Genomic DNA, 138,099 nt, shown 5'->3' with positions numbered 1-138,099 from the left:
AGCTTGTTTTTTTAATATATGACTTTAGTAGTCTTTCTAGGAGTGTTTCAACGAGACGCTGTTCTTTTTTATAGCCTGGGAAATGTCCTCCCCGAGCATGAAATTAGTTCGTTTTGCGACGAACAGCCATGTTATATATGTGTTACATTTTAATGGCCATTTTGTATTATGTGTCAGAGGATCCATGACGCGGGCGTGATCGTGGAAAAAAAAAAAGAACCACGTCCCGGGTGGATGTTAGAAGACATTGTGTTCTAGAACAGGGGGCTCCTACCCACTCGAGCTTTTCTTTTCATTGAATCCTTCATTGAACTAGCGAACTGCTTGGCTGAAACCTTTGCAAGTTATTTATTTCTTCGCAAAAGCTGGAAGGGGAAACAGTTAATGGGTTCACGTAAATCGTGTCAATTAGGGGTTCGGTTATGTGACTGGGAATGAAGAACTAGGATATGTAGGACCCAATACTTTTTGTATGTAAAACCTGAGACAGAATCTAGTAAGGAGGACACAGGGTGTAGACTCTTTAAATTCACCCCATTTTTGGCCAGATAAGTGATCTACTTAACGTTTTATTGTCCTTGAGAGCTGAAACAAATTGTATTAATTTTATTTTATCCATCATCATCATCAATCTTGGATGAACGTATACTGCACCAGCGGTCACATCGCTTATGGGTTGTGCTTGCAGTGGTCTTTGCAGGGACAATATCAATTGAAAAGCAGCCACCCTCTACGACTAGGTGCGCCAGCAATTCATAAAGCAGATTGAAAAATAATATTTCTACCGATCCTTTAAATACGTTTGAAGCAGAGTGCACATATTTGTAATATCTGAAAATACCAAGATGTGTCTGTTATTATCTCATCCAAACATGACCAATGGGGTCTGTTGCAGAAAAGAAATACTATCAGACTAGAAAGCAAGCGCAGTGCCCAGGTGAGACAAACCCCGACGTTTTCAGATTCCGAGTGGTTATTGGGAGATCATAAACAGTTTATTAGAGCAATCAACTGAACTCACAACACATCGGGCAGATTTTAAGAGCAGATCTTGAGCACTGCTTGAGCGTGTGCTCGCTCTAATTGATTTAATCAGGACTTAATACCGTAAAAAATCTTCAACATCGTTTAAAAGCAATTCAGTTAATCTAGACGTGAATGTTTTGATTAAGTTTAGCAAAAAAATATGCAAAACTGAAGCCACGTTTGACCTGACTCAAAATATTATGACATAGATATGACGGTAAATTTAGCTTTTTTCAGGCTTTAGAGCCACAGAAGACCAATATTGCGTTATCACCCCTGTGTGGTCAATAATGGAAGCGGATTTTGAGACTTATTTCCTGCAGAGGATTCACACTGTAACGGAATAGAATCAATTGCCAGTGTGTGTTCTGCACAGAAAATCCACAGTCCCTTTGAGCATATTTAACTTTTGTCTATTTAAGATTTAATTATAAATCCAGTAATGACTTCAAAACACACAGAGTGGCGTAAAGTGCACCTTTTCTAAAAAAAAAACATAATCCAGGTAACTCTCTATGGTGTTCATTAATCTCATTATTTTTGGCAACGAACGAACGGTTTTGGCAATTTCTACGAGGTCTGAGTGAGCATTTGGTGAGCGTCCTCTTGTGGCAGAGATGTGTACTACAAAAGACAAATCTTCATCACTGTGCTAAAGGCCTAAACCCTTTGATCTCTTTATTTTGGCCCGCTGCCCAGAAATGGATAAACGAGGCAGACAGCCCACAATTTTATTCTCTATAGAGACCTCCGAAGTCTGACCTTTTCGTTTGTTCAGGACATCAGACGTTTGAAATCAAGCAAACCATAGATATCCTGAAAGAATAACCAGATTCACTGCAGGGGACATGAGTCAAGGATACATTTGATAAGCTGCAAGCTGTGGCTGTCTGTGTGTCCTGAGCCTACCACAGATCTGACCGCTGAACAATTAATAGCACTTGAATGGCAGCACTGATTACATTAAGACATTAAGATATCATACTGACTAGGTGTAGACTCCCTGAAGATTTAATACATAAGTCTTTTATTTTGCAGCACTAAATCTGCAAAACGTATGGAAGATTACAGTAAGATACACATTTAGAGCCTCTTGTGATAAACCATCTAATATTCTATGTCTTTATTATCAACCTCAACACACAAGGTATTTCCAATGATATAAACATCTAGTAATTTAAACTCTCAGGGTAAAATAGCCCTTTTTTCTGCAAAAAAGAAGGAATAATAGTTCACACTGCATGTTCTGCACTGGAAATGAAATGGTGTGACAGTTTGCTAAAACAGAAGAACTGGATTTGTAGTGTTGGAATACTTGGGAGTCTTCAGTGTTTGGTACCTTGTTGTTAAAAAGTGTGGTAAAACTTCATTTACAACAGCTTCAACATATTGCCTTGTGGACTCCAGTGATTCACCGGTCAGATAGTGCTCTTTTCTTATTTTTGCAGAGCTGCACTCTTGATTTGCATTAGGTTTTGCCGCACATCGATTGGCCTCTGCTTAGTTTATTCATCATTTTTCCATTCTATTCAGCTACCTTGACTATAGAAATAGTTCTAAAATGCCCAAATGGAGCAAAATAGTAACAGATAAAGTCATCAAGAATGTAGGAACGTGGTCATGTGAGTCCAGTATTTGTGACAACCTGATGAGTCATTTGAATTGTATTAGTCAGGGATTTACAACATAAGAGCTTAATGACCCAACCTTACAAGACTTGTCTTCTTTCTGTATCTCAGGTGGTCTCTACTGTACATACAGTGCATGCTGGGATTTGTATTTGTTTAAAATTACTTAACTTCATCTTCATATCTTTCATAGTCACGTCTTTTTTTTCCATTTACTGTAAGTTCCATTTTATTTCCAAACCTCATAGCCTACAAAACCTTAAACAAAAACTACACTCTGAGTTACATCCATATAAGTAACTTTTAATATAAAATGCAATTTTAAGAATGCCTAACACTTTCCATGGATTGAGTGCTAATTTAATGTCAGTTTGATTCACCGTTTCATTTATTTCATGTTTCATACCTAGGTCATGTGCCTCTGGTTAACATCCATACCAGCTGCACAGAGGCATTTACCAGATCTACCTTCCAAAATATTTTACATCAACATGCAGTCAGTGCAATAGCAAAAATGAGAAATGGCCCAGCCTCTCCCAAAACAAATGTATTGTAAAAGCATCGAAATAAAGTGTGTCTAAATTAGGGCTGAAATATATGATATTATTGTTGCTTTTAGGTTTAGTGTGTATGATCTACGGTTAGCAAGGAAATCTAAATGGAAGCTCTAAACAGAAGCTCTACGTCGGTTCTAAATCTGGAACTTGCGGAGGAAGACCAGGGCTGTTTGTGCAGGAAAGTTCCAGGCTTTTCTCAATGTCCACAGGCTAATGCAGGTCACTAATCCCGCATTATCCCACGTGTCAGCAGCGAGATTAAAGGGAGCCTCAGAGAGACCCAGAAGAAAACAAAGAGTCGCAGTCTTTCCTTCTCTGGGACCATTTCCCCGATTAGCAGAACTGTGCAACCAGGGAGCAAAACCCTAGAATAGTCATCAACATCAAAAGGAGATCTTCCCGACACGTTTTCCCACTGTTCATCGTCACACTTTAAAGGCGACGTTAGGTATAATTTCCCCAGATGGCTCTCATGAGGTCAGGATGGCTTTGGAGACAAAGTAAGTGGACATTTGATTTATCGTTAACTGTCTTAACTGCTTTGATTAGTTTTCCTCTAGTTGAAGTGTATGATGCTTAATTAACAATAGGGGACAGAACATTATTGCTCTACAAGCTGTAAGAAAACATGAAGTAGTACCACAAAAAGAAATAGAACATAAAGTTCAGATAATGTAAAACAACTCGAATAGAGAACTCTATACTCTAGCAGTGCGGCACATGATTCCTTTCAAAGTAGTGTTTTTATAGATAAACCAAACACGAGGGTTTTTTAAATACCAAAAATAAGAATATAATTTTTGAAAATTTAATTCATGTAAATTTTGTATACAAAGGTAAAGGCTGACACAAGATATGTTTTGTAAGGATGAATTATATACTGACAGACAATAAAAACACATCACGTGCTATTGGTCCCAGTACACATTTGGTACATATTGTAATGCCTCTCAATACAAACAAAGTTACAGTAGTTATACAATGAAAGGATGTGAATAAGAAAACATCAGTCATACTACTTTTGTTATTCCTATAATGGTCATGAAAATCCAGTTATCAAAGGATGAGTATTTTGTTATAACCTTGGGAAGGGTGATAGCTCCATTAAGTTTAAAGGAATGTAAAAAATGAGGGTCATCAGTTATGAAACCGGCACCCTTATGACCCGATGCTAATCCTATTACTTATTTGTGACAAAGGCTGAAGAAAAATATTAAAGGAGGAAGCCAGCCAGCAACATCGCCCAAAGGGATGGAGATTACATAATTTTAGTAATTTATCAAGAAATAGACTAGTGTGTGGCACGATGACGCAGTGGCTAGCATTGCTGCCTTGTAGCACTGGGATCCTGGGTTGCAATCTGGGTGGAGTTTGTAAGTTCAGCCTATGATTGTGTGGGTTTCCTGCAGGTGCTGTTATTTTCTTCCACAGTCCTAAGACTTACTGTCAGTATAACCATTGTCCCTGGGGTGTCTATCTGCCCTGCGATGGACTGGCCTCCTGCCCAAGGTGTATCCCGCCTTGCTCCCATTGCTTGCTGGGATTGGCTCCAGTTCCCCCTCAGCCCTGAGCTGGATAAAACCGATGGAAAGATGTGTCTCACGCCCAAGCAGCAGGCTTTCAGCCGATGGCTTTGTCACCGGCACACGCAGGTAATTCCTCAGAATTTGACAGCATTACCTGCATTCTTCTTCAAGGTTCTGTGCTCCGGCGCTGGAAGAAAAACTGGTTCGACTTGTGGGTGGACGGAAACCTGCTGTATTATGAAGACGAGAGCCGGAGAGACTATGAGAACAGGGTCCGCTTAAAGCATAAATGTGTCGCTGTTAAGGCTGGACTTGAATGTGCAGGTAAGATACGCACAGCTGATCCTCAAATCCTCTATCTTAACTACGCTTATTTCTTTCAAGAAAACCTTAGTAGCTTCTCAATATTGAAACAGAAAAAAAGAACATATATAAGGAAAAATCATACATTAGAAACAATTAAAAAATGACCAAAGCAAAAGAAAATTAATGAAGCAGTTATTTAACAGAGTGTCTTGTGGTCTGTATACCTTAAATAATGTCTCACTTATTCTAGCTCAGAAACACTTGCCTATTTCCAATTATACCTGACAGTCATTAGGGACTCAGGGCAAGAAAACCAGCCACATTTTAAAAAAAATTACTTTTCATTTCCACTCACTGTTGCACTCAGTCTTTCTAAATGGAGAGCTTTAAAAATCTTAGTGTACCACTTATAGATATTGGACCGTCTTCGACCCAATTAATTAGAATACATTTTCAAGCAACAAAGTACTTTTTTTCTAGGAGTCATACTGGTCACAGTTATCCATATCCATCAACTCATTGAGATAAACACATTCTGGTAATGGCTGCAGCATTGCAGAGCCTATTGCAGGTATAGGGCATGAGGCAAGTCAGCACATCCTGGAAGGGACACCAGTCTATTGCAGGGCTCACATACACACACAGGGTCAGACAATAAAGAGACATTTATTAACCTAATTTACTAGTCAGTCTGTCTTTAGACTGTAGGAGAAAGCAGGAACAGCTTGAGAAAAACCATGCCAACACAGTAGAACATGCAAACTCCACACACAGGGTGCCAAATCAAATTAAGGTTGCTAAAGGTAACAGTACTTCCCACCATCCACTCTGTTTCCATATATAAAGATGCACTACTAAATATAAAAAAACATCTAAGAGATGGTAATGATATATTTGATAAAATATATAGATTATATATATATTGATTGTCACATACTGCACTTCTTTCTTGGATTCAATATGTGTCCAATAAATCAAGCTCTTCAGAGTACAATAGAAATGCTTGTTTGGAGGGACACTGTTTTCTGTCCTGGCCCGAGCACTGCCTTCAGTCCTCGGAAATCGATGGTGTGAAACCCCATGTTGGCTTTCGTTGTTGGCGAAAGTGGAGAACTGTAATAGACCAGGACACTCCCTCACCTCTCCACATGCCCCTTCCAGGTGTGGACCCTCCGGAGGGCAGGCCAAGGGAATGCCTGGTACTGGTCTACCTGAAGGATGGCTCCAGACTGGCGCTGTGTGCTGACAGCGAAGACGAGGCGCTGTAAGTGCTCCCCATCTACGACTTCCTGACAGGAAACAGACAGACTGAAACAGGTTCCACCTGACAGAATCAAGTTGCTTATGATTATGTGTGTCTTACCTTGACAGCAAAATCCTTCTGAGGTCCCCTGTGCTGTAGTTACTAAACTCATTAAATTCAATGCCGTTTTGGCTTTATTTGTCATCTTGCCTTGAGATGTTTTTCGGATTTTATTGTTCACAGAGCATGGAAGCTGGCGCTGCTGGAAGCCAGGAGAAATCCGGTAAGAATCAGCTTTTTCTTTCCTTGATGAACATTATGACTGTAGATGCTGTATTATGTACTCTAGGTCAGAGATCTTCAGTTTTGATCCTGGAAAGCTGGTGAGTCTGCAAGTATCCGAGGTCTCTTTATAGCAGCAGTGCCTGAAAAACTAGAAGAAGCCGTTAAACTGTTCCAGTTAAGCCAGTAACCAGCTGATTTAGTTCATCATGAGTTGGGGTGGAATAAAAACATGGAGAGACTGTGGCCCTCTAGGACTATGATTAGACACCCCTGTTCAAGATGCTTTATTATTCTAGATATTCGTCTTTATAGTGAATTACATGGATTTCCATTCTTTCTACTACATTGTCCAGTCACACAGAATTTCAGATGCACTGTCTTGGCATCTCAGTTTAAATCACAGATACAAACAATACAGTGATCATACATTTTCAGAGATGACTTTATGAAGAGAGGCACAAAGAAAAACAACTCAATTCCAAACTATTGAACTTGCCCGAGGCAGACATTTTCCTAATTGACAACTGTTTTTCTTCGTGGTTCCCTCTTTTGGAATTACTATTTATGATCAGTTTGGCTGTACTGCTTTAACCCTTGTACCACCCCAGGGGTTATCAGGACTTTCATATGTAGCTCTTAAAAACCCATTTTACCCATTGTGGCAAATCTGCGTAGTGTTTTGCGTTTTACAAAATGTTAACATGTCTTTATCATGTTGTATCTCTGTAAAGGTCTGTAAGTGGATCAAGAAATTACAGAGTACAATACGATGTCTCAGTCACAAGGCTGAGGATGTTGCTTTGTAGCTCCTGCACGTAGGCTGCTAGGATCAGGAAAGTGTGTGTCTGTCTTGGGCCTCTCCTCTTGTGGGTCCATGCCAAGCAGCCACTGCTCCTTGCCAGACTCTTTTCGGTGCAGAGCACTCACAATCTATCAAGCCTCCCATTAGCGTGAAAATACCTTGATGGCAACCCCTCGGGGATGCAGTTACACAGACCAGTCATTCCGGGAAAGCTGTACAGTTCATGAAGAAAAGAAAAGGTTCTGGCAGCGTGGGTACATCACAGGAGCACTGAAGGATGCGATAATTATGCTACAGATTCAGCAGTTTAGGGAGCAATATGATCACAGGCTTTCTGGAACAAAAGGCTCAGCAACTGTGCAGATACTGACACAGAAAGGTGTGCATGGCCATATTGAAGCTTTCCCGGTTGTATCTGATTGGAGACACTTCCATATTATGATTTATTCCAGAGCTGTACAGCATGATCACAGAATTATGTTTTTGTAAATCCGTTAATAACAGCTATTTTCTCTACTATACTGTCAACTGTGAGTGGGGGATACACTGCGGTGTGATGGGTAAGTCTCTGGGCCGCTGGGTTATGGGTTCAAGTCCCTGCTGTAGACACTGCTGTTGTACCTGGGTGAGATACTTTACCCCAGTTGCTCCAGTCCTCCCAGCTGTGTTTGGGGGAGGGGAGTCATGTCCTCTCAGTCTTATTTGTGATAAGACTGCCATGGCTTACTGCCATGGAAACAGGGACATGCTCAGGCCCAATGAGCTGATGTGGCTCAGGTATGGAAATTACCTTCTCTACCTACTGCCTGGTGTACACATCATTCAGCATACAGTAATTTGCCAAGACCGTTGAGCCATGTATTCTCTATCTGTATTTTAGTTCAATGACATAACTTTAGAAAACGTGGGTTGTGAACTTTTAACAACAATATGACAAAGGTAGTACTGGGACCACAGATCAATTTCATCATTTAAGAAAAAATAATGGTTTCCTCAGCCTACTGGAGTCTTATCAACAGCCACTGGCTTGTGAGCTACTGTATTTTACAGCACTATGTGTGTGAGGTGTGGCGTTTCTGATTAATGTCCCCATTGCTGTAAGTTAGGTCTAATAAGAACAACTAGAAATTAAATCACCCCACCCCCACCACTGTGTGGGAGGCCCATTGAAGCTTATCGTGATCAGCTCTGATTGCGCGTTCATCATGATTAATAGGGGAATGAGTCTGTAATGAGTCTGTAATGCAGTGGGGTGGGACATTGGGACATCCGAGAGAATGATACATACTGCTGCATGTGTCTGCTCTCAGCATTTTTCAGACTTCACTTTGGATCCAAAAGACATTTGGATATGGTCATCTGGATAAATTTTGAACCATTTAGGTCAAAGAGTTAACTGACAAGGTGCAAACCTGGTTTAAACAATATTTCTGCTCCTTGCATCTGTATGAAAACATATCAGTGCGTGTCTTCTTTAATTGAATCTGTTTTCCTTTTGTGCATGGTCTGCCATAACACCATATAATTTCTGTGTCACTCTGACATGTCCTCGTGTCTGTTATTTAACACTCTCATGTCTTATCTTGTGTTTAATAGTCTTATTATCATCTGTTTATTTATAAAGCCACAAAGAGCCCAGTGTGGAACTTCAGAAGGTGTAAATCTGAATTAAATCATAAGTAATCTTTTAATGGTGAAATAGCTTATACACTTGAGAAATTAAGAGGTACTGACTCAAGAGCCCCTGGCCTCTCTTTCCTTATCTTCCATCTTTAAACCTTTTCTGTCAGAGAAGAATACCAGGAGCTCAAGCTGTATTACATCAAAGGAATGCACTAATGTCCTCGAGAAGACCATCTGTTCTCTGTGACATTTAAATAATTACTTAAAATAGGAGGTAGCTGCTGGATTTAAGTTCATTTCTGAGCCTGACTCAGAAGTGTAATTTTGACAATTGGTGTGATTCGCACTGTGCCTCTGAGACTTGTAATGTTTTTAATTAAATTCCTCTTCTAATGAATAATTCACGATTCCTCATATATATAAAAAATCTGCTCTTGTACTTAATTACTGAGTGTAGTTGCTTATTTGAGCTTACGTATGAAAGCTCTCTATCTAGTTTTAATATAATGTCCCTAAGGAGCAGGGCATTTAATTTGTGTTAGTGTGGCTGACACACAGCCTAAGGTAATGCCCCAAGCTAAGAGTGTGTGGAAACTGGCAGTAAATTCATAGCAATGTTTTACTGCAACTTTGGTTGTTTTTCCCTGGTAGTTTTAAATAATTTATCAATATACATCATCCTTTAAGTATCCTGAATGCAAAAAGGAACAAACTGTTTGCTGTTCCGTAAGTGATAAAATCAGGGAAATGGAGCATAGCTATCACTAACATAAAGGAAATAGAGGGTAAAGTTACTGTACATAGGCTAAGTGCTTCACCTTTCTTGGTTTAACTCAGCAGTTTTTCACAAGCTCTTAACCCACAGAAAAGGAGTTGCTGCCAGCTGGTGTGGAGAACAGTGGAAAGCTCTGCAGTATCCCCGTTAATGTGTTGATCAAGCTGTGTACTGTCGCGCTGAAGTCCAGTGCCCCTGGGCAGTGTGCTATCATTGAGCTATCCCTTCCCTTTCCAGCTCGTTATAGCCAAGTAAAGACAAGGGGGTCAGACCAGAAGCAGTTTTACAAAGGGAAGCGTGGAATCGATTTATTTTTCTTTTCTATCACTACACGGCATGTGTGCCCAGTGCTGTGGGTGCAAAATCTTTTAAGAATATTGAGGACTGCCTCATGTTGCTGCTATGACAGTTAATGCAGGTCTGTGGCAGGCAGACGTGTCATCAACAACTTTGACTGTATCGGCTAGAAACTCTTCAGAGTATCAGAGCTGGAATCATTTACAATGGAAAGACGAATGAAACAAACAGTAAAACAAACTCTGACTTCACTAGCAGAGACAAAGGTTAAGCTATTTTAAGTGTTCAGCAATGTACAATAACAAGCAAATCATATTTTCTAACCTTCACAATTCTGAGACAGAAGAATAAATCAATATGTATTGGATGCTGGACAAGAATAGAACTGGTTGATTGCTGTATCTCACCAACAGAGGTCACTGGAGATCTCAGTTCAGGATAGATTCTGAATTGAAGACATTCAAGACGATGAAATGTCTAGGCTTTTCCTCCAACCATTTCAAACTCCATCCCTATATTTGTTAGTCGTCTAATGTCCTGATTCATTTTGAGATGGCAAAATTCAACAGTCCTATTTCTGTATTCCTGCAATTAAATCCATTTCCTGTCAGTTCCACTGGGTTGTAATGAAATTGTGGTCTCCTGTGGGGCCCTAAAAAGGAAAATAGTTTCCGAATTTCTGTTCAATACATTACATCTGCGTGGTTTGTGTTGAGAAATGCTACACCACAGGTTGGTTTTTAATATTTATTGTTTGCTGTAGCTGTATTTCAGCAATGTTGTCATAGAACAAAAAGACGATCATCTCAATGCAGAGCTTGAATTCCTTCTATAAAAGACTAAGGGGCTTTCTGACTTCTTTGTCTCCATAGGTGTACACTTATGATCCTTATGATGACTCTTATCACACCGTCCCTCTGGACAGTCACAATGCTGTCTACATCAGCCCTGCATACCCAGGATATGGCTATGGAGGTATCTCAACATCCCCTTTTTTTTTGTGGCGTGTCAGGCTGTTACGAAATGCCCACACTTTGGAAATCAAGAGGCTGGAGTATTAGTTCACAGAGGCTTTGTGCTTTTGAACTCGGCAGAATCACGCCAAAACGCTTCATTGAGAGAGATCGCGCAATCGAAATGAAAATTAAGCACACCAGAAAAACAAACCATCAGCACTGGATTGGCTGATGTTATTCTTTTAACCTGTTAAATACGTTTACCTGGAAGGAGAGTGACAAAATGCATTCAAAACACATGCATCTATAAATGCAGGAGGAGCATCTCACCTTATTCTCTCTCATGCTCCATTCCCCGTAGATGTCAATTTCTTTCATAGCTTTAAACGAGATATACCTTAAACCTTACCCTTCTTGCTCATCCGTGCCTGAATACTAGTCATGGACTATCTACTGTATTTTATATTAGGCTCAGTATTGTTCACGACACCTAATGCTACAAGAATACAATATGTCTTCTGGGATTGGGAAAGCACTTGTTGATAACCATTGTCACTCTAAGCCTCATTTACTCTCATATCTTTTAAGCATATAAGACTGGTTAAAAACGAGTGGTGGCATTTGGCCCATCTAACTCATTTGTTAGGAGGTAATTAACCCAAGGCTCTCGTCCAGCTGTTTTTTGAAAGACTGCAGGTATCGGTTTCAACCACATGGCTGGGCTGTTCCACACTCCCCCAACTCTTTGTGTAACAGGAATGCAAGAAGGGCTACAAGGGCGTAAGAACGGTTTCTGACATAACGGCTCATGTCCTCCCTCCCTCCACCTGCAGGCCCTCAGCACGTGCTGGTTCACAGCGACCCCTGTGAAGGCGTTGGGACGCAGGTGGCTCTGGGGCTGCTGGCTGGCATGGCCACCGGGGCGGCGCTGCGCTCTCTGATGTGGATGCCCTTCTGGTTCTGTTGAGGAGATCGTCATGGCGAGGGGCTACAGTAAAGCACCTTCACTGGCCAGCTACGTCTACTACATCCCCACCCAAAGGCTGTCAGGGCTGTTAAAAACTGTTAGATCACAACAAAAGGGACATTTTTAACTAAGAAAACCATGAGTTAGGAAACACTGGAACACAGAGCAGCTTCTACCAAAGCTTCGTAGTTGTGAGATGAGGAAGAATGTCTTTTTGTGGTGTTAAACAATGATATCCTTGTGAGGTTGTTTTCAGAACCTGGAAACAGTTTGACTTCCTTTGTAAAGGTTTACAGTGAACTCATAATTAAGCACGGAGAAGCATGATAAAGCATGAAACAACCAAAAAATGATGGGAAAACTATAAACATATTCTGCCAGATAAATCAGATTTCTAAATGAGAGGCATTTAAAGCACAACAAAAAAGTATTTGAACCAAACCTCTTGTGCTACACTCACAATTATTGGGCTACAGTTTCATTACTTTAAATTTTAATAATAATAATTTGAATAAAGACAATAAATATTTCTAAAGACTCCGATATACTGTTTACAAAATTATATGATGGATTTAAACAAATGCAAAAATTGTGCTTATTAAAGCAGGGAGAAGCCATATGTACTGTATATTTGCAACAATTTCTATATTGTGAGTTTCACAGCAAAGCATTATTACAATAAAGGCTATCAAAAAACCTTTAGGGCTGTTTCTGTTGTACAGAGTGTTTGAATCAATGAAACTAGGCATGTTTTTGTTCGTTTTCTCACAGACCATTAGTCATGTGACAGAGCATTTAACTGCCAATTGGAGGGATTAAAAAAAAATCACTTGGGTTGTCAGTTAAACAGATGTTCAAACCACTCAAAAATATTTTCATAGAAGTTTCAAATGCCCATGTAAAGAGAGTTTGTGTGTCCGTTTTTAAAAATGTCTCGCATTTTCTCACCAATTTGGCATTTGTGGAAAACTGGCCTCTGTCTCAGACCTGGTCAGATCTAGATGTGTGCAGCATTCACACGCACATACGGACACTGCCCGACTGCTTTTCACAATCTAGGGATAGATTTAAGTGAATTATTTAATTGAATCCTTAGAAACCAGGAAGGCCTCAAGACAACTTAGTAAAAAGAAGATTTTTAAACACTCCAACTTTACACCAAGCAGTAACTCTGCCGGAGAGAATATGTCGTCCTTTGGATAAAAAACCTTCCTTCTTTGTTTGCTGTCCCTTCATCTGGTGGTGAATCCCAGAGGCTCCGCCTGCAGAGGGACAGCGGACTGTTAGGGCAGAGCAGGGTCTCAAGCCCAGCAGGATCACTCACAGCTGCACCTCAATTGTAATGACTCACTGACAAAGAAAGATATTAGACTCAATGTCCATTTTCTACCAGATTTGAGCCACTGGGATTCTTCACTTACAGGAGTTTGCTCTAAAATGCTTTATCCTTTAAAACTCTGTCATGAATCACTCTAAATGCACATGAAAGATTAGGCTTCTGAGTACCTTATTCAAGACAGCACCAGATGAAATTTTGTTCTCAGACTTACAAATTAAGTCTGAGTTATACAAATTACACTCTTGCAAAACTAGGAGGAATAACAAACACGCAGCTCGATTAGAAGTAAACCACAAACTATCGGATGGTTACAGATTAATTCGAGTTGTTATCATTTGTGATAAACGTGAAAGATTTTCAGAAATGGAAAATAAAAATCAACCACCAAGTTTTAAGATGGCAAAATCACATTAAACTGTGTAACTGCAATATGACTGCAGATAGTTTAGCCCTCAGGCTAACTGAACATAGTGGCATTAAGCTCATCTATCTGGTAGCCGATTTTCAAGTGTTTAGCCCAAGTTCATAGACTATATTTAGAAAACCCGTTCTCCAAAAACGTCAGTTGTACTACATGACATGACGTTTATTAGCCACTAGAGGGAGATAACAACTATAGAACAATTAATGTAACGCTACCAATACAAAGGTAGAAAAGGAGCATATTCACATCGACATTCACTCATCTATCCAGTTTCAATCCACTGTCCTACTATCACGTTTTTGCCTAATTAAACAATTTTAATTCATTTTTAATTATGTCACAGCTCTTAGGCTCCGGGATCAATTCTGGCTTGTTCAGTATCTGCATGTTTCTCCCCATGTTCATGTGGCTTTGTGCTCAGTCCTGTTTACACAGACCTCCCAAAGACACATTTGCAATGTTAATTAGTGTTTCTAAATTAGTGTGCTTTGTGACTGTTGGTGCCCTGTGATGGACTAGTGTACCGTCCAGGGTATGGTCCTGCCTTGTACCCTATGCGTTTGGGATAGGATGCAGGTTGCTGTGACCCCAAGTGAATTTTTCATAATCGAAAGAAAAGGAAAAATAGAAATTCTCCTGGATGCATTTTTCCTATAATTGCCATACAGAATTCTAAGCAATTTAAAGACGTTTACTTGCTGCACTGCCATCCCATGGTGACTAATTCAGCAATCAAATAAAGTCCTGGCACTGGCCTTGTACGGAAATATAATACAGTATTTTAGTAGCTGACAATAAAATATCATTACCACTTCAAATACGACACCAATGAAGGTGCACAATTATATATTAATATGCAATTGCTGATTGCATCTCAAGCAGCCAACACGTAAGTACTGTAATTAGTGCTTTATAGTCATACTCTATAACTCCAACCTTTCTAAATACTGCATGGTTCTTGTGGAAAACTCAGAAATGAACATTGAAGGATCTGTGAAATACGTCTGACAGTTAAAGGTCGGTTAAGATCGAGGACAGGTCTGCAGATTTGAACGAAAGTTCTTAAGGAATTCTTACATCTTGTCCAACCTGAGTGGCTGTAACACACACACCGACACAGCTAAAAGGAATTCATTTCCAATGTGTTCATAATAATGATGAATAATTCCTTACACATATATAGCGCTTTTCTGGACAGGAAATCTTTACAGGAAATGGGGACTCCCCTCCACCACCACCACCAGTGTGACGGCAGCCATAGTGCACCAGTACGCTCCCCACACACCAGCTATCAGTGGGGAGATTCATGTATTATAGGTTAGTGAAAAGTTATTGATCAAACTGACTAGCAGGAAAGATGAAACTGCCTCAATGTGCTCCAACACCTGGCAGCATGGATGAGCTGACGAGCAGCTGTGTAAGAACAGCACCTGCCAGTCAGACAGCGCAGCTCTTCTCCTTTCAGAGCAGTCCAGTTCCCCTCCACCCCCCCTTTCCCTCTGACTGAGCCAGCCAGAGCAGCCCTGGCATCCCGTGCTGCACGACTGCACACACACCCACGCCGCCTCGCAGACACACACGCTTTGCAGCTCCCAGGCTGTGCTGTCCAGCCCAGCTCAGCTCCGCTCAGCCCAGCCCAGCTCCGCTCAGCCCAGCTCAGCCCAGCCCAGCTCCGCTCAGCCCAGCTCAGCCCAGCCCAGCTCAGCCCAGCCCAGCCCAGCCTGCGATTTTCACTGCCTCACCCCTCCCCAGCCTCCCCACTGCTGTCATTGTCTGAACTCTGCTGAGCTCCCTCCACTAATTGCCTCTCAAAATTCGTCAGGCAGGCTGTTCGTGTCTGTTCCACCTTTCTATTTTTGGCCACTTTTAAAGACGCTCGGCAGAGGGGTGAAAATATAAAACTTCAGAAACATTTCTTTGAACCATACATCCGCTACTTTCGACTTTAGAAGATAGGATGTTACTAAAGCTGGCTTGAGAGTAGCAAGTTTAAACATTTTGCAGGGGGTTTATCACTGTGTTGCCAGATTTATAGTTCAGGCAATTTTAGTGTTTTAAAAAACAAATGTTGACTTTACAGAGATGTTACCCCAGCATCCAGGCTAAACTTCCCCCTGGCCTTTACCAGTCATGGCCTCCTAATAAGCCTCATCTATGAACTGGCTTCATCACTCTGTTCTCCTTCCCACTGATAGCTGGTGTGTGGTGAGCATGCTGGTGCACTATGGCTGACATCGCATCATCCAGGTGGGGCTGCACACTGGCGGTGGTGGAGGGGATCCCCATTACCTGTAAAGTGCTTTGAGTGGAGTGTCCAGAAAAGCACTATATAAGTGTAAGCAATTATTATTATTAAGATCTAGCAACCAATAATAACACCATAGCCTAAGGCTTATCTCACTGTATCACAATTTTAAGGACTGTCAGAAATCTCAGCTACCGCCTATAACAACAGACAGAAGCCTTATCTCATTCATAATGTTCTGTCAGCCAGTAACACTAAACCACTGCACTTTGTAGTAAAGAGCCAGCAGGCAAAGGAAGTTTCCCCTGGTCAGCTGGTCATTTAAAGGTCCTCAGAATAATGCAGCCACAGCTCTAGAAGTTCATCTTGTATTTAAACTACCATTCTGTCGACTGACAAGGATTTTTACAAGATGGTGTATTAACAAGGATTTTTAAAAGATGGTGTATTAATTTAGACAACCTGCTAACACAGGGACAGTGTCTCATTACTTTAAATTAGCTACAGTTCTTAACAGCCATACCAAACGACTTGAAGACATTACCAATGACTCAGATGAAGAAGCAAGATATCATTGTCTGAATGAATGTCTGGATTATGATTTGAGAGATTTTTTTTTCATCCTCCTACCCAGGCCAATGATATAATAGACACTATCCTAGCATGTCTAGAGGGATTCAGTGATCTGAATCCTCTGTCAGCCCTTTTAAAATGCAAACTGAGGAACATTCTTCAGTCTAGACTGCTCTTTAATCAATTGTAGCTCATGACTCAGAACATATAAAATTAAAAGTTAATAAGACAGTGACAAAGACAATTCAAGTATGCATGGGGGAAATAAATTCAACACTTTCTACTTAAACACAGTATTTGAATACATTCACTTTTCATCCTTCTTTCCAAACCTCTTATATGTTCAGCTTAAAACAACTCCATGTACAATATTTCTTTATTTACGATCTAAAATATATTACAAAATATGAACTATTTACTAATAAATGTCGAACAAACTTGGTGAAGCTTTCTCAGTACTGGGTTAAGGCACAAAGAGATGTTTAAATCATGATATGATTACTGATAACACGGTAAATAAGAACAAGTTCCTCAATTTGAAAAGTTGACAACTTGTCTGAGTGAAAAATATTTATTCATTTAGCCTTTAGAAACTTTTCTCCTTTTGGAAAGGGATTGTTACTACAAACACTACAAATGGGACAGTTATAAGACAGGAAACCCACATGTATAGACAGACAGAAACACTTCAAGGGGAAATTCATTTCACAACAAGCATTTTATTAATCTTCATAAAATTAGAAGCTGTTAACAGGCATGCTATTAACCTTTTCAGATCTTTTTTTTCAATGAAAGAAGTGAGATGTTTCAGCAGGGAACAAAAACAATGATTCTTTGTTAGCAAAATGCTTCCATTTTTCTGACTAGTACAGATGCTTACTCATTCCTTTTTCAAAGTAAAGACCCACATCTTTGTTTCAGCTACAGTAATAAATAAAAGCCTGTACTAACACGCAGCGTGGGCTTCACGATTCAGCAGGCTGAACAGACGGATCTTGTGTGGGTTGGAGAGACAAAAAAATCTCAGGAAATTCTTGATGACGTTTAAAGATCCAGTAAGGTTCTGAGTAAAGATTCTACTTCCAAATTAGTGATGACAATGGAGACAGAAAGATGGAAGAGCATAACGAACCATACATACTATCCTGTTACTAATGAACTGTATGCTGTATCTTTGGAAAGGGTGTTGGACTTAAAATGATCGATTTCCCAGTATTTTATCTCTGCGAACATGTTCCTGCACCAGTAATGATATATGGAAATTATAATAATTGCATGTGTAATATGACTTTACCTTATTCACCCTACTTCTTAAAATGAGTAATGCCATTCCTCAAGGGTCATATTTCTATAGGCTTTAGTTGTAACTACAGGTAGATTAACAGCTTCTCCAAATCTTTATGTAATTAAGTTACATTGAGGTGGAAAGGAAACCATGCAACAGAGGAAATTAAAAATGATTACAGCTCATCCCTGATTGTAAGATTAAAATTAAAAACAGTGCTGACTTTGTAACCATTTGCATTTAATCTACAGGCTTGTGAAAAAATCTATTCATGAGGCCATTTTCAAAATGTTAACATTAAACCAGTACAATTTACGCCCATGGATATCCCCCAAAAAAAAACTTATCTCATGGGATTGATGGACCTCACAAGAACCAAGGAAACGGTTTACACTTTTATTCACCCGCACACTTCACTACACTATCAACAGATTTGAAAGATTTAACAGATTTTTAAAAATTGCATTTAAACAATGATTAAAGATTCTTGATTTATAAACAGGCATTACTTTAAAGGCTTCATTTTAAAATTCTTTGCCATGGTTCTCCTCACTGCATTCAAGGCTTTCACTCAGAGGTGATTTGCTTAGGTGTGTAACATTAGCCATTAAAATGCATTAATATTTTGCACCCCTTTTCCAGATAAAACAAACACAAACTGAAGACAAAGTTCAGGACACAAGTAAGGTAATTGAATAGGCAGATGTTTTATTTAATTTTCTGTTCAGGCTTTGGGTATTAACATTGTCAAACAGAGGCTGAGGTACTGGTGATGTTTCAATGACAGAACTAGTTTCCAGTTTCTTTGCATTGCGTCTGATCAGCACTCCTGCGTCTCTCCAGAGCTCTTCCTAAATCACAACTCACCCTGCCCTGCACCGGCCCACACCCATTGACAAAGCATACAGAAAATCAGTAATGAACAAAGAGTTGCACTGGCACAACAGTCAAGCCAAAGTGGACTGTGATGTGTTTAGAAACCCTATATCTACTTCAAAATTACAATAGCCTATATCAGCTTAGAATTTAGAAGTGTCACACATTCCGATTCCACTAAGAAAGAAAAGAGAGAAGTTATTGTTCAGACAGAAATATTTTTAACAAGCTTTCTTTTTTTTCCTGTGTTTAAGGATATGCATTAAAAAGTCATGCTTCAAAACTAAGTTGTGAACATTACAATCTACAGCCTTTAAAATCAATGGCCCAATTGAACTTTTTGTTTAATATTTACTGTATATCGTGTTTCCTTGTGGCACACAAAGGCTTTAGACACTTGTATTTTTTTTTCTATCAGGTGATTTTTTTAAATGTACAAAAAAGTAGCAAAAGTTTACACTATTTTGTATAAGAAACCCAAGCTGCCAGACTATGTATATTAAAACCATATTGAAGAAGCAGGAGAGTGTTAAGTGCTCTTAAGCCAGTAGAAAGCCAGGAATCAACAGTACATAACAAGACTTGTCAAGCAGGATACGCAGCTGTGTTTCTGTTAAAGATCAAGGATAATAGAACCTTGTGTGTAGTAAGCAAGGCTCCTACAAGCATTTGATGTTTGTGGACGACATATTTTTTAATTATTAACAAGGATACATCCAATTGTATAGCAACAGGAAATCACGACAGCGATGAAACCGATCAACCAGGCACATTTTTTACCAGTACTTTAATCTTTACCAAAAAGCTATTTTGCACAGTCACTAAATACAGTTCCTTTATGGATGACAGAGACTGTGTGCCACAACTAATTTTAGCAGTGCAAACATGAGCTTCTGTGCACAGTAGCGGTGATATCTTTTCTTTTATTAAAAAAAGAAAAGGAATTAGAGGTAACTAAAATAAAACTAGAACTTTTCCAGACCATTGCACTGTACCACATACTGGGTAGAATCTGCAGTAAGTAACAGGAATATAAAGATTTAAAGTATGTTCTTGGAAAAGGGATCAAAAATAATGTAAGACACTAACTTAAAAAAACTAAATGACTTTTGTTTTAAAATAATTACAATAAAAAAAACAATCCGGTAAAAATAAATATGACAGAAATTGGTTAATTAAATGAACAAGTTAAATATCAACAAACATCTGAGCTAAAGTGTCATATTCAAGAAGGTTAAATCAAACTTTACAAACCTAGCAAAACCAAACCAGTGGAAGCCCTAAAGTATTAATGCTTCAAAAAAGGCAAATCTGCATATTTTGTCAGGTATCAAATGCGATACTTCCCTTACAAAACCTGCTCTCGCGTTAAATGAGATACTCCCCACATTTATACAAGTTTATTTTCAATCAGTTCTGTGGATTCCAAGTTTTTAAAAAATAAAAAAAATAAAATTTATAACATAAGTATTAGGTGAAAACGGCAGGCAAACTGAAGATATCCTTTCCTTCAAAAGATCCCAATCAGAAAACCAGGTCATTTGATCAAAGTGTTAAAACATTTTATTTAAGAGTCATGCTCCGTAATAGTTCCATCATTGTTTCATCTCCTTTCCCAACATAATTCTTTTGTTCTCAATTTAAGGGATCTCCAGTACCATCCCCCATTTAATTTATTATTTAAAAATTGTCTTAAAGATGAAAGGATACATGCCTCCTAATAAACTTTGCATTCTATCACCAAGAGAGGCAATTATTGCCCCATGATGATGTCTCTATACTCCCTTTAAAAACCAGATTACAATGTTATACTTTGTTATTTCAACACACTAATGTCCATTATGTTTGCTTTCCATGTACTGAACTCAGTATGTTTATTATTTTAATCTCATCAAGGTGATATAAAGACCAGCGTGTGTACCACAGCTTTTCACGCCAAGCCTAAAACAACTGCACTCCTTGATGTGCATTATTTCACAAACAATAAAATGAAACTCTGACATCTGTTGGAACTGTACAACAATTTCGTTAGCCTTTAAAGATCACAAAACTCATCATTCCAGTCCATTGTTTGTGCTTGAGAAGCTAACAGGTCTTTTTTTATGAGACAGTCAACAATGGTAAAAAAAAAAAAATTCCTTTCCTTTTTTTTATATGTAGTGTTTTGATGTTTTTCTGATGGGGAAAAATACAAGCTGATATTCACACTGCAGCTGATGGGAATGAGATAAGCAGTGGCATTTAATGACAGAGACAGAGAGAGAAAGAGCAAGAATGAGATACAAGGTATTAACACGAGCACCCCCCCTCACTGACTGGCTGTTCTGGTGGTTTTTCAAGCTTTATGTCGATCACTGGAAAAACTGTTAAGGAAGATACTGTATTATACAAAGACCAAAAACAATCAACACTCAACTATTTACTGTAAAAAAAGTTAATTTACAAAATGCTTACGTCTACACGTTGTTGCAATACAAGACCGAGTTTAAGGCTATTTCCAAAAATCTGATCATTTTTAACGGATTTATTTATTGTTAATGATTAAACAAATGAACATTCCAGGTGAAGTACATTTGCAAAAAACAACCTTGCTTTAAGTGTCCTGGGAAAAGAGTTGGGGATAATTAGCTCTTCGCTAAACTAGGGCAAGAAAACCCGGGTACCAACAAAAAGTCTGTCCTACTAAATTCCTCACTTCCCCAGCTTTTAGCTTGGGGAGGTAAGGAATACTCAGAGGTACAAGTCATAGGTTTATTCCATGCTGAAAAGAGAAGAAAGAAAACAATGTTTCGGCTGTGGGCCTTCTTTGGGTGTGAATATACTCAGAGGTATTTTAGTACATCAAAGATTTCCAGAACCTTAGGAAAAACAACGAAGGTTAATTAAGAAAGAAAATTGCATAAAGGCTCCTGATGGTTCAGCCATAAAGATGCTCTTTTGAAGTGCAGGTTGATCTCCATGGTCAGGGCTACCCCATTAATTCAGTGTGAACAGGATGCCCCAAAAACCTGCGTACAACTGGCTAAATGCAGTCAGGTTTGGATGGCTAGGGTGACCACTGTGACTTGCCAGGTGTCTGGGAATTTGAAGTGCTGGCAGAGATGCAGCACTCCTCCATCTGATACTAGCTGTGGGCACTCCACAGTGCATGCGTCAGAGGCAAGTAAGCACAATATGCATCTTTTTTGCTTTGCAGTGGCAATGAGCAAAGCTGCTTACTCGGAATTTCGCATTTATCATCATGTCCTTCTTTTCAAGTACGTCTTCAATGTAATCATCATAAAATATTGATCCACAATGCTTGTGTTTAGCTCCACTACCAAAAACCATGCCAGTAATTGCATGTGGACTGGAGCACAGAAGAAAAATCAAATTCAGTCTAGCTGCTTTTAAACCATGAACACAGAAGCTGTTAAAAAGGATACTGTCTTCCCTGCTCTTGTCCTGTGTGCTTTCCATTCCAGGTAAGGCAGCAGCTACACGTCGGAATAGCTGTGGGGAAAGAACAGAGCTCTAGGGTTATCTGGTAGACAACCGCTGCAAAGAAATGAAATAGCCTCAGGCAGGAACATTTTGGATGTCTGATTCAGATTGGCTAATTGGCACTGGCAACTGTAAGGCTTTGCTGATACATGAACTGCTAATCACGTTTAAAAAAGTCAAATGGGCAATGTTAGGTTGAAGGATAAATAATAATTGTGCACAGAAGCTAAAATAAACAGCTATTTATTGCCATATTCTTATTTTAAAACATTACTCTGTTCATTGCATTCATTGCTTTAATTTATAAACTCATCAAAAACTATAAGCAAGTTTTAAGATACTAAACCTGTAAGTCTCAGATGACATAAGTGATCAAAATCAAGAAAAAACAGTGAACTAATTAAGCATCATAAAGAACAATTAGAACCAAAAATAAGATTCCTTGTTTCACAGCCATTCAGTCTTTCTTGCAACACCCAGTCAGATTCAAAAGTCAAAGCTTCACTCAGAGATTCAGAGAAAAAACAGACCGGTTCTACCAAGCAGTGCAAATCCTTCCTTAAGACAGAATCAAATCTTAAAACAGACCCTTAAACCAAAGTGAAAAAATACATTGATATCAAGATTGTTTTTCCAAGGTTCTTAAATTTATTGGGTGTTTGGAGACTTTGGTAATCAGATTTTGACACTCTTATTTAGCACCATCTTATGAGAGAGTCTTACCCAAACCCAGAAATGTTATGACAGCTTTTTTTCCCCAAATCCAGACCCACATTGTAAAAGAAAATCATACATTAGGGTACTTTTAAGAATGTTTCCATTTACAGTAACACTTTAAATCTTCAATGATAAAAAATACCACAACAAACACTTGAAGTACCAGTACGTATGCCTACAATATGCATAAGAGAAGCTGTGATTGAAGACATGTTTTTCAATACAAAGTTATGTAATCAAATGTGGTCATATGGTCAGTAAAAAACATGGATTAAAGGCTTGCATCTTTTTCCTGAGCTCTGATAATTCAGGAAGTATTCTTTTTAAAAATGGCATTAAGTTCCTGTAACAAAGAACTGCTTTAAAACAGAAAAGCAGTACTCTATAAAAGTGATCAGAAACAAAAAAGCAAAGAAAATGTTAACTTCAGAACCATATGGACACATTTGAAGTTATGCAGAAACTTTTGGAAATAGCTGCATTATGGTTAAGTTACTGGATTCAGATCCTGTCACAGATTCTAGATACAAATGAAACTGTAGGTCATGTGACACAAAAACCTGTGTAGCAGTTGGCAATTTTTTCAGTTGTCATCCCTAGCTATGTATTATGCATTATCTTCGGGTCCTGAAGCATGATTTTTACTTTGGTTCAGAACAGAGCTTTTGAGTTCTTTTTAAAGGTACCTATATATAAAATATATATATATAATATATATATATATTGAGAGGCTGATGACCTGAAGGCTATAGGTCTCATTCCGGACTCTAAGTGGAAGCATTTACCTGATGAGACACTCAGAGATCCCATGCTTTTTCTCTAAATTAACACTATGACGTTGATATACTTTTGTCTGATTCTACCTCCTTCTACTTTACACAGAAATGAATTATGGAAACATACAGGCCTCAGTGTCCATTTACATGACTGTTTTACTTTATATGAATAAGAGCACAGACACTGACCTTTCCATAATCCAATAAAACCCAATATATCAACCATAAATGGTGTGACCAGTGAGGAAATGATAGTTTAGTCATGCAGATTTAAAGTATGGACAGAAATAGTGAAAAGGTTAAAAGAAACCAAGAATAGTTCTTGGCTATAACACTTTTCTTAGAAGTACTGATGAAAATTGGTAAAGAGTACATGGCCCTAATACAGAATTGTCAAACTGTGATTCTCTGTCCCACACTAAAACAGCATGCTCTACCTGCTTGACATTGTAGCCTGTCTTTGCACTTGTTTCAATAAAGAGAACATTCAGCTCTTTGGCTCTCTGCTCTCCCTCCTCAGTTGTTATTTGCCTGTACGGGAGGCAAGACACAGGGACAAAAACAACAAAACAAAAAAAAAACATAAAAAAAAAAGTAAAAGGGAAATACACACTGCGTCATCTGCTTGCTGCTGTAGCCAAATCTAAAGCACAGTGTAGAGGACGAGCCTGGGAATACAGACTTCTGGGAGGTTTTCATCAGCATTACAATACTCTAACAACTAATGAACTTCAAAATACGATTAACTTTAGAAGATTTTTCACCAAATTCATTTTTTATTCAATCTGTCTAAAACAATTATTTTTATTTTGCATCATTTTTCTTTCCGCTTATTTAATAGGCTATGGACAGGTTTGTGCGTAATTAAACATTTTTCCCCATGAATAACAACTACCGCTTATGTTACACGTACCTAAACGAATAGGATGTGGAACCATCACGACTGCACTTTCATGAGCTATGAAAGATGGAAGCATGGATATGCAGCTATACAATTCTGCACTACAAAACGAGAAATGATCCCACTATTCTATACAATTTTAATTTTAATTGTTGAAATTTCCTCTTTAGAAATGTACAACAGCAGCAAACATAATTCACAGTGTCCAATTAGTGCACAAACTCACCTGTTTAACATTGTATCCTGCTTTAGCACTAGTTTCAATAAACATTACATTCAGCTCTTTGGCTTTCCTCTCGCCCTCTTCGATAGATACTTGCCTGTAGCAAATAGAATGTCAAAAGGTGCGATATATATGCAAATGCATGAAACAAGAATCTTTTGAATTTAAATATTTTAGACTACAAAAAAATGTTAAGTCTCTATACTGACACCGATAAATGAAAAACTGTATGATGCCCAAAAGATGTTCATACATAAAAAGCATTAATATTCATGAAATGCTAACAAAAAGGTATCCGCAACTGTAAGGACTGCAAATGTACTGTAAACCACGCTTCCGCAAACAAAGGTTATGAGAGGTATTGATACAATAAGAGGTATTGGTACAATAAAATGATAAATGTAAATTACTGAAATGAGTAACACAGAGGTATCCAATTATGTGCTGTCTTCATGAACAAGCCTGTTTAAGTGTAACCTTGTATTGCTAATTTAATGATTATCATTTAAGTAGGAATTAAATCACAGAGACTTCCATGTATAATTATTTAGGATTTGCTGCATTTTTACATATAAATTAAATTGACAAAAAAGGCCACAACCTTCGTGGATAACTTAAATTAAGAAAACTACAAACTAGAGAATACTATTCAATAAGAGATAACTGACACTTTGTAATTGTGTACTGTTTTCCAAGAATCAATACACAATAATATTTAATACACATACAACAGTCACATAGCACAATTGCTGAAGCCTCTAGACTGAAAGACGGTCACTCAGGGTTTGGTTTAAACAGAGGAACTGGCACAAATAAATGATGGGACCCAGGGTCCTTTTAACAGAGTATGGACTAGATCAACACAGGTCCATGGCCATACCTTTTATCGGCAAGATCTGTCTTATTTCCAACCAGCATAATGATGACATCACTTCCTCTCTCCGTTCTGACATCATCAATCCATTTTGTGGTTTGTTGGAAAGAATTTACATCTGATAGGAAATAACGAAGTTAATAACTCTTTTTGATAGAGACCGTGAACAAAGCGATTACTGTGATATCAACAGGACAATACTCTGAATCACTATATTAACAGAATCCTCTCATTGACCTTTACATAGTAACCATTATTCAAGTCACTCATGTACAACTCAGGTTTCTGGTGAAAATGACCCTGCAAACAATGCATCAAGATTATACTTAAATGATCAGCAATTAAAAACTTTGGAAAATAAGTTAATAGCTTTGCAGAACACAAGGTAGGTAAAATAACAGGAAGGTTCTATGAACTTGAGCTGTGCATTCCTTGTACAGATGAACCAAGAATACCAGAGGTCAGATGAAATCCACAAAGAAAGAGAAAAGAAAATTTAAGTTTTGTAATGAAACATATCTTCCATTTCCAGCAACATTAATAAAACAAAACAGACCATCAACATTATTTAAGAAGAGTTGGCATGCAATCATTTAAAACTATATAGGTTTTGTCAATATACATGTAAAGAAAGACAAAAGAAAATCAAAAGTTTTGTAATGAAACATCTTCCATTCCCAGCAACGTTAATACAACAGACCATCAGCATAATTTAAAAGGACTTTGGACACATTAATTTAAAACTATGAATGTGTCCAGGTCTCAGGTCTTACACTGGCAAGTTATTTAAAAAACACTTCATCAGTGCAAGTGGAATTAATTGTGCATGGATATCATGCATGCAGATTTTATATAAATAAAAAGTGCATGGAAATTAAAATAACCTTAAATCTTCAAACAACATTCTTGCAGAGTGTGGAAGACTCAATTTTACAATGAAGAGAAAATGGTTTGAGTTCCTTACAATGAGTAAAACAGAAGAGAAATATACCAACCTAAAAAATTGTAATAGGAACAAAAAGAGGAGCCATTAACCAATCATGCATTAATAGGTATTCATCTACAAAAGCCTTCTGAATAGGTTTTTATTGACATTTTTCTAATTTTCTGACGCACTGGACCAATTTCACGGTTTCGTTTCAAGCTGTCTGTATACTAGACAAGTGAACCATACAAAGTGTTCTGTTTTTAAACCCTTCAGTACTGATAAGAATCACGACATACAAGCACCGGAGACATTCCCTCAGGGCTTAATAGGGAACTTTGGAAATCTTTATGAGCTCTGGATTCTGATGTTTTTTATATGCACATAAATAGGGTACAGAACGATAAATTCACTTGAGAGTTGAACGGCAATTACAGGAATAAAGCTGCACTAACGCCACTTGACATTCTTGGTGCAGGCTTTGTTGAGGTGGCACATGTGCTAGGAAGCAATTCTGCATTTCCAAGATAACCTGCTTATATTCAGATGTATCCTGCATCTGCATCACCATACCAAAATAGGAGATAGTCATTAAAGTAAAAAAAAGGGAAAACAATGAATAAAGAGCAACAGTAAATTACCTATAATAATCTCTAACAATAAACAATTCAACCTGCCCTATAATTACAATTGACAATTATAGTCTAAAAATATTTTTTACACACTGCAAAATGCATCCGTATTTTGTTTTAGTAAACAAATGCTTGTTTTATGTCTAAAGGTATTAAGGGGGAAATTCAATGATCAAAGCAGAACTTGCTATAAAAGCTCTGTTCTTTCAAGTAAGCTGTGTGAAGAAAGTATTTTCTTCATTCCTTACATAAAATTAAATGATAGAATTTTATTTACAGGCTCAATGTAAAATCCCGATTGAAAAAATGTTATAAAAAATAGGTTGTAATGAAGCTGTATTGTTTATTTCTTCCTAAACTTCAACATGCTGCTCGTGCCTTAAGCAGTCATCCTCCAGTTTGACTAGCTAATGCTTTTAAACATTAGTCTACAGAGACTGCACATAGTTTAAACCCAATAAAGGCACTGCTAACATGAACGTATTAGCTTTTAAGCAGTGGAGAATCAATTTTCTAATTAGTGTTCCGAGAATAAATAATTAAGGAGAAGAAACCTTACGCTGTACATAACCACCCCAGTTAGAACATCTAAAGTAAACATCCGACTGCAGTTCTGTGAGGCACTGTTCATATGACAGACCTTTCAAAAACAATGCACTCAGGCTTACTCATGCAAGCTACGTTTGATGATTTGAGTGCACTTTATTTGGAAGATAGGTCCAGTGGCCACACATTGATTTTAAATTCAAGGATAAAAGCTTTATGGATTGACAACACCTTTCTCCATGCTCTGTAATTTCCTCGACATTACAGCATTCTCAGTGAGTCACCGGACAGGACTGACTTGGCAGCATTTATATTTACTATTCATGTAAGTCAAAATGAACTGCCTGAAAGTATAGAAAAGGTTTTTTTCCCCTCAAAGCAAAAACAGAACCTTATTTTCTTCAAGGGTCTCTAGATTGATTCTCTTTGTATTCTTGCTAGATCACTTTCAGTCCCCTACAGAAATGTCCCTAAAGACAGACGATAAAGAATAACAAAATAGATATGTAAAAAGGGAAGCCTGACAAAGCAATCTATTACCTCGAATAATAAAGGTGGGTTCACCATCCCTTGACAAAGGACACTTAACTTCAAGTTGTGTATAAAGATATTACAAAACAAGCAAATGGATTTACACCGCCCTGTGTGGGCTGTACAGCAAATCATATAGGCATCTGGATTTATACCATAAGATACCGATAATAAGCACATTTTTAAATTTAGCCTATAAAAAATGTCACCCAAAACAACACTGCTTTTGCAGAATGTTACTCTTATTATGGTCAATTTACTAGTCTTGTAAATCACAATCCTAACATATATATGCAACCATAATTTAGGTCTATGATATTCATACCACTCATTTTGGAGGGGGAAGGAGGGTATTCTTTTCTGTCTCTCACCTCAGCTCTGGTGTACTGCTAAAGAAGTGACCAACAGAACACACCTGCAAGCACTTCTAGCCCCTCCACTGTGTTACACTGAAATATTTAAAATCTCCTAAGTGTTTAATACATAGTCGTTACCTTCACTGAACATTGTTATTTAAAAAAAAAGGAAAAATTACATTCTGTAGGTATGCCTACATTCAATCACTAGGCTAATCTTGTGTTTATGTATAAATGTTAAAGGGACAATTAAATTATTCAAGTTGTTCTACTCATAACAATTACATTATAATGTAGATTTAGTACTGAAACTGACTAGTAAGCAAAGTGGTGTGGGCTTGGTTAAGTGATATCACTATTACTTTACATAACTAAAACAAATTGTATTCTTCTCCACTCATAATAAAAATCTAAATCCCAGAAAACAATTTTCATGTCAAAAACGCTTTGAAATTGACCCCTTTAACCAGAAAGGGGCACAAACCGAAGAACAGCCTTACTACGGTGGGCCTCGAGGAAGAAGTAATGATGGGGAGAGAGAAATGAATCCATGCCGATCTGGAGCCAAATTTGTCAGAACATCAAAAGGACCCCCACTCACTTGTTATATCATAGACAACAACTGCCACAGTGGAGTCACGAATGTAGCTAGGAATCAAGCTCCTGAATCGTTCCTGCCCTGCTGTGTCCCACAGCTGCAGCCGCACCTGGCACATCAGGTAGACAACAGCAAAAAAAAAAAAGAGGCAGCGATAAGAAACGGGAACCCCCGGAATGAGATACCTACTTGTGATATCGTAAACTACAACAGCTGCAGCGGAATCGCGGATGTAACTGGGAATGAGGCTGCGGAAGCGCTCCTGGCCCGCAGTGTCCCAGAGCTGCAACCTGATCTGTGGGATGGGGAAAAATTATACAGAACGAACAAAGGAAAAAATAAAAATCGAAACCAAAGAAATAAAACATGATAAAAAGAACATGGTAAAAGACCAAATGAAAAGCAAAAGGCATGCAGGGGTTCGGAATAACGCAAATGAGAAAGACAGGCGTCTTGTAACGAAGGAAGACCTTTTCAGAAATTCCTTTTCATCCAATAGTCTGATTGGAACAGACAAATAATATAAAACTTGGGGACGGGGGTAAAAGGGAGCAGTAAAGGGTTGAAGAAAACCCTTCAAAAAAAATGTGGAGTTTGCTTAAGGACACATCATTCCCTGAAGCAGCAGCAATCAAAATTAATGACATGAACAGCCTAATATATGGAAATGAGGTGCAGGCAAGTCTCGGGGCTTGTTCTTTCCCTGCCAAAATGGCAGGCTCAAAACACCCTGATAGCAAATGCTGAATTAAAACTGTGAGAGCAGACAATGCAAAGGGATCTGTGTATATGAGCACTTGTCTTGCATTTAAATTACAAAGGAACACAAGACTTGTGGTTTACTTCTTTCTGCAGTGCTACTATTTCAGCTTCACCTATTGATAAATATCCCACACATTATAGAGCACTGTTTTGCGTTACCTTTAGTGGCAAAAGTGTACGTTCTTTTATTTTATTTTTTGAATGTACTCCTACCTCCTATTTCAAGTAATATTCAATATATAAGCAAATCATGGCAGCACCATCTTGAGAAATCAAATGTCTGCATCATTTCTGAAAACAAAACAAAACATTCAATGCCACTTACTGTTCTGTCTTCAAGGTACATTGTTTTTGACAAAAAATCTATTCCTATTGTTGCCTGAGGAGGGAAAAAGAGGAAAAGGTAATTGAGAAGTGCATAGCGGCGCAACACAGTTCCTGCCCCTGAATACCAAAACCCTGAAAAACAACACTGATGATGAAAAAGACAAAATAATCCAGACAGGATTTTGTTTAAAAGACTCAGTGTACACTGGGCATCAAAGGAAACATGCACTTATAAAAGCAACTGATTCAGACAATTATCATAAAAATGACACTTTTTGCTTCAGGTGCACCCAAATTGAAAGGAGAAGATATGGTCAATTTCAATATCTGTTATTGAAAGGGCTATATGGTAAAAGACAGTCTAGTTGCAACTGTGGCCACTGCCTGATGCCCTAAAAACCCTTCATCTCATTCATGCTTCGCGCAATATTTTCTGGGGTTGATTCTGTCCCATTCCTCTCACATAGCCTGGACAAGCACCATCCACAAGACCTAGATGCCACACATCATTCCAGAAATGTTCCCTGGTGTTCAGCTCCGGTGAGTAGGGCATAATCTCATAAAAGTGACAGTCACATTATCATCTCATAAGAAAGTCCCTGTTTCATAAGCAGCACGAGAACATACATTGTGCTGCTGGAATATGGTCAGGTCTGGATGAGCCCGCCAGAAAAGGCAGTAAGTTCGTTTCGAGGAATTGATCAATGTAGCGCTCTGCAGTCAGGTTGTCAGCAATCACTTGAGTCTACACCACAGTCAGCCATGAATGATCAATCAAAAAGCTCAGATCATTTCATCATTATCTAAAATACGAATACTTCATTTTTCTGAAAATGTGAATGCATAACTAGGGATTTTTTTGGGATGATCAATACGGTAATTTGTCTGCCGCAGATACGCACAATTCTAACCAATTACTGTTACTAATAAAAACTAAAGGGCTGCTGATTTATTATTAAAAAGGACTTGATGAAAAGGAAGTTTACCTTGAAAGTACAATAGTGTCGAGTTTCTTTTTTTGTGAAGGGTTTTTTTCCCACATGTTCTCACTGATAATAGGACACATAAATGACTGTGACCAGCTGTGCAATCATAGGTTGTTAAGTTGGTCCTGATCCTGCAATTACCCAACTTGGGTCTAAAGGTGTGACCTAAAATGTAGGTTGGGTGAGGGCTGCCTTTTCATCTTGGAAATGTTTGAACTTGACAAAAGGCAGCTGTGTGGCAGCAGTCCAGGATCAACCTGGAGCATAAATGTGAAAGGGCCTAGGACTTGAAGGCAAAGACCTGTGCAAACATGATTCAAATGTACACATCGTATGTTGAACATGCTTTATGACATGAACAACTCTGGATGGGAAAAAGACTTCTTTCAATAAATTCATCAATTGCAACAGCCATCAATTCCCAGACAGCAGGACTGTGCCTCCTTGGCCTCCTTATCAAAATCAGTGCTGAAACAATGTAAAAACAACAATGGACAAAAAGCACAATACATTTTATTAACTATAAGCCCACATAAAAAACTACTGGTGAATTAGCTACAGAAATGATCGGTTCCTCTGAAGGTTTATTTGTACTTCATTGCTCTCCTAACAAAACTAATATAAGTATGATTAAAATGGGAAACAAGATTAAAGAGACACACCCAAAGGAACAATAGGGCATACACTTACCTGGTAGGTGTTATCAAAACTGTCATACATGAATCGGGTGATCAATGAAGTTTTTCCAACTAGAAAAGAAGAAATTATTATACACCAGTAAGCTATTATGTAACTACTCATAACGAGTGATGATTTGAAAAAAAAAACAAAGCACGCACACATAACATGGCGTCTAGCAATACAATTAATAAAGATCTCCGCTCCACCATATCACTGACAGCTCATCAATATAGAAGGTGATTCTCCCAAGAAACCGATTTCACAGTTTTAGCATGGAGACAGTTTTAGATGACAATTTAATTAAAAGTGTGCAACGCACAACAAATGTCACTGCCTTTTCTTTTTGCCAACAATTCATTAATTTAATCTGTGTACTGTGGAGTCTAATCAGTTTGAAATATGAACAAAGAAACAGTGTCTAGCTGCACAAGTTGCATTTGGAAAGACTAAGTAAGCCTACCATTTCTAAGCCAGTCGATGATTCAGACTGACCACAACGAATAAAGATATTACTATATCTTCACTGTGAAGTTACTGAAAAAAATTTAATAAAGCAGGATTAAGAAAACAGATGTCTTTTGTATTATACTGGTTCCTATAGCTCGCACACCAATTAACTGTTCTGAGAGAACGTATACACTGTAAATTGAACCTACCCCATTCTCCCTACTTTATGATGCTAACAGTAGGCACTTTTTGAATATTACTATTTAAACAGAATTCTGCATGAGCATCAGAGTAGTGCTGGCAGTAAAGTTTAGGGTAACATTTAATTTTTAGGGTAAGTTATTTGAAAGCTCTAGACAATTTTATGAGCATATACTGTACCTGTTTCTAAAGAATGAACACCTTTGAAACAGCATTTCTGAAGAAGTAAGCGGATGGAAATTGCTGCAGGTAATTTCTCAAATGTGTGGAATTCCAAAGAATTGATGATGTGTTCGCTTATACAAAATACATCTTTGCAGCTTTGACAGATATAATCACCAGCATAACATTTTGCATCCTCTTCATTAGCTTCATGGATATGTTTTTGACCTCATTTTAAACGTACAGCTAGGGGTGGGCGGTATAACCGGTACAGACGATATGGATTTGGCTATACCCTTTATACCGGTAGAGAATGGATTTTGATGTTTACACAGATTGTGCTGCCTGCATCGTCGCAAAACGGGGTTTGGACATTTTTACTATTGACCCGTCATAGTTTAAAATTCAGCCGTATTTTAGCTCCAATGATATTGTAACGCTACGGAGTTCACGCGGGCGCCCTCGCCGCTGCCGCATCAGGTCGGCCCCCCACCGTTGGGCACTCGAACCTGGGCCTCCGGCGTCACTCAACAGGGACCCAGCCTCTTGAGCTAAAGAGAGATCTCCCTTCAGCACAGCAGCTGTGGCCCCTGCTATCCACAGGGGAGGGCGGTGACGTCACCGCTCTGGTAAGCCAGCTCAGCTCTCGCAAGCAATGGAGGCCGTATGGGTTACACTCTCCCCCGCTTAACTTGCCGTCCTCGGCGAAGGGCTATCCCATCCCACTACTGACACCAATGTAACGCTACGGGGTTCACGTGGGTTAATAATAACCTAATAGTTAACTCCAGACAACAAAAACGTACTATCCAAGTCTTTTAAAGTATGTTCTATTGGAATTATGAGAAAAAATCATATATCGTGATATATATCGTTACCGTACAAAATTAAAATTATACCGTGATGTAAATTTTAGGCCATATCGCCCAGCCCTACGTACAGCCTTAAAATGTTGATGTTCTTAATAGTCTTGAAACAAGTCACAAAATAAGTTTTCAGAAGTACCAGGAACGTCAGAGAAACAAACCGTCAGCTTCCCCGGACACGTACTGTAGTAACGTGGTTCTGCAAGGAGTGAGAATAAAAAGTCCACAAACATTTATATCGCTATGAAGGAACGAGCCATAGGTTTATTCCATGCTGAAAAGAGAAGAAAGAAAACACAACGTTTCGGCCGTGGAGCCTTCTCCTCTTTTCAGCATGGAATAAACCTATTACTTGTTCCTTTGCAGCGTACCCATGCTGACGCAGCTACCCACCTGGATTTATAACTATTACTACTACATATGAGAACGAGTAAAGGTTAATTCCAAGCTGAAAAGAAGAAAGAAAAAAACCTGTTCTGGCTGTTAAGCCTTCTTCAATTGGAAATATGCTGAGTGTATATACAGTGACAACGAACATTTAAGTAACAACGGCAGGTCCTACTGTGATCTGTATAATAGCAGTATACAAGACTCTTCCCTACTAGTGTTGGGGCATGCCTAACGGTTTAACTAGAAACGGAATATAATAATACAACATTATTCACGCTTTGCAACAAACTCAAAGTGCTGTACAACACACAACAGCAGCTAAAGCAAAGGAGTCATTGCAAAATGCTTTATTTTTCTAACTTAACTGACATGAAATGGTTAGTTCTTTCAGAGTACAATGTCCCTTGATCATGTGTATCATCTTGATATTAATTTTGATGTCACTTCAAAATTAAAAGGAAATGAAGTGCTTATTTCCTTTTATTCAAACTCTTGTTTTTGCTTACCATAGGCTAAAGCACACGTCTACAGTTACAGACAAAGCACATGTAAAACAAAATTGCAAGAACAGGGAAATTTTTGTATATATTACTGGGAAAACTAATAGCTCTAAAGACAGAGAACCCTGTGTACAATAAAAAAGTATATTGATCTCATTTTATTTTTCCCCACTAGGCTCTGAAAATGTACTGATGCTGTATTTTTCCCCCCATTTCATAAAACACTAACCACTTATTGAAAATGTGGTTGACTCACACAAAACAGCAGCATAATTTTACATCTTCACTGAGCAGTCAGACAGACTTAATTTTTAGTTTTCCTCAACTTTTTCCATGTAAATATTAAACCTTTATTATCCGGCTTTAGGAAAGAGGTTTCTCACTGACAAAAAAAATAAAATAAATTATTTTTTTAATATTACGGTTGTGATTCCACATACAGGGCAAGAGCAAGTATCAGTGATTATTAATAATAAAATAGCAACAAGAGAAAAGATAGCTTTTGCTCATGGAGATGTTACTCAATTCCTGCTATACTCCTGATCTTGATACATCATACTGGTGTCTTTTAAATGGCAAGACATTAAGGAAGGGCAGGAAAGTGATACAAATTACCCCTTGACTGTCACTGATTGCACTGCAAATATGACCCAAGTATTTCTATAAAACAACATTTTGCCATCTTCACATTCAAATGATTAAAGATACTAACTATTATACAGTGTATATCGATTTTATAATCTACTGTGTTATTAATGTCCCAAGCAGTAATACAAGACTATTGACCTTCTGCTTGGTAAAATCAATCTGCTTACTATTCTCTTCTTGTCGCAGCTATTGTTCAAAAAGACCCCTTAATAAGTTCTTAGAATTATCTAGTCTTCGCCATTAAGTTCTGTGACCACGAGAAAGCCTTCATGTGCAATGAAAGTCTAAACTTACAAGTAAACTGAAAGATGACAAAACATGACAATTTCTTTTTCTTGATGATGAAGCAAGCCTGATGCAAATGAATCATGTGGCACCGCAGCAGTCGTGAGGCTCTTATTAACTGTTTTTATCATTGTGGTGTGTGATTTGGGTTATCAGGGAAATACATGTGGTGCATGGATCCATACACCATTATATTCATAACATGAATAAGCCCACTTACAGTAGGTATAGCAGTTCAGTTGCAGATGAAATGGGTCTTCTCCTATAGGTGAAATGCTTTAGTATCCTTTGGAATATAAAGTGCTATATAAATACAATTAATCATTATAATCTAGAGTGTAACACTTGGTTTTGCTGTGTACCCACTTGGACCAAATCAATGTCCAAGTTAAACCATAAGCCAGGGACAGATGAAGTAAACCATTCCTGGCCATGCGGTACTGCTGGTCAACAGGCTCCGGGATCACAGCCGATATTATGGCCATGGTGATCCACACAGCTGCTCTCATTTCTCTCCAGCACTGCACCAGGTCCCATCCACGTGCTTCTCCGATAGCTAAGGCAACAGAACCTGAGAATCAGGAGTCAGGGCAGCTGTCTCATGGCAAGTGGTCATGCAAAATCTGTACTGCTTCCATTACACTGGGGGGACAGCAACAGGTGACAATTGCATCAGAAAGGCAATCAGCAAGATGTGAATTATGAGCAACTAACTGAAGGTGAAAAGTGTGAAACTTGGGTTTTCTGCGAGGGACGGTTTCTTTTAAAAAAAGATATAAAATATGCTTTGATATTTCTGTATCAATAAAAATACACTTTTAAATTGTGTAACAGAGCAGGGGGTGAGGGGTACCCAATACTGAATTGCTGTTGGAGCTCCGGTTGTGAGATCGTTCCCCAATACCATGGTTAAGGCTATTTTGAAAACACGCTGAAAAATTAAACAGCTTGTGCTTCAGGTTTTTGGAAAGTGGAGTTCAATATCTCCAATAATAAACAATGAGAATATCTCCTTGCCTCAGCCACCAGGTCCACAAGCGTAACAAGATTAATATTTCACATTTCACTGTGATCTCTGCGATTTCACTAAAACAACCTGGTGTATTGCATGATGTCAAGAGGGACCTGATAGATGTCAGTTTTGCTGTAATACTTTCTGGAAACAGTCTGCTAGAATTGCTTATTTAGTTATGCCCAAATAACCAAGTTATAATTCCCAAAGCTGTTTGATGTTACTTGGATTGCATCCTGTACAATTCAAGGAACAATAGACTCCATGGGACACAAACTGGAGGACTACAGGAGCTCTGATGCAGGCCAACAGCTTACTGCTGCTGCTACTAAAAAAAAACCCTTAATATGAAGCACGTGCTTCAGAACAGCAACTGGAGTGGAACCCAACCCACACCTGTTTTCTACATTGGCTTTTTTTGTCCGGGACATCACAGCGCAGTTTATTCTAATACAAGAGTCCCAGGAATCCAACAACAGTTGATCCAAAAGGCTGAGTAGTATTTAAAATGAGGATTGGGCTATACAAATGTGGTCCAATTATACTAATTACAGTATAGTTTTAGACAACCTGCATTATTAGAAAAAGAGACGATCTGTGGAATTAATAGCAGTGTTCATCTCAAAATTGTATTAAACATTTTGTATAGAAGGAAGAAATTACAATTTAATTCATATCAAATAGATTTTTTTAACAACGATCTTCTGTTTTGTCCTACACATAGATGGTGAGAAAGTTGCTTAGAACTACCAAGAGATTTATCCTGTTCTGCTTAAGATAGCTAATATAGAAGTAAAAAAAAAACAAAGGTAAAATATTTTTCCCCTCTCATGAACAAGTCCCATGACATCTGCTCTCAATCTTGTGCATCAGCCCATTTTATTTTCCATTCCTGACTGATCCTCCATACATAGAACAGTCTCTTTTTATACCATTTTTAGTAGTATCAGCCAAATTTCCCTGGAGTGTCTATAGCAAAATCCTCTCTAAAAATCAAAATAAGCTATCAGAGCCCTTTTGACCTCTGTGGTCTCACTCGAGACCTTGACCCAAGTGATTAACTACTACAACAGGCTTTTCTTCTGAAATGCTCTTCCACGATTGCATCACTATTAAAGCCCTCATCTGAAAAGGGCACACAGCCTTTTAAAAAAATAAAATAAAGACAATGCAACAGACATTTGGCTCAGGAGCTTTTTAGAGGAGTGAGAGCAAATACAGAACATTCCACAGCAATGCTGCACCAGGTTCTTCACTGACAAATCTTTAAAATTAATACAATCAAAACTCACAGCACAGCAGCTCACTTCAAATTGCACTTCAGCATTGTTGGGAATCGCATAAAAATATCTGAATGGCTTTGATTTAGAAAAACAAATAACCTGACTTGCAGGAAGTGATCATCTAATAACGTGGCCCAGGGAGATCATATTGTCTCCTTCAAATACCACAATATGTTCGCCACATCATTGCTTTTGATGCGCGAAGATGTATAAAAATTGCAAAGTAATTTCTCTTGTGAAAATAGTTCTTGGGTATCTATCTGGAGTCACTTTCTTTAAATCAGACATTTCAATGAGTTCATATTTTAATCAAGTGGAGTTCACGTTTGTCATATGTACCTGAGTTCCTCGCATGACAAATGACATAACATTAACATAGAAAATGACAACACATTTTGTATAAATATTACTTACCTGTTCCCAATGTAGTAATATTCAGTATAGTGTTTCTTGATTAGCAGCATTTTGACAGTCCTACAGAGGTCAATCCTGACTCATGGAAAGGAACATTAACTGAAGCAATAACACTAAATAAATTTGCCTATATATCAAAGCACAAATGGACATCCTTTATTTTCCAAGTTCAATATTTAACTGAAACGGTACTTTAACTTTTTCCTTAGTGGTTTTAAAGTACACCAATGAAAGGTGATATTTAAAAAAATACTCAACAATGAGATTTTAAAGAAAAATCAGAGAGGAGAAAAGAGTAAAACTGAACGATTCATTCAGTGTTAAATGGGTTTTCGATAGTTACACCACAGAAATTTTCCCAGGGCCTGTCATTTAAACCACTGCCTCTATTATATTAATTCCTTTATTTTATTACTAGGCTACTTTCTTTGTCATTTACATAATGTCCAAGGACATTAGGTATCCCTTTTCGAGCACTGGACTTTGGACTTGAGAAATGTAAATCCAGCGCGAATTTCACTTTTAAAATAATTGAAAAACAATTTCCCACATTTGATGCCTCCCTAAATAATGCAGTCGGAGAACTTCAACATTCTTCTCTGCTAGCGTCTCTTTAGAAAAAACTTTGGGTGAAGCCCTGGGGACTTTCAACAAGCAAATCCTAAATAAAGCGATTGCCACTCTTCTGCTTCTCACGAACACAAAATTATAACTAGTTGGCCACTTGCATCTGGATTACATCTGTCAGAGGTATCACTGTAGAAATCTCTTACCATTCGGCTTCAATGGAAATTGATCTTTAAAAAAGTCTTCACAATAGACAGTGAAGGAGAAAGCCATCGTCACTGCTGATAATTTAAAAAACTGGGATGCCTCTAGTAACAGAAGCAAATTACCAAGTGGTAGAGAATATTTAATTTTTATTGTTTCCTATTGTTTACTAAATTAGTTAGGTCTACATGATGTTACTGAAGAAGCTGCTGTATAAAAGCAAAAACAAGATAGACAACAGTAAAATATTCAATGGAAGTACCTCATGAGCATTAATAATATTAAACAAAAATTAAAATTTTAAAGAGATTTATCAAGGCCTCAAACAACCATTCTTAAACGAGGCTCTATGCTCCCAGTTACACAGCAAATGGCTCTTCTGTTACTAGTGACATTTTAAGCATATAAATGATCTACGCACATCAGTAAATAAGAAATTTGCAGAAGACTGTCAAGGAAAACTACACCCAAAAACTATTCCTTTTCTCTTATTAAATATGACAGCATCTTTGAAGAACGTATTGACAAACAGCCAAAACCTTTACTTATTGAATCATACTGGGTTTCCTTGTGTGCTTTTATGCAAATCCTGCATGCCTTAGTTCACTGTAAGACAGTACTGGACCAAACCCATCTGCAGCACCTAGGTTCAAGGAAAACTGTGTTGATTACTTCACATAATATTGCACATTTGTGCTGCTCCTTTGAATCTGCTGCTTTGTTAATCAGACATGACACATTGCAGGAGGTGTAACAACTTCATTGTGCCGTAACCCAGAATCCTGGTGTTAATGTGACTAAAAAGACCTCATGCTGTGCTTTCTCTGGACATGCCCAGGGGCTGAGACAAGCCAGCGTCCCATGGAGACTCTCCACAACCCACTGTGTCTACAGCCCTACCGCACGCACCACTGACACACAGGCAAAGGCTGGTGCGATGGAAGAAGGCCCTTATGAATATTTATTAGCAGACCATGTTGCAGGATAGAGGGATTGAGTGCGGGATAAAAAGGCACTGGAGTAATGACAGCTTCAGTCCTTCCCCCAACATCCCTCCTCATCATCCCTCCTCTGTAGTACGTCATCCCATTTGTTCAGAAACAGGAAGAAGCAGGAGCCATTTACAGCAGACAATAAGGGCAGCTCGCAAAATCGCCTTCAAAAAGTGAATGTGAGGAATCATCCACAAAGACATGAACGTTAAGCTCTTGAGGAAAGGTTCACTCTATTCTGCACAGAATTCTTATTTTCTTGTAGATGCACTGATTGCACTGAAGCCATGGTCTCTTTTCCCAGAAGACACCATTGTCAGGAATAGATGGCAACAAAATTGCAGATAAGCCTTGACACAGCATCTTCCAGACATAGGAGCTCTGCACGTTGCCACTCCTGGGGTTTTGTGCATGCATGACCGGGACTGGAAATATTTTGAGCATCTTGATGCGAGACAAGTGCGAAAAAAACACAGTGAAAAGTTAAATTAACATTAACTATAGGATGCAGACAGCTGTTTGTTTTTAAATCGAGGAGGGTTTGGGTCTGTAACTCACAGAGGCCACATGTAATCGTTGGTAATGGCAAAACAAATGCAAGTCAATATACTGTACTACATGATCAAAATGCACATGAAAAACATAATTTGATTTAAAAACTTAAGAATTAAAACCTTTCCTTTCTTCCCACTCTTAACACAATAGGGGATAATTCGCATGGATGTCCATATTCATTTATAATTTGCGAATCAGAGAGGTCCAGAGAGGTCTTTGCCCTGGGCCTGTTGGCCTCATGCAGAAATACTGTATACATAAACTTTAAGCAAGCTTAATGGGGCGCTAATCCCTGCAATTCCACCATAATAAACAATTTTGTTCTACATCTTTGTTAAGCGCCGGTGAGCTGAGGGACAATAAAACAACTGAGGCACCAGCCATCTCCATGACTGGCTCTTCTGAAGACCCTGTGAAGGAATGAGAACCTGTTGGGTTTTTTTATTAATAGCTTGCCAACCCGCTCATAGAAATCGTGGGTGTTCTTTCTTCCCAGGCCTTGAGGGTGTCTGTCTGCTGCACATTTTAGGCAGACTAGTTTAATTAAATTTAAATGTCATTACTTCTTTGTCACAGCAGACATCAGAGAATCTGCTGCAATGAGTGTGTGATTAGTCCCAGCAGCAGGCTCATTAAACGAGTAAACTGTGTTATTTAACACGGCGCTTTGGAACACAAATGAGGCTGGAGACAATGAAACTGGAATTTTATTTTCTGGCATAAGAAGGGAAAAAATGTTGATTGCAATTTTTTTTCCACTCAAAGTTAGTAATATGAAAAAATTCAGAAACGAGAATCCAGCAAAAATGTTTTTAAGAGATCCAGTCACATACCTAATTACAGAACGTAATTCATACTCTCTCTCACTGTGATCAATTAAAGTAGTTGATGACTTTAAAACATACCATGCTGCGCAAGGTCTGGATAGTTTCACAATCCTCCTGGATACAGTTCAGGAATGATTATATCTGAGAACTTATCACCCAACTACATCAACGGAGGAATTTAATAAAGCAAAAGTAAAAGGTGTAGCAAGGCATTATGATCATTATACAAGCCAACAAACTACGTTTCACTGCATTTAAGAAGACTCACAGATGAGAGTTAAGAAAGCTAAGGTAAAAAAGAGCCTTACTTTTCAAAGGAAATTTATCATAAAGAATAATAGCCAAACACCTGGATTCATTACATTGCAGATGCTGACATGACCTACTTTAGCAAGCCTGCAGCACTTGAAGGAAAACAACACCTTTGCCTAATCTAGCTGAAGAACAAAGTATCAATGTGAACAAATGTGGAGAGGCTAGAAAATTCCACTTCACACTGTATCACACACAGGAGCTCATCATAAACACATCCCACTGGATATGAGGGCAATGTGGGAATCCGCTTTAAGCATCATTAACCAATTCACAATACAATGGCATGCTTTTGACTTTCAAAATGTGCACACCGGTCAAAAATCAATGCAGAATTTGTTTATTAAAAATATTATGAATTATAGCCAAGAACCTGGCTATTCCTTTCCCACTTTCTGACACTGGTTGTGAAAATCTGTGTATCAGGACATTCCCAGCACTAGAGAATAGATGGCTTTAAGAAGAATTGTATAGAAGGCAGTGATTTGCAGAGGGCTTCTAAAATTAAATCCTCCGGTGTGTGGACAACTACACGGTCCAGCACTGCAGTATACTGTAGCTTTAATAAGGCTCCAGAGGGTGTGTGAAGATGGATTCCAGCTGAAAATGACTTTTTGTCACACTGATGTAGGGGAAGATATTTCACTGCACAGCTGGGGCATATAAACCATCTAAATACAGAGCACGTTAATGGGCTCTGCAGTTTCTTCTTTTATGTGATGCTTTCACACGGCACCAATTTAAAACACAAAGATGTTTTTTAACGATAAAAACAAGCAATCAGTTCAATTCACTGGGATAGATAGCAGCATTTTCTCGATATTCAAACTTTGGTGGAGAAAGCAGAATATATTAATCACGTAAGAGTTACCCAAATATATGAAACACCATATCCAAGTAGGCATAGATAGTAGATTCCTGCTAACATGTAACCTCTCTGTTCATGATCATGATCGAGAAACAAGTTCCAACAGTATCAGGAGATACTCAGTCCCTTCATGTGGTCTTATTTAAAGTTAATCTTGCTGTATGAATGACACTTCCTAACCAGACAAGTGTAATTTCAGGCTTCTCTGATAACACAGCAGCTATCCATTCTTCCTCCCAGACTGCCTAATTATATGCAATGTGAGAAAGCGTTTTGCTGCTTCACACATACAAATATATGTATCCTTTTCTCCCCTTAACGATAATTGTAGCCTGTGAATGGTTTTATTTTAGAAAAACCTAGGTGATTTTAGAATGGTGATAGAATCATTGACAAAACCTCCACTGTGCATTACCGTGTAGTACAAAGCCTATAGCAGATACTGTATAATAGCCAGCATACATATTAATGGTTTAGCATCATGATTGATCCAAATAGTGGATGTGCCTTATTAATAAACATGTCTATAGATAGATTAAAATTAAAATATTTATTATAAAATAGATTATAATATATATGGATTATATATAATGGATTATATTTTTTTAAAATACAACACTTCATAAACAGATGTTTTCAAAGAAAGGCTTGAGTACTGTGTAAAAAATAATCAGTTATTTTGAATCCTTTAGAGATTTCAGAGTTCACAATTCAACATGATTTTCGAATGGCGTGTTTCACATACTGAAGATCAGTGGCCATGCTACCCAGGAAATTGACAGTATAACTACACATCCACACTTTAATTATTTAAAATAACATTTCCCAGAGGAGCAGGAAACCAACCTACGTTAACAGTGCTACAGTTATAGTGTGCTGGAACAAACAGCACAAATCAACAGTCAGAGGCAGAAAGAAAAAGCCTGTGTTTGATTACATTTTCATTTCTTACCCAAATCTACTGAAGGCAGATAACAGAAATTCATGGGCTGATGTATTCAGGGGAATTTTAAATATCAGATTATGCACTCAAGGTATGATTATAACATTGATTTTGTAATCAATGTTAATCAGTGAGGTTTTCTAAAAAACAGTCAAATAGATTTGTAAACACAGTAAAGTTAAAAGTCCTACAGTTATGTTTTTTTTACTCCTCAAGCATTAACATATTGGTAGGGTTCAACAGGCTATGTAATGCAGTGAGTGAAATAAAAAAAAAGAAACATTGTACATTTTCAAAATTACTTACAGAAGGATTTGCCATTTGATTATGTATTGTTTCTAAGTCATGACCCGTCATGATTCTAAGTCATGATCATGACCTGTAAATCATAAAAACTCTCTGGTATCAAAGACAACATGTAGCAGAGAATTGCTGAATCTGACAGCTTAGATGAAGCACACATTCTTCGTAAAATTATCAAAAGAGGTGTATGGCGTGAAAAAACATAACCAATATTTTGCTGCTATTTTTTATTTTTGTTATGTATTACAAATACTGTGAACAGAGGCATGGGAATCAGAGAGCCATAATCCTACTTTAAAATCCAGAAAACTGTCATCTAATGGAGATTTGATTCACTCAGCATAAAATTGGTTTGACCTTCCGAGATATTAAAAAGATTGTGTCACAGTGGGTTTCAGGTAAAGCAGAAAAGGTTCATTTCAATAATGGAATAATATTTTAGGTAAAGATAGATGATATAAAAGCAAAAAACATATGAAGATGTCCAACTGTTGTTACATGGAAAATGTCTGCATTAAAAAATAAAATGTCAATAAATGTCAAAATGTTAATAAACATTCAGATAATACAAGCAAATTTCTAAATCTCAACACTATACATGAATTTGTGTTTTTGTAAAATGCAACATTAAGAAGGAATGGAAATGCATATACAGGACTCTTCTGAATCTGTAGTAAAAAGCCAAGGGCAGGTGAAATGTTGTACGTATGAAAGTGTTCAGTCATTTCATCCCCTAAAACAGAAATCAAAACCTCTTTCAATGCTTGTATGCAGGTCCTTGTGTACTCTAAGTACCATTGAAAATCCTGCACCATTGCAATGGCCTCCAAAGCATTTTATTCATTTGAGTTCTGAAATTGGCAGTTTCAGGACATGATGGAAAATACGCAGGGTTTCTGAGGCGAAACACTGTCTTTAGAGTCTTTTTTCAAGCACGCAGTCCTGATGTAAAAAGATTTAACCATCCTTTGAGTCTCAAGGTCGGACGCAAGGCGCTCTGTATTGCTGACACTCAAGTGGCAAGTGGTTTTCTGTCGTTCTCCCTCCTTGCCCCCCACTGCTGCCTGCCACAGTGGAAGTCCCAGTCACAGGCTGACAATACTCGCCTCTACACCAGGAAAGCAAGTAGCAATTAGAGAAACTTTAGGTCCATGTTGTGCACACGTGGCATCATCACTGTGGGCCATTTCCAGCTTCTGCAGAAAAAAGTCTAACAGTACAATTTAAGGAGTAATGCTACTGTAAAAACACAGTTTTGGAAAAAATGTCAACTTTCCCTATCACGGGAAACTAGGATTTCATACCACTTCGATACATCTAGGATAAATTTAAATGATCTAGAATGTCAATTACTACCACTCCCTTCACAAATGGACCAGTTCAGAAAACCCCAGTATCTGCTTCTCGGTACACTCTTGACAAGGAACCGGTCCGTATGCCTTGGTTTTCTTCCCAGCATTGCGATTTTAAGCTGCCCCCTTTTCTCTTTCTTTCCCAGCAACTTTTAATTATTCAAAAGCACTGCTGCCAATTTATAGGCCTATACCTCTATGGGAACTTACACCCACTCGCTCCTGAGCTTCTCCACAACTGGACCAGGCACCTCTCAAAATATTACAGCCTGCTCTCCCGAAAGTGAATTTCCTCTGGGGCAGCACAGCCGCCGTGTTTATTACCTGCCTTAGCTGCTTAGCTGTTACCTTTTCCCCAGGGCTGGTTTATTCTGTTTCCACTCCCATTTCCTGTGTAAATTTCCACACCGCGGCTTCCAATAACTACAATGGCAATGCTGCGTTCTTACAAGACCTCCTTTCCCCCTGTGCTGTTCTTCGAAACAAACCCATCACAGAAAGAAGGAAGGAAAGGCATTCCTCAGACAAGCCTTACCTGGGCTCAGCCAGCAAAGGGGCTCCCACAAACACATTTATACACGTTCGTGTCAGCCATAGCTTACAATTTTAAAACCGAGAACGTTTCAGTGGTTTGAAAGCACAGGGAAAATTTGATATCTGCCTGGGTCAAAGGTTGCTGCAAGATTTGTGCATTTTCACTAGACATGCGTGCTGGCTGTCATGAAACCTAACCATTTCCTCATATTGTTCAACGGATATTGGTGGCCAAAAGAGAAATACCAGGATAAAAATCCTGATTGGATGAGACTGAACAAGATAAGTTAATTATCCATCACTTGCGTTAACTAGTAGATTGGAAATGGTGCTTCAGTCTTATTTCCAGTTTTTGTTAAATTTCAAATGCTTTATTTTTCAAGTATTCCCTCTCTGCAGGCCTCAAGAGTTCTCAAGTCGTCTGGAGTGTCAAGAACTGTGGGTGTTCGTGAACACAGTTCTGAGCACCTCAGAGATTCATTTCCCCCCAAACTGCATATTACTTGGAAAGGGGTTTAAATGGACTTAAGGAAACAATGCATTGAAAGGAGGGATTAGCTAACTGATTTTGACATTTAAGCAGTCAGTAGTTTACAGAGCTGTCAGACAGGTGAATACTGGAATTGATGACCGGTAAAATCTCATTCACATAGACAATGCTAAAATGAGCCTTTTAGGAAGGCAGAAAGGAGAGAAGTGTTTGCAGGCACTGAAATTCTAATGATCTATTTTAGAAATATCTCTTAAGATCTCTTTTAAATACTCTTAAATAATACATGGGCTCTCACATGGTTTGTTAATGTCAGCTGGTAATCATACCAATAGCAGAGACTTCTACATTGTAATGTTTGACTTAAAATGTGGAATATTAGTACTTCAATAAGTAATTACATTCCACACTATAAGTTAAATAGCATAGCTATCACAAAGAAATTACAGACTTTGTTGAGAACCAAGTAAGGATTACACTATCATGAAAAACTTCTAGTGATTAGAGTACTGCCTTTAATTGGGTAACGATTATAATTCAATACTTTACTTCAAGTAGCTCAAGCATTTGTTTTCACAGCACAAAACAGACACGACAGAGGTTTAAAATGGTATTGTATAATTTATTTTACTCTGTTCCTAAGCCACCTGTTATCAAAGCTCATTCAGCTATTACAATTTCTATACCAGCACTAAAGGAACTAAGGTTAGGAATCGCCTGGAGAATCGTTTCTGATCCATATTCGCTTTAATGTCTCTGTTCATGGCAGAACCAGCAAAGGTATCCTCCAGGCAACTCCTAACCTTTTCACAGGTCTAGATTTGACAAACTCAGTCTGGGCTTAGCTCTGACACTGTTCGCTTAGGAGAAAACCCAACAGAAGGGATAGACAGGTGTTTCTTTAGTTATGCATTACACGTTTGGCAGCTTTGGTTGCAGCACTCGAAGAATGAGTCAGAGACATACAAATCCTGCTGATAACGAAGGTGGGGAATGCAACAAGAGGTCCAAACATTTAAAAATCACTCCTTATCCTTAATGTGCCCTCCTAATGTGCAACACCAGGAGAAGAATTTGTCGGTGCTAAGAGAAATAATTTTGTACAACAAGAACTTCTCACACATTGTCACAAAGGATCAAAGAACATACTCACAGTTTATTTACCCTTTCTAGTCTACATTAATAAATCAAGGCTAATAAGTTTAAAAAAAGATATAGATAAAAAATAAAATTATTTGCGCAAAGCATCTGTCAATTTTCCACAGGCTCCCAGTACTTTGGTGTATAAAATCCAGGTTAGAAAGAAACAAGAACCTACAACATCTTATCTCATATATACAGATATTGAGAACAAAAAAGTTATCACTACTGCAACAAATCCTCAAAATGATCATCAGGAAAGTGACGGCATATTGCAGGTTAACTGAGGCTTTTTTAACTGAAGGTTTTGAGTGTCTTCATGTCACATATCATGCCAACCCTTCCCACAAATGTTCAATATGGCGAACAGGGCATCTGCAGCACAACCGGCACATTCTCTTCTTGCAAGAGAGCCAGTGTTACAAGATCAGAAAGAGGACATGCATTCCATTAGGGTGAGTCCAGAGGAAGTACAGCAGGCGAGGTCCCAGGACTTGATCAATGTAGCACCCTGCAGTCAGGCTGCCATTAATCACTGTAAGTGGAGTTCTGTAGCAATCAGAGACTCCTGCCCAGACCATCACACTCGGACCTCCCCATCGATCTGTACGTTGTACACAACAATTAAGAGTAGCGTTCCGCACGTACACGATGAAGTCAGTCAATATGGTCTACACAAAACCTTGATTCACTGCTAAAGAGGATTTGGCTCCACTGCTGGAGAGTCCATCTGAGGTCCGGGTCCTACATATCATTGATACAAAGGCATTTTCCTCTTGATATTGGGGCATGGAGGCTTCTTAATATTCAACAGAATTAATCTTGCCAGCCGTGCTCTCACTAATGCGATGATTTTGTGGCTATGGAGCAAGTATACCAGAGCCAATCACGGAAAGATGCCAAAATTCTTTTGTCAAGATGCAAAACCTGTATATTTTGTATTTTTTCTGTGTACTATACTTACAGAAATAGAGTGATATTTATTTTGATGCTCAATATGTATTATACACATATAAAATGTGTAAATGCAACCTCTTAGGATGAGAGGATGACAATGTTAAACTTCTGTCCTGGGGCTTTTCACTCCCTTTATGTTCCTATCAAAGTGTAATAACATATTAGTGCTGCCTGCCAGAATACTTTCAACCCACCACAATGCAGAATTATGCAGTTTCAAGATTTATAAATAATACAGACCACAGGTTACACAATGCTAAGAAATATGTATTCTTCTGAGAGGTGTCAATACAAGGCTCATGTCATAAATCACAAATGGAGACACAGTTCATTTTAGTCTTTTTATGGGGAGTAACAAAGAAAAATGACACAAATGGATGGCAACTAGGGATGACTAAGAAACTGTTTCCTTATAAAAGCTACTAAATTAAATCAAAAGCATTTCTGTACAGAGCTCAGAATATGTTCAGGGTGGAATAATGTCTTTAAGCAGCACAAGATCTTCACAGGTCAAAGGCAATACACTTAATATAAACATTTGACTCTGCTTTGGAAGGTACAAGTCTTTCTTTGAAACACAAAGTCCAAGAGAATACATAAGGCATCAAATATTGAGAATGATCCTAAATGTCAGAAAACTATGATCTCATACACAGTATACTAATTAATCCTTACCATCAAAGCACAGAGGTCCAGCACAAAAAGCACTGCATGTTAGGTAATCATGTAGATAATGTGGCAGCTGTACTTACAGAAGAAAAAGGCACTGATCTAATCACAGCAAGCCTTAATACTTTTCACAGGGTTTATGAATATTTGAAATGCAAAGGGAACTACTTTCTGAACAAAGGAAATATTTTACATGCACTTTGTTGAGCACAATTTCACTGAAATTAGATTTTTATTCTTTAAAAAAGGTTTTGCAACTATTTACAGAATTACATTGCTATATAGAGAAAAAAAAACAGAAAAACAGTGTACATTTGACTACTGATTGCAGTAATTTATGAGCTTCTCAAAACTGAGAAATCTGTACAATATACAACCAAGCATCTGAATTAAACCACCTGTTCCATGACAGGCTCAATCCAAATTACTTTACAACTGCTTCATGCATCTGTAGTCAGTACTTATTACTTCTAGCAAACATAGTAGACATTTTATGCAATCAGACCTTAATTAACATGTAGAGTCTTAGACTGACTTTCTAATTAAAATGATCTTATATAACATAGCTTTCCTATACGATTATGTCATCTGTACAATCTAGACCTGAGCTAGAAAAACACTCTAAATACAGTACTTGTTTAAAAGCATTTAATGGAAACACATCCACTGCAATTGCAGGGAAATTGTTTTTCTGCATCTCCGGTGCTCATGGACATGCTCTCCACACACCTCCATAATCACTACAATCCCCCTTCTAATCCCACTGTCCCAATCGCCTGATTCCTTTGTCCACATTATAATCCCCAATTTTCCTGATGTCCCTATTTCCCCCAGGGCCCGCAATGCTTTGAAATACACATTGCTAGTAGTACCACCGAGTCAACAGTCAGAAGGGGCCAAGCAGAAAACCTCAGAAGAGAGACTTTGCTGAATAAGATCTGAGCTGGAACCTGGGACATCCTGGGCGTTTCATACAACTCTGCTGCCTGTTCTCAGTGGTGATCAGTTTTAAAAACTGCTCAGATATTTTAAATATATATTAATGCATGTCAGTGTAGTGGAAAAAGTAATATCAATTTGCAGTGATTAATGAGGAGTTAACTATTCTGAGGACAATTTATCTAAAAAGTTATCAGAGCTGGCACAGCATTAACTTTTAGTTAAAAGTAATTCTCTGCCACATCTTTCTGTGGTTTACTGAACGACTGCTGGGTGACTGGACATAAAAAAAATACACATGCTATATAAAGAACTCAATGATCTTAACTTTAATATTCCATTAGACCTGGGGCTAGCACCTTCCTTTATCTCACTTTCAATCTCAGCGCTTCACTGCTGAGATCATCCTCTGTTCTTTATCATTTGTTATACCAACATTTTTCACTGGACTCAGTAAAATCAAAAGACAGCACATTTTCAATAAAAGACCAATAAAGGAATCACTTTCTTTTCTGGGGTTCTGCCCCCTAGGACCATAAGAATATAATCTGATGGGCGGCAATACACTTCTTTTTCTACCACCCTGCAGTTTTGTTTTTAATGTAAACCAAAATTATTCATCCAGAATAAATACTGCTACCTCTCAGGAATTCTAATTTTTTCTGTCAATTATTCCAATACAGTGGTGCCAAGCTGGAAAGGCTCCAAACAACATGATGTGATGCTTCAAAGACTGAACAAACTATAGGTGGAAATACATTTTAAACTTTACATTAGTAATGGAGAATGCGCTCGTCATTTAACTCAACTTCCAACAGCTAAAATGAAAATTCTGCTTCACATAAGTTTCATTTTATATAGTGTTACTGCTGTAGTTCTATTGATTTGTTTTCCTGACCCAAAAAACAAGACCATTTCCTTATAGGCTGGGTATACAAATATAAATGGGGAACTTTTCAATAGTCAGATATATTTGATTTATTGGAATTAAGATGATTTTTCTTTATTTTGAAAAAAGGAAAAATGAATTCTAAACTTGCTACTACATATCAACTGTAAAAAGCTGTTCTCTGGGGGCATATTTCAAAAAGAGTAATTTCATTTGAACCAGTATGCAATTTGTGCTGGAAACAAAGGAAGTTATTTTGATTTTTTCCCCATCTCTGGTAATTTCAGATAGATCCTGCAAAGTAAAATCAGTAGCAAAGACCAAAAGCACTCAACAATTAGTTATACAAATTCCCACAATGTGAAGCTACTTCATTGTAATGAAACAGAAAAAGAACATCTCAAAATGCAGACTAATTTCACATAGAAAATTATTAGAAAATTAATTAAAAACAGTGAAAGGAGAAATAAACGTCCTGAAAGGGATTTTTTTTCATTTAACTGAATGAAACACTGCGTTTTCAGCTAAGCTCTCTTCAGCAGACATTTAAGAAGCCATGAATAAAGAGCAGTAATTTCTCATCCAGGGATTTATTTCACACATCAAATCTTTATTTTCCCTTTTATCCTTGATGGAATTTTAATTTACCTCTGCCCTCACACCACCATACAATAAGCGCATCTTTTTACACCAAGTCTTTTTCTGTTGTGTTTGACTTAAGACCAATTTTTAAAAATGCAATGCAAATCACTTGCAGGAATAAAATGAAAAATCGATGACACGAGCTTGCAATGCAAGCTTACCATGACATAAGCATAGCCATCCTGCCTTCTAACTCATGAATTATTTTTACATATCCCAGTGTGGCCTGTCTTGTAAGCAGACAAACTGCGCATAAAATATAAACTAATTCTGAGACGGTAAAACATTTTAAGTGATGTAATTCTAAGATCACAGGGTGGATATATTCCCTTATTTTCCTTTACTATTCTGTCAGATGTCTAAACCTATATACTGATCCAAGCAATCTAAAACAGTAGACCTATGCCATTTCACTGTCTGTGCAGCTTCATATCCTTATAATGAATAAAGCCTCAGTCTCAGTCTGAAGACATTTAATACTTAAACAGAACGTCTTTTAATACATACTGGTGTATAATGAAAACTTAGCAGTTTATGATTTACAACAACAGCTCATTAAGTGCATAAAGTAATTTATATCCAAAATAATGAGCAGAAAGGTTTGTTGATTGAATCATGTCATTTCTAAAGGTATAACAAAATACTGAGCTCAAGACATGTTCTTACATACAAACACTGTCAAAATGTGCTAATTACTTGGTATATAAGGCCAAACTGCCAACATGAGATGATTAAGACTTTTATTTAAATGCATAAAATAATAAGAATAAGAATTTTATTTAAATGCAAGAGCAGCAAAAGGAATGACTGGAGTAATGACAATGCCTCAGGTGCCCCTGGCAAGATAGAAGGAAGCCTGTCTAGAAAAAAAGTATCCAGGTGTACAATATATTCAGGTTCAACCACCAGCCGTCTAGACCAGAGAAAGCAGGAAACTGGAAGTGCGAGGAACAGTCCCGTCCTGGAAGGTACAGGGTCACCACAAGGGCCCAGGACTGTGTTATCCACCCGACACATCTTTGCAATCATTTTCAGACTGCAGTAGCAAGGAAAAATAACCTGTGTGTCAGCAGAATGACTGTAGCTCACTGTCTACATGAAAATGATCTAAATGCCCCGAAGTCCTTCAGGAGTAATGTTGACAGCTGAGAGACAAAATTGCCATCGCCTTTTGGTCATTGAACACTTGCGCTGGCAGCAGAGAGAGGGCTGGAGTGTGTCATTCACCAAAGAAGGGCATTTTGCCCCTAACAGACCTGCCAGAAGAGCATGTGTGTGGAGACATCACAGTGAGTGTTATACCGACTCCTGCGCTGTTGAAACCCACCGATAGGATAGAGGAAATGTGAAAGAATCTCCATGGTGTAGAAATTGGCAACCTCAGAACTCAGAGATGCATTGACCAAATCCTAGAAAACAACAGTTTTTAAGCTCTTGCAAGTCGATCTGAACAAAATGCAGATTTTCCAACAGGAGACCATAAGAACACTGTAGTGCTAGGATTAGAATGATATGTCTTCAAGAAAGCTATACTGAGCTCTAGCTGATATTAACATTCTTTTTTTTTTAGTTTGACTGCTTTTCACATTTCATATTGAAAACGTTTCATGATTCTTTGATGTGAAGTTTGTAACAATTTCTTGGATTTTGTTTTCATATCTATGTTTAAGAAATTCAACCCATTAGTCCTCGGTGATGCAGTGTTTCACTGATCAACCTCAGCAGTTTAGGAAAAATGTGGGAAATTTGGAAAATGTGTTTAATGCACTATTCATTAAACCATTCTTTTATATTGCATTTAGCACTCTGGGGAAAAAACATCAGAAACCAGTACTGCTAGATGACTTCACATTATATGTACAGAAAGCACCAGGTCATTCTAAATCTATTCTCTTTATCAAAGTACCAGAGACATAGGTATCACTCAAAAAGGCAAAAGATGGCAATATATTACCAGGCAATGCTGTGGATAGTGACACAGTGTGACTGGACAAGAAAACACTCAGTGAGATTCTCTAATCAATGAGCTACTAATAACAAAAGAGAATGGATTCCTCCTGTTCAACATTTTTTCCAGCGTTTGTAGGATGTCATACAGTGAAATTATTCTAGGGTGTAAAATGTTACTGGACTGTGGAAGGTAATCATCTGCCTGTATCAGACTGAGCTGCAGATACATATGTATACAGGAAATCACATGAGCAAGCAAGCACAACTACAACTGTAAAAGCAGCTCTGGCAATTGAACATACACTTGTGGAACTACACAGCTAGGCAGTAACCAGGTTAAACCCAGGTAAACTTTTTTTCCCCATCTCTTTCTCTACCCTATACACCTTTCAAGCATGATTAACAGCTAGTTGAAAACAAAAGAAAACAGGGAAAAATCTTGAGTGTAACATCAGTGATTTATAACTATGAAAGCAATTCCCCTTTTATAAAGCAATTACTGTGACCTATTTTCTGTGTGGAACATGGTTGACACTGAGGTAATTTCAAGGCTCCAGGCGTGAACTCAGAAACTCAGCCCTGAGAACCAGATAAAAGCAGCACAGTCTTTATCTGAGGCACCCTTTTAATTCAAGAATCAATAGCATTTTGTGTTGTAACTTGCAGTTCCACTTCACAGTATAATCCTTCCCCATTTCTGAGTGTGCAAACACCAGACGACATAGTCACTGTATTGGGTCAAAATGTCCCATGAAAACTATGCTGAAATTCTACCTAGTGCAGTTTTATCAGATGAAATTGCATCGGCATGTGTACCTATTTCCATTAAAATTAGTATAAAACAGCAGAATTGAAAACATGACCTGCAAATTTCATTTTACAATTTACCCTTGACAGGAATTCAACATGACTGTGCTGTAGAAGCACACATTTGAAAAGGCTCAAAGACATCTGTAACACAAGACACAAGTAAAAACTTTAGTGAGCCAGGATAAATATCTGAGCTATAGATTTACTGACAGCTTATGCACAAACCATGCTGAATACATCAATTAATATAAAACGTGAAACTGCTTCAGTATATTAATAAACATTTTCAACTAAATACAACTGTATAATGAATTTTCAATTTGTATTTACATAAAAGCTTGTATATGTAGGTCTTAAGGACTTATTCTAAACTACACTAATCTCAGTTGTTTCAATAACACATAAATCAAAGATGTATTGTATTCATGGTGTTCCAAGAAACCTTGTGAGTCACATTCAGCTCCACAAATGAAATGTTGCAGGAAAATAAATATTACCCCAACCTACCACATACATCTATTAAAAACAAAACATAAAAATAAAAGGCTATTAATGGACAGAAGAGTTCTTGAGTAGTTGATATAGGTTGTCCACTCATAAAGCTTGTATTTAAATTACAGCAATATCTCATTATGCTGAAAAGAGATACATGTATCTGAAGGAAAAATCTAATCTAATTATTTTGCAGCAAATACTGGAATGTTTCAAAGATTTTATATTGCTGAATTCCTCATTTAAATAGCACTTCTGTCATGCTGAGTATGTCTGGCTCCAAAGCCTCCAATGTCTATCTAAAATAAATAATTCATTATCAATCACATCTAGCTGGCTTAGTTTCAACAACTGCTTGCTTCACCACTGCAGATAAGAAAAAAAACATTTATCACTGCTGTTCAGCTTAACAAAACAGCTTTCCAATATACAGCCAATGACACCCAGAAGCAGATCAAAAAACACTGCAATGAATGTATATCAGATTACCAAAGGCTCAACTGTAATCAAGATCTATTGAAAGAATGCTAAAAACTGAACATACATTCATTACACTTAAGAAAGGGTTGGGAAACCTTTTCTTCCATGACTTGCACTCATCAGATCAAGCACAGTTTAAAAGCTGGGCAGCAAACAGTTGTGGGGGAAAGGGAAGAGATTGTGTGGAAGGGGGGAAACTTGAGTAAACGTCCCTTTGCCAGTGCTTTGCATGCTTGTCAAATACTCGGTGTTTGGCAACCTGTAGGCAATGTGGAAAAAAAACCTGCAGCAAGCACTTTCCTCCTGGGAAGTCAGCATTGCACATTTTCTCTTCAATGCAAATGGAACACAGTCTACTGTTCAAAACAGAATAATCAAGAGTGCCGGAACAGCATTCTGTCACGGCAGGCCATTAAAACCTGCCTAGAGAAACACGCGAACTTCTTTGGGTACGAACACAAAACAAGAATAGGGCATTCGGAGTCAGAGCGTTCCCAAATGTTAAGGCTTTTACTTATTTAACATAAATTCAGGGTTCAGAAGAAAAAAAAACCCGATGAAGGAATCACGCCGGCCTTGTATATCCTAATGTATTTGGGTGGACGATCCACCAGACGCGATGTAAGCCCCGATCGGAGCCGGCGAGAGAGAAAGGCGCTGATTTGCCGGCAGGGAAAGCTGCACCTTGGCTCTTCCCGGCTAGACGCGGAGCCAGACGAGCAGACGCTGGGCTGGTGAAGGGCCCTGCTCCCGACGCCCTGCTCGGTGGGAGCTAACCCTCATAATCAAGACACGCTTACATCACGAACTAATTGATCGGCAGACTGCACCACACAGACCCTGAAAAGCAAGCACTTCACATCCCAACCCAAGGACGTGTCGTCGTCTATACCCAAGCAGGATCTACGTTCCCACCCCCCCCATCTAAAAAAATAATTTCCTAAATCACAGCCAACTGAAAGCGTCTAATGTAACTAACCCAACACTGCAGATGGACTCATACCGCCCCCCCACACAATTAAACCCATGCTTGTTAATGAAAGCTAGCTCGCAGGAACTGAGCAGATTTCATGCGGTCGGATGGGGATTAGAAGCGATTGTGGGAACACCGTGGGCTTGCGGGTCCTGACAGGCGAGACGGGGTGTTTTTTTTTTCTTTTGGCAGCCACCCGTCACTGCAACAAGCGCTCCCGAGTAGCATTCAACTTGAAAAGACTGCCGAAAGAAAGATGCGGAATAAGTAATTGTGCACACGCACAAAAAAAAAAAAGAAGCACGACTTAACAGTTTCGCACCGGTGACCAGAGAAACAGTTTCGGACCTCATTGTTACACATGATGTTTCATTTTTATAGCCTCGCTACTTAAAAACAGGGTGTGCGATCGCTATGTAACAGACGGTCGATTTAATTTCATAATTTGTGAAAGGACATCGGTTCAGGCACAAGGACAGCAGGCGGTGAGAATAAATCCGTTTTTTTTTTATTCCTGCCGCTACTTAAATCTGTAGCTACTGGTTCTGTTTGCGATGAGCTGCCAAATGTCTCCAGCACGGTGATGATGATGAAATAACTCCCTTACACCAACAAGGTAAGCCTACTTCGGGGCCAGCAGGAAAGACAGTTGTTGCTGTACAGTAGGTGGTGGTAGAATAAATTTCTACTCATTAATGCGACAAAATCAAATCGGCACTCTCGGTGTGCTGGTGGGGACCGATTTGAAAGGACTCGCCCCGACCGCTGCTTATGTAAACCGCAGAAGACGAAAAAGTATGCACTTACCGCTCTGTTCTCCTAGAAAGACCAGTTTAAATTTCCTGAGAGGGTTTCCGAAGTCTCCTCCCGCAGACATGGTTGCAACAATTCAAGAAGGCGAAGCAAAAAAAAAAAACCCGGACGGTCTGGGAAGCACACTCTACTTTATTATTTCGTAAAGTTGGAGAGCAAAAAAAAAAACAAAACTACCAGCTCTCCCTTCGTAAGGCAGTATGCTTCTACTTCAGACCTACGGAATTTGAGCGAAACTCAAAAGTATTCTCCCCCACTTCCTAGTCTTTCCTCCCTGTTAAATAGACTTTTTTTTTTGTCTGTCTCGGTGCAGCAGAATCTTCTCGGAATTACCTCACCCTCCTCCACTCTGTTACTAGGGAGCTCACCACAGCCTAGCTTGCTACCCGCCCTACCGCCCTCTCTTCGTAATTTGACTGACAGGAACATTCAGCCAATCCGAAACCCGCCTCGCAGTCTTGTCGCCATATTGGGTGTGGCGGAAGCTTCTTCCCGTTTTTTCCCCCACTGGAAGTCTGGGATTTGTAACAGGACTCTAGATTCCGTAGAGACCGGCCTTCGTATGAAATAGTACGAAAACCGTTTTGTTTTATTTCCTGTTTATGCAGAACTTGTTTTTTTTTAATCATTGTTACTGTACATCCCAATATATTTTTATTTTATGTGGTATTGTCCCAGACTGTAGTTTCTGGGTATTATACTGGATAATTTTATCGTGGGTGGCTGAAAATAATCATTTTTCATACAAAGAAGAGCTCACCTAAATATGTTGTGAAATATGAATTAAATCATCTTCTTTAGTACGTCAAAGACAACCCATTTATGATTTTTAGGTTGTTCAAATATAACCTTGAGTAGAACAAATTTAAACTTCCAGCTACTTCATTCTAAGTATAAGCAAGAATTAAATTAATTGCACATTTAATTCCGTACATTGTAGGTTTTATAATGAATAGTACTTGTAATTCCTAAACTATTACTAAAAATAGTTAGTAGATGATTTAGCAGCTATATCACCCTGCAACTCACAACTGGCAACACCTGAAGCTAAGCAGGTGTGAGCCTGGTCAGTACCTGGATAAGAGACCTCCTGGGAAAGAAACTAAGGTTGCTGGAAGTGGTGTTAGTGGGGCCAGCAGGGGGTGCTCACCCTGTGGCCTATGTTGGTCCAAATGGGGACACTATACTGTAAAAAGGTGCTGTCCTTCGGATGAGATGTAAAACCGAGGCCCTGACACTCTGTGGTCATTAAAAATCCCAGAGTGTTTCTTGAAAACAGTAGGGGTGTAACCCCAGCACCCTGGCCAAATTTCCCATTGGCCCTTACCAGTCATGGCCTCCTTATAATCCCCATTTATGAACTGGCTTCATTACTCTGGTCTCCTCCCCATTATTAGCTGAAGTGTGGTGAGCGTTCTGGCGCATGTTGGCTGCACATTGGTGGTGGTGGTGGAGGGGAGTCCCCGTTACTTGTAAAGCACTTTCAGTGGAGTGTCCAGAAAAGTACTATATAAGTGTAAGCAATTATTAATTACTAAATGTTATCTATCATTATTATTTTAAAAATGGCAAGCCATCTTAATAATAATAACTTCTTATATTGATGAGGCGGTTTTCACCCCAAAACGCTCTTTAACGTTTTAGACAACAAGAGCTGAAAGGTTAAGAACACAACCGTGGCCACAACTAGTATGGACGTCGTTAAAATTCGCAGGGTTTTAAACATATCACAGACAGACCTCTGACAGGGGCGGGGTTCCTTGTCTTTGTTTACGTCCCCCTTGACAGAAATGGTACAGAGCTAAACCAATAGTGTCCAGCGATATGCTTTCCTTTAAATGCGAAGTAACCAATAGGTGTTCGGGAAGGGCGGGCATAATTGACCGTCGGGTTTGGTTGAGCAAAGAGAGCGCCACGTTATCGTCGTAAACCACACTGCAACGTCACATTTGGACTTTGGGTGCTGCCATCATCACCATCATCAACAGCACCGATTGAGAAACAGTTGAGGAGGGTGTGAAGTGTTGATCACCTGTCTGAAAACATATTTTTGCGATGACATCATCTTTATTTCGTTTAAACATAAGTGATTGATTATATTACATACAAAACAAACGTTCCACCTCCTGCGTGCGGCAGTGAACTTAAATTACAGTTCAACTACATACGTATACACATGAGTATGAGATTAATAAATCGGTACGCTGGTGGTTATTTTCAGAATGGAGCACAGGTAATCTTAACATAAATCACAGATTTCCGTGTTTTTTTCTTTCATTTTTATCTTTCAAATACAGGTAAACTCGATAATGGAAAAAAAACGTATCAAGATCTAGAAGAGATTAGGTAAATGATTATATAAATAAAAATTCAGCTTTATAATGTACGAGCGGTGTTTGTATGAGGACTTTTGACTTATTTGTTTCACAATGGTAACAAAACCGGAGTTACAAAATTATATCAGTTAATATACCATTGAATTTGTGTTTGTATAATCATTGACTTCATCTCTTCTAGATCATGACAGAGTTTTTTTTTCCTTTATCGCGTTTGCCTGTATTTGAAAGATAAAAATGGAAAACACTGAAATCTGATTTATTTTAAGTTTGCCTGTGGTCCATTCTGAAAAAAGCCACCACCGTACCGATTTATTAAACTCATACTTTATTATTAATGACTGAGGGCAATTAACTGCTTTAACATAAGAATCAAGTGAAGACAAATCTTATTTTATGTTGATGATGGGAAATACTTCACCTTAACTTTTGGGAAAGCGGAACGTATTTTTCTGTGTCTGAGTTTCCCCGACTGCATTTTACGAGGTGGACCAATGTATTTTCGTTATCCAATTTCCTTAATAGTTAACGAAAAGTACATTTCTGTTGTATTTGTGCTGTTATTAAGATAAGAAGGATCTATTGGAAAAATGTATCCATTTTTCACGAAGGTAATAATTTGGAAAAATAACCAAATACTAAGGTTTAGAAAGGATCGTGGCTTTATACCGGAAGGTCACTTTTGCCTTCTGCGCATGGTGTTAATATGTGATTGTAATTTACTTTTGTTGTTGGATTCGCACACGTTTAGTATAACTTTGCTTTCGACGTCTAATTTATATCTGCATATCAGTGCTTAGATTTATATAAATTAAATGCTGTAATTGTTCCGTTCGTTGTTTACGTTGTACTTTATTATCGCAGGGATCCATTGTAAGACATGCAAAGGAGTTTCAGCAAGTTGTATCGATATTTAGGTAAGATACAATTAATAAGAGCTCTCTCGCGTTTTGTTATGTACATCCTTTCTTAATGGAGTTCTGGATAACTTGTAAACATGTATAACATCTAATGTATCAATTATTATTAAAGTTTATAATTATATATATATACCAATGAGATTTCCATTCTTTTGAACCTCGGTGAACGGTTCTAGTTGCAAAAAACTCAGCTTTTGTATGTCACGCTGACTTTACTTTATCTTTGTTTTTAGGTTAGCTGTTTCAAAACAGTGTCCACTATTAGGTAAGACTTCGCTATCAGACATGTACTGCATGTATAAATTAACACTTTTGTTTGCATTATTCACCAAATAGTATTCCTTTTACTACACTATGGCTTTTGTGCTCTTTCTTAGGTTGTATTGTCCTGGTCATTGCGTTGTATTTGTGCAATTTTGAAGGTTGTATGCAGGCAGGTTCATGATGTAGTTTCAAAGCCACAGGCATGGTGACTCTGAGCTCTGTTTCTCCATAGGTGGAGTGTTACACAGCAATGAAAGACATTACAGGTCCATGCCAACTCATGGCATTGGCAGGTATAAATATCTACTACCTAAGGAAGTGGTAAGATTCTATTTTATATCCAATATTATACTGAAGTTGTTGTTCCTAGGAATATGTTTTGTTTCTGTTAAAGGTGCACCATCTTCACATTTCCAGTAGCTAAACAAGCCTGGGCCCGGGCAGTAGTAGGATGGGTGATGTCAGTGGTCGACCAGTAGGTGGTGCTCTTCCCAGTGGAACAGAGTTTCGAATTCAATTCCCACTTATGGTGATCGGGGCCACTGTGCTGTAGGAAGTGCTGTCATTCTGAAGAGCTGTTAAACCAAGGTCTTCACAACTTGGTCAATTAAGATTTCATAGCACTGATCATAGGAGGAGGGGTTCTAACTTGGGGTCCTGGCTGAATTACATTTTACGCTTGCCTACCTACCTTTCCCTTAATTCAGCTGGTGAAGTAATTTCTCACCTCTACACCTGATCTGCTGTGCACTGGGGCTGCTGGTGAGTAATACCTGCTGTGCACCACATGGTAGAGGATTGGGGCCCTTTTATATGTAAAGAAGTTTGGAATGAAAAGAGCTATATACTGTATATAAAGTGCAGTTAATTATTATAAATTATAAAGCCAGTTCTGGTATCAGTTATTGTGAGAAAACTGTTTAGTTGACTGCACGGTCTAACATTGCCCCCTGTAGTTCATTGAAAGATATTCTTTTCATGTGTGTTTACATGTACCTTACCTCTTGCAATCTGAAGAACCTGCTTTTACTGGAGGGAACATTTTGTATGTTTAAAAACTACTTGTCATGAATTAATACCTAATTTGTTTATGAAGGAATATATGCACAAGGTTAGAAAAAACTTATTGCAACAGGATTGTGTTCAGGATTACAATCACATTTAAATGTTTTTTTTTTAACATTCCATTTTAATACCTTTTAAGATGCTGACAAATTGAGACAGCCTGTATGGGAAGATGCCAGTAACATTAGTAAACATTTGGGGACACACTTTTGTAACAATCTCATATTTCCTTGATTCCAATAACCTCTGAAATATGAATATGGAAATATCGGTATATTAAAAAAAACTTAAACTGCTAAGTGAACATGGAGGTGATGGAAATCCTTTTTTAAATACAGAAAATAATTTGACCTCCCAGAGGTAGCTGTAATTATCCAGCTGTAATTATCCACATTTTGTTCCACTATCTACTTGTATATGGCTGGAATGACAAACGTGAACTGAACTGCAGTAAACGCTGGATAAGGTATTCTTTAAAATATGACAAAGGATCTCGTGTGAAAGCTAGACTGATTTATGAGGGGGAGGCAAACCATTTTGTAGCCACAGGAGTGTTATTTTTCTGGTTCATTACAGCAACTTTTAGGCCAAGCTTTGAGCTGTAGATTCCCAATGTTCATTACCCTGGATGATGTATTGCACTGCCATAATGCATAGTATGCAATAGAGCACAACAGTAGCTAACTAATGAGGCAGATGACTAATAACATTAGCAATAAGCTGTGATAAAATAACAAATGGTGGCTATTTATCTGCAGCTGTTTACCCTGCTTTGTAAATCCTGTCTACTCACAGCTTGCACTTGTACTGTATTGTTTTGTTGCCAGTGATTTAAAGAACAGTTTGAGACTGTAATGTAAGTCCTGCAGGCTGTGCATATGGATTTTCTTTTTCTTTTTCTCCCCAAGGAAGTTATAAATTGAACTATTTATCAGGTATAAGCAATTTGGGGTATACTTTTAGTTTTCCTTTGACATTCTCCTGTGCTACCTACAGCCTAAAAAGAAGAAGGAGAAGTTGGAGGTGAAGAAGATTCGATCGGCAACAGACAGGGAGTATGGCATTTTGAATGTGATGGTGTCGGGCCACGACATGACTTTAGTTGAACACTACGCTCAGTATGTCCACAGACTCTGCAACCGCCTCAAGATCACAGTGGATGAGAGGTAATAGGGGGTTTCTTGTGACCCCATGCTGAAGTAATAAGACACAATATATAATGAAGCATGTATAAATAGACAAATAATTACAATTAGAAGAAAAATAAATCTAATCATCATCCAAGGAAACCCCAGCGATGATGTTGAGAAGAAAGTTATAAACTCTCTTGGGTGGGGGGGGATAATAATGTGGACATCCCCTGTGGGGAAAAGTCAAAGAAGCATTTGGTTAGAATTCAAACAATTCAGCTTTTCTTTTGTATCACATTAGTGCTTTATTACCAGCTTAAGTAAGTTCCTTTTTATTGCCTACTGCAATGTAGGTTTTCAAATGCATGATCTGAAATCATACGGGGTAGGAAAGATATTGCTGTTTATCCAAGTTTAGAAGTATGTTTGGAACCAGTACTACGGGAAGGGAATATTCATCAGTGTCAAACTGTAGGAACAGCAGACTATAATATCGGTAAATATCTGGTTTGTTATGGGAAAATAATGCCAGTGTCCTCCCAGGAAAAAAGGCTAGTTTGTTAGTCAAAGACTGTAGACATCATTTGACATTAGTACCACATCATAGGGTTGTATTGTCTGAGCAGAGTTTCTATGAGCTTCTATGATCAATCCCCTCACCATTGTGCTTTCCTGTTAGCTATGCATTGCCCACAAAGAGCACAGAGCTAATGATTCTGCAGGAGCAGGGCACCAAGATGTATGTGGATGCTGTTCTCAAAACACATGAGAGGGTTGTGCAGGTAAAGGAATATTCTGTGCTTTGCTTTTAAGAAACATAAACAATTTTCTAATGCTATATTTATTTCTACGTATTCTTATCAGTGCCTGTCATTGCCTTGGAAGCTAATCAGTTATTAGCTGATTTCAACTGCTCTTGGTCAGGAAAAGCTTTCAAAATGTTGCTTATTATGGATAATACACTGAACAAAATGAGAATTGTAAGTTTTCTAATGGCTTTAATGATTTATATTCTGCTGTCAGAAGCCTTAGTTGTGTCTGAAAGAATTTACAACTCCAGCCTTTACAATTTACAGTTATTGTTAATAATTTACCAGTAGTTATTTTTTATTGCTAATACGCCTTCAAGCATCTTGTTGTAAACCCAAACTCCAGCCTGTGTGACCATTTAGTTTTTTATTTGCTAGGCCATTAAAAGTCATTTAATGAATTTAATTGTGCCACTAAATTGAACATTTAGGATTAGGCTTTGTGATGTATGCCACACAGTCTGCTTAAGATTTCTTTACTTGATCTTCATGTAATTAATTGTGATAAGAATGAAATAGTTTGCTTATTGGATGTAGTGTTTTATTTAGCGCTGATCAGTTTCCTTCATCTCTCTTTGTAGCTGAGTGGTTTGAGTTCCACGCTGGCTCCAGTGTTTGTTGAGGTTCTTCTACGAAATCAGCCTGAGGGAGTCCAGTTTTCAGTCAGAGAGGTAGGGGTTTCAGTAATGGCAAACTTACATGGCTTACAGGACGTTTCTGTGAATTAAAGGGGAGGGAGGGACTTGTTTCCTGAAGTGATTGAATGTGCATCTTAAGATTTATATTGTTTGCCTGATGATCTCACGTTATCTTTGCATATGATTAGAACAATAATTTTCATCACAAGTACTGTAGGCAAGACAGCCATTATGGAGTTTGCAGAGTCTGCCCCATAGCTCATATATATATATAACAAATAAATAACTTTTTAATAATGTACACTAAAAACAATCATGTAAATAATATAGATTATCCATCAAAAGGGTGGTACTATGAATATGTCCTCCTTACCATTTTGATCACTGTTCTGGTCTTTTTTTTTGTAGCATACAGAAGAAGACTTCTACGCCCGTTTTAAAGCTCGCCCAGAGCTTGAGGGGTTGCTTGCACAAATGAGCTGAGCAAAGCAACATCGAATTCCATCAACAAAACAGCCTCCCTCTGTAGCCCTGGGTCAAAGGTCACCCTTATAGCGTGACCTTTTCTCAACCTTTGAAGTGGATGAATCAATAAAATCGATGTGTCCGTTTATCTGGTCCATGTTATTTTTGCCTGAATGACAGTTCGATGGGTGATTACAAAAACATCACATTCCATATTCATTTAGATGGTTTAATCTGGGCAGTGATTGTTTTCAAACGCTTTAATTATGTATACTAGTTTTCTACTATCTGTTATATCAGCATATAATTGGTGTGGAGACAATTAAGGAAATTGTGGGTTAGGGTTGGTAAAAATGATTCTTAAAGGGCTGCTTCACAACAATCAAAAATCTGGATATAGTATTGTTTAAATTACTGCCTTATCAAATTACAAAAGTGGTATTATATGTGGAGCATCAAGTTGAAATTACCCTAAGGGAGGCTTACATCAAATTCTTTAATCTCTTTTATTAATAAAATTTAGAACTTCCTTTGCTGAATACATTTCTTAGAAACTATATGGATTATCAATAATGATGAAGGGCAAGTTAATTATCTTCTGCTTCAATGTTCAAGTCTGGTAATTTAAACATTTAATTAAAATGTTTATTTCAAGATAATATGAAGAACTCATCTTAGTTGTGTCCTCGGTGGCCAAGATGAGATTTGCTATTTTTGTGTCATAAGGTGTGATATAACTTTTATTATATCTCATTTAATTTATGGGATTTATTGTTGTGATGTTGATAAATCTGTATCTCTTCTTTTAACATTTCATTATAAAAAAATCCAAAATATACTAAGCATCTATAAAACTATGATTTTGGAAATATACATTTTGGATAATCATTAGAAGTTTTGGGCATCATTTTGATTAATTGATCATTTTTCCAGTTATAATTATTTCTTTACAATTAGAAATATCTGTATTAATGTCTGATATGCAAATAGACCTTCAGAGTTTAAATACGCATTATAGCAAAAATGTTGTAAAATGTATATGTACAATGCATACAATAATATAATTAAGATAGGTAGTCTTAATGGCAGTCTCCAAATGGCATGGAAATAACAGACAAATGATCTTGAATACCAATATTTAAAGGGAAGGTATTTTTCTGCCAGTTTTGCCCACCTGATGAGGCTTATGGGTTTTGACAGTGAATATAGATCTTTGCAAAGCCCTTACAAAACAAATGCTGTTAAACTAGCATGAATAAATAATGAGAGCTGGACTGTTTGGATGAAGATCGTCTCATTGCATCAGTCATTCAAGTGGTTCACTTGGTTTTGGTTTCATAGCCCTGTAATGTTACTGTGAGCCTGTAGGATTTCTGGGTGGTGTGTAGCTCACTGAAGCAGACTCTTTGTTTGACACTTAAAACATGATGTAGGAGTTCAAATTAAAACGTCTCTTAAATAACATATATTCCTATAGAGTCATTCTTTAAGGGTATTGTCTCTTATAAATATAGTCTTGAATGAATCAAATGAAAAAGTAACAATTTTGCAGCACAGTTAGTGCATCTTTATGTGATAAAACCACAAGGCATTCAAAAGGTATATTATCAGACACCTTATTGTATTAGAATGAGGAAAAAATTTGACCCACATGCATTTGGATGTGTAATCTTGCAAGAGTCATATTCAGTAAATCCCAGGACATACTGTTTTGGGCTTCAGAAAACAAATGTCAGGGAATTTGCTTAAAGTGCTGAATGAGGATGTCTTGTTTATATCTCTCACAAATGAAATGCAAAAAAAAATGTCTTAGGAAAAGAAACTGACTGTTTTCTTCTATAATTCAGTTTCCTTGGTTTCAGAGATCAATTTGTTTTTCTGATGGCAGTTCATTTCTGTTGGTAATTTTGTTAGAGAACATCTGTCCTATACAACACTATGGGTTGATAAGTACTGTCAGGTAGTCTAAAAATAATGCAGAGAGCTAGACAAAATACATTTTTATTAAGGCTTGGATGAAACAAGAGATGGGATAAGCCCACAATTCCCTGGAAATGGCATTCCAATTTCTAACGGAGTGTGCATTTTGAATTATTTTGGTGTAAGTCAAGCAAACATATACAATATATTTTTTTGTGGAACAACTGTTCATAACAATTCTGATTTTATCAAAGCAGCTACTACAATAGTCCATAGCTCCTTTGATTTCATATATGCAATCTTGAATTAGAATTTTATTTAGACAATTATGACTTTCATTAAGAGCTCATTAATATTCATTCCCATAATACAAATACTGTAAATATACAGTATGTGTGTTTCTGAGGGGTTGGGTATTTTCTTTTAAATAGAAGGGACAAAACAGCAAGCACAATAGGGTTAGGGAGCCTGTGGTGAATAATATTTTGCAGTTAAGTACTAACTCCGCTAAGGTAAAAACTGACATGAATTTGTGTCTCCCCATGTTGAAACGGCTTAGGTTTAAAAATATTTTTTCTGCAAAAGGCAACATAACAGTGTTAGCTGGTTATAAACCAGCTTTAGTTCCAGTGCACAGGAGTTCTAATTCTTAGTTGACTGCCTGCCTGACTGCAGTCATTTCCCCAGGGACCACTGGTTATATCAGGCTGGCTCTTGGCCCATTGAATCAACAAGCAATTCCTTTATGTTACCCAGCATGTGCTTGCACTCATTGCTATCAAAATGCCCAGGGACAGTGAGCTTCCAGTTCTGCTTTCTGCTCGAAAAAAAGAAAAAAAAATGTCTCTTTTTTGGACTAGAACAGTCTGCAAACGATTGGATTCCTTCCATGTTCAAGTATCACAGAAGTGAATTATTGTGAATTCACATACACGGGGCAAAGGCTGTGACAAAAAACATACATTAAAAGTATATTGTGCTTCATCTGAAACGAACAAAATTGTAAATGTGTCATTATGGTTCAACGCATAGCCACCTAAAAAATAGTAATTTAAAATTCCACCCAGTTTTCTTTAAAATGCATTGCATGTGATAAAGTGCACTAAGAAAATAATCACATTTATATCTTGCCAACACTTAAAGCTGAAATGCCTTCCTCTAAAATCACTCCTCATTACCATTGATTCTGTTCTATTTCTCGAGCATTTCTTCCCCAGCTTCCTGTTTATGGCTCTAATCCCTCAATTACAGTGAAGTGTTACCACAGTCACGGCAGCTTTGATGTCAGTATCAGTAGTCTAAAGCAGGATCCCCTCAGAAGCTGCTGTACGCTTGTAAAGAAAATGACTTAACAGAGACCGAACCACCCGCAGAGCGGTCCCTGTTAACTGTGGAACCATGCTGAACTTACATAACACAGAGATTACATACACTCTCCAAAGAAAACCCCATTTTATACAGTATTATTATCTAGGACTTTGTTTTTTAATCGGTAAAGACAATACTGCTTTTAGGACTGAATTTCAGAATATAATAGATATCGTTCAGGTAGGTAGCTGCGTCAGCATGCATAGTGAAGAAGGCTTCACAGCCGAAACGTTGCGTTTTCTCTCTTCTCTTTTCAGCATGGAATAAACCTATTAGTTGTTCCTATGATGGATATCTATCATTTTTATATTGAGAGAGGGGGAAACGTAGTGCTGGGGGTAAGTAAAAGAAATCACTGTACATTTTCTGCGTTTATTTTTTTTTTCTGCTGAAGGTTACTTGAATATTGAACAAGATGTGTAGAGTTGTGGCCAGGTCCCTGTTCTTACAGCTGAAAGCCACATACCAAACGTTTGTCGTACCCTTGATCAAGGTACTTTACCACTACACGCTCTTGTCCGCATAGTTGTAGAAATCGGTGCCAACATTTCTGAAGGTTAGGGTTTGAATGCGACTTAAAAAGCCTCGACTCTTTAAGGTCTCTACAACCAAGTACAGACCACAGTTTCCCCTATTATTGACACAGAAACTCCCCGTTGCTATGGGGGAAAGGAGGCATTGCCGTATGTATTTACGACACTGACGTGACGAACATTTTCCGACACGCCCGTTCGCAGTAAGGTAGCAAGAAGATGGAAGCGAGGATTGTGCTGCAAAGTGACTGGTCAGAGGTATTAAGGTAATCTTTTCATCCGAAAGAATGTGAACAAGAAACACGTTTACGCAATTATATCTTGTTGGATTTTTGTGTATTTTAACAGAGAGAACGAAGGAGAAGTGTGGGTCTGCTGCAAAATAACAGGTAAGAAGTTCTACCTAAATGTCGCAATGCTTATAGCTACTGTAAAGAAATAGTTACTGTGGTTTAACCTGCTAGCGATTGCATGGGTCAGAACCCGCAACATTCAGATAGAATTAAAATTGCTTAACAAAATGTTTTGTTTCGCAACAGTTGTTTTCTGTTCTGATTTTATTCAAAGAGAAAAGGAATACACCGCCAGTACTCATTTAGACATGTTTTCTTTAGGAAAACCAACCGTATACGGCACCCTGAAATGTCAAGGCGTCAGTTACGACGGAATACCCGAAGTCACCGCATCTGAAGAGTTTGAAGTGCTTGAAGTTTCTAAGGTGGATGCAATTTATTGCCAGTAAAACAATTTCAGTTAACCAAACTAAAACCCTGCGTGATGTTCCAAATACTCCTTAATTATTCCCGTCGTTTGAGCATTATTGTAGTTTATGAGCAGCGTTTGGGGAAGATTCTTTTGAAAAAGGTGATTAAATATACTTATTTGTCTAAGGGATTTGAAAATTAACAAGAACATCTAATTATTTGAAAAAGTCTTCATTTTTGCAGCTATCTGTGTAGTAATGTGTGTATTCGCAATGTTAAATAAGACATTACCTCTTAGAAATACTTTTCCCATCTTATTTATTTAAAAAGTACACTCTTACACGTAACATGTAACTTATTCATTTTTTTTACCGTTCCTTTCCCAAGCAGTGTGTGCAAGTCTGTAGATGTATAATTTTGTGCCAAAATTAAAAAGTTACTTATAATACAGCATTTTAAGAAAACATTCCTTGAATCTGGGAAAGTTCATTGATATTTAATGTTTCCATATTGCATCTAGTCTATTAAAAGTATATTTGTATATTTTTTGTTGTTTTTGTTTTTAGAAAAGTATCCATGTAACCTGTCCAGCTGGGAACACATCATCAAAGTTCCTTGCACCACACACAACGTTTGCTGGAATTCATGACAAGAGTGTAAGTATGCACAGATAAGTTTCAGTTAATTCTTTCTTTATTTGGACCTTTTTTCTTCTTTCCAGCATTTTCATTATCTTTTTTTTGTTGTTGTTGGTCCTTGCACACAGTTTGCCCCCTTGTTTAAGTCTGGGCTCAGGCTAACCACTGGAGCAATGTTAGTAGTGTTCGGATGTCTGTGTTTCGTTGTACAGGTAACATGCTTGGACATCTCGTGTGGTGGAGGTCTTGGTGTGTCCACCAGCACAGACGGCACAATGAAGATCTGGAACTGCACAAATGGCGACAGAAGGGTAAAGTGGAAGATCTGAAACTGAGTAGACTTCGTGGTTAGTGTAATATGAAGAATCTGCCAAAAAGTTCAAATGTTGATGTTTCTTATCTTTTCTGAGAAGACTGGCGACTCGTGCTGCCCCGCCCTGTTAGAAGGTCTCTGTGTGTGTTTTTCTTTGCCAGAGGGATCTGATTGGTCACATGTACGAAGTGAACTGCTGCCGGTTTTTCCCCTCTGGCATGGTGGTTCTTAGCGGCGGTATGGACGCCCAAGTCAAAATCTGGTCCTGTGAGGACGGGACCTGTCCTGTGACATTTAAAGGACACAAAGGAGGTAAGTGGAATGGTCCCGAAGTGCTGTAATACAGTATATGCTGCTGCTTCTGTCTGCTTTGGTCATGTCTTTCATAAGCACTGCCGAACACTGTTCTTAACAGGATTTTGTCTTTCACTGACAAAAAAAAATATTTTGGCATCAGATCCCCTTCCAACACTTGTTGAAAATCAGATCCAGAACATATGCATTTATTGTATCTTATACTTCACCGATTTCTGTAGTGTAATAACATATTGAACTATTACTGTGCTTGATCTCTATGGAGAATAAATTTCTTGGGGATGTTCACGCCAACCTATAAGTTACAATATCATAATATTTAGTCTGATTTCTCAAAACTTTGTCTTGTATTAAAGCAGCTGTGTTTTACACACAAAAGTTACAATACATACTAACATTACTACATAACAAACACCTGTGCATACATACATACATACATTAATTTCATAACACTCCTGCAGGAATCCACACAAGCACACCAGAACCTGTAAATGTACTCCCCACATTATTACACATTACCCCTACACTTTGTCTATAATGCACTGAGAGCACTTGCTCATGAATCATTGCTTTTTTTTTTTGTGAACTTGTTTATTGATTGGGTACTTTGATTCAGGATAGGAAAAAAGAATTAAAAAAGCCAAACAATTGTACTGAATTCACAGAACATAAATCTTACTGCAGACGCCTGGACTAAACTACCTGTAATGTGTGCCTACTTTACAGAACCACTCAAATGAAGAATTCCCCCAGATCTGGAAATTTAATTCTGTAAATCTGGTGATCATGTTATTTGCTTTTTGAACCAGATCTAACATGCTGAGGATCTAAGTTGGCAAATGACACGGGCATCACTGCTTTCCTTCAATTTAAATGTTACGTGTCTGCTGCTTCCCCAAGGTATTCTTGATACTGCCATTGTGGACCGTGGGCGGAATGTAATATCTTGCTCGCGGGACGGCACTGCCCGCCTGTGGGATTGTGGGAAATCGGCATGCCTGGCAGTGGTGGCTGACTGTGGTGCTCCTGTCAATGGCTGCAGTGTTGGAACCGCTGACAACAGTATAAACCTGGGGACACCAGAGCAGCCCACCAGTAAGTCGAGAGCTTTCCTTACATTTAAAATTCATAGGCTAGTATTAAGAAAAACAAACAATGAAATGTACAAATATTTCACTTGACATTCTCCCACAACTTGAGATTAGATGATTGTATTTTGGTGTAGCTCTCTGTGGCAAACATATTTAAGACTGCAAATCAGCCAAGGTGTAAGTGGGTCAATATATACCTCCTGAACCCTTTTTGGTTGTTGTGTGACACTGCATGTAAAGAAAGGCTTGTCTGATTTTAACAGAATCAAATAAACAGCAGCTAAACATAACCATTTGCCTGCGCTGCTGCAGTAGAAGAGTAGTAGGTGACGGCACTGTCGGTGACTGAAGGGGTTAAATGTCTCTGGCAGGTGATCGAGAAATAGGAACACAGGACAAACTGCTGCTCCTGGCTCGAGAAGATAACAAATTACAAGGTGTGGGTCTTCAAAGCAGACAGCCTGTAAGTGCAGATATATTTTAATTTGCTATTTACAAAAATACAAAATATAAATGGAAAAAACGGGCGTGTATGTGGAAATAAATCGGACTTCTGCAGGCCATTTAAGATTATTTTGACTGGATGTCTTTGGAATCTGGCAAGAGAGTCCACAAATGCCAAAAGGTATTTCATTTAGCTAATTAATATATGCCTTTCTTTGTTTCAGGGAGTTATGTACAGTATAACATTTTATTTTCAACAATTCCTATGCTGATATTGGTATCCCGATTTATTTTTGTCATAGTTCTGTTTAAAATTCCCAGGTATTCACGTTTGATGGAGCAGATGCCTTCAACTGCTGTACGTTCCTCTCTTGCGTGTCCTTAGTTGCGGGAACACAGGATGGGAAGATCTACAAATTAGATGCAAGATGTTTAAGGTACATCTTTAACCTCTGGAATTTGCAATTCTAAAATCTGTACTACATTAAAATGCACTATGTGGGATCTGATTTTTTTTTCTAAAATTCCTTGTTCCTTTAGTATATTGGTTAAGCCAAAATTCAACGATTTATTACTTTTCATTGACAAATTTAACTGGAAAAGATTCCGCTTTCACTGGTTTCTTTGCAGATCCCCTGTGCAGGTAATTCATAGATCTGGAGCTCCTGTCCATTCCTTAGTGCCATTCAGAGAAGGATTTATAGTTACCCAAGGTATGTGAGTCTTAATTTAAAACATCTAAATGTTAAACCTGTGTTGAGATTAAGGGCTTTGAAGTATTTAGATGTTAGTATCTTTGATACTTTTTCAAAGTGTTATAGAAGTAGGTGGAAGTTGGGAAAATACAAATGCAAAACCATAATGTTCAGAGACCACATTCTCCTTGTGTATTTCTCACAGGTGATGGAAGCTGTTTTATGATTCAGCAGGACCTTGATCATGCCATTGAGTTAACAGGACCTGAAGCAGATCCAGTCTACAAGGTAAGCTGTTTTTAAGATGCTTTCAAATTATACTGGATGTATGGGCTCAGTCTTTTTTTTTTTTTCCATCAGCTTTCAAATGGTAAATCAGTGACGCTTTTAGATGACATCTTTTCATTTCCTTGTAGGCAACTTCATGGGGAAAAAGTGTCTTCACATGCTGCAGAGATGGACTTGTGAGGAAGTACCAGCTCTCTAATCTGTGATTGCTCTTCCATCAGAAGGGGGTTGGCCAACCTTGGCTCTGGAAGGCCACAGTGTAGCAGGCCGCGTGGGTGACCTTTGGATCACTTCTTCCTCAGCTCTATTTTGTTTCAAAAGGACTGAGTTTTGAGCACTTAAGCAGCTGGTGTGTGTGTTGACATAATGTAGTGGTTATCCAAAGTGGAACTCCCTTTATCGCTCAAGGGAACACAATCTGCCACTCATGGTTTAATTAAACAAATTAATTGACTTAATTGACTCGTTTGTTCCACTTCTTTACAAATGGAATGATCTGAAGGTGACCTTATAAAAGCAGTTAGATTGTGGCTTGTCCAGGACCAGGGCAGGCTACCCCAGCTCTAGAAGAAATAGACCAAGGACAAACATGGTTGAATGTGTAACGAACATCCCTGAGACTGGGCTTACAGTATTGCTAAGTTTTCATTTAGGAGTGGCTTGTTTAGTAGGGGGTTGAAACAATGCTCAGTTTTATAAGATGAAATGCTAGGTATTTCCTGCTGTTGTTAAGGGTAGTAATTCACGTTGCTGCACCTGTTGTAATGAAAAAATATGTAAATAAAATACCTATCCTCAGAAAAACAGCAAGTTGTGTCTTTTGTAATGTAAACCAATCTTCAAGAATTTGGGAAATATGGATTGAAAAGACCTGAGAGATGGGTCTGTTGCACCAAACAGTCTAGTTTAAAATAATGGAACTTTCCTAATTGTTAGCATATGAGAAAATGCAATAGTCTAGTACAATACCCCTGTCGTTGTTTGGTGATCAAAAACGAGAATTAGCCAACAGCTATATCGCCCTGCGACTTGCAACTGGCAACCCACTGAAGCTCTGCAGGTGTGAGTATGGCCAGTAGGTGGGAGACCTCCTGGGAAAAACTTTAAGGTTGCTGCTGGAATAGGTGTTAGTGGACCAGTTGGGGGTGTTCACCCTGTGGTCTGTGTGGGTCCTAATGCCTCAGTATAGCGATGGGGAGGCTATACTGTAAAAAAGGCACTGTCCTTCGATGAGACATAAATCCAAGGTCCTGATGCTCCAATAAAAAAATCCCAAGGCATTTCTTGTAAAGAGTAGGGATGATAGCCCCGATGTCCTGACCAAATATTCCCCAGGTCTTTACCTGTCATGGCCTCCTAAAAATCCTTATTTATTAATTGGCTTCATCACTCTGTTCTCCTCCTCACTGATAGCTGGTGTGTACTGGTGCACTTTGGCTGCTGTTGCATCATCCAGGTGGGTGATACACACTGGTGAGGGTGGAGGGGAGTCCCCATTACCTCCAAACACTTCAAGGGAGTGTCCAAGAATTATTTTAATATAATTATGCTTTCATTAAAACTAGAATATACAACGTCCCCATTCAGCCACTGACAGCTGGGCATTGCCAGTAAGAATGGAGCACGAGGCTGAAGAGGATGCTGGGGTGCACATATAAACACTTGTTTTAGAGGTGGGAGGAAACCGAGGCATCTGGCAAACCTCACGCAACCTTGGGGAGAACACGCAAACACTGCACAGAACATGCTGCATTGCAGAATGGGACCCCGGCCTACCACCACCCCTACAGCCTCTTTATGTTCATAAACTACTTAATTCTGAAAAGGCTGGTGCATTATGCTTTATGAAGAAAAGTAAATACCCCGTCTCCTGATGTGAGACTCGTACTTTGCAAACTAATCATTTGAGATTGCAATCGTGATCAATCTTTTAATGCCATGAATATACTTTAAGTGAACATTTCTAACCTAAACTTGGTGAGGTAATCAAGAACATCCTGCAATAGTCCTTTTTCACTCTCTCCAGGTCGATCGTCAAACGAGTCAGTACAGCAGTCACAGGAATCTCCCAGAAACCCCCGCGGAGCTGACTGCGTCCTTAACAACCGAGCCTAGAAACCGAGCGATACCCACTGAACTGTGGCTGATCATTTTAAAGAGTTTCAATAAATGCAACATCAAAAATAATTAAATCATATATTTGTGCAGACACGTTTTTTTTTGTGCTAGGAATTGATAATCCATTTTTCTGTTGATCATGGGTCGGGACTATTATGCAATTTTAGAAATAACGAGGAGCGCAACCGACAAAGACATAAAAAAATCGTAAGGACAAATATACTTCGTGTGAGTCAGCTTGTGCATGATTTAATTGGAAAACCTTAATCATCTGGCGTTTAATTTGTTTTTCTTCGATTCCTTTAGGTATCGAAGACTTGCGTTGAAGTATCACCCTTACACAAACAGCGAGCTTGGTGCCTCTGAAAAATTCAATCAACTTGCAGAAGCTTACGATGTATTAAGTGACCGTGAGTAACTTTTCTGTCCTGCAATCGACGAGATAATTAATTATTTGTACGATAAATTATTTCGCAGTGCTGAAATGTTTATATGCTCGTGTTTGGTCGAATATCACAAAGTTATGGTTTGTGATAGTTAATTTTACAATGCGATTAAAATGATACACATACGCGACTCTATTTAACCAGACAGGAAACGTTTCTGAACAACTATTTGCTAATAAACGAGTGAGGGAATTATTTGCAGGAGTGATTCCTACGTTGCCAACGGACTTCATTCAAGTACTTTCACAAAAGAGAATTTACCTAGCCCCTTCATACAATGGGACATATATAAAATACATTTACCAGCTAAAGCATTAAATATTTTAACTACTAGGATACTGGCTTTGCTTGAGGAGAAGCAAGTTTCCTCAATTTACGGAGGAAAATATGAGTAAAACAAAGACGAGTTTGCTTTCAGTACGGAATTCAGACATCACTAATGGAGAAGTGGCTTCTCCCTGTAGTAATATTGAGACATCGTACCTAAGCAGTCAGAAAGTACCTGGTTGCATCATGGTATTTTCCAGACTGATTTTAGTAGAAGTCCACTCTTTCCCGCACATTTTCTTCCTAGTAGAAAAAAGCATCTTCCCTCGTTTTGTTTATACCTTGTAATTTCATGAAATTGATACTTGTAAGGGCATTGAAAAACTGGCACCAGTGTGTGCTCCCTCATCGTAGCAGACTCCTGTGATGTCATTTCACCCACAGCTCGGAAGAAGGCTACCTACGACAAGTTTGGAGAGGAGGGCCTGAAAGGCGGCATCCCTCCAGAGTTTGGGGGCAGTGGAGCCTGGACCACGGGGTACACCTACCATGGCAACGCGGATAAGGTTTTTAGGGAATTTTTCGGAGGAGACAATCCATTTTCTGGTGAGAAACTGAGGTAGCACTTTAATTCCTGAAATTCAAAATGGCCAAATTGTCATTTGGCTGTGCACTTTGCACATGCAGGGGACCCTGTATCCTTCTATTTTGTTGTGCATGTGTGCCTGCCTTTTTTCCCCTCCAGATTTCTACACAGAAGATGGCGGGGAGGTGAACACGGGTTTCGGGGGCTTGAGAGGTCGCGGTGTGAAAAAGCAGGACCCTCCGATCGAGAGAGACCTCTACCTCTCCCTGGAAGACCTGTTCTATGGATGCACAAAGAAGATCAAAATATCCCGACGGGTAAGAATGGGCGGAGAACTGGGGCAGGGGAAGAAGTGAACAGTCTATGCTTTTGTCCATCTCTAGGGCTGAGGTTTCAGCTGAACTACAATATTCTACACTTGGAACGTTTGTTTGTTTGTTTGTTTGTTTGTTTGTTTGTTTGTTTGAATGGGTAGAGGTGATTTCTAGCAATTCCTCTCTTTCAGGATATTGAATGGGAAATATAGTTTACCTATCCATCCATTTTCTAACTGTTTTATGCAAGACAGGATCACAGGGGAGCCTATCCCAGCAAACAGTGGACGAAAGGCAGGGTACATGCTGGACTGGAAGCCAGTACAACACTGAGCACACAGACACAAACACAAACAGTCACACCAGGGCCAGTTTTCCCACAAGCCATTTAACTTACCAGTATGTCTTCGTACTCTGGGAGGAAACCAGAACACCCACGAGAAATCTACGTGAACATGAGTAGAACCCGTAGGATATCAATAAAAATGTTAGGACTGTGAACTAAACCACTATTCTAATTTGTATTAAATTTGGCCTGTCAAGAACATAAGTAGTAGGAGCCCCATCACAAATGACATTTCCAGAGAATTAGATTACTTTTTGAATATAAATTCAATATTATTTGTCTTTGTAGTATGTTTGTAGTCTACATTATTCCCCTTAGAAAATATTGTGTGTCAAGAGATATAATGGGAATTTTCTGTGTGTTTGCATAAAGGGTAGTCTAAGGGAAACATATCTATTTATTTGTATAACCCCCAAAATAGAACTTGAATTGTTTTCTAATCTTAAAATACATATTTTAAATATGTCTCCTAATATTGGATAAATGTAACTTTTTATAACGGATAAATAAACACTTGCAGGAAAAACCCTTTTTAAAGTACATTTGACATGATGGGCATTACACCAAAATGTTTCAAGAACCATTTCAAAATCGATTTCATGCATGAAGAGTTTTTATTGTTTTAAACCAGGTTATGAATGAAGATGGCCACACCTCAAGCATCAAAGACAAGATTTTAACCATTGACGTCAAACCAGGCTGGAAGGAAGGGATGACGATTACATTCACCAAAGAAGGAGACCAAGTAAAAGAACAAAAAAAAAAGATATTTCATGGAAATTTATGATCTCCACAAATCGGTTGAATGTGGAAAAGTGTGCTACTTTGGTTCTTGAAAATGACTAAACAGTATTTTTGTCTAAACAAGTCCAAATCCAAAACATTTTGTTACTAGAGAACCAATTTAGTCAACAAATCAAAAGTCAATATGGCATTTTAATGATAGATGTTATCAGTCAAAATACATATGTATTTTCTTTGTAAACTTTCTTTACAGCTGTAACAAGTTCAATTTCATCATGATTAGTAAGTCTATGCATGGCCGGTTTAGGTTTTTTTTTTCTTTTGTTAAAGGGACCTAACAACATTCCCGCTGACATTGTCTTTGTTGTGAAAGAGAAGAAACATCCCCGGTTTTCCAGACACCAGGATGACCTGATCTATACATCACATATACACCTAGAGAAGGTTAGTCAAGCTACATTTATTTCCTGGGGCCGTGCATGTCTGTGGTATTCTTTATTTCATGGTTTTCCACTTCATCTCCTCCTTCACAGGCTTTGATTGGCTGTGCTGTGGATGTGGAGACACTAGATGGCAGGCTCATCAACATTCCTATTAACGACATTGTTCAGTGAGTCTGGCTTTCAGTGCTATTTGTTTTCAACAGTATGTGGTAGAAATTGTCCGAGGTTCATTTAGGTACATTTAGCTTAGCAAAACTAAGGATTGTTCTGATAAATACATTAAGACAGTGCATAAGTTGTAGTTCATATGTAAAAGACAATGTAACTTTTTTTGAATTAATATATTAGTTTCATTTTACAGCTACCAGTAGCTATATCACCCTGCAGCTCTCAACTGGCAGCCTACTGAAGCGAAGCAGGGTTGAGCCTGGTCAGTACCTGGATGGGACACCTCCTGGCAAGCTATGGTTGCTGCTGGAAGAGGTGTTAGTGGGACCAGTGGGGGGTGGCCCAGCCTGCAGTTTGTGTGGGTCCTAATGCCCCAGTATAGTGGCAGGGACTATACTGTAGTGGGCGCCGTCTTTCGGATGGGACGTTAAACCGAGGTCCTGACTCTCAGTGGTCATTAAAGATCCCCGGGCATTTCTCGAGAAGAGTAGGGAGTTATCCCGGTGTCCGGGTGAAATTCCCCCCTTGGCCTTTACCTCTAAATTGTCCCCAAGTATGATTGGCTTGCATTTGCCCTTTGATGGACTGGTGTCTGTCTTGTGCTCGTTGCTTGCCGGGTAGACTCCAGCGTCACATGACAGTGTATGGTATATAGCGGTTTGGTAAACGCCATGACACTGACATTCTACAGTTACAGATTTAACACCTGATTTGTTGCAGAAAGACTTTTGTTAACCCTGTGAAGTTGTGATCAAGAATTCATATCCCTCTCCTTCTCTCCTAGCCCGAAGTATACAAAAGTGGTGCCAAGTGAAGGAATGCCCTTAACCAAGAACCCCAGCCTGAGAGGCAATCTCGTTATTCAGTTTGAAATTCATTTTCCTGAAAAGCTCTCGCCTGAAAAGAAGGGGCTCATAAAACAAGCCCTTACCATTTGAATAATGTATTCATGGCTTCATATGTATTTGCTTCCATGATTTCTACCAATAACATATTTTCTAATATACCATAGTGTTCTGTCATATTTACTGTACTCCTACACTACCACTGACAAATTGCCAAAACAGTTTTACATTTATATGTAAGAATGATCTTCAGTCACCTGTTTATTATTACTCTATATGTACTTTCCTAAAGTATTACACTTTCATTTGTATTTACAAAAGCCTGCTTCCAGTTACATTGTATCAATCATATGAATTAGACCTGACTGTAGATTAAGTATAAGTGTGTGTAATCTGCTATGATCGTGTTTTTGTCTTGGCAATATGTTTTCTTCCTACTTTTCAACTGTATTTTATTAGATGTACTTTATCCTGATTATGAAATTATGATGTCAGCCTTTTCATTACCAGTTTATAACCTGTTCACATATTCAAAATAACATCTGTGAAATTGATTAATACATTTGTACTACTAGTATTAAAAAGGGTGTGTATTTTAATCACATTTTCTCCTGAGATTTATATTTGAGTCTAAGTGAGAGGCAAGTTCTTGTTTATAATTTGCAGCTATGTGGTTTATTCTGCGATGTGGTTATTCTAAAGTATGGTTAGTCCTGTTAGCAATTCGTCAGTCACATAGTACAGGTAAAAGATTTTCAAAAACTGAAAGATTGATATCAGTGTGATGTTTTTCTTTATTTTGCTTGATGCATTGAACATAGTTACAAGAACAAAAGAGGAAGAACACTCCAGCAACATAATAGAGATAGCATGGGAATTTATCTAATAAAGGCTTCCTACTTGGTTTAAAACAAAGAAAGGTCTTACAAGTGAGATCATTATCTAATCAGGGTCTAATTAAGAAAAAACACCAGCATTTACTCCGTAGGCATAAAGCTCTGGATGTTAAACTGATATGTAAGAGACAGAAAGCTACAAAGCTACAGTACAAACAAATGTAAACCAAACACTACAGCAAGAAGCACTGTGGCACTACAGCGGCGTTCACAGAGGAGATGCCCAGTTGTGGCGAGCTGCCATCATTGCTCGTTTCAGCTGCTCATAGGTGACAAACATCACCACATTCCAGGAGCCCAGACGGAGGAAAGAAGGCATGAACCTGACAGCATATAAATAAAATTAGTGGGGAAATGTGAAGATGTTAAAGGCTCAAATTTAAACTGAAAAGTTCCTATACATGAAATAACCCCCTGGCCTCTTTGAGACACTTAAAAACAGTTGGTAATATGAGAAGATGTGTCATGTAATTTATGAACTAATTTCAAGCACATATTCTTTTCACCAAAAGAATTAGAAAGGCTAGTCAACTGAGAACAAAATCTTATTACATTTATAATAGACGATTCTTTTTATCTAATTCATCTACTCAGGAGGGCACCTCTGTTTATGTAACCGTTCATTTTTCTGGAGCAGTCTGAAGTGAGGTACTTTGGTCAAGGATACAACAGCATACCCCAGCTTGGGATTTGAACCTACAACCTTCAAGTTATAAGGCCAGAGCCATAACCACTGTATTATTTAGCAAAAAAACCCAAAAATAAATGTTATCATTTTCTCAAGAGATAATTGTATATTTACCCTTTATAGAAAGCCATGGGCCCCTCCTTTGTCAACATGGAGAGTGCACAATACAAGGCACTGCGGTACTGGCCAAGAGCAGAGTTCATATATCTTGTTTTCACTACATCCACAGGGGAAGCAATCACAGTAGTGCAGAAACCCGCACCGAAAGCAGAGGTGAAGTGGCAAGGAAGGTTGTCTGTAGAACAAAATATGAGAGAGTTATACTTAAATACACTGAAGCCTTAGCAAGTCAATTGCCATTCCAGATTAAGGACATTCACATACCAGACATCGAGGTGTGTCTCAGGAGAGCATCTTTGATGAGATCATAGGTCACTAATTCAGTGCAGTTTACAATGGCATTGCGGGCAATATTGGGTGCAGTTCCTGTGGATCAAACAACACAATATTTGAAATCAATACTTTGATTACCGAGGGACTGTAGAGCAGAGGATGTAATGGCTGAAATGATCTTTCAATAAAGTTTAAAATTAAGAACACAAAAGAAAAGCCATTGGTAGCAAGGTGCGAAAACAAGAGGAAAAACTGAACTCATGCTACCACACCCTGAGTTTTTACAATAATATCTTGAAAAGTGCTTTCAACCACCTGACCCAACTGAAAATGCTGCTTCTCCTATCTGCTACTTTTATTTGCTGCTCCGTCTTCACTGCAGTGATGAAAATAAAATACACCCCACACCTTTCCACAGTCCTTTCACTCCCTCCTCCTTGGCAATGGTCCTGTAGGCATGCATGGTTCCCTGGTATCGCCTGTTGCCGTTTGCCGCACTGGCCTGGGCCTGGAATCGCACCTTCACCACATCTGTGGGCTGAGCCACAGCCACAGCCAAGGCCCCAGTGGTGCAGCCAGCCAGCAAGCGGCTGCCAATCCCAGCATCTTGAGACCCGAGCAAGAGAGAAACCTTGTCATTCCCTCCGCATTCTTGAAGGGGAGCAGGTTATTCATCTCTGTAACTTAAATCAACTCATTGATGGCATCGCAACATTTTCTGAATTAAGCACAAAATCGGGACCTCTGTGAAAGTACTGTATGGTCGCCGTGGTGTCGCAAACCACTGGTCTCGCCACGGACACAAATTGAGACGTGAAGCGGCCCTTCCTGCTCACTAGATACTGTGACGACTAGTGTAATGGGATGTATGAGCAAATAAGTACAGGTTGTGCTGCCGGCATTTCACCGCAGAAATGTTCCAACATGACCTGCATTCAGAGTTAACAAGCAAGTCGTATTTGTCAGCAAAACCGCCTGGAAGTCGAGAGCGTTATTTCTATTGGATTAAAAGAGATGTATTCACAAGACTGCTTCTTTACAATGCAATAAGGCCGCTTCACATGACTAAATTTGTTGCCTCGTTCTAAATCACAGAACACAGTGCTGCGCCTACCTGGAAATTTAGTTTATTCTGAAATGTAAATTCTAGGTTTTACACGTTATTGAGTACATTTTACTTTCATTGTGGTTAGAAATGCACTTGTTAAAATATAAATATATATAATCACCAATTTCTAAAGAGATGGAAGAATTCTACCATGGTACAGTAAATTAAACACCTGATTTGTTAAATAAAATAACTTAGAAGTCATGTAGAGCTAAATCATAAGCAATCCTTCAGCCCTCAAGGATCAGAGGTATCTTAATTAAATAGATTACTTGCTTAATCAATAGCTAAAAATAGTTGCAAAACTTGAAAAAACTGGCAACAGACGAGACTAACTGGACTGAGACTCTCCAGGACCAGGTTTGGAGAATCGTGATCTAAGCAGGTGGAATTAGATTCAACATGGCGTTGAAATTTCAGTACAATTTCTTTCTTTCGCGAATAAATTATACACAACTGGGTGTGAATCAATCACAGATCCAACAGTTCAGACTCTTAGCTTTTTACTGATGTGAATGGTCTCTAAAATATTCAGAGAAGTATATTTAATGCTGCCATGCGTAAATGCTGTAAAGGGATGTGCTTTAACATACGTTCGGCTCCTTTGGTGTAGAACTGCTTGACAGAGTCATAGAGTCCGATCCGGACTGAGGCAAAGCTCATCTGGCGCTGGAGCCCGGCCACCAGCCCGTTGTACAGACTCCTGGGCCCCTCTGTCCTCACCATGGTGGTGATGGTGCCAAACACGCCACTGTATTTGACGGATTTGACATTGGGACAGGTGGCTTTGGATTCTCCTTGGATCTGCACAGGACAAAAGGGGGATGAAGAGGCTTTACAGTCACGGGAAGGGTGGGCAGGGCACAGACCCAGGTCACTAACAGCTCACGGCTCATGGTCCTCTGCTTCGCACTGCTAGGCATCTGAGTCTACTAGTGAGGAGTCAAGAGAGATACACAGAGAGACACTATCAGTAAGTGCACGGATCCCAGGGACATCTTCAATTTTCAATGATCAGGTTCACTTCAGATCAAATCCATATGTGGCACCAACGGCGGGAACTAAAACTGACGGGAATTACACAACCATCTATCCGGTGAGACCTGCAACACAGCAAAACTGGATTCACCTTAAAATGTAGGACTTTGCTCCTGGTCTGGATACAGAAGCCACGCGGGACTATGAAACGTTTTGCTGCAACTTTCTGGAATGTCAAATCTAGGCAAATTAAAGCCCCAGGAGGGGAAGAAACTGGCCAGACTTGGGACTCAGTGTGCTTGCTCATACAGTAAACAGAGAGACAGGCACGCTGACGTCATCAGCTCGGCCTACCTGGAGCCTGACTTTAGCCGTGTCGAGGGGGAAGGTGAAAAGATCGGCAATGCAGGCCGCAGTCCCTGCACCAACGAACTTCACGGCCGCGGTAGGGGGGACGTCTGCAGGCCTGAATCCAACCATTTTCGCGGAGATAATGGGAGATCAATGAATGGACGACGAAGAGGTGGTGTGAAAACAAGGCAGATGAACTCTGGCCCCTTCTGAAACAGGAGAAATCAGTCAGATGAAAAACACATGCCATGAAATTTGCAGCACACACCAAAGGGTCCAGCAGCCTGCATTAATTTCTTCAAACTAGACACGCTGGACTCTCTGAACTTCAAAGGAAGCAACCATCAAGTTTAAATGATGTATCCTCTCAGATTGGAGATACATTTAACATCAGAAGGTTATTCTTCATAATGTGTATTATGCACCTTCTCTGTATCACTTAGTAGACATGTGGTCTACTCTACTCTTGAATTCCAGTTCAAGACAATTTTACTTGAAATACAATTGCACTCCTCCCTAGAGCACGTCTACGTCCGCGTTTTGGACTGAAAAGTTATAATTTTATAATACAGTGGCTTATTTTAAAGCCGTTGAAACTCGGGTGTGGCCATGCTGTCTCAGTCCGAGCAGCGTTATCTTCACAAAACCGCACGATGTTCCGCTTTGGGAAGAGGGTGCGGGGAACATATTGTTCTGCTTCAGCGAGTCTGGTCTAAGTCCTGTTTGACGCACTTGTCAGCGGAACTCGTACCTATTGGCCCCTGCCTGTTGCTAAGCGTACGCAATAGGCAGACGCAGCAGGAGCTAACAAAGGCATTGCTGTGTCAGAGCACTTATTTGCATGCTTAGGTGGAAAAAAAAAGTGTTGTTTCAGTCCATGTACAGCAGATCTTTGCCGCAGCTTGAAGCATTTAACTTTTTGGGTCACTCCGCGGTAGCAGTCAAGAGTAAGAACGCCGAAGGATACAAATTCATGTCTCAAGCAGCGTGTTTGGAGGGATTAATAAGACTTTCAAAACGTTCCCAATTAGTGTAGCTGATACCTTTATTCAAAACATACTGTAATAATGGTTAAAATAAATACAAAAAGTGCATTGTGTATTGGAAATAGATCACAGCTGTTTGTTTCTTCCAGTACAACGTTTTTATTTGACTTGTTATAGGGTACAAAACAGGAGGATTTTCTGACCTGTAAATTTTTATTTTAATTGTATTTCTCTATTTTTTTTAAATTGTAAAGCTTTTCTTTACAAACCACATAAAAGACATGTATGTATACGTTTAGATTTTGATAATTGCTTACGGATCTCTGTGGATTTCCGTCCCGTGGGATATTTAAATAATGAATCCTATATGAGTCTCTTTCAAACTAGGAGTTGCAGTGTCCGCCTAAAGTAACTGAAATCAACAGGTTTAATGTTCGTGTTTTATACCTTACCTTTTGTCAAGTAACCCAGGATGGCGCAGTTGATCAGGATTCTCTAAAGGTATCCCTCTCGTTGAAATTACTTTCAACTATTATCTGGGTCCCTTGTTGTTCCATAGAAAAAATTCCCAAAACTAAACTCGTAAAAAGCATAATCCAAATTCTGAAAAAAAGAGTAACATCAACAATTATTAGTATTAACCACAATCGTGATAATGAAATTGCCGGATACCAATTCGTATATTTTATTCACAGGGAGAAATGTTTAACACGTTATATTTTTTCCAAGATTTAACAATCCAAAGGCAACATTATTTAACTGTATTTAAAGTCTTATCGTTTTTTGTCTTTTTTATTTACATAAACGACAACAATCGAAACTATCTCCACGTTGTGCGATACTGTAACCTAGCCTAACCTACCGGTACGCTTTGAAAAGTTACCTTAAAATCAAACGTGAAAGGTTTAGTTTAGAAGGTGAAATCGATGGCTTCTTCTGTCGAGATGAGATGATGGACGATGGACACAGACGTTCCCCCGAGAAGAAAGCTTCCTGTTCTGGTAGCTTTCACAATGGGATGCTGAACTTGAAGGTGGTTTTATAGTCTCCCGGCCGCTGTCTCGCTGACGTCACTGAAGGAGAAGTGAAAGTCTGCGCAGAAATGTTCCAGGAAGGAGTTCGCCTCGCTGCGATAACACACAGCTCTCGCATAGTCATACATCAATGTCGGCTCGACTTGAACTCGAAAATTGCCCGGAGTTTTTTTTTTTTGTGTCTGTTTCATCCTCTCTCCTGGGAGCCCTTTGCTCTTCGTTTGACGCTATAACTGTTAAATAGGACTTTCTTTATGGTCACTCAGGGTTTTTTACAGTACCCGGATACTGTCTGCAACCCGTGTTTGAAATGCAGTAAAAGTCTGAGTTGTTAGGAAACACTGTCGCTGACAAAGGACTGGAAAAAAAAAATTGGTTAGCCTTACTTTCGACTCGAATCCGTTGTACAGAATGCAAAGGACTGCAACTAACAAACGCCAGTATACAGTATGACTGAAAAGCTCTAAATTTGTGAATTAATGAGGCCGTGAATTAGCAACTTTAAACGCACTGTAGGGCACTGAGGCCTTACAATGTATCATGCATTTGAATTAATCCTAAATTAAAAATAAATTTGGGTGGTCTCTCAGCAGTTCAGGTATTGCTAGACTCTTTTTTTTAAAAAAACTTTAATTTCAACAATATCAAATTATTCACTTTTATACGAGAGATGGTACACGAATATATAGCACATTCTCCATTTGCATTGTTTTTAGAACTGAAAAATCAATTAAATTTTATATTAATATGCCACTTTATAACATACATGCACAGTGTATACACTGCTCATACTTACAATATGCATTTAGGCTATGTAGCCCTAATGTTTTGTATCTGGTTTGCAGTTCAGAGGGGGGGCTCAGCTGAAGTAAATGAGAGTGTGCCTATGAGCCAGATGTCCTTGGCTGTAGCCTTGGGCTGTCTGGCCAAGTCAAGCAGTTCTGTGCTCTGGGTCTGAAATGGAGTGAACTTGCCCGGGGTGCCAAAATTCTCACTTCTTGTGAAATTTGCCATTTCAGTTTAAGTCCCAAGCTTGTCATTGATCAAGTGTTGCCAGCTGACTTGAAAGCGTTTTGTTTTTTATGTTCTGAAATGCTAATAAATACCTGAAACCAGTCTGTGTGTCGTAGCTTAACTGGATAAGGTGATGTTAAGCCCCCAACTCCATATGTAAGTACTGCCACTTTCTCAGCTAATCGTAGGCTTGAATGACTGGTCCTGCCCTTATGTACTGCGGCATATTAGCAGCCAAAAATGCCGAGCCAGCCACTGCAGATGGGCAAATGTGCTACAGTTCACTCTCTCTCTCAACGATGCTTTGTCCCACTTGCATGACACCTAATACAAACGTGCTGTTGTTCACTGTCTCTTTCAATGATGCCTCCTCATACCTAGCTGGCTTGCAGGTGAGTTTACTTCTGACATTCACTGGTAACCAATCATACGTCACTACATGGACAGCAAGTCAATTATTGTTCATGCCATAGACTCAAAATAAACATATGGGTTCAGCTACATATACACTTAATTTGAGCTTAATTTGGATTTTGCTAATACTGTTTGCAGAGCCGATTCCAGTTTTTATGAAGCGGAGAATGCTTCGTGTGTCCCACCAATTTCAAATTAAGCATTCACGGACATGGAGAGAATTGTTTTTTTATTTGTGATCCTCAGCAAATCCTGTGCTGGAAACTAATTTTTTTTTAGCTCGTCAAGCAGTTTGTGTCAAAGTTGAGAGATTCATTAGTTTTATTCTGCTTTGTTATACAGTGAAGTAATATTTTGACAACTGCCTTTCCATCCTGAAGCGTCACCTTCTTACATCTCAAACGCTGTGTAAGGCTATTGCCTCGTCAGTCCTGGGGTGATCACACCCAAAGGAAAGCCAGGTTGCTGCTGTAAGTGTTATTGGTGGACCAGTAGGTGGCACCCCTGCACCCGGATTAGAATTTCCAACCCAAAGCCTTAGAGTGGTGACAGGGAAAACTGTTCCTGTGAACTCTGAAAGGTTTCTTCTTTGGATGAGATATTAAAACCAAGATCCTGGTTACTTAGACATTACAGATCCCTTTGGCACTGGTCGAAAGAGTAGGGGCGTTAACGCCTGGTGTCTTGGCAAAATTCAGTTCTGGGCTTGAACAGTCTGTCCTTCCTAAACCTTCTCCTTAATTCAGAAACCTCTCATTCCTATGTTTGACCTGCTGGCACATAAAGGCTGAAGTGGGCCCCCCTCCATATCTGAAAACTCTGTATTCCACTGGAATGAAAAGCTGCAAATATTATCACCATTCTTATTATTTCTTCTTTTCCTCTTGTGCCATCCACCATCAACGAAATGTTCCTCACCCATCATTTTGTCTCATTCAGTTGGGCTCGGCTGGCATTCCTGGTGTTGAGCAAATGATTCATAAAAATGTGCTAAGGAGCTACACTGCTATTTGTAGCTCAGCAGTACAATGTCTAGACACTGGGGTTTTTTCCTTTCATCTTTTGAAGCAGAAGAGACTGGCAGATTTTGGAAGATTTATTATACAGTGAATAAGTAGAAAACAGCAATATATACAAAGAACATGTTTCAAATACATCGACCAGCGATGGAACAAACAATGTCTGGTTCTTCAGTACTTCTATTTGTACACCTTACCAACCAATCACACCAATGTAAACATTTTCCCCTTACTATATTCTTGTTCAGTGATTCCAGAAAGGAAAATCGGTTCAAACTGGAGATTCCCATGACTGCTGGGCTCTCGTTACAGCTCGTTTGATTTGCTCATAGGAAACAAACATCACAATATTCCAGGATCCCAGGCGCAGAAAGGAAGGCATGAACCTAGACAAGGGATAATTAAATAAAAAAAAAGTTTTAGTAGTGTATGTAGTTTTGAAGAGATACTGACAAAAATGCCCATTTTTGGTAGGCTTTTTTTAACTGAAAGCCATCGTGCTTCTTACAACATGCAGAAGAATTATAACTAGGTGTCAACAATAGCAAATATCTCTTTTGCATAACCAACTACCACCTTAGGATGCTGCAATTTGGCTTTAAAACCGAATACTTTAATAAACACATGCATTGGATCCACATACATCTCTGGGCTAGATTCATAGGACAAGATTAGCAAGACTACTAGACCTGTGTACCCTGAAATGACATTAGCCCAAGGTTAACGCTAATCAGGGTCTGCAGAGCAGTCTCTTATGTAACCATGTCGGAATTGCCGGTCAGAGGCCTGACCTAGGGCTTCTTTTCATTCTTTCCGAGATATACTGAGTCTGCCATCGCTTCCCTTCCCCCACTAGTGAGGCAGCTTCTTGGAAACATGGGAGGAGGGGTGTGTGCGGTGGTAGACAAAGTGAAGGAGATGAGAAATTCCAGAAACTGAAAGACGGGCTCTGGTTTGTTCCAGGTTTCTGCCCACTGGAGAACTACCGTGCACCGGTCTGCACCAAAGGTTTTCTCTCTCATCTCAGGTACCTACCCCTTGTAGAAAGCTGCGGGTCCTTCTTTAGTGAGCATAGTGATGGCACAGTTTAGAGCGCTGCTGTACTGTCCAGAGGTGGAGTTCATGAAGCGCGTCTTCACCACATCCACCGGGGACGCCACGATGGTTGTACAGAAACCAGCCCCAAAAGCAGCAGTGAAGTGACAAGGCAAGTTATCTGTAACACAAAACATCAAACTGTACTTGCTGATAGACATTGGCGCTTATCTGCAGATCAGAGAATGCTTGGGAATCAGCTGGGGAAAGTAAGCTGAATGAATTGTACAATGTTCTTGTCATCTTTCTTAAAGATGTCTTAGCATGAACAACTCATTTTTCGTTCTTGCCTTTCTTACTGTGTGTGGTGAGTGCAACTATAACGTGTTACAAACTTTGTGAGCTCAAATGACCTTTTCCCAGGCAACGAGTTTAAAGATTAAAGCAGGAGTTCACTTTACGTTTCTTACCTGTCATGAGGTCATATTTCAAGATGAGCTCTTTGATGATGTCATAAGTCACCAGCTCTGCACAGTTCACAATGGCATTACGGGTAATGTTAGGGAAGGTTCCTAACAGGGAAAGAGAGAGTGAGAACAAGTGTCAATAATGTCAATAAAACCCTCTTAGGTCTGGAATTGTAAAACATACAAGTAGTGAACACTTGTCCTCTGTTTTGAGAATCCCTGACCTTTCCACAAGCCTCTGACGCCTTCATCCTTGGCAATGGTCTTGTAGGCTCCCATGGTACTGCTGTATCTCCTGATGCCATCTGCCAGCCTGGCCTGGGCTTGAAACCGCACTTTGACCACGTCGGTGGGCTGAGCAAAAGCCACTGCCATGGCCCCTGTGGTGCAGCCCGCGAGCAGTCGGCTGAGAATACCCGCCTCTGAGGAGAGAATCCACCAGTGAGAGTCTGCAGATCTGAGTCAGGTTTAATACTGCAGCAAAGCGTCTGTATCAAAAGGATGCTTTGACCATGTTAAGGTCACAACAGTATGATAGATTCATCTCTCACATCCTGAGCAACCTGCAAACTATATTATTATTAATATGCATAATAATATTCATTTTTTGGCTTTGGGTGGATGTCTGTACTGTACTGTATGTTCAAGCTGGGTTGCCATTCAATTCTGTACAGATGTTCCATTTCCAGGTAGGTTAAGTACTTTTTTCAGACCTAAATTGGTTTAGTATTAATGAGAAGCACTCCTCCTTTCATCTGGTAAAGACCCCAGGCAGATGGAGGTTTGGTAGAGTCTTCACTATTCCTCACTGAGGCACATATTTCTGAATCGCTTGCGGGACTTGTTTATACGGAGCGCAAGTGTGTGTAAAGACTCACGCTCAGATCCTCTGGTGTAGAACTGCTTCATGGAATCATAGAGTCCGATCCGGACCGAGGCAAAGCTCATCTGGCGCTGGAGCCCGGCCACCAGCCCGTTGTACAGACTGCTGGGCCCCTCTGTCCTCACCATGGTGGTGATGGTGCCGAACACGCCCCTGTACTTCATCGCCTTGCTGCTATCCAGACTCCTGGATTCTCCTTGGATCTGAAAACAACACCGACCTAGTTTAAAAACAGATTCCAGAATTGTCGCTGAAGGCCTTTTTTGCAGGGCCCTGCCGTGTGGCTGAAGTTAAGAAGAAGCCTTGACACAGTCTGCAATCATAAACTAATATTATGAAAAACATAAAGCTACCGGATGCCACAGTAGAGCCGGTCTCTAAACATTATAAGCAGCAGTTTTACAGACTTAGCAAGGTAAATTATAATACTGGACACCTCTTTTCCATTTTATGATGTTGTGCTTTACCACAATTCCCTCTTTTTTTATTATGCTTTTACTGTGATTTCAATGTTCTTTGGTACACTTTTGTTTTCTGTTACTATGGTATACAACAACAACAACAACAACAACAACAACAACTACTACTATTTGGGAATTCTGAAGTAATTCCTCCTGTCCCACCTGAAGCCTGACTTTGGCTGTATCTAAGGGAAAGGTGACCAGATCAGCAAAGCAGGCAGCTGTTCCAGCTCCAAAGAATTTGACGGTGGCTGTGGGGGCCAGGTCTGTGGTCTTCACTCTGACCATCCTCACGCAAGGCCTGTGGATATCGCAGGGGAGCTCTGTTTCTTCTGAAGTGAATGGAGGATATACTCTGCCCTCTTCCAACCTGAGGATAATAGCCGAAAAACAAGACATTCTTGTGTTATTCTGATAACTGAAGCTGGATAAAACTTTTCCTGTTTTTTTTCTGGACTTGCAAGGCTCTCCAAAAAATGTCAGTCTGCTAGGATTAAACACTATTAAACACAAACACAACCATGTTTTCTGTTACCTGGACAGAAAGAGATGCTTCTGCGAAGGTCACGTTTCAGGCAGAGGAAAATGTCTCCCTTGAAAGTGTTTACCCTTTGTGTTGCATAGAGTCATACAACAGCCAAAGGTATAGCTCCTCAGCAGCATAACACACCTCCTACAACATAATACAGCAGCGTTATGTTGTGAGATGCATGTTAGGGATTTCAGGAATTTACTTCCCTGTACTAAAACTTCAGAGTGGTGATTCTGTTTGATTTTTATTGGAAAATATTACAACTTTTAATAAGCATGCACCAGGTAAATATTAATAAAAGTTGCTTGAACTGGATGCATTCAATAACCTGTCCAGTGTTGAACCTTCAGCACACCAATAAAGCAAGTAAGCCAAACACTTTTCTGAATCAATGAACAGAAGGCAAATCCCCAAAAGATATTTTCTGAGGAAGGTGCTTTTCAATTTCATTTTTAAAGCACTACTATCTTTTCATTCCCTGTTAAATCACTCTCACTGATTCACAACCACCTGAAAAGCCTTCTCAATGGTTAATAAAAATAATGTGTAATTGAAGATCCCATTAAAAATACATTAATATATTTACCTGATAGAAATAAGTGATTTTAATCCAGTGCACCAAAATGAAGATTCAACATGCAATATTCCAGACAGTGGTTTTCCATCAGTGGCAGTCTGTCCACTAGTGTCCCTTCAAACTGCCTTTAATCTGCAAAGAACCGTTCTATTTATACCAGCATCTTCTCTGAAGTGCTATTGGTATTAGGTTTCAGGACATGACAACAATTACCTAACAGCGGGGACATGTTTACATCAAAAGCTTATTGCCGTATGTCACTTGCAAATCTGTGCAGTTTTGTTTCCAAAGTGGTGTAGAAATGACCTGCAGCCCCGCAAAACCATGTAGTGATGTAACCAAATGAACCCATCAAACTATAAATATTCCTAAAGGGTGGGATTATACTGAGATACCGCCTAAAAGAGTGTTTTGCAATAAATTAAATAACATCACAACCAGTCCTTCCAGTCCAGTAACGAGAATGGGAGGTGTTTGGTATTCCTGCAGTCTACTTTTATTAAACGATTCCGAAAATCTTGACATGATCTGCAGAAAGGGCACAGAAAAATCATTGAAAAACATTTTAAACTCAGATTTGTAGTTTTTCACCAGTTCTCATGGTTTTGGATAGATGGATCATAGATGGATATCTCTTGGTGGCAAGTAACAAGTTTTGTTGAAGGGTGCAGTCTGCAGCTACTCAGGGGAATACTGAAGTGGACTCTGGTAAACGGATTTTAATAGGGTGAAAAGTAAGCAACAAGAATATCACACTTACAGTCATCATTTTCCGCAGATTCCTTTGATTTTATACGATTCATAAAATGTGCAGAATTGTTATGAAAAACTGCTGGACTGGTCTACTACACTTTCGATTCGAGTAGAATATTGTGCAAATACAGATCATTCGATGTGGCACCTCGTTCAATCCTACGATGAGTATTTTACGAAGTAAACCCGGATTGCAGAATGATACAATAGCAGAATCACTTAAAAGTCTTGCAATTAACGTATCTCGAGGACCTGGTACATGTACAGTGAGGTGTGTGCACATTATTGTGTTTGGATCTCCGTTTGTCGGAAAAAGCTACAGGAAGGTATGCAGGCTGGGGGCTCGTCTGGGATAAACAGTCCTAGTGGTTAAGATTTCATTCGGGGAAGTACATGACGTTCCCAGCAGCCGGCTGTGTACAGTACTAAATTCATGGCGGGTGACACCTGTTGTGGCCGCCACAGAACTGGCCTCTCTCTGTGTGTGTTTTTTTAATGTCCTAGTGTACTGTAATGTATACGAGACATCGCAGATTCACAAGACATCCAGTCTTTTTGTAGCTGGTTTTCAAACACCCCATAATTGCAGAATGGTTGATATTGTGGAAACTAAGACAAAACATCAATTTTTCCAATTACATATTCATTACAAACGCTTAATAAAGTAATACTGATATCATGACAATGCAGACCAACGAAACATTAGTTTCTGAAGTGCACTGTTACTTTTGGAAGTAGCTATAGGCTACTAAAATATTAATACTCCCCGTACTGTGTATCAATATCCAAGATATGGAGCGAATCTGGATTATCTCACAGATTAGAGGGGCTGTTTTAAATTTCATATCTGACCAAACCAATTTTCCATAATACCCAGAACAAGGTTCAACACTGGTACACATTTATAGATGGTCTTACTTGGAAAACCACTTCATTTCAATGAAAGGAAACAGAAAAGCTGCTGTACGCAAAATAAAGTAATATATTTAACCGAGTAAAAGATTAAAAACCCTTCTTTTGTAATACGTCTACAGATGATGAAACAGTATCGCATAAAATGCTCTACTGTCTGTTTCGTTGAAGTAGCACTTTCCCTTTGACCCTGAAAGGAATTTTGCTTCATTAATACGGAGGTTAGGAAACTCCAACCATTTAGCCAATCCATACACAATTTACAGGAGGTGTGTTACCATCTGTATGCAATTCTGGAGTTGTGAAAGCATCTGGTCCCAGAAATAAGCGTTGTCTAGCATGTTAAAACCATATGAGCGTAAGTACTTGCATACATTTTGCCTCATGGCTTGAGACCCTGGAGTTCTTCAAAGGATTCTGGTCATTCTGCTTCTAAGTATTTCGCTACATATTCAATCAACTTTGGGATAAAATCCAAACAAAAAAAGATACAGAAGTACAATTTCCTACTATCTTCAAAATAATCTGTAGAACAACAAATGAAAATACCAATGAACATGATTTAGATTTTGGACTACAGAAATGCAGCAAATCTGACATTACAATCACACTTGTGTATTCTAGTATACTAGAAATGTAAATAAATGCATTCTGATAATAAGAACATTTTACAGAATACCCCCCAGATTGTTTTTTTTTAGGCTTTCACAAACTGCACGGAATAGCTTAAAATGAACACCAATTACAACACTCCCTACGATAGATGAGCTGATTTCCAGGATGTGATACCTCTCATTTCCACGTACTTCAATAACAGTAACAATGATTCATTTTTAATTATGATGTGACTCAACGAGACTTTACAAAGTGCAACAAAGCAAAACATATATTTCTAGCATCCCTCCCATTAAAAAGCACAGTTTGTACTGTTTAGATCGTGGGTGTTTCAGGGTGAGTTTCAGTGTATAACAGTGTGGAGACCTGTGATGTTGACTACTGGATGAGAAGACAGTCAAACCACTCAGTTTACAGCTTAACCTGGATTGAAACGTGAAAAAAGGCCAAATTACACGAAAGACTACTTCTGAATTCCTTAAGTGCTTGTTTTTCTCTCTGTGGCAAGCTGTGACGAACGTAACTTTGTTTGCATTCATGGACTGAATACAAACAAAGAGAAATATCAGTGCATGAAATTCCTTGAACTGTAGATATCTGGAAGTTACATCTTGATGATCACATACATACATGTTTGTTAACATGGAGTCAGATTTCAGACTGTGTAACACCTTATACAGTTTCCACATAAACATAATTATCTAAAATGATAACTGTATCACCAAATTGCTTCCGAATACACTCAGTTGATAAAAAAAACATTTTATTTGTGCAACAAAAATACTACACGTTAAAAAGTAAAAACATTTACATTTACAAAAGTCTAAACATTAGACACACTGACACCCAAATATTACTGGAGAATTTAAATATCATAATTTATAAATAATTTTATAAACACATCAAGAAACACACAAAAGGTAAAAGGCTATTTTTTCTCGGTAAACTGAGCTGCAAATATCTTAGCAATTCTTTTTGTTTCTTCTTTCTTCTTAGAAGCTGAGGGTATACTGGGCCTTAGGCGAGCAGCTCTTCTGAAAGGAATTCCATGCTGAGCACAACGTTGTGCCTGAAATGAATTGAGATCCCGCCATCAGTAAGACTAGTAATATGAGTAATTTGACAGCTCTGCAAACTTAAGCGCAGTTTACATTAGTTTCTCCCGGAAAAAAAATTCTGCAAGCCGAGAGACACAAAAACAACTAGTCATATGGGTGAATGGAAAAATCACAAATCACAACACAGATAGCCTATATTGAGAATTTATGGCAGTTGTTTAAAGCATGCTTTAACTGTATTAAAAAAACAACAACTAGTGAGGTCAAATTTCACTTTTGTTCATATTTTCAAGTAGTGATAAAGATGGATTTTTGTTTCCACAAATAAGAATGGTTTATTAATTACACAGCCAGGGTTGGATAAATAAGGGATATATGCATGGAGTGTAAAGCGATAAAAAAAAAAATTGATAAAAAAATGGCAAAACATAATCAACTTATGTTTATAAATTATACAATGTTTATCCATTTTGGTTTTGGATATTGCGTCAAATAAATGCTTGCAATTGTATATTGATTTTTTGTGTGTCTTCTCTTAATAACTGTATCTAAAATCCCCTTTTCTGTGTGGAAAGAACATTGCCAACTTAATATTTAATTAACAACCCAAAAAAGTGATGTCTTTAATCAATCATACTAATAGGAATGCCTGGATCAAGTATATTAAGCACATGTGCGGATGCTTAATATACTTCATATATGCACTTAACATACAGTATATACATGTTTCCCTGTCATATTGTATATGCATAGAACTGGGAAACACAAAGAAAATATTGGCACAAAAGAGCAATTCTAAAATAAGCTCATCTTTACATATTTTCTCTCCTGCTGAAGTATACTGTGAATATTTAACCAAAAGCTATTTTTGCACATTTTGTTCTTGAGGGAGGATGGGAGTGTGTGCTGCTACACAGTCAGCATTTAGAAACACTACAGACCAGTTGGAACCAGTTTCCGCCACGCGTCTCGTGACCTTTGCACACAGATTTCCTGGTAAACAACTCTGGAAATTTAATACAGGTGTGACAGGCTGACAAAGACGCTTTCCAAATCTCATCTTACACGGTACATTTCGATATTTTTAAAAATATCTAAACTAATATCATAAGTTGAGAGTACTGCAACTGAAAGTACAGAAGAACAAATGGCTTTGTTGCATCTTCGCTAAAATGAAGACAACAGCGGTGCATCAGTACAGTTGGGGTCCTGTCTCCCACATGTCGGGAGAGGATTGGCCAGAGGATTCTGTATTGTGTGAAAACTTTACCTTAATGTACAGTATGTAAACATAAAACACAGGGATACAGTAGTTATAAAGTAGTTCTTTTGATATGTTTCTAAAAACACCAGAGTTACAGGTGACAATCCAGATAAACTTGTTTAAAAGAACAACAGTTAACACCTAACTCCTTCGTTCACAGGGAAACAAGATTGTATTGGAAAGGTAACAAATCCAGAGTAATCTGAGAGCATTTCCTGCAAAACAAAAAGTGCACTCAGGCACCCGCCTCGCTAGCTGTTATTCAGATTGGCATTTAACTCTTAATATCCTTTTGGGTGATGTGATTAAGGCAAACATCTCATCCCCGGACACAACACAGTTCTATACAGATCTGCTCGAACGTCTGTAGCCTCTAAGTAGTCCAAAAGGTCAGGGAGCTGTTACTTAGTTGAAAGATTTGAGTGGTCAGTTGTGAGATGCGAGACACATTCTTCAACAGCAGAAAGATCATCCTCCTGCCCTTTAACCTCATTTTCTATGCGTATGCCTGCTTGGCGACATCCTCCGTGCCCTTTTACAGACTGAACAGTTTCGTGCTTTGATGCCCCCTTAAGTACGTTTTCCAAAATGGGAATGGCTTCAGATTACTGCCAACATGAGTTTATTGCAAGCTTAACCTGATGCTAACATCCCACTCATTTACAGTTGGACTTGATTCTGCCACCATGGAATATAGGTCAGACGTTGCTACAGCCATGCAGCACTCCTGTATATTCAACTATTGACGTCTGTGTTTAAAACTAAAAACAAGGATTGCCTCTCAAACCATGCAAAACCACTCCATGCTTTTAACTTGCCCGTATAGGTACCATGGCGTATCATGGTCTATCTGAATCGATCTTCTGTACTGCAATAACATGTGTTAGTATTGGCTGCTATCTCTGTGAAACCTAATTGAATGAAAATATATTTAAATAATTTTAGACACTTCTTTTAAATAATCAGTCCATGCATAAACATAACCATGTTATGTTCACTGCAAATCTCCTCTATCTCTCAGTGTCCTACTAATCTAAAAACGTAAAGCTTTCTGGTTCATAAGGGCTATGGTAGTTGGATTGGTACAATGTATCACACCAAACATCCTTAGCTTTTAGATGGCATTTCTATTGCCATATCTGCAGCAGGTGGTCACCTGATAACTGTGCAAAATTACAATATGCACCTGATTACAATCTGTAGCTTAGCAGCTCTAATAACATGGAGCCCTGCTATGTCCCAAAATTTTATAATGTCAGACAGAAAAAGACTTTTGATCTTATGTAACCTGACATTTGAATAGCTTGTCTGTGAAGCAAGGAGTCCTTTTTGGCCTGGTCTCTTTCAAGGGTCTTACTGCCATTGAAAGACGAAGTATATTATTATTATTAAATACCAGAAGTACAATTCCAATAAACATTAACTGACTGTGTAGATGTTTCTGTTCTTTTCTATTTCTTGAAAATCCAGTACATAACACAAGAGACAGATAATTTTACTGTTTCAAGAAAAACAAATATTGCTATGCAGTCAGAAGATAGCAGATGATTAGGAAAAGAACATTACTATCCTAAGCAATTTTATCAAACCAACACAAAATTATTAACCTTATGTCGGCAATTTGCACACAGAAGGCAATAACTCTAGAAATCCACTGCAAAATCTGTAACTCAGTTTGGCGCAGTATGCACCCAACATGCAGAACCTAGACGTGTAGAATAAACACACAAAAGTCAAGCGCACACTAACTCTGGAGGGACAACAGCGTGCAAAAGGTTTTACAGATGCGGAGCCGTATATCCATGTACATCCAACAGCTGCATTATCAGTTTCAGATGATTAATTCAACAACCCGATTGCTAAACATTCGATTTTAATATATTCTAAGAAAAAATAGGTCAGGAAACGATGCTAGGTGTGGGGATCCAGACAATCAATGAGAAATGATGCAGACTGGAAACTGGTCAGTTTCTTAAGAACTGTCTAAAAAATAAGTTGAGGATCCCAGCTAAGAATTAAAAGGGGGAAGCTGGCGAGCCAAACCAGAAAGAAAGGACTGCAAAAAAAGGAAAACAAAAGTACAACGAAAAGGGAGAAAAAATGAGAAACAAAAAGAAAAAATAATCAAGGCTAATGGAAAAATAAACAGGAAACAGGTGTATTGCAGTGCAGCGAAGTAGGGAAACACAAAGAAAAACTTCTGTTTAGCGAGATGCAACCATTTGCACAGAGATTAAGGACCTGATGACAGAGCAATGATACAGGGGTTCAAAGAAACCAAACAGGGCTTCTAACTGAATGGGAACTAGCTCAGGAGCCCGACTGAAAAAGGGTTGGCTTAATTGAACGGCATCCCGATCTAGTTTGAATGACAGGCTGGGAACGCGAGTCGGATCTGGCCTGGGCATGACAATAGTGTAATGTTCTTCTCCTCCGTGCACTGTCCACTTCTGACTACACATGCTACAATAAAGACATGGTGGTGCTGGTGGAACTTTCTTGGCAAGAGGCATAAAGCAGCAGCTTCTCTAGAATACTCACTGGTTCAGAGGAAGTTGACGGATAGATTGGGGCTATGTGCAGAGCTCTCATTGACGTCTCCAGATGTTGAGCGGGGAGGAAGAAATTGGGAATGAGCACAGAATCTGACCTGAGGAGTCCAGGTTAAGGAACCAAAAGCATGTCAGTCCTGGCCCTACAGGTCTACTCTGCAGATGTATTCAGTGCATCCAGATATTGTGTACCACAGAAACTGGTGTCACACTGAAATCTAATGATTGAGTAAGATTAAGACTTAATTTTCTGTTATATGCGCCTGGAGTACTATAGAACAAGAGTATATTAAAACATTTGTTATTAGTATTAGAAGATAACAGTGTACAACTCTTTATCTGTTTATAGAAACGGTTTTGGGAATCCAAATTTATACCTTTCCAGTCATATGAATTAAATTCTAAAAAAATTAGGCTGTAAATTCAATGAAATTTCACAGAATAATTATATCTTTTGTTTGAAAAACAAACAACTTTTATTACATTTTAAACCAGAAGGTGGCTTCATTAGCTCTCAAACAATGGTGTATTTTGTTCGTTATTTTTATGTTATATGTCATGTTATTTAAGCCCAAATTGTACTTAAAACTGTACTAGTTGTACTATTTATTAATTTTCTCTGTATTATTTTGCACTGTTTTTGACCTGTTTGTATACTTTTCTCTGTTTTTGACCATTTTGCACTGGCACCATACTGTTGTTTATCATTGTTATTGTTGTATTACTCTCTATTGTCTTGTCTTCTGTTCTATTTATATACTGCACCTGAGAGACTAATGAGAAACACTTTTCACTGTACCATGCACCCGTGTAAGTATAATGACAAATAAAGTTGAATTGAATTGAACTGAATTTTTTTACACGCTCATTTGATATGTGTTTGCAAATAGGGTAGTGACATAACCCATGGAGCTCAACGTGTGCTCAGGAAACCGCCTTTACCGGTAGAGCCACTGGGAAACCCAAATTGCATGGCATTACACATGAATGCTAACCTTAACCTTATACCAAAATTCTGAAATGCCCTGAAGGAGAAAGGCAGACAAAATCAAAAGGATACAACTTGGTCGGTGACTCCTTTTCATCCTTTGAACGAAAAGCTGCCTCTCCTGACCCACTTCTGTCTAGCGTGTCCTGGAGATGCTCCGAGATGTTTGGTAATCTCATTACCTCGTCACCCGAGTCCTCATTTCTTTCACAGGACTCCGATGCCTGTGTGCCTTTTCTTCTGTCTGGAGGGTCCTCTGCATCCGAAGAGAAATCCAGCCTGACATGTTCACTAGATTCTGCATCTTCCCTGTTCTCTTGTTTCTGGGAGTCCCCTTCAGTTTCATTGAGTCTGAATGTAGCTCCATCTTCAAACTCATCAGAATCCTTCTGCTCTGCAGTCCTTACGCAGTCACCCACACTCTGTGACTCTGCTGTTCTTGCACTGCCAGGCATGCTGGAGTGCCCATCATGCAAGATATCTGGCAAAGGGCTGCCGTCTGCTCTCATGTATTCCTGTCTGGAAGAATCTGACTCTTTCTCGAGATGTTCCTGGCCTGGCCAATTCTCCACTTCTTCCACAGAAGCCATGTCGGCCTCCGACAGAAGGCTGGACCAGGGGCTGGTTTTGTCTGTCATTGCAGTCACATCATTGAGGGGTCTTGGCTGTACCACTGTCTCCTCATACTCATCTTCACTGTGTGAACCACTGGCAAAACCGTCACCTTCGCTGTGATCATGATCAGAGCTTGAATCCTTTTCCTCCTCAGCGTTCACTGGACAGATCTTTTCTTGGCTACTGGTTTCATCAGGGACATCAGCTGTAAGAGAAGCTGGGGGGGAACTCTTGACAGTGTGGTTCATGTCATCTGCTACATTAGGTAAAAGAAAGTCCCTTTCGTGAGATTCACACTTTTCTATTGGTGAAGTACAGTCCTGTGCTGAGCCAACCAACCAGCTGCTGCCCTGAGGCAGGTGGGGAGCTTGATCAGATAAAACATCCATATCTCTCTCATGCAGACCTGTTGAAATGGGACATTCAGAGAACACAACACTTTAGAAATGTGTTAATTAAATAATTAAAAATTCCTGTAGCTCTGTTGGTAATAGAAGCTGGAAAAAAAACATATTTACTCTAGATAGTTTTTAAATTACAGATTATTGGCAATAAAGATTTTGAACGACCAATAACTACCTAACAAAGAAAAAGCTAGCTCACCACTAAGCAGGTTATTCACTTCCCCAACCAGTCTGCTTGACTTTGCCAGCAGGTGTGTGGAATCTGTGACATGAGAGTCTCTGTTGTTCTCAGTCGTGGGGTCCACGTTTTCATCTCGTCTGGACAGTGTCCCAGAGTCAGAAATGCTTGGAAATGTTTGGGAGGACAGTTTACGACTGAAATACCTCTGAATTTCATCCAGCTCACTGAGATTTTTCCTGTGATAGACAAAGAAAAGAAAATTTAGATTTTTGTTCTCTAAATATACGAGAGTGTTTCTCACTTAACCTCTAAAAAGAAACTAATGCCAAGCTGTTTGAAAATTCAAATGTCAAGAATAATGGTGCCTCGCCACCGATGGAAAAATCAACCGAATTGTTTCCATGTGAGTTATTGAAGCCGTCCTTGTGTCTCTCTACCTGAGAGCCGAGACCAGTGAGGACTGGGATGGTTGCGTTTCACTGCTGGGAGCACTGTGGAGGTTTCTCTGCTCGTGCTGTAGGCTCTGGTGGAATCTGCGTACATTCTCCATGTGCTTCTCATGGCGACTGTGAAGAGTGGATTCGCAAAGAAAAATTAGAGCATCATTAATACTGACAGTTCATTTATCAGGACTATAAATTTCATTAACCATAATGACAAATCCAGCAGTAAATGAACTCGTAACTATTCCATTAAAAGTAACAAAACTTTCACAAGCTCTCTACACTTTATCTCAGTTATTTCATTGATAATGATCAAAACATCACATTGAAAATTATATGGAAGTTTAAAAAACAAAGCACATGCACCCAGTCTACAATTCAACAGATACGCGTATGCCAACAGGAGGACATTACCTTTCAGATACCAAGAAATCAGCTTGCTCTGGGAAGGTGTTAACAAGCTGCTCAGGATATCTGGTAATATGAGTAGGGAAGGCACTGTACATGGCTGAAGTCCGATAAGATAGTGCAGAACCTTGCAAAGCTGCCTAGAGTGGCAAAATGAAAAATAAATAGCTTAAGACATTTAAAAATCTGATGTTTCATGTTCACTCCCCCCAGAAATACATATGACACAATATACTCATGCCGCATATACAGAAATATTTTAAAACTTTGAATAATTTTTCCAGGAAAACATAAGCCAAGCTATACATGGTACGCACTTTGGACTCCTTGGTGTTGCCTTTTGATGCGGCCAGTCTCTGCTCTCGAAGGTCCTGCACTGTCTCCAAGGGAGAGATGGACACTTTGAGCTGCCCCTGGCATTGCCCATTAAAGTCCGTGACGTTGTACCACCCACACACGCACTGGAACCCCGACAGCAGGGGGGACAGGTCAACAGATGCAAACCCAACTACTCGCTCAACATCTAAAAAAAAAAAAAAAGACTGGCATGAGGGCAAAAAAACCTTGGTTAAATACTCCACTGACATAGCACGTTAATGCATAGGGGTTTTCTGCAGAACATATCTTAAAGGCAATATTCATACTATACCTCCTTTATGCCAGACTTTGAACACCAGAGTCTGTTGGGGATCCACTAATATTTCCTTTGAAAGCCTGCCATTAAAGAAAACAACAAAACCTGGGTCAGTCTAGTAATTCAGCGTTTTAATTTAAAAATGTTTACACACACATTGTTTCTCAAATCAGAAGAAACTGTATCAGATGCCAACAACGACAAAGCACCTACAGGTGCCGTTCTATAAATGGAACTAAAAATAAAGTGGGGTGGGCACGTGTGAGGCAGCCCTGTCTGTACTGAAGGACAGCGTACTGGATGCCCGAGACAGGTTTGTGAGTCGAATTCTCACCGGGTCTGCACCTGGTGGTCCCACATGGGACAGTCACTGTCCGATACGACCTGTGTTGTGACAGGATTGGCAGCATCCGCAGTGGCATACGACACACAGCAGCTGGGCTTCACTCCACTGCATTCTACCAGAGGGCTGCCTAGAAAAGTACAAAAGAAAAAAAAAACTTGCACGTGACTGCAGCTATAAATCTCGACTAAATGGAGCCGACAATTTCTCTTTCTCTCGCGTGGCACGTTGTTCCATTTTGTCACAATACACAGGGCCATTTATAACAGCTGCGCTTAAGAGCTGTGCCCTGTTTCTGCTGTGCTATTTCCAGACAGCTCTGAAAAGCTTAAGAAGCCCCTTCAGAGTAATAGTCACTTCACTTATGCAGTATAATATCTATTGCAACTGACACAAAAAATGTATACAACAGTTTATGTGGAAGCCTGAAGTGTTCACTTTGTGCCATATTCCAATGTTCCCTAAATGTGAGGAAACAGAACTGTTCTGAACTATATCACCTCCTAAATGAGGTTTCAGTCAGGTGTGTGAATGAGTGAGGAAAGAGGTATTTTGCAGCTTCAGTGGAATTCAACATTTTCCTCAGCCAAAAGGCAGGCTCTTCATATGCAGCGTTTTAAACTATGCAAAAAATCAGATTACATTTAGGACAAAAAGTAATTTGACAAAGAAGGTCTTGTTTCACTAAACCTTGAGACAGTGCAAGCCTGGAGAAAAATGTGACAGAACATGAAACATTTTAACACTGAATTTTCTGCTTCAATATGAAACTACAGTATGAAGAACTGGGTCACAGAAATTCAGATACCAACCATGAGCTTGTTTTTTGACATTACATGCACTGTATGATTCGACAGTGTAATTACACAGGGCTGTGAGCATGCCTCTGTCCTGTCCTTAGCCAGCTGTTCTCTTCATGTAAATAAGCTGGATTCTTCACAAGAATAAAGACATGCAGTTCACACAAATTTTGTTCCCTTATGATTAGATTGTTGTAGCATCATTTCATTGCATTAACTGAGTCAACTAACAGCACGCATTCTTTAAGGTACTTCTTTGAAAATACTAAATATAATTCAATTTTAGATGAACACAAATTCCAGGGAAATGTGGATGATTGTATTTGTGCATTTATCGGCAGTTCCATTTTTTGTTCAAAAACCTTCCATTTGCTGTTCTTAGAAATTTCCTTTAAAAGTGACAAATTGCTCTATCTGTCTCTATGCTCCATGACAACTTTACTTTTGCTGTTCCCAGGAAAGTGTCATTCAATAAACTGCTAGTCTAACACCAATAGACTTTTAGCAGTCTTTTCACTCATGTTTACATCAGTATGCTAACCAAAGGAAGTCAGTGCAAGATGTTCTGTACACTTTATCAGTAAAACCTCTTTGCCTGGCAAAGCCTAGTCTCATCACTGTCTTTGCCACCACAACCCGACTCGTAAATGCCATGATGTGCTCTTAACAATTTCTGTGCCATCAAACCGAGTTGGATTGAGTGAAATCGATTGCAAGCGATCGCAGCTGACTGCCCAGTGAAATACCAGGTGCAGAGTGAGATGCTATTTTCTGCAAGATACAGTATAAAGGGTGTTCAGAAGTGGAAAGGAGAATGGCAAAGACAGAGCAGATCCAAGAAAAGAGAGGGAAAGAATATCTGTGGTGTATGTGCACTGTACAGTATGTGTGACTACTGCATAGGCCAACACCTATTTCATATTTTACATTGACTATTATGGCAGATAGGATAACAGGAACTGGCTTAAAAATCATTTGATGCACATTAGTTTCATAAGCGTCTTGAGAAGTTTGTTTTTAAAAACAGTATTTTTTTTACATAATATTACCATTGATAATAGATGTACTAAAGTAAGTCAAAAATAATTAACTTGAAAAAGGCACACCAAAATCGTACTCCTTTACCTTTTAGGCTAAGATGCATGGCTCTTTCCACAGTGATCGTCACAGCAAACGTATTTTCCAAATCCACCTCAGACGCCTGAGAGCTTGGCGGCTCGGCGACGAGCGATGGTCTTCTTTCGTGCCGACTGTCCTCACGTGGCTGATGGGAATCCTGTACCCCGGCAGGCTCTTCCTCGTCACTGCCGTCCTCGGCTCCACTCTGCCCGCCGGGCGTGGCGGGCTCTGGGCGGTCAGAGGAGCTGGCCGGGGTCAGCGCGATGTGGACCCTCAGGGCGGCTCCCGCCAAGTCCGGCGCAGTGCGTTTGAAGAGCGGGTATACCCCTGCCACCAGCAAACACACGCATGGTCAAAACGTCTAGCTCTTCACCACTGACATTTCCCATAGCTAAAAGCTTCTGAAACATTGGGGTTGATAATAATAATAATAATAATAATAATAATAATAATAATTCCTTACACTTATATAGCGCTTCTCTGGACACTCCACTCAAAGCGCTTTACAGGTAATGGGGACTCCCCTCCACCACCACCAATGTGCAGCATCCACCTGGATGATGCGACGGCAGCCATAGTGCGCCAGAACACTCACCACACATCAGCGGCGATCAGTGGGGAGGAGAGCAGAGTAATGAAGCCAATTCATAGAGGGGGATTGTTAGGAGGCCATGATTGATAAAGGCCGATGGGGAAATTTGGCCAGGATGCCGGGGTTACACCCCTACTCTTTTCGAGAAACACCCTGATGGGCGTTTATGTCCCGATCCTTACAAGAGCAGCATGGGAATCCTGTGTGCAATGCAAAATTATGTTGTTTGCCAATATTGCTTTTTGTATCTGACGTATACTGAAAGGCATTCAAGATGCCACAAAGGCGTGGTGGAACCAGAGTCATTCATTGTATGTTTAATGCTACTCAGTTTATGCCACCACTGTTTTTTGATGGGGGTAAAGATATACAACTTGATGCATTAATGAAGTTGTAATAAGAGTTAAAGAAAATTCTGTAGAAAACACAAAGCGTTCCAGATGCACGGCGAAGTTTCCGCTCTGCTCCGCCGTTTTTTCACCCACCACTGATTGCCAGCTGGCGCCGAGTCCCCCTCGCCAGCCTGGAGAGGTCAACGTGAGCGGAGCCGACCAGCCGGTCGGCGTCGTGCGGCCTGGGCCTCTTCTCCTTCCCGAAGGCCACCCACACCTGCACCTCCAGCTTCTCCTCCCGCAGGTACCAGCGCAGCGGCTGGCTGCTCCTCAGCCCCACGGCCCTGTTCCCCGGGAAGGTCACGCTGACCACCCCGTCCCCGTCCTCCTCTGGGGACGGGTGCCTGAGCGGGGAGCAGAAGGCCTCCCTGTCGTACAGTTTGTATCTGAAGTAGCAGTAAGTGGACCGGTCCAGGTCTCTCCTGCCGGCTGGCAGCAGGCAGTGCAGCGGGAGCCAGACCACGGGGACAGACACGGCGATGGAGACAGCCTCTTCCCCGTCCTCCCACTCTTCACTGCTCCCAGATTCTCCCTCGCCGTCCTCCCCCGGGGCCCAGCCCAAGGCCCTGGCGGCGCCCAGAACCCTCTCCCTGTCCGAGTGGTGAGCGAAGCTGACCGAGATCTCCAGACCCCCGCCGGTGCTCTGCAGCATCTCGGAGGAGGCAGGATCCTGGGACACTGTCAGCGCGAACCACCCTGAGATTCCTGCAAGGTAATACCAACAGCTCCCTTGTAAGACTAACTGTACTCCTACTGTGTGACGGAAGCAGGTTTTATAGCAATATCTGGGACAGCTCCTTTTTAAGCACCTTGTATGTCTACTGAGACTTCATTTTGAGTTTTGTGTTAAAATGAAGGTCGATTCTCTGTGTGTAATTTAAAACTACACCTTCAGTGCTACCCTGTTATGAAAGGAGAAGGGGACCCCCTTGTTATTTGTGTTTCACGTTATAAAGAGCATTAGTATTACTGTTCAACAGGTTTACAATGTCTATAACACAAAGTTAACAGACAATGTGTAATACAGTGCTTTCTGCTAATAAACTGACAATACTGAATTATGTATTAGGCTGCATATTTAAAGAATGTTTTCCAAACGACAGAATTCAAGGATGATTTATATTGTCATGTTTGGTACTGGTTTTCTTAACACTGATTGTTTGTTTTAGGTAAGAAAAACAAAAATGCAAACAAGGCAGCTTGTTAGTACAGTATGTTCTCTAATCATTTTTGCACGTTTTATTTCAGCTCTTTTGTATTTGTGCATTTTTCAACAACACAGAGAAAGTGTTCTGTTCATACTAGAATTCACAATAAAATCACAAGGATATATTAATATACCAGCTGGTTTATTCCTGCCTTAAAGTGCTGCAAATGCACCCTGACGTGCATCAAGAACTACGAATGATGATCTGTTTTTCCCCATTCACATAGAAACATACAGCACTACTGCAAAAAAATGTTCTCTGTGTGATTCTGCAGTTCAACATCCTGCAGATTATGCTTCCCCAGATACAGAAATACCTAAATACCTAGTGCCTTGACAAGTGTCATGACATCCTGACCAACTAAGGCTGACTTCCAACTAAGGTTGCTGCTGGAAGAGGTGTTAGTGGGGCCAGCAGGGGGCGCTCACCCTGCGGTCCATGTGGGTCCTAATGCCCCAGTATAGTGACGGGGACACTGTACTGTAAACAGGCGCCGTCCTTCAGATGAGACGTAAAACCGAGGTCCTGACTCTCTGTGGTCATTAAAAATCCCAGGGCGCTTTTCGAAAAGAGTAGGGGTGTAACCCCGGTGTCCTGGCCAAATTTCCCATTGGCCCTCACCAATCATGGCCTCCTTATAATCCCCATCTATGAATTGGCTACATTACTCTGCTCTCCTCCCCACTAATAGCTGATGTGTGCTGAGCGTTCTGGCGCACTATGGCTGCCGTCGCATCACCCAGGTGGATGCTGCACATTGGTGGCGGTGGAGGGGAGTCCCCATTACCTGTAAAGCGCTTTGAGTGGAATGTCCACTATATAAGTGTAAGCAATTATTATTATTATTATGTTAAAAGGTGTTGATCTCCTAAGTGCGGTTTTTAAAACTTCTCTGCCTGTGTGCACAATACCAGACTGAGACTCCCTGATAATGCTTTTACAGAAATAAAGACTACAAAACAGTCTAATTCGTTGTCTTTAGCACCATGTTTTCTCAATATCTGCTAGAAAATATTTTGAATAAATACACTCAGTTGACGTACCTGTCTTTTTATGAATCAACTCTGCCAGCTGTACTTTTACTGTTCCTAATACGGTGTCCTTTGAAATTCTGTGAGCCATTGCTGCAATAAGAAAACAAAATGATAATCTCACTTTAACCTTGATTGTGACTGCCAGTACTATGAGAATAAATAATAGTTTAGGCGTCAACAAGTCTAATGATAATTTCATAATGTTATTGTTTGACACGATACATAAACAATAAAAATATTTTCATATATTCTTTTTTAAAAGATGACAATTAATAAATTGTCGAACATTAATAGTGACGAATAAACTGAATTTAAATGATGCTGAGCTATGTTACTTTATTTTTTATCACTTGACAAGGAAATGCGACATAAGAGAAACAAAATCCTGGTATCTGAGGAGAACCAGTGACTTTGCCTATTCATCTATTTGAACAGTTACATTAGGTTCGAAAAGTTGGCAAAAAGGATTTTGACTTGTACACTGCATAAATTAACTTTATATACCATGGGCTTATAATTTATCCTATGAATGCATGCATTTTTCAGCAGGGGGTCAAAGCCTGGACAGTTTTCCTTCAGGTAACGTCATGCAATGAAAGAGAAGAGGTCTCAAGTCCACACTGCTTGCTAGGCAGCGAGCAGTGTTGCTCACCCTTTCGGCTGTCTCGATGGCAGACGGTGAAGAGGACTTGAGCCGATTCCAGCAGCTCTGCCAGGCTGCAGGTCTCCCCGCTGGCCCTACGGCTCTGAAGGCTACAGGGGAACTCAGTGTGGTGGTCAAACTCGGGACAGAAGGAGCGAGCTACAACTCGTGTGCTCCTCCTCTCACTCTCTGGGAAGAAAGCCAGCTGGATAGTGACATACGTGTTAACGCCAACATCCATGTAGTACTGGAATGAACCGTCTCGCTTTGCTACAGCCCTGTGATACACAAAGGTTGATGGAGGAAAAACACGTGTTGATGTACATTCAGAGAAATGAATGATTCTAACCATGGAGAGAATAAACATGACGTCTGGGGGAAATTACAACTATGTACAAAGGCAATCTCTTTAGACGTAAAAACATTTTGTAAACCCAATGTAAATACTGTACTCAACTGCAGGTGTATGATTTTGGTATGAAATCTAGTTATTTTGTGGATTGACCACAAAGACCACTAATAAAGGTACTACATGAATTGATTTAAGTGCCAATGACAACTTCTCCAACTTCTCACTTTGAGCTCATTTGGTCAGTAAAACATCATCAAAGAAGAATTCAACAGTGCTGGTTGGTAGATAAATTAATGGGAAAAAACAACATCCATGTAGAGGCAGAAGTGGCAACACAAAATAATTTTAGGTTTGTAAAAATAATTTTAAAGTTTAAAAAAATACATATATATAAACATATAAAATATAAATATATATACAAAGTAGAGGGGTTGAAAGACCCGCTCTCACTTGTAGTAATCTTCTAATGAAACCTGATACTTCTTATGTGCAAACCAAGCTACATGCTGTCACAGCATCCACACAATCTGTCCAGGGTTATAGCACTATTCCAATGAGAGACCTGTGGCCTCATCGTGTTATCAGCTAACATTTAAAAGCACTGCTGTCATAATTATTCACACAATGAATTTACCTTGCAGCAGCCTTAAGTCCTGCAGCTCTGTGTACCTGAACAGCCAAAAAAACAACTCGCGATGCCACTGCTTCTTCCCTCACACAGTCTGTTTTCACTGGCCCATGCTTGTACAATATACACACATCGAGCAAGCCTGTTAGAAATACACAATTAATATTCTTGTAATCATGTAATCATTTAATCATGCAGATGCTAAACCAACTTTCACTTTTTTATTTGTTATCAAACCAACTCTTATTAGAATGTATAATACATGCCACTGCTGAGATTGAGTATTTTATTAGATATTACTTTCAGAGAAATGAATACACTGTTGAAATTGTAGATCCTGCAATATTAAGCTTCTACCTCAATATTTGGATTATAACCCACAAACAATTTTTGCTGCAGATACTCTTCTGCTAAAGGGTTTTTGTTGTGTGTTAATTTATAGCTATAGTAATGTTAATAGTTATACTATTCAGGTATTAATAATAACTATAGTAATTATTAAAGTTAATTAATAAATTATCTTTATTAATTTCCCTACGGGATTAATAAAGTATTATCCATCTATCTAATGCACCTTATGTTATACAGAATAATACTACAGTGCTCTTTTAAATTGCTTTTAACATTCGAACTTCATTTGGAAAACAAAAAATTTGGATTTGGTAAATGAAAGCAATTAAAGAGGTATACCTTCCCATTATTTTTTAAAATGTTACAATGGTATAGATAGGACCCCCTCCATCAAAAATCCCTGAACCGAGAACTCAGCAAGTTAAACTCAGCCTGGGCATAACACTGATCCTTTGATCCCGTGGACTACCTGAAGGGTTTGGCTGGTGGCCGGGGGCAGGCTCTGTTCTGGGGACCAGTGGCAGGCTGAAGACCTGGGCTCCTGCTTGCTCCTCTCTCTGCATGGTCACCATGGCACACAGCTTGGACAAAGGCAGGACCCCCCTGGCTACCACCTGGTCTCGCACGTTGGGGTAGTAATACCTGCAGCGGGGGGGAAAACAAACAGGATTCGACAACAATCAAGGCACACAGAAAGCCGGCAATAACATTTCTAAAACCCACAAATTCATAATCATAACAAATCTGGCCAGCCAGCGATATAATTGCAATATCCACAACCTAAAATATCAAATATGAATTATATTATATATAATATTGGACATATGCATATGTCATGTGCTTTTTTGTCAGCCGAACCCCTTCAAACTAAATTATGTACCTCAAGCACCTACTTGAGATTTTAACTAAATCAAACCTTTCAATAATTGTAGATAAATGCTACAGCAACCCTCTTAACATGCTTCTTTTCACTTTGCAAAACATTAATATTACTACGCTTGTTTTTCTCATTCTTATTATTACATTGTTATTTATTAATAGGACTATTTAATTTGACATTGACATTTCCATCACAATCTCACGAACCCCCGGTTGGGAACCCCTCTTCTAATACAAGAATAAATGGATGCCCCCAGTGTGCAACGATGGAAACTGAACAGAAAAATAAAATGTATGGCTCTGCTGCCCCCTAGTGTGGAATTGCTTTCCATTTACCTGCACCAGACTTCAAAATGGATGCCCCCTCCTCCATCTAACCCCTGCCTAGAGCAGGCACTGAGCAGCAGCCTCTGCACAGGAACCCCTGCAGGGACCAGCAGGGAGTGCTTCAGACTGTGACTGAACACGGGGTCGGGTACGCACAGGGTGGTAGCTGTGCGGAACAGCTTCATGCCAACTCCTGCAGGAAAAAAGAAGAAAAGCAAAACATCAGCTCCACTGTTCCCATCACATCTCTCACAGAGATTCCCTGCGCTGAGGTTTGCATAAGAAACAAATGAGCAGAACAGGGAGAATCGGTAAACGCGGTAGAATGTGCAATTCATGATGATGTATTCCTGAAATGTGATTTGTGAGGTACAGAATGAGACTTCTTGTCTCATCGAACGTTAAGGCACTTAAGTTTGGGAATGAAAAATTAATGGAAGTGTTAAAAAAAAGAACATTATGAAACTGTACTGAGCTTAAAGTCTGTCTCAAAAAAATGTAAAAACTTACCACTTTCTACCACCTGGGAGTCCAAAGACCCTGGTGTGTCCGTGTCCTGAGTGGGGAAGCTGTACTGGACGTAGCAGTCCGCTTCTCCCCAAACAGTGGACTGCAGAGGAGTCAGTCCCTTCACACGCTCCACTGTGATCTCAAACACGTGCTCTCTGATCAAATCCTCATGCGCTCCACTAACCTGAAAGAAAGCAAAATAACTAGCACTCTTTTACCCCTTATTGCTAAAAGGTCTCTGCAAGCTATTTTAACTATAAAACGGTGTAAGAAAGGGGATGCTTACTATTCAGGAAAAATGCTTGAATATACTCAGAAGAATGTGCCAATTAACATACCTGGACTGGTCGGTAAGGCTGATTGTAAAACTCATCTGCTGGCACATATCTAAAATGCAGTTAACACTGAAAATGAACCAATACCAATATCTCTAATCAGAATCTATCTAAATGTACTTTCTCATTTCTTCACAGGCCAATACAATATGTATAACAGATGAACAAATAATCTGGTTTACACATAAAGTATTAAGATACAAACCTTAGGTTCTGCATTTGGCATGGGGTCCAGCGAATGGAGTGGTCTTTGGGGCTGAGGAACTGAAGTCAGTTCTTCGTCTCTCAAACGCTGCAGTGCTGCTATCTGTTCGGCCAAGCCCATAGCTAGAAGGACCCGAAGGCTGCCTTGGATGTTGCCCGTAAACACATTCATGACGGGCATATAGCTATCTACCCCCACCACAGGGTACTGAGCCTGGAGCAACAGGTTTGCAATCTTTGCATCTCTGATGAGAAAAAGAAAACAAACATTTTCAAAGCAAATCTGACACCTAAAGTTATGAAAAGAGCATTATTCTTTGACTTCACTTCTGTTGTAATTACCTAATTATCTCAGTCATCTGACATTTCCAGGGATGGAGGTTTAAAGGGTAACTAGAGCATATGATTATAAGTATCTGCCACAGAATGATCCATTGTCTATGATAACATCATTACTTCAGGTGCAGAGTGAACTGTCACTGCAATGCCTATTGCTAGTCTCCTCAAATCCTTTCAAGGTTTTCACATTCATCACCCCATGGGATCTGTAATGTCAGGAGGAAAGGGGGCTTTTTGCACCAGTGGGAACTTGGCCTCCTTTACTCCCACCTTAACAGAATCCCCTCACCACATGGGTACGTGTGAGAATAGCCCCAGCTGCAGGATCTTGGGGAGTCCACCTCAATGCAAGGCAGACCCCCAAATCACAGACGCACAGGGCAGGACAGGAAGAACATAAACAGGCATAGGCACAGGGACACAACTGCTGAACATACAACAAATCAGTCTTCTTTTATGCTTTGAGGCAACGGGATGCGTTACGATATAATATCTTGCTGATGCAGCTAAGATGAGTTTAACTCCCCCATTAGGAAAGCAGCTATGTAACACTATTTTTGAGAACTGAGCCTGGCCAGGTTACATACTCACCTGAAGGACATATAGAACTGGTGCAGTGGCAGCTTCACTAGCCCAAGGAGAAGATCCTGCCCTGGGCTTGACACTTTCTGCCAAACCTCAATCACCATCACATTATTCCTCATTCTTTTCAGCAGCCTGAAGGTCAGTGTCACAGGAGCAACCTGGAATGAACAGACATTGCTGAGATCCTGGAATCACCTTCTCGTTTGCAAAACAGTCAAGCACTTAAAAAGATTAATGTAACATTATAAATTACTTCCAAATGATTAATTTAGTAAACTCTTCTTCCCATGCCTGAATTTTGTTTTTTACCTAATTTTATTCTCAACATTACACATTATAAGAAACTACAGTATGTTTAGTACATTAAAGCAAAACCACAAAGAAAAATCTTTCTGAAAGGAAAACAGGTTTAATTACACCCCATAAATAACCATTTTTTTTTATATTGCTCTTATAGATACAATAGACACAAGTGTCCCCAAACACTGGGCCTGTAAAAGTAAATTTACTTTTTTAACACTTACCTGAGTAAAGTTGAACGTCGGTTGATTCTGGCCCCAAATGACAGGAGATCTTGTGGTTTCATCACAGCCAAACAGCTTACAGTTTAAATAGACATTGCAGGACTGCATGGGCCCCACTTTAAAGTCCTTTCCATTGGGCACCATAAGCAATACATGCAACAGAAGCCCACCTTCCTCTTCAAAGCTGCGGTTTCTCTGGTCCTTTAAATTGTAAATGGGTGGAGCGTGGCAAGGCACAGGCTGCTGTATACCGCTCTTGGTAGGGACTTCTGCAATTGTATCGGGTCTGCTCACCTCCACCTCAGTGCTTTCCGTTATGTGTACAGAGGTGTTGCATTTGGGCTCATCAGGGCCCTGTTGTTGACTGCTGGAGTTGAAATGCTGGGGGACGGCCTTTTTTCCAGGACTGGTAACAGCATTTAAAGTGGTTTTAGAGGCTCCTGTCACCCTGGCGTGGGCTGAAGAAAAATCTTTGTTGTCTGCTGCCAGTTCAAATGACACCTTGGGAAGGGAAAGAAAAAAAAATTAAGAATTGCAACACTCACTTCATGATACACAAAAACATACTGTAAATTTACGCTGGAGATGTCTGGAGAAAGAAGGCTCGGAACAAACCCCTGCATTGCTCACCTTCAAAGGGCCCAGATCCTGCTTCTCTGTCTCTCCATCAAGGGCCGACACTGATAACTCTGCCGACAAACTCAGTTCCTCAGACTGAAGGAGTTTCCACAGAGGGAAATGTGCTATACCAATAGGAAAAGGCTTTAAAGGGGGAAAAAATAAAACAATATTTACAATTGTTAAAATTGAAATGACATTGGGTTGATGGACAATTTAAGGTTTTGCATTTAACTAGCAATACCACAATTTTGTGTCAGACCTTTTCACTGACTTTATAAATAATATTTTTTTTTAAAAGCAGCTATTGCACCAAATATCCATCCAATGCACAGTTATACTTTGGTTGTAAACCACAGATCATAGTCTAGTCAATTTACCTCAACATAAATTGTGAATTCCATCCACAACAAAGTATGTTTCAAATAAAATCAGATGGTACATACCTTTCTTTGTGAGCTTTTCCTTGAATAGATCTTAAAGGCAAGATCCATGTTCGACCATCGTTCAATAGTGGCCCCACTGAACTGAACTGGGAACACAAACCGCTGCTCAAACTTCACAACTACAATGAATGAAGAAGAAAAATCAAGACGAGTGACATTAAAAACAAAGAAAATGAATCCCACCAATCAGAACTCCACTGTACTTGGATCTCTACCTCCTCCGGTTATTTTGCTGGAAGCGACTCGAGTGACTTCAGTTGCCATGGAAATCTGACCAGCCTGCCCTCTGGATGAAGTTACAGGGAAGAGGTACTCCACAAAATACGTGCTGAAAGAGACAAGACTTTAAACATTTTGGCCTCTAGCAGAATGTTCCCATACCTCTGGGAATGTGTTTTTTTTGTAAGTATAGCTAACGAAAGCTGTAAGGTACCAGTCCCCTAGTCTCTGCAGGTTAAATTTACTGCGTCTAATAACAATACAGGAATTACAGGATGAAGATAAGTTAACACCGAAGTCAAGAAGAAATCTAAAGGCCAATACACTGAGCACAACAACAAGAGCACTAAAACTTGATGGCATGAGAAAGTACCACTTCCTGGTGGTCAGAGGCCGGGGAGGTCTCCCTTTGCCTGCCGTTTGGCGGGGTGTTGTGTGAGTGCTGTCAGGAGGGATGCCCAGGGTGTGGATGACCACCCTGGCCAGATGGATCCGCCCCAGCAGGGTGATCTGGTCCATGCTCAGCGTAGCGGATCTGGACTTCTCTCTCACTGCGGTCGGTCTCGCTTCTTCCAAGACTGAACTGCTTCACAAAGTAAAAAAACAAAAGAGCTACATCATCTTTCTACACAGTTCAGCATTGACTTGTGGCGCTTAAAATGTTCCTTTCAGAAAATTCCTTAAATGGAAAACCTTAAGTGAATATATATCCCACTTCTTGCGATTGTTATTATCTGTGGTGATTTACCGCAAAAAAATTCTGATTCTGAAATGATTTTTTGCCACATGACAGAAAGCAAAACTTCATCATCTTATTCACTTATCCTTTTATGCAAGAGAGGCAGACAAAGGCTTCAATCATTAATACTGAATTACATTACAGTAAACATATTTAATTGATTCCTCTATCAGCTATTTTAAAAAATGATGTTAAGTATACATTTTAAAAGAACCTGTAACAGGAAGCATCAGAGAATATTCTGTACAAACAACTGTTACATATAAATATTTTAAGGTAGACAAGGACACATTTCTCTAACAATTCAAAGCTGAAAAGTCTCCTAAAATACACAGTAAAAATCAACTGACTGTTTATTCCTGCTGCTCTTTCTCAGACCAGATGAAGCCCCATGAGAATGTCTAAGCTGCTGCTCTTCATTTAGTCCTATCACATCTCTGGTCTTCAGTTCCCGTTTCACAGACTGTTTTTCATTATCTTCACTGCCAAAATCACTCAGGCTGGTGTCAGATCTCTACAACATTGAAAACAAACAATGTAAGCATGTTCCAGGTCACCACCCACAGAACAAAACTGGAAACAGAAATGGAAAACAAAATATTTATTTTACATCTAAGCATAATTAGTAAAAGAATAGTTGGATTTGAGAAACTTACAGGGGTCTTATAAAAGAGGTTCTCTAACAGACTTTGGTCATAATGTGGATCATTCAGTTCACTGTCACCAAAGATACTGCTGTTCTCTGATAGACTCTCAGGGGGTGAACCTGTTCCATCCCAGTATCGCAGTGGAGTCCCATTAACACTGAAAAATCAACGTAGGAAAACAAATGCAGTCATTAGTTTAGCACTGGATAATGAAACCACCTGCTCAGACAACATTTAAAGTTTGGATTAGATCGAAACGTTTCCTCATCAGTCACCGAACAAATCCTCATCTGGTGTTTATTGCCCAGAAGCTAGTTGCTCAAACCTTATATAAAACCACAACCTGTCACCGGTTGGAAAATTTCAGTTTGGCAGCTTGGATCAAAGTTGTGCTTAAGCCGCATTTAAACAGCAGAGGTTTATATTATTGCAGTGGTAAACCATAAAATTAATTCAGGGTAAAACAAACTTTAAAAAAAAGTTTTGATTTCCTTACCTGCCAAGAAGCAGCTCTATGGCTCGGTTTTCTGTGTCTGCAGTGCAGTCCTGCTCAGGATACTCTGGTGACAACAGGAGGTTATTTTGAGCAGGCAAGAGACCAGGGTCCGAGTGCAGAAGTTTCTGCAGTAGGTTCCCTGATGAAGGCAAGCGGGGCCTTAAGAATAGGAAAAAAATATGATTAGCTATTTTCTTAATGAGAAAAAAGAAAATCAGAATCTGATTGACTGGTTCTCTTAGGCTTTGATTTATTTGTCTGCAGTCCAGGGAATCTCATATATAGAGAAGCCACCAGGGCTTTTGTAAAGTGAAGCTTTTATGAGCAAAGCAATGCATATTTTAATTTATTAAAGACCTTAAACCTGGTGGAAAAAAATATTATGTTTTATTCCCAAGCACTAGTCTTGAAGATGTTGTTTTTTAAATTCTGATGAGTACACTAACGCTGGTGTGTCGATGTTATCTTTAAAGACCGGCAGGGGAATGTCCTTTAGAGCTGGCTCACAATCCAAGTCAGACTTGAGAGCAGAAACCACCATGGCATCCCTGAGCTTGCTCCCACGATCTAGAAGAACTAAACACAGAAAAGGTCCATTAGAAATTATGAATGACCTAACACATTATTATGTTAACTAGCATACAACAGTGACAAACATACTGCCCCCCTAGCAATACTCCTTGCAAGAGTAAATAGAATTGGATAATCTTTTGCCCTTTAAAGATTCTCGCTCCTTCACCAGTCCAGTCATTTAAAAAACAGCTCTAAAGTCCATCTGGCACAGACTAATTAATGAAAAAAGTGCTGTATTTAAAAAGCAACAAAAGCATGGTTACAACAATACAATACTGAATACTTTCCTGTATAATTTCTAGACCAAGAACAGTTAAAAAAGTTAAGGTATCCAAGAGATATCCCCGGATGGTGAAGTTAATTGTTGGCCCTATATAGCCATTCTACACAGGATCACTAAAATGGTGATTATCTGACCTGACAAGATGTCCTTAGAGGCTTGGCTGCTTGCTTGTTTATTATGTGCTTCAGGCCTACTGTCTGAGGCTGTCTGGCCCTGGGGCTCTGTGGAGGGCCCCTGCTCTGCCTGGTGGTGATGGGATGGTAGTCTCAGACTCCTCAGGCCATCTTCAGGTCTTTCAGGTCTTGTACTGGGAAAGCTAGTCTCTTTCTGGTTCTCAGTTCTCTCTTGGAAGTACAAATGATCCTTCCCCCTAAAAATGTTAATACGTATTCAGGTCAGTTAACATTACAGTTATTAACATTTATACATTATTAGGAATCTGCTTTTTCCTGATGTCACCACTCAAAAACAGGGCATGTCCTGTAGATACACACAGGAACCATCTGTGGATACTATTTAACCTAGCCAGCTTGTCTTTGGAAGGTGAGAGAAGAATCACTTAGATGCAGAGCATATGGAAAATTACCTAGGCGTTACTGGAACTTCCCATGATTGGTCTGGACTCTTTTTTGCATCCATAAATTGTGGCTATTACAAGTCTAATGTTCTTATGAAGATGTTTCATGGGATTCTGTGCTTGGATCTTTACTACTTTCATGTCTATTTGCCAGATTACTCCTCACACAGAATTGATTTTCTATGCTACGCCAATGACATTTGGAACAAAATACTGTATATGATTATCGACAAGGCATTAACTTATAAGACTTCACCAGTCACAAAAACAGGAGATATCTTTCTAATAACCAAACTCTGTCAGATTTTACTACCACAAAATGATTCAGAATTTACATGAATGCAATTTATTTGATTCAGCAGACAGTATACTAAACATCCATAAAAACTTGAAAGACTACACAACTGATAACCGACCTTGGTGTGTTTGCAACACTGCTGCCTGCAGACTCTTTTCCACTGTTGCTGTTAACAGACAGACGCCTGGGCAGAGAAGGGATAACCAGTAGGTTCTCCTGTGACACAGCCTTGGACCTGGAGCTGACAGAGGACATTGCAGCATCGATACTCACATCAGTGGTGGGGACAGAGCTGCTGCTGTCATAGGTCTCTGACAGCGGCTCCAGAGACAGAGAAACCTACAACAAGTTAACATTAAGGGTCTCGTAAGTCGGATGGGTTGGGCAACATTGGTACAGAACTCTTAAATTCCTAGATATCAAAATCTGTGCCGTTTTTGTTGTTACTAGTTTACCACACTAAAACTATGCAATCTACAGTTGATTCCAATTGCTGAGAGAAGTGCATATTATAGAACCCATAATGCTTTCGGTTACAGACTGGTGACATTAAATTAATGCAGCATATAACCAACAAGCTGTATTCTATGACAATACAATACTATTTTCTGACAGCACAGGAAATGTCTAGAATTTCTGCTGTGATTGTTCCCTTTATGGAAGAACTACTTAGAAGATGATATGTTAAACATGCTGTTTTCTTTCCATCTTACCTGAATTTCTCCCAGCTTTTCCGAGGTGGGAGACACCAGGGTGAAGAACCCACTGATGGAATGAGATGGAGACAGTCGAGCTATGCCATTGATCTGAACACGGCCAACAGGGAGGTGGTCTGGTTTGGTTAAAACCTCCAAAACCAACGCACCCATATCTATAATCCAGTGGGGAAAAAAAAAGTTCACATCAACTACAGATGCACTGTAAATAAAATGGAAACAACAGTTTAACCATTATGTAGTTCTGTGGATTTATCTGTGAAAGAGAATTCTTGCCCACCCTTTCTCTTTTTTAAAGACTCCTTCTTTGTGTATTTGGACTGCAAACTCAGGTACAGTTCTATAAAAACAAGAATTTTTCTCTAATTATTTGACTGACATTTCAGATGCAACTAATATATAGTACAGAGATTCTCAACTCGAGTGCTTATGGCACAGAATCCAGCAGGGTTTATAAATAGTTCTTTTCACCTGGGAGAAGTGATAAACGGATCAAATTTATCAGTTTATCTCTTTTCACAGCCTTAAGCTGCTGACAACATGGAAGACCTGCTCCATTCCATTCCAGACACTGCATTCCAGTTTCCAGCGCTGGAAACTGCTTGTGACAATCCAGCAGTTAAGTCATAATAGTTCAGATAAGATCATTTTATTAGCCATACACAATTTCTTGCATTAGGAATTTGTCTTTTCGCATACCCCCGCTTGCTCTCCATGAGACACACAAGCACACAGACGGGGAGAGAGAACCTTGGGGTCAGAGCGCAGGGTCTGCCATTTATACGGCGCCCCCGGAGCAGTTGGGGGTTAAGGGTTAAGGGCCAAGGGCCAAGGGCCTTGTTCAGGGGCCCAACCGAATAGGATTCCTCTGCCGGCTGCGGGATTTGAACCGGCAACCTTCCATAGCATAGCGCCCTGAAGAAGAGTAACCTCCATCAGCATTACCTGTCAGGTAGGAGGTAAACTGCTTGGGACCACATCGAATGGCAAAGCGCGCTGTGGTCTTGACGCCCCTCTGCTCGGTCTGAGAGCTGTCCCTGGGGCGGAAACAAGTGCCGTCCGACGACTCGCCCCACCACCGCAGTCGGACCCGCGGCGCCAGCGGGGGCTTGGGGATGGTCCACAAGATCCTGCTGACGGTCACTCGGAGAAAGCAGCGCAGCTGGCCTTCCACTAGAGGGGGGAGGCTGGTGGAGGGGGAGACATCACTGGGAGCTGCAAAACACAGGCTTTCCAAGTGAGCATCCCCTTATACCACAGGGCTTACAGTGAACACAAATCAAACGGTTTATCATTGAAGTGCAACGTACATCCCGACTTTCTCCAGTATTTAAATTTGATCTGGGGATCATAGATTTGTACCGTCCTACGTATGAGCTTCAGTACTCCCTAGATTTGAAAAATTAACTTTTAGGGAGATATCTGCTTCTATTTCTAGTAGCTTGCTTAACAACAGCATTGTATAGCAAAACGCCTTTGCGTTTTACTTACTGTAAATAATGATTTGCATCACCAATTGCACAGTTTAACTCTTGATAGCGGCTAATTCGTCAACACTTCAACAGCACAAACCTATACATCACGATCTGAATATAGCCCACATATTGCAACATACAACAATTCACGACGCTTGAGCACGTCAATATTTTGCACAACTGGTAATGTCTGCATTAGGCAACAATATCGCAGGTAACCTGTTGTTAATTTACACCCGAAGGCTGTTGCTCTATCAGGTTTTGCTTGGTCGTACTAGAAATATAAACGGGCCACAGGTTCCCAGGTACCGAACACAGCATGCAATCTCAGTAAATGAGTTACCTTTCTTTCTTTTGCTTCCTAATCTGGCAGACTTCAGTTTCTTGTTCTTCATTTTATGTCCAGATTCCCCGACGTTATAACGCATCAAGGACTGTATAGTGGCATGATACCATTTCAATCAAAAAAAGTGTCAGTTCCTTCTCGCAAACATTGACTTCGCTGCATCCGTCTGTTCCTCGGCAACAAAAACAACGTCCCGGCCTCTCTTCCCTGTCCCGTCCCGCCGCCAATCACATTACTGGCGCTGCTGCCCGTTGCATTCTGGGATACAGGCGGTATGCCTAAACCTAAACTCGTGAACGCGAGCCGTAAAGCTGACAAGACCAGCATTAATAACTGAACAGAAGTAAAGTTTTGTATGCCTGCATTGTCGCAGACATTATTTTTGCACTTTCTGTTTCTCCAAAATCATCCGATAGATCTTATCTCAATAGTTCACGATTTCCAACTACTGTATACATGATTTTCATTATTTTACCTAATTTAATAAAGCCACATCAATTTAAATGTATACGTCAGTACGTATTTTTAAACGATTTTACATCTGGTTTAGTTATTCAATTAAAAAAAACTTATTTTTTTTTAGAAATGATCGAAAAACCATTGTCCATTACGTTTTATTTTCCTGTGGTGACATTGTAAAACTACAACAAACTCCAAAACTATTATCAAACACCACTACAATAAAATACTTCGCAAAAACACAAACGCATAACCTCTTTGTGCTTAATTGTTCTTGCACATTACAAAAAAAAACAGCCTAGAAAAATGTCTTGCTCTTTTTTTAGACTTTTTTTCAGAAATTCAGTTTTTTCATATTTTACAGTTCTTTCAACCTCTCTTCATTTCGTTCCACTTCAGGACTAACTCATTGCGAACCTTCTTCACCACCACTAAAGCATTACGTCACCCTTTTCGGTCGTCACACCGCCAACAGCCGGTTTCTTGTGCACTCTGGGTGTTGTAGTTTTTTCGAACTTCCATCCTCGTCTGTTTTCAGGATTGGTCCCCCGAACGGTGAATACATTTCCCACTGTGCAGCAGCGCACGACGATTATCTTTGTGGGAGGAGATCGTGGATGTATAGGAACCCCTTTTTATTTTTGTTGCAATCTGACCTGCGGACGTTTCAGTCTGATTTTTTTGGGGGGTAAATCAAGTGGAGTGAAGGGGAGGGGGAAAATATTTAAACATCAAACAGAAAGTGTTCCTGCAAGGCAATAAAACCCACACGAGCGACATGGAGAAGCAGTTGCATCTAAATCGGTTATCTTCCAGACCTCCCGTGTCTGGAGGAGGTTTTCAGTCAGGGTCTAAAATGAGAATGGGGTGAGTTTTACTATATAATTAATAAAAAAAAGTCTCTGTCACTGTGATATTCCCAAAAGGAAATATGTGTGTATACAGAACTACTACGATTAGCCGTCTACGAATTTAGTCTTTCCTACAGTGTTTTATGAACTTCACTATTATACACGCTAAAGCTAAGTAAAAAACACATTACAGCTACGAATTCAACTGCATTTTATAAAGAGGTGTTTTTTTTCGGCGTCGTTATGCAAATGGAATAAACTGATCTCTAAAGCTGAACTACGAATGCTGCATGCACCCCGATTAAATTTGCTTTTGTTAAGTTGATGTCGGTGTTTCTGATTTTAATTTGCTGTGCTAACTGCTGCATTCTACGCAAGTTTTCGTTAAATATCGAGGTTAGGATGACCTAACAACATCAAGTCTGGGGGGAGGATCCGCATTTTGATCACCGACGCTGCAGTGAAATACGTTGTGTTCAGTCATGTTTTCTACAGTGTTTTAAAAATGTACCATTTCCTTCGTCAACTGGTGAACAAAACCCCTTTCGAATATTAATATGAAGAGCGCATTTCTCATAGAAACCGTATTATTAGCTGTTATTCTGAGGATAGAACACACGCAAAACCTCTGCAGGCTACTACAATATGGTCTATAGTTGTTTCAGTAGGACGATAACCGACAGCATTACTATAGCATTGGTACAGTCAGTGTACTACAGAATATAAAAAACTTGGGTCAGATGTTCTCAGGAAAATAAAATCTTACGCTTACTCTTTAGGTTTGTTTTAAATATATTTACGCCATCCAAATTAAAGCCATGCATGCATATAAAACTGAATAATTTCAGTCAAGGAAATGCCGATTTGAAGGCTGATGTTAATTTTAAGTTTTCTTAAAGCAGTTCTGAAATGCGTAGTCTTTGGAAAAAAAAAATATATATTTAAGTGGAATCGGTGGAAGATTCTGTTGACAGTGTATACAATGTACACACAATCCAGGAAATGTGTAGTGTTGACTGATTTTCTTCACACTGGTTTACAACTTTCTAACCCATAGTTAGCTACTGTACCTTTCAGAAATGGAATGCAAAGAGTTAATTTATTCGTTGATACTTTTCCCATGTCAATAATGGTACAGCTTACATTTTGATTAAAATATAAGTATGAAATTAATAAATTCAGGTACAGATCTTACTGTTTGTTTAGCCCTTGCTTTCCCTTGCTGCGTTCTCCAGTCTCAGGCTTGTAGATTTATACTTCCAGTGGCATGGAAACCTCCCGAGTGTTCAGTTTTGAATATATCTGCTGACTGAGGTATGGAGATCCAAAAGCTGAGAGCAGTGAAAATGCTGATTTCTTCAAACGGCCAAATTTCACAGGCAGGGCCGTCCATCAGGTTATGTTACAGACCCTGTGATCTCTCTCGGTAGCCTCTAGTGTGAGTTTGCAGGTCCGTAACCTTCCAGGCTCATAAGGAGGAGCATTGTAGTTCAGTGGGCTGCATTTTTTAATTTTCACCACCCATCCACAGACATCCTGTCAAATCCATGTCACTGGTATTCACAATATCTGAAATGAAAACCACTCGGCCAAAACACTGGAAATCATGAGATCTGAAAAAAAAACAATTCTGTTGTGAGTTCTTGCATCTTTCATCCCCATAACGCCGACGGTGTGATATTTTGAGAGTTATTTAAGGTGCTGGAAATAGTGGTCAGCTGTACTGCCAAGAAAAATGTCCCAAAAGGAAAAGGCAGGTTTCTCAAGAAATGCCTGCCATGTTTCAGACTCAAAAGTTTTGGTCTGGACCCCGCAGTTCGAGATTGAGTTCCTTCAGATGCGTAGTGATGTTGGCTGGAAAGATTCAATACGCGACCCATTGGTCATCCCACCAGCGACCCACTGGTTTTGGGTAGTTTTGGCCTTTTTCTGACAAAAAGATCTTGGTTACGTCAAGACAGTCCGAAAAGTGTGTGAAAACATTCGCACAGTTTAGCCAACAAACGCAGCTGGGAGACGGAGTGTCCTTGTACACACTGTACCTGCTCAAGTAGAGCTTGAAACTGCCTGTGTGTCAAGACAGCTCAGCAACAGTCCACAGGCATAACTACATGAAGCACGGAGCTACAAGTCCTCACAAGCAGAAGTGTTTTGATGAATTGTACAATTAAAATTTTGCTTTTGGCAGCCAATTCTGTTTTCCGGCAATCTTTATGAATGCCTTTGGTTTTCCGACTATAGCAGGGACATCATCAGGAGTCACAGCGAATATTTCTTCCTTCCTCAAAATAATATTTGCTGGTATTGTTGGAATATTATGGCTGCCACACACCATTCGGGAAAGTGTCAGAAAAAAGCTAGAAATTATTTATTTTTCAGAAACGCGTTATCTAGAAGATAAGATGTTCAGGTTCATGTCAGTTTAGAGTTTAGGCCAAGATTGCAAGAATTTCCTGTTGACTACAGTTACATACCTTCAAGTTGCATATCTAGAAGATAAATCTGTTGTTGAACTCCTCCATCTGCCCCTTCCCCCAAAAATCAATGCTCCTGAGCCATGCAGTCTTTAGACTCCAAACCTAGAAATAGTCTGTGTTTTGAAGCAGCACATTATAATTGGATGAAGTTCATTTGTTGAGGTGGACTGGAAATGGGGAGACTCTCTTTCTTGAAAGCAAGGGGTGGCCAGATGTGGACCGGAGTGATGCACACGTTTGTCTGTGGTTGACAGAATCTCTTTCTTTCACAGGCCTGGAAGGAAGAGAGACTTTTCGCCTGTTCCCTGGAGCCAGTATTTCGAGTCGATGGAAGATGTGGAAGTTGAGGATGAATCCAGCAAAGATATACCCTTTTCTCGTCCTCCTTATCCACTCGAATCGGTTCATTATGATGTGCGGTTTTAGCACTAATAATTAAACGGTGGCAATGTGTGTGGAGCTGATTACTGTTTTGTCAGTAATGTGCTGAGTCACATGACTTTGCAGCTAGAGGTGACTTTCAAGAAAGATAATCACACTAACTGTCAATTCTGAGTCAGACAGTCATTTCCATACAAAACTATAATATAAGTGGATTAACCACATCATATTAACCATGTGTAGCGAGAACTCTTGGAATCAACCTTTAGTGTATACTAAAACATGGGATTTCTGATTAATTGTGCGTCACTGGAGAAAATATTGTAGACAGTGAGTTTAAAAATGTGGCAGAGGTTTTTGATATAGCAATTTCACAATTATTCATATTTGCTCATTTGTATCAAAGTTGACGCTCTTGCCTTCATTATGTTTTTGTAACGCTGAAGTCCTCACTCTTTTAACAATCTAGTGTTCGGTTGTTGCTTCTCTGTTCCCTCTGTTTTTGGCACGTCAGCACCGTTTGGAGACCTTAACTGTTTCACACACTTTTAGAATTTACAGAAGTGGTTCAGAAGGCCCTGTTGTTCTTCTGTTGCACGGGGGAGGTCATTCAGCCCTTTCATGGGCAGTGTTCAGTGTAAGTCAGCAGTTTCTTTGTGTTTCAATATTGTTTCTCATTTTCCGTTGCAGTCGAAAAGTTAACCAGCCCTGACGTTTTTTTTTGTTCTTCACACAAAACCTGCCAGAGCTCTTCTCCTGGAGTGTGGGAAAACTAGGAATTATTTTGTAATTGAAAGTATTAGCCAATTAGTCAATTGAACCGTATTTCAGCGTATGGGCATGCAGCTCATGTGAGTGTTTTTAGATGTCAATCCTGGAGAAATTCATCGTGATGATTTGGTTCTGAGTTCCTGGGACTCTCGAGAGAATAAAGAAGATCTGTGCGTGAGGATGTCTGCAGGTATAACGCTGACACTTGGCAAACTCACTGCAGTGACACGCAGCCAGGCTATTTCTGGGCTGACGCCCTGGACCCACAGGAAAATGTGTTGGTCTAAGCAGTGTTCTAGCGGGCCAGTCAGGCAGCCCACTGTGCTTGAGTAGGAGTCTAATGTTTCCTTCAGCCGTCCTGATACTCTCTCTACACGTTCCTTGCAATTGCCCAGTAAATTGGCAAACACATCACACTCTCTATTAAAAACGCTTTGTTGCGTAGAAGCCTTTTCTTTTCTTTTTCCTCCAGGGGAAACGAGCCGAGTGTGGGTTCAACTGAAGATAACTGAAACTGGGCATATAGGGGAGAGTGCCTGGCTGTCTCATTTAAGAGAACGTGACTTTTTTTTTTTAAAGTAACCCATGCATCTTTCTGCCCGTAGGCTGTGATTTTTAACCGGATCCACTGCAGGGTTGTGGCCGTGGACCTCAGGGGACACGGTAAGGGCCGGTCGATGGCTTGTGTAAAGTTCAAGCCAAGGTTTGCTTCCTTCTCCCTGTGGAGCTGTGCTCTCGGCAGACACAACACGGTTCCCTGCTTGTTCCGGCTGCTTGTTCCCAGATTAAGAGAGGTGGGCCTTGCCACCTCGGAATGGTGACAGTTGTGTGTCTTGGAGTGCCCAAGACAGGTGTGTTTGACACAGCAGAGCCCAAACAGGCTCATAAGTCACCTGTACACTATGGCACAGGTTTGTTCATGATACGTCCCCTGTATTATCATAATGTGTTGCTTCTCTTTAAGTCTAGTGCCTTTTCTGGTCAAAAGATGCTCAAAAGCATCTTTCTTTGGCCTGATCAGTATTGCACCACACAAAATAAAATGACTTTCAGTCAGGAAAGTGATATTAAAATCCTGTACTGTATTTTGGTAACTTTTCCCGCTCTGTGATGTAGTTATCATCTGATGTGACCCATCATTGCATATTGCTTAAAGGCTATAATTGTGATCAGTGCCCCCGTGTCTTTAATCTGTGCTTAGTGATTAGTTCCCCGCTCTCTGTCATCAGTAAAAAAGTATTTTTATGTGAGTAATAAATAGAGAATTTGAAATTTATCTCCCAAATGTGACACTTTCTTTAACAGGTGACACGAAAGTTAAAAATTCTGAAGACCTTTCTGCAGAAACTATGGCTAAGTAAGTTTTTTTTTTTTTAATTTGTTTGTAACCAAATAGGTTTGGTAAAAAAAAAAAATCATTGTTGAAGCTGTAGGAGAATAGAACCACATCAACCAATTCTCGGGGCATGAATAAATCAATGGATTATTTTGTATTGTAAATCCATCTTTATACAACAGTAAAGATCAGAAGTATTCTTAAAGTTAAAATTTTCTCACACTCCCTATCTCCTTGGTTGGATAACTTTCATATTTTTTAGGGATGTTACAATTTAATGATAAAAAGTTCCCCTGGTGTGATGGCAGTGACTGTTGGACTGCTCAGACGAAGGGTAATGACATGCTTCCTGTGCGGTTCTTTGTTTTGGTGTAAACTGCTTTGTGGTTCACCTTTTTAATGGGCTAAGATGTACCGTTCAGTCCCTGCTGCTTTTACGTGGGAGAAAAAGAAACAAGCTTTTTTCTTTTGTGTCATGCTTACCTGAGCTTCACAGAGGCTCTGAAATTGTTTTGAAGGTTGCAGAGACTTTCAGACTCCTCAGATAGGCCAGGGGGTGCCAAGCAAGCCATCTGCTGTTTGATCTACCCTGATGGGATGATTCTACTGTAGCCCTGCTTCATTCTTGAAAATGTTTATTTTTAGGACAGACACGCGCCTGAAAACAATAGCAACTTGAAGTACTCAATCAAAGCTTTAATGTAAATGTAGATGGAGATTTAAATTTTTCTAAGAACATAAGAAGGGTCGCAGACAAGATGAAGTCGTTTGACTCATCTAGCTTGTTTGGTAGTTAGTAGGTAATTGGTCAAATAATTCAGTCCAGTGTTTTATTGCGTAATCCAGGGTATCAGCTTTGAATAACAAGGCTGACTAATTTCTTCCAGACTTCTAGAAGTCTTTGTGCTAAAATTGGCCTCTTGTTAGGTTTCCAAGTATTTTTTTTTATCTGGTTTGCGTTTCAATGTCAAGTTTGTTGAGTTGAAAAGTTGTATCTTTCTGAATGTATTTTGTGTGCATGTAAAAGGCTCACAGTTCTTGTTTTTTTTCCAGGGATGTTGGAAAGGTGGTTGAAGCTCTTTATGGTGAAAATCCTCCGCCCATTATGTTGATTGGTCACAGTATGGGCGGGGCAATAGCGGTTCACACAGCAGCAGCCAATCATGTTCCGTCTTTGCTGGGCCTTTGTGTAATCGACGTGGTGGAAGGTAATTTACAAATCGCTGACTCCATGTCGGCCCTCTTGTAGGGATGCTGGGATATGGCACATTAATATATTAATATTAATATTAATATTTTATGGCCAGCAGTCATATCGCTCTGCAGCTCACAACTGGCAATCCACTGAAGCTAAGCAGGTGTGAGCCTGGTGAGTACCTGGATGGGAGACCTCCTGGGAAAAAGGTTACTGCTGGAAGAGGTGTTAGTGGGGCCAGCAGGGGGCGCTCACCCTGTGGTCCATGTGGGTCCCAATGCTCCAGTATAGTGACGGGGACACTACACTGTAAACAGGCCCCGTCCTTCGGATGAGACGTAAAACCAAGGTCCTGACTCTCTGTGGTCATTAAAAATCCCGGGGTGTTTCTCAAAAAGAGTAGGGGTGTAACCCTGGCGTCCTGGCCAAGTTTCCCATTGGCCCTTACCAATCATGGCCTCCTAATAATCCAAATCTATGAGTTAGCTTCATTACTCTGCTCTCCTCTCCACTGATAGCTGGTGTGTGGTGAGTGTACTGGTGCACTCTGGCTGCCGTCTCATCATCCAGGTGGGGCTACACACTGGTGGTGGTGGAGGGGAATCCCCATTTAATGTAAAGCGTTTTGAGTGGAGTGTCCAGAAAAGTGCTATATAAGTGTAAGCTATTATTATTATTATATTGAGGTTATACAAAGGAACTAAGCTACCTTTCCTATATACTTATCTTTTATTCCTTTCCAAACACAAGAATGCTGTGCATAGTGGTAAGAGAAAAATCCCCAAAATACAATGAAAAAAATTAACAGGAGCATACAGGCTCATACAGTTACAATGTAGGGCAATCCGACATAGGCCCTGGTAAAAATGTTTGAGTTTGGATTTGAAGAGAGATATGACATCAAATCATCACTGCAACCTGATGCATGGCCAGAATCCACATCCACGTCCGTGACCAGATCACACGTCCAGCAATGTGATCCCAAGAATCATGTAAAATATTTCAATTGAAGCAATAAAAAATAAAAGAAATGTTCTCATGTAGAATAATTGAACTTTTTGTACTTCCTCTCTAGGTACCGCAATGGATGCTTTAAACAGCATGCAGAATTTCTTGCGGAGTCGACCGAAAACTTTCAAATCCCTTGAGAATGCCATCGAATGGAGGTGTGTTTCAAGATAGTGTGTTTCCCGCTTGTAGTGGTGGAATAGGCGATATTGTTTTCATGTAAAGAAATGAACAGAAAGTCTACAAACTGTTCATTTCTCCAGTAGATTGAACGGATTGGCTTTCTTGTCTTGCAGTGTGAAGAGTGGGCAGATCCGGAACGTCGAGTCTGCACGCGTCTCGATGGTCGGCCAAGTCAAAAAGTAAGTCTGTGAAGCTCAGATTCGGCGCTTTGCAGAGCAAGAACTCTGCTTTGAGCTCCTAGCTCCTCTAGGTATACTTTCATTCATCGCAAGCCAGTAGCAGCTACCAGTGCTACCAGTACCAGTAGCAGCAATAGTAGTAATAATAATCCTTATACAGTACTTTTCTGGACACTCCACTCAAAGTGCTTTACTCCCCTCCACAACCACTAATGTGCGGCCCCCACCTGGATGAGGCAAAGTACACCAGTACGCTCACCACACACCAGTTATCAGTGGGGAGGAGGACAGAGTGGTGGAACCCAGTTTATAGATGGGGATTATTAGGAGGCCGTGATAGATAAAGACCAGGACAGTGGGGTTGGTTTTTTTTTTTTTTGTGCTCACAGAGTCAGGATTTCGGTTTTACGTCTCATCTGAAGGATAGCGCCTTTTTTACAATATAGTGTGCCCATTTCTATAGTGGGGCATTAGGACTTATACAGACTGCAGGGTGGGCGCCCCCTACTGGCCCCACGTACACCTCTTCCAGCAGCAACAGACTTTCCCAGGAGGTCTCCCATCCAGGTACTGGCAAGGCTCACACCTGCTTAGCTTCAGTACATTGCCAGCGGTGAGTTGCAGGGTGATATAGCTGCTGGTAAGAATACAGTGTAGCCAAGCACATCACTGTTTTTTATCCATTATTCCACAAGCCTAAAAAAATTCAGGTATTATACTGCTCTCGGGAAGATTTGTTTGGTCTTGTAACACTGTTTTATAATCATTACTAAATTGACTTTTGATTGTTGCATGTTACACCAGAGCTCCAGGTCTGACTACCAAGTTCTACTGTGTAGAATGTTTGGTTCTGTGTTACTTTCTATATATTATGCTACTCAGCTGCATTTTTCACCCCTGCATAGGTGTGAGGACCCCCTGGACAGTCCTGGTGGCTCCAAGAGCATTGTTGAAGGAATCATTGAGGAGGAGGAGGAAGAGGAGGAGGAGGAAGGAGAGTCCAACCACAAAAGAAAGAAGGAAGACGATCTTGAGGTCAACCGTTTTTTTTAACTACACTGGTTCTATTCGTCCCGAATAATCGGGCCAAATTGGCCAATAACAAGCTGATTTAGGTAATTGAGATTTGAGGTGGAAAGAAAGCCTGGAGTCACACCAGTCCAGTAGCAGGGGAATTAGACCACACTGTTTCTAAAATGAACCGTAAAGCCATTCTGAAAACAGTCTCCCACAGCGCTAGACGTTTGCAAATATTGTGACGATTCTTTTATTGGCTTAGTTCATGTGCACTAATGGCTTAGTTTGTATGCAGTTAGTTCAATTGCACTAATTGAGAAATGAGACTTTTTCCCCACCTTCCCTCGTTTTTTTTCTTTGTACTAAATGGGCTTTGCTGCATTGCTGCAGGCAAAAAAGGAGTGCCTGTACACTTGGAGGATTGAGCTGGCCAAGACGGAGAAGTATTGGGACGGCTGGTTCAGGGGGCTGTCCAGTCTCTTCCTCAGCTGCTCTGTTCCCAAGCTGCTCCTGCTGGCAGGTACAGTATGTGGCAGTCGGTGCGTTTAACGTGTTTGACTTTCTACAGGGAGTTTTGTACAGATCAGAGCTGGTGTCCCCCAAAAAGATTCACTGGAACGCTCGATACAGTTTTACCAACCGCTATTTCATCAGCTACATTCATTTTGCCCCCTTAGACACTGTGCTCGCAAAACTGCTTACATGCAGCACCAAATTGGAAAGAGAAAATACAACACAGAGATGCACCCTGTGATGCCAATATTGATTCATTTCCTTATTTGCAGTCAAATTATTTTTTATCTAAAACGTTCCAAAAAACACCAGAATGACATTCCAGTGTGTTCTGCTATGACTCACGCCCTGTTTTAGGCTGTGATTTCCATAATGCATGCAAATATACAAACACATATGACGTTGTATCATCTCTGCACAATTGCTGATCACTGTTCTGGAAATAGGAATAATGATCATTTTAAGAATCCAGGTGTCTGACACTAATATTTTTAAATATTTTGTTAATAGGTGTTGACAGGTTGGATAAAGATCTTACAATTGGACAAATGCAAGGTAAGGAATTTAGTCTTTTTTTAAACAGAATTTATGATTACACCACTACAATGTGAAATTTGTTTCATTGGTGTTATTACTCTGATATTAATGGTAATGTCCTCCAAACAACCCTGTTTCAACATAGTAAAATTTAGCATTCAGAGATATTCTCCATGTCCAAAATTTCACACATTACCTATTTGCCTGTTTGAATTGTTTTTATGTATTTTTTAAAATAAATTTGATAGTTATAACTTAATGATCAAAATATCTCTCAATTTCGAGGGCGGAAACTGATGCTCAGCTCAAATTTAAGTTAATGTCAGTGCTCCCTGCAATGACAGTACTCCTCGTGCCTGTTTCCTTTCAGGGAAATTCCAGATGCAGGTCCTTCCTCAGTGCGGCCATGCTGTGCATGAGGATGCCCCTGAAAAAGTAAGTGTGATGACCTAATATAGTAAATTTCAAATTAGAACCACATGTGTAATATTAATAAAGTCCAAAATGTATCTCATTGTTCTTTTTATTCTCAGATTTAGAGGCGAATGTTACTACCCTTGAATATAAAGAGTCTGATAATGCATTTAACTTTTTTTTCCGCTGTTCCATACAAATGTTTCTTGTTCTCCTATCTGAGTTTTAGGATGGAAATCACGCCTATGTTATAAATGCAGAGTTCTTAATATTCAAGATTGACACATTTCTGTTTTTTTTTTGTTGACAAGATAAAAAGCATGTTAGAGTGTTCATCATTAAGAACGACTGTGAATATTTCAAACATTCTGATGCTGAATACCCTGTCATTGTCCGGAGCCCAAGTCAAGATTCATTTCTTTCCATTTGCAGGTAGCTGAAGCTTTGGCAACATTTATGGTTCGTCATAAGTTCACAGATGCGAAAGGGGGTTTCCAGTGGTAAGAGAGAGAGATTTGTCAATTGATCAATTCCTTATGTTGTAGTATCGCCAAGAAAAACTCATCCGGTGAGTTTAGCATAGGTCTTACTTAGAGGCGGCAGCTTCTAAAATCCATGTAGCTTCTGCACCACGGCAGAACAGGTGCTGTTCCCATGACAACACTTCCTCCTGTGGCAACACTGTGTGAAATTTATTCTTCACTCTGAAAATCGTGACTGGGACATTCCCCCATCTGATTTGCCCTGCGTATCCTTCGATGAGATTGAGCTAAGATGTGCTTGCATTTCACTGTACATTCAAGTAGGTGATTTGGGTGTGATTCAGAGGTGTTGCATTGCAACTCAAGGAAGTTATAGATTTATAAATAAGAAGAGGTGTAGAAAGACATATGTATATGACATGTGCATATGGTTAGAGCATAGTATTGAGCATCCCTTCCAAACTGTATCGTACCTAGTAGAATCTTTCAAAGGTACTTTTTTTTTCTATTCAGTAGCACACAGGTTTATGTATTGAATCCTCTTTTTTTACTTCTACAAAGTTCTTATTTTAAAGTTAATATCATCGTTAGTGAGTTATTATTGAATTTCTTGTACTGTTTTGATACAAATATGGATTAGGCCAGGCTAGAATTAACTGTGCCATGACTATTCATTTCGTCTAGTTTTTAAAATACTGTTGCATACACTGTTGTACTATTCCATCAATGTTCGGCTCTGAAGGTGTAATTCAAAGTGTTAAACTGTTATAACCCAATTAAAAATGGATGTGCAGGAAATTATAACCTGGATGTGAAGGTTTTTGTGGGCACAGTTGACAGAGATATTGTTTCAATAAAGAAATAATCAGTTATACACATTCCCAGCTAACTTTGATCTCCTCTGTGTTTGTTTCAGTGTGTTTCCAGCTTGCTAATACACTTCAGTCCTCGATTACTCTGTAAATAAGCACCAGGGGTCACTGTGATGTCCTCCATCAGCCTAGTCTCCATTCAACAATATCAACAATACAGCAACCTACAAAAGGCAATCATCTGATGCTCTTACTGAGATGGGCAAACAAAAAGTGCTGGTCTTTAAGCTGAAAAATTGCTTAGCTCTTAAAATATGGGGTTTTTGTATTGATTTATTATTACTGCTGTAATTATTACAGAGTAAAACAGTACATTCTGTTTCTTTTACCTTCTTCAAGGTCATGCCTTTTCAAGATTGCAGGGAATTTTGATTTATACCTATTTATTTTTCTTTCCTTTTTATTTCTGTGATACCTTGCCTGTTCTTGTTCTGGAGTCTTGAGTGATGACAGTACGATATATGCCCAACGTGTCTCTCATGGTTGGTTTTTAAGAAGAAGAGTAATAAAAAAAAAAATCGGCAAATGCAGCTGACTTTGTAATGTGCTGATTTTGTTTGGGTGTGATTTACATGTAATGGGGTACTTTTGCCGCTAGATGGCAATGTGGTTTTGTCCAAATGTAATGCACTTCCTACAAACCTATGGGAAAAATGTCGTCCTGTTAGGTAAAGGAATAATAAAAGGCGTATTCTATGCTGAAAAGTAAAAACTATAAAGTTTCAGATCTTAAACCTTCTAACACTTGAAGAAACCTTAACCTATTAAACAATCTTGTTATTTGCTGATGCACCTCCCCACTGAAATCCCCTGTTGTGTAGTCTGTATAGATGAATCTAATTAAACTGATATTGGTGAATTAACTGTAATTAAGACATTCAAAGGCCAAAGATATGCAATTACAAAACTGTTCATCCTCATGATTACGGCAAATGTATTTGAATGCATGGCATAGTGCAATCATTAAAAAATAAAAGGTTGTGCAAATATACCCCATGTACATTCATTACATCAGCTCCAAACTGAGAACTGTACCTTAATATCGGCTAAAACTCCCACTTGGTGTCAGTATATATCTGAGTGCAGCAGTTTATAGGTTTTGTATTTTGGCTTTAATCATACACCTTATATCTTATCACCTTATAGATATCATACACCTTAAAACTTAAACAGTTTAAACAAGGCATATAACTGATTATCCCAGTTTAATTTTTTTGTGATAAACATACTGTATGTAAATGTTAAAAATAAAGTAATAAGTTGACATGTCTAGCAGAAAAATTTTACTTAACAGGAGAATTAGACATGACTAAACAACACACCTTCAAAGAGTTGGCCTTTGACTTGGCGAAGTATTTCTGGGACCAATGCAATGCAGTGAAGCTGCAAGTGTGAGCTCTGTTACAAAGTTGATTTACTGACTGTTCCTCCCCACAGGTGTATGGTAAACCTTTTACGCTGATTTCAGAACAGAAGATCAAAATGTCTATACCTAGAGCAAACAAACAGAATTTAATTGCTGTGTTTTAAACCCCTTTTACTCATACGCTTGCAGTCATAGTATGCCCTAGTGACAGATGTTAAATAGATCAGGTGGGGTTGCACATTGGTGGTGGTGGAGGGGAGTTCCCATTACCTGTAAAGCACTTTGAGTGGAGTGTCCAGAAAAGCACTATATAAGTATTAGGATTCTTAAAGGTTTGAAACACTGCAACTTAAAAGTTAACTATAAGAAACCTAAAAATATATTTTTTAATATTTAATATTTTTCTAAGTTTTATTTTGATGCTTACATTACTGCTATCTTAGATATTTTGGGCTGAGTTTAGAACTTCACACACATACGGTAGGCTGGTAAAGATAAATTATTTTTAAGATGCATGCAAATTCTTCCTTTGCCTGGTTGATGGGTACCTTGGGCCAAAACCTAGAAGAGCTGACAATTCTCTGAGGGACAAAAACAAAGGGATATTTCCAAGTCAGTGACAGATATACTATATATAGTTTCTATAGCACTAACAATTAACAGTTAATTATTAACTTACAGTTTCTATAGCTTAAACAGTAAGTTACCGATACTGGATTCTTGTCTTTTCTACTTTGGGCCGAGCTGAATAATCACCATCATTTGTACTGAAGTATGTCTCCATAGCAACACAATAGTAGCTATAAACTTCCTTGTTTCACACAGAGTTTAAATTTCATTTCTAGAGAGGCTTCTTAGAGTGATCAATGGCTTCCATTCTGTTTTCCTGCTTTCCCTGGAAGAGCGTTTCTAGATGGGAAAACGCTTTTATCAGAAAATTCTGGTTACTTGTGTTTGGTGGATGGTATGGGCTCCGAAATCATATGGTGGTGCAAACCAAGGTGTTGGTGAGCACATTGATCATACTACACTCATTGAGACAGAACAACATTACAATTCTTATTAGAAAGTAAAACCCAATGGTTTTTTCCTTTGCAATGTGAACACTGCCTCGCTAAATATATAAGACTTCATTATTAGACTTTATACCCATTCAAGGTGAACAGAGAACAGTCTATGCCCACAGAGCACGTATTTTAATAAAACATCTCTCATGCCATGCGTATTTTGCAGGAAAGATTGATTATTTAAATCGGTATATCACCTGACAACAAATGCTGACTTACAATGATGGAGAGTACTCATTTATACAGTGGGATCTTACCCGGGGCAGGTTAAGAGACGTTCCTTGCTGTAGGGTACAACAGCAGGTTCTCGGTTGATATCTCAGCCCACAACCCCCTGACTGGAGATCCAGGGCTTTAACCTCTACTCCATTCCGTGAAAACTGCACTTCTAGGGCTTTTCCTTAGTATATTTTAGATTACATCAAAGAAGCCTACATGTAATTTGTCTCTATGGCCTAAGTGTAATTAACTTCAGACAAAGCACAAGCCATCAGTTCTGAACTGGCAGCTTCCACCCGGGGTCTCAAGGTCATAAAAAAACTCAGCAGAAGATTAAAGGTAAGGCATCAATACCAGCGTAATTATTACCACCTGGGGTGTACTGATTTAAATGGCAACTGCAGTCCCAATTTCTCAAACTGGGTATTAAATCTTGGTAATAAAATAAATTCACTGTTGATTTAGAAAGATTTTACAAATTTCAAATTAAGCACGAGCTCGTGAACTTTGAGCAGCCAAAGCGAGGGTTCGCGCGAATTGCCTTGTGATGCAGCCCTTCCTGCTCGCTAGTCACAGTCATGACTAATGAGCTACTGTGCTACGAGTGGAAAAAGTACAAGTTGTGCAGCAGATATTTCACTGCAGAAATGTTCCAAAGTGATCTGCCTGCAGAGATAACAGGTAGTATTTGTCGGAAAAAATGTCACAACTTGATTACAATGTGCTGGTGTACTAGTAACTGACAAAAAGTTAAAAACCAATCAGTATGAATTTATGTCCTACTATTCCTTGTAAACCAGAGATCTGACCCATGCAACATGCAATAGAATCTATTCCAGAAGCGGTTACTAAACTCATCCTTGCAAAGAAGTCTTACATGTAAACTTCCTGTTATTTTAATTTTGCTTTGGCTACTTCAACTGAAATATATTTTTACTGACATGGTGTCTCAATCTCAGTTTGACAACACCAAGAACCCCAAACCCTGGAATATGTTTAATAGTTCTCCAACTCATCACTACGATGTGTTTTTTTTTTCCATCTGGAGAGGTTTCATAGGATTTCTGAATTGGTGCCGTCTAGCCCACAAGAACGCACAATCAGCGAAAGGGGAAACCGTGAATGACAACCAAAAAGACAGGCTTTGTCAGAGTCCAGGGGCTGTGGCCTTAGGTATTGTGGTTTTGACCCTAAGACTCCTGGAAATGAAATCATCATCAGCATTGCTGTGGAAAAACATGACACACACAGGTAGAGGGCGCAATTGAGACTAGTGGAGGTCAGCTGCTGCTACACATTCCAGTAGTGAGAAAATTAGTAGTTAGCCACTTTGAATGG

At 39.3% G+C, this 138,099-nt stretch overlaps 9 protein-coding genes across 15 annotated transcripts; 5 read left to right on the top strand and 4 right to left on the bottom strand.

The window, feature by feature from the left end:
* Positions 1–3,452: 3,452 nt before the first annotated feature.
* On the top strand, positions 3,453–12,688 carry plekhb1 (pleckstrin homology domain containing B1). Its single transcript, XM_006627800.3, has 6 exons — positions 3,453–3,711; positions 4,909–5,061; positions 6,205–6,307; positions 6,530–6,569; positions 10,941–11,043; positions 11,858–12,688. Exons 1-6 carry the CDS (start codon positions 3,675–3,677, stop codon positions 11,989–11,991), a joined length of 570 nt encoding a protein of 189 aa, XP_006627863.1. The 5' UTR covers positions 3,453–3,674; the 3' UTR covers positions 11,992–12,688.
* Positions 12,689–18,545: 5,857 nt separating this feature from the next.
* rab6a (RAB6A, member RAS oncogene family) lies at positions 18,546–57,350 on the bottom strand. 4 transcript variants are annotated; one of them, XM_015341593.2, is made up of 8 exons: positions 56,955–57,350; positions 32,061–32,119; positions 30,383–30,436; positions 29,485–29,590; positions 25,714–25,825; positions 24,147–24,240; positions 22,159–22,225; positions 18,546–21,087 (listed from the first exon to the last, which is right to left on the bottom strand). In XM_015341593.2, exons 1-8 carry the CDS (start codon positions 57,022–57,024, stop codon positions 21,023–21,025), a joined length of 627 nt encoding a protein of 208 aa, XP_015197079.1. In that variant the 5' UTR covers positions 57,025–57,350; the 3' UTR covers positions 18,546–21,022. The 4 variants fall into 4 exon arrangements, with proteins under 4 accessions (XP_015197079.1, XP_006627860.1, XP_006627861.1 ...); XM_006627797.3 differs by lacking the exon at positions 29,485–29,590 and adding an exon at positions 29,299–29,404; XM_006627798.3 differs by lacking the exon at positions 24,147–24,240 and adding an exon at positions 24,837–24,930 and having other exon boundaries at positions 56,955–57,343.
* A 2,396-nt stretch (positions 57,351–59,746) lies between these two features.
* On the top strand, positions 59,747–64,735 carry mrpl48 (mitochondrial ribosomal protein L48). Its single transcript, XM_015341753.2, has 8 exons — positions 59,747–59,907; positions 60,161–60,213; positions 60,450–60,481; positions 60,713–60,801; positions 62,542–62,711; positions 63,355–63,457; positions 64,066–64,155; positions 64,531–64,735. Exons 1-8 carry the CDS (start codon positions 59,887–59,889, stop codon positions 64,603–64,605), a joined length of 633 nt encoding a protein of 210 aa, XP_015197239.1. The 5' UTR covers positions 59,747–59,886; the 3' UTR covers positions 64,606–64,735.
* Positions 64,736–68,572: 3,837 nt separating this feature from the next.
* Positions 68,573–73,700, top strand: LOC102689513 (proteasomal ATPase-associated factor 1). Of its 2 annotated transcripts, none has more exons than XM_006627795.3 (12): positions 68,573–68,674; positions 68,757–68,797; positions 69,023–69,126; positions 69,679–69,768; positions 69,963–70,061; positions 70,225–70,375; positions 71,279–71,473; positions 71,841–71,932; positions 72,235–72,350; positions 72,544–72,626; positions 72,814–72,896; positions 73,025–73,700. In XM_006627795.3, exons 1-12 carry the CDS (start codon positions 68,628–68,630, stop codon positions 73,100–73,102), a joined length of 1,179 nt encoding a protein of 392 aa, XP_006627858.2. In that variant the 5' UTR covers positions 68,573–68,627; the 3' UTR covers positions 73,103–73,700. The 2 variants fall into 2 exon arrangements, with proteins under 2 accessions (XP_006627858.2, XP_015197238.2); XM_015341752.2 differs by having other exon boundaries at positions 68,608–68,666.
* Positions 73,701–74,985: 1,285 nt separating this feature from the next.
* Positions 74,986–79,334, top strand: dnajb13 (DnaJ heat shock protein family (Hsp40) member B13). Its single transcript, XM_006628096.3, has 8 exons — positions 74,986–75,221; positions 75,321–75,424; positions 76,172–76,333; positions 76,473–76,630; positions 77,605–77,718; positions 78,048–78,161; positions 78,251–78,327; positions 79,113–79,334. Exons 1-8 carry the CDS (start codon positions 75,154–75,156, stop codon positions 79,264–79,266), a joined length of 951 nt encoding a protein of 316 aa, XP_006628159.3. The 5' UTR covers positions 74,986–75,153; the 3' UTR covers positions 79,267–79,334.
* Positions 79,335–79,949: 615 nt separating this feature from the next.
* LOC102689307 (dicarboxylate carrier UCP2-like) lies at positions 79,950–85,597 on the bottom strand. Its single transcript, XM_006627794.3, has 8 exons — positions 85,457–85,597; positions 85,026–85,176; positions 83,591–83,796; positions 82,852–83,062; positions 81,559–81,756; positions 81,142–81,243; positions 80,872–81,052; positions 79,950–80,392 (listed from the first exon to the last, which is right to left on the bottom strand). Exons 3-8 carry the CDS (start codon positions 83,714–83,716, stop codon positions 80,278–80,280), a joined length of 933 nt encoding a protein of 310 aa, XP_006627857.1. The 5' UTR covers positions 83,717–83,796; positions 85,026–85,176; positions 85,457–85,597; the 3' UTR covers positions 79,950–80,277.
* A 2,520-nt stretch (positions 85,598–88,117) lies between these two features.
* On the bottom strand, positions 88,118–92,141 carry LOC102689101 (dicarboxylate carrier UCP2-like). 2 transcript variants are annotated; one of them, XM_015341450.2, is made up of 8 exons: positions 92,019–92,141; positions 91,436–91,573; positions 91,063–91,270; positions 90,435–90,642; positions 89,781–89,978; positions 89,560–89,661; positions 89,090–89,270; positions 88,118–88,440 (listed from the first exon to the last, which is right to left on the bottom strand). In XM_015341450.2, exons 3-8 carry the CDS (start codon positions 91,186–91,188, stop codon positions 88,326–88,328), a joined length of 930 nt encoding a protein of 309 aa, XP_015196936.1. In that variant the 5' UTR covers positions 91,189–91,270; positions 91,436–91,573; positions 92,019–92,141; the 3' UTR covers positions 88,118–88,325. The 2 variants fall into 2 exon arrangements, with proteins under 2 accessions (XP_015196936.1, XP_006627856.1); XM_006627793.3 differs by lacking the exon at positions 91,436–91,573.
* A 2,894-nt stretch (positions 92,142–95,035) lies between these two features.
* On the bottom strand, positions 95,036–122,492 carry c2cd3 (C2 domain containing 3 centriole elongation regulator). 2 transcript variants are annotated; one of them, XM_015341446.2, is made up of 33 exons: positions 121,432–122,492; positions 120,559–120,828; positions 119,611–119,768; positions 119,016–119,236; positions 118,157–118,392; positions 117,613–117,742; positions 117,167–117,325; positions 116,680–116,827; positions 116,374–116,537; positions 115,658–115,870; positions 115,281–115,393; positions 115,066–115,184; positions 114,632–114,763; positions 114,002–114,502; positions 113,484–113,635; positions 112,555–112,798; positions 112,015–112,198; positions 111,514–111,697; positions 110,768–110,940; positions 109,954–110,089; positions 108,977–109,245; positions 108,334–108,414; positions 106,176–106,787; positions 105,105–105,425; positions 103,171–103,309; positions 102,852–102,916; positions 102,520–102,725; positions 102,209–102,342; positions 101,789–101,917; positions 101,370–101,587; positions 100,224–101,172; positions 99,153–99,261; positions 95,036–95,358 (listed from the first exon to the last, which is right to left on the bottom strand). In XM_015341446.2, exons 1-33 carry the CDS (start codon positions 121,514–121,516, stop codon positions 95,218–95,220), a joined length of 7,095 nt encoding a protein of 2,364 aa, XP_015196932.2. In that variant the 5' UTR covers positions 121,517–122,492; the 3' UTR covers positions 95,036–95,217. The 2 variants fall into 2 exon arrangements, with proteins under 2 accessions (XP_015196932.2, XP_015196933.2); XM_015341447.2 differs by having other exon boundaries at positions 115,658–115,867.
* A 44-nt stretch (positions 122,493–122,536) lies between these two features.
* Positions 122,537–135,100, top strand: ppme1 (protein phosphatase methylesterase 1). Its single transcript, XM_069190074.1, has 14 exons — positions 122,537–122,760; positions 125,494–125,588; positions 126,148–126,239; positions 126,979–127,036; positions 127,679–127,730; positions 128,763–128,917; positions 129,980–130,070; positions 130,209–130,274; positions 131,180–131,309; positions 131,682–131,811; positions 132,315–132,359; positions 132,712–132,776; positions 133,188–133,255; positions 134,154–135,100. Exons 1-14 carry the CDS (start codon positions 122,672–122,674, stop codon positions 134,170–134,172), a joined length of 1,155 nt encoding a protein of 384 aa, XP_069046175.1. The 5' UTR covers positions 122,537–122,671; the 3' UTR covers positions 134,173–135,100.
* The last annotated feature ends 2,999 nt before the right edge of the window (positions 135,101–138,099 follow it).

The sequence above is a fragment of the Lepisosteus oculatus genome, chromosome 5, assembly GCF_040954835.1.
Source record: "Lepisosteus oculatus isolate fLepOcu1 chromosome 5, fLepOcu1.hap2, whole genome shotgun sequence".
Lineage (NCBI taxonomy): Eukaryota > Metazoa > Chordata > Actinopteri > Semionotiformes > Lepisosteidae > Lepisosteus > Lepisosteus oculatus.
This window is presented reverse-complemented; position numbering and strand designations above follow the sequence as displayed.

Bases quoted from the DNA above. Each gene is read 5' to 3' on its own strand.
- c2cd3 (XM_015341446.2), bottom strand. From the start codon at position 121,516: ATGCGTTATAACGTCGGGGAATCTGGACATAAAATGAAGAACAAGAAA. The intron at 115,185-115,280 runs GTAGAGATCCAA...CATTCATTGTAG, and splicing joins CAGCAAAATAACCGGAGGAG to TTGTGAAGTTTGAGCAGCGG. The intron at 113,636-114,001 runs GTAAGTGTTAAA...TGTTCATTCCAG, and splicing joins CGACGTTCAACTTTACTCAG to GTTGCTCCTGTGACACTGAC.
- dnajb13 (XM_006628096.3), top strand. From the start codon at position 75,154: ATGGGTCGGGACTATTATGCAATTTTAGAAATAACGAGGAGCGCAACC. The intron at 75,222-75,320 runs GTAAGGACAAAT...CGATTCCTTTAG, and splicing joins GACAAAGACATAAAAAAATC to GTATCGAAGACTTGCGTTGA. The intron at 78,328-79,112 runs GTGAGTCTGGCT...CTTCTCTCCTAG, and splicing joins CCTATTAACGACATTGTTCA to CCCGAAGTATACAAAAGTGG.
- LOC102689307 (XM_006627794.3), bottom strand. From the start codon at position 83,716: ATGGTTGGATTCAGGCCTGCAGACGTCCCCCCTACCGCGGCCGTGAAG. The intron at 83,063-83,590 runs GTAGGCCGAGCT...TGTCCTGTGCAG, and splicing joins CGGCTAAAGTCAGGCTCCAG to ATCCAAGGAGAATCCAAAGC. The intron at 81,244-81,558 runs GTGTGGGGTGTA...TTTGATCCACAG, and splicing joins AGTGAAAGGACTGTGGAAAG to GAACTGCACCCAATATTGCC.
- rab6a (XM_015341593.2), bottom strand. From the start codon at position 57,024: ATGTCTGCGGGAGGAGACTTCGGAAACCCTCTCAGGAAATTTAAACTG. The intron at 32,120-56,954 runs GTAAGTGCATAC...CTTCTTTTCTAG, and splicing joins CTTTCTAGGAGAACAGAGCG to TTGGAAAAACTTCATTGATC. The intron at 21,088-22,158 runs GTATCCTTTTTA...CAGTTTTTCCAG, and splicing joins GGACAAGAGCAGGGAAGACA to TGATCGACATAAAGCTTGAA.
- mrpl48 (XM_015341753.2), top strand. From the start codon at position 59,887: ATGTATCCATTTTTCACGAAG. The intron at 60,214-60,449 runs GTAAGATACAAT...CTTTGTTTTTAG, and splicing joins CAAGTTGTATCGATATTTAG to GTTAGCTGTTTCAAAACAGT. The intron at 60,482-60,712 runs GTAAGACTTCGC...GTTTCTCCATAG, and splicing joins AAAACAGTGTCCACTATTAG to GTGGAGTGTTACACAGCAAT.
- LOC102689513 (XM_006627795.3), top strand. From the start codon at position 68,628: ATGGAAGCGAGGATTGTGCTGCAAAGTGACTGGTCAGAGGTATTAAG. The intron at 68,675-68,756 runs GTAATCTTTTCA...GTATTTTAACAG, and splicing joins GACTGGTCAGAGGTATTAAG to AGAGAACGAAGGAGAAGTGT. The intron at 69,769-69,962 runs GTAAGTATGCAC...TTCGTTGTACAG, and splicing joins CTGGAATTCATGACAAGAGT to GTAACATGCTTGGACATCTC.
- LOC102689101 (XM_015341450.2), bottom strand. From the start codon at position 91,188: ATGGTCAGAGTGAAGACCACAGACCTGGCCCCCACAGCCACCGTCAAA. The intron at 89,662-89,780 runs GTCAGGGATTCT...TTTCCCTGTTAG, and splicing joins CGTCAGAGGCTTGTGGAAAG to GAACCTTCCCTAACATTACC. The intron at 89,271-89,559 runs GTAAGAAACGTA...TTTGTGTTACAG, and splicing joins GAAATATGACCTCATGACAG to ATAACTTGCCTTGTCACTTC.
- plekhb1 (XM_006627800.3), top strand. From the start codon at position 3,675: ATGGCTCTCATGAGGTCAGGATGGCTTTGGAGACAAA. The intron at 3,712-4,908 runs GTAAGTGGACAT...TTCTTCTTCAAG, and splicing joins AGGATGGCTTTGGAGACAAA to GTTCTGTGCTCCGGCGCTGG. The intron at 6,570-10,940 runs GTAAGAATCAGC...TTGTCTCCATAG, and splicing joins TGGAAGCCAGGAGAAATCCG to GTGTACACTTATGATCCTTA.
- ppme1 (XM_069190074.1), top strand. From the start codon at position 122,672: ATGGAGAAGCAGTTGCATCTAAATCGGTTATCTTCCAGACCTCCCGTG. The intron at 128,918-129,979 runs GTAATTTACAAA...CTTCCTCTCTAG, and splicing joins TGTAATCGACGTGGTGGAAG to GTACCGCAATGGATGCTTTA. The intron at 130,275-131,179 runs GTAAGTCTGTGA...ACCCCTGCATAG, and splicing joins ATGGTCGGCCAAGTCAAAAA to GTGTGAGGACCCCCTGGACA.